The sequence below is a fragment of the Pseudophryne corroboree genome, chromosome 4 (genome assembly GCF_028390025.1).
Source record: "Pseudophryne corroboree isolate aPseCor3 chromosome 4, aPseCor3.hap2, whole genome shotgun sequence".
In the NCBI taxonomy this organism is placed as follows: Eukaryota; Metazoa; Chordata; class Amphibia; order Anura; family Myobatrachidae; genus Pseudophryne; species Pseudophryne corroboree.
In genome coordinates, this window is record NC_086447.1 from 428,965,661 (window position 1) to 429,109,839 (window position 144,179).

At 46.3% G+C, this 144,179-nt stretch overlaps 1 protein-coding gene across 4 annotated transcripts; it reads right to left on the reverse strand.

The window, feature by feature from the left end:
• Positions 1-22,393: 22,393 nt before the first annotated feature.
• Positions 22,394-110,250, reverse strand: LCA5 (lebercilin LCA5). 4 transcript variants are annotated; one of them, XM_063916864.1, is made up of 9 exons: positions 109,886-110,217; positions 67,623-67,812; positions 56,507-56,874; positions 48,988-49,511; positions 47,003-47,140; positions 46,316-46,412; positions 46,074-46,234; positions 38,499-38,652; positions 22,394-23,803 (listed from the first exon to the last, which is right to left on the reverse strand). In XM_063916864.1, the coding sequence occupies exons 3-9, from the start codon at positions 56,859-56,861 to the stop codon at positions 23,028-23,030; spliced, it is 2,205 nt and encodes a 734-aa protein (XP_063772934.1). In that variant the 5' UTR covers positions 56,862-56,874; positions 67,623-67,812; positions 109,886-110,217; the 3' UTR covers positions 22,394-23,027. The 4 variants fall into 4 exon arrangements, with proteins under 4 accessions (XP_063772934.1, XP_063772936.1, XP_063772933.1 ...); XM_063916866.1 differs by lacking the exons at positions 67,623-67,812; positions 109,886-110,217 and adding an exon at positions 110,228-110,250; XM_063916863.1 differs by lacking the exon at positions 67,623-67,812 and having other exon boundaries at positions 109,886-110,216.
• Positions 110,251-144,179: the final 33,929 nt, after the last annotated feature.

Sequence of the window (144,179 nt, forward strand, 5' to 3'; positions counted from 1 at the left end):
AGGTTGACAGGGACTCTAGGTCGACATGTGCTAAAATTTTGCCCAATAGGCTCAATCCTATACTCCCCTCCATGATCCACCCGGATCAAGTGGGTTTTGTCCCGTCCAGACAAGTGCTAGACAACACCAGATGCACTACTGACATTGGGGGTAATTCCAAGTTGATCGCAGCAGGAAAGTTTTTAGCATTTGGGCAAAACCATATGCACTGCAGGGGAGGCAGATATAACATGTGCAGAGAGAGTTAGATTTGGGTGGGGTGTGTTCAAACTGAAATCTAAATTGCAGTGTAAAAACAAGCAGCTAGTATTTACCCTGCACAGAAACAAAATAACCCACCCAAATCTAACTCTCTGCAAATGTTATATCTGCCCCACCTGCAGTGCACATGGTTTTGCCCAATTGCTAACAAACTTGCTGCTGCTATCAACTCAGAATTACCCCCATTATTCACTATATTAACATTAATAGAACTCCTTCTCTGGTGCTTGTTTTGGACGCGGAGAAGGTCTTTGCTAGGGTCTCTTGACCTTTTATGCACCAGACTCTCCAGCACTTTGGTTTTCGAGGCAAGTTCCTTCAAGCCATACAATCCTTATACCACAGTCCCTCAGCTATGGTATTTACTAATGGCCTTTTATTCGAACCATTTCCAATTGTTTATGGAACCAGACAGGGGTGCCCTCTATCTCCCATAATTTTTGCGCTGGTTATTAAACCTCTCGCAAGCCGCATATGAGCCAACCCGGATATTACTGGTATCTCTATTAACCGCTCCCAATATACTTTGTCCCTGTTTGCCGACGATATACTCCTTACACTGACTAATCCACTCATTTCCCTTCCTAACCTTTCTTCACGAACTCTCAACATATGGTGACCTTTTGGGGTACAAAATCGGAAGCCTTACCTCTTCACATACCTGGAGCTACTAGGACTCTACTGCAATAGAATTTTGACTTGTCCTGGCGTAAAAACTTGCTCATATATTTGGGAGGAGTCCACCTGACCAAATCGTATTGCTCTCTTTACCGTACTAATTATCCCCCTCTTTTTAAATCAATTCTCCAAGATCTCCAGCGCTGGGAATCCTATTTTTCTCTAACGTCCTAGTGGATGCTGGGACTCCGTAAGGACCATGGGGAATAGACGGGCTCCGCAGGAGACATGGGCACTTTAAGAAAGAATTTAGATTCTGGTGTGCTCTGGCTCCTCCCTCTATGTCCCTCCTCCAGACCTCAGTTTGAATCTGTGCCCGGACGAGCTGGGTGCTCTTTATTGAGCTCTCCTGAGCTTGCTATAAGAAAGTATTTTGTTAGGTTTTTTTTTTATTTTCAGGGAGCTCTGCTGGAAACAGACTCCATGCATCGTGGGACTGAGGGGAGAGAAGCAGCCCTACTCTCTGCAGATAGGTCCTGCTTCTTAGGCTACTGGACACCATTAGCTCCAGAGGGATCGTACACAGGATCTCACCCTCGTCGTCCGAACCCGTAGCCGCGCCGCCTACCCCCTCGCAGAGCCGGAAGACAGAAGCCGGGTGAAAGAAGCAAGAAGACTTCGAAATCGGCGGCAGAAGACTCCAGTCTTCACTGAGGTAGCGCACAGCACTGCAGCTGTGCGCCATTGCTCCCACACTACACCCACATACTCCGGTCACTGTAAGGGTGCAGGGCGCAGGGGGGGGGGGGCGCCCTGGGCAGCAATTAGAGACCTCTTTGGCAAAAGTTTGCATATATACAGTTGGGCACTGTATATATCTATTAGCCCCCGCCAAAAAATTGTACATGAAAGCGGGACAGAAGCCAGCCGTCGAGGGGGCGGGGCTTCTTCCTCAGCACTCACCAGCGCCATGTTTTTTCTCCACAGCACCGCTGAGAGGAAGCTCCCCAGCCTCTCCCCTGCAGTTACACGGTAGAAGAGGGTAAAAAGAGAGTGGGGGCACATAATTAGGCGCAAAAATCAATATAAACAGCAGCTACTGGGTTAACATTTAGTTACTGTGTTATTCCTGGGTTAATAGCGCTGGGGTGTGTGCTGGCATACTCTCTCTCTGTCTCTCCAAAGGGCCTTATGGGGGAATTGTCTTCAGATGAGCATTCCCTGAGTGTGTGGTGTGTCGGTACGTGTGTGTCGACATGTCTGAGGTAAAAGGCTCCCCTAAGGAGGAGATGGAGCAAATATGTGTGTGAGAGGGTGTCTCCGTCGACAACGCCGACACCTGTTTGGATATGTGTAATAAAGTGCTAAGGTGAATTTATTGCACAAAAGATTAGAGAACAGACAGGGAATCTACCCATGTCTGTCCCTATGTCGCAGAGACCTTCAGGGTCTCTCAATGATCACTATCCAAAATAATAGACACTGATATCGACACGGAGTCTGACTCCAGTGTCGACTACGATAATGCAAAGTTACAGCCAAAATGGCAGAAAAGTATTCAATATATGATTATTGTAATAAAAGATGATTTGCATATTACTGATGACTCATCTGTCCCTGACACAAGGGTACACATGTTTAAGGGGAAGAAAGCTGAGGTAAATTTCCCTCCTCTCATGATGAAAAAGAGCGGGAATCTCAAGACAAGGGACTGCAGTTTCCCACAAAGAATTCTCAGGGAGTATCCTTTCCCTACTAGGGCCAGGATACGATGGGAATCTTCCCCTAGGGTGTCATGTTTGCCCAAAAGGTAGCCCTGACGTAACAGCTATCCTCAGGGATCCTGCAGATAGCGTGCACATTCTGGTACACTACTCAGACCGGCGATTGTGTCGGCATGGGTTTATAGCGCTGTGGCAGCGTGGACAGGTACCTTATCAGCAGAGATTGAGACCCTAGTATGTGTGTATATATATATATATATATATATATAGAGAGAGAGAGAGAGAGAGAGAGAGAGAGAGAGATATTAAAGATGCTGTCTTAAGAGATATATATATATATATTAAAAAAAAAAAAACATGCCCAAAGAGACATGAGTCTACTGGGTCCTAGAGTCAAAGCTATGTCGATTTCTGCTTGCAGTGTCCTGTAGAATATGCAATGGACAGATGATGCCGACTTAAGAGGCATATGGAAGGCTGAGGATTGTGTGGAGAAGGGTTCTCGGACCTGGTCTCCACAGCTATGGCTGGTAATTCTGATATTTTGCCTTATATTCCTGCACAGCCTAGGAAAGCACGACATTATCAAATGCAGCCTTTCGAACAAAGAAACAAGAAAGTCCGAGGTACGTCCTTTCGTGCCAGAGGCAGGGGCAGAGGAAAGAAGCTGCACAACATAGCTAGTTCCCAGGAACAGAAGTCCTCCCCGGCCTCTACAAAATCCACCGCATGTCGCTGGGGCTCCACAGGCGGAGCTAGGCCCGGTGGGGGCACACCTTCGTAAGTTCAGCCACAAGTGGGTTCACTCCCTGTTAGATCCCTGGGCAATAGATATTGTGTCTCAGGGATACAAGCTGGACTTTGAGGAGATGCCCCCTCACCGACGGCCCTGCTGGCTTCCCCCCACGAGAGGGAAACAGGGTTAACTGCAATTCACAAATTGTATCTTTAACAGGTGGTGGTCAAGGTTCCCCTCCTTCAACAAGGTGGGGGTTATTATTCGACCATGTTGTAGTCCCGAAACCGGACGGTCCGGTCAGACCCATAATGAATTTAAAATCCCTGAACATATACCTAAAAAGGTTCAAGTTCAAGATGGAATCGCTAAGAGCGGTCATTGCAAGCCTGAAAGGGGGAGATTTTATGGTTACTCTGGACATAAAGGATGCATACCTTCATGTCCCCATTTATCCACCTCATCAGGCGTACCTCAGAATTGCGGTACGGGATTGTCATTACCAATTTCAGACGTTGCCGTTTGGTCTCTCCACGGCCCCGAGAATATTCACCAAGGTTATGGCGGAAATGATTGTGCTCCTGCGGAAGCAAGGTGTCACTATTATCCCGTACTTGGACGATCTCCTCATAAAAGCGAGATCAAGAGAGCAGTTGCTGAACAGCGTATCACTTTCTCTGGAAGTGTAACGGCAACACGGCTGGATTCTATATATTCCAAAGTCGCAGTTGGTTCCTACAGCTCATCTGCCTCTCCTAGGCATGATCCTAGACACAGACCAGAAAAGGGTTATCTCCCGATAGAGAGAGCTCAGGAGCTCATGACACTGGTCAGGAATCTATTAAAACCAAAAGAGGTGTCAGTGCATCACTGCACTCGAGTCCTGGGAAGGATGGTGGCATCATACAAGGCCATTCCCTTCGGCAGGTTCCATGCGAGGACCTTCCAATGGGACTTACTGGACAAGTGGTCCGGATCACATCTTCAGATGCATCGGTTAATCACCCTATACCTCAGGGCCAGGGTGTCTCTCCTGTGGTGGCTGCAGAGTGCTCACCTTCTCGAAGGTCGCAGATTCGGCATTCAGGACTGCGTCCTGGTGACCACGGATGCAAGCCTCCGAGGGTGGGGGGCAGTCACACAGGAAAGAAATTTCCAAGGGCTGTGGTCAAGTCAGGAGACTTGCCTTCACATCAACATCCTGGAACTAAGGGCCATATACAACGCCCTACGTCAAGCGGAGTCCCTGCTTCGCGACCAACCGGTTCTGATTCAGTCAGACATCACCGCAGTGGCTCATGTAAACCGCCAAGGCGGCACAAGGAGCAGGGTGGCGATGGTAGAAGCCACCAGAATTCTTCGCTGGGCGGAGAATCACGTAAGCGCACTGTCAGCAGTGTTCATTCCGGGAGTGGACAACTGGGAAGCAGACTTCCTCAGCAGGCACGACCTCCACCCGGGAGAGTGGGGACTTCATCAAGAAGTCTTCACGCAGATTGCAAGTCGGTGGGAACTGCCACAGGTGGACATGATGGCATCCCGCCTCAACAAAAAGCTGCAGAGATATTGCGCCAGGTCAAGAGACCCTCAGGCGATAGCTGTGGACGCACTGGTGACACTGTGTGTGTTCCAGTCGGTCTATGTATTTCCTCATCTTCCTCTCATACCCAAGGTGCTGAGAATCATAAGAAAAAGAGGAGTGAGAACAATACTCATTGTTCCAGATTGGCCAAGAAGGACTTGGTATCCAGATCTGCAAGAAATGCTCACAGAGGACCTGTAGCCTCTGCCTCTAAGACAGGACTTGTGCAACAGGGGCCCTGTCTGTTCCAAGACTTACCGCGGCTGCGTTTGACGGCATGGCGGTTGAACGCCGGATCCTAGCAGAAAAAGGCATTCCGGATGAGGTCATTCCTACGCTGATAGAGGCTAGGATGTGACGGCTCAACATTATCACCGTATATGGCGAAAATATGTGGCTTGGTATGAGGCCAGGAATGCCCCTAAGGAGGAATTCTAGCTGGGCTGTTTCCTTCACTTACTACAGTCGGGAGTGACTTTGGGCCTTCAATTGGGTTCCATTAAGGTTCAGATTTCGGCCTTATCCATTTTCTTTCAAAAAGAACTGGCTTCTCTGCCTGAAGTTCAGACGTTTGTAAAGGGAGTGCTGCATATTCAGCCCCCTTTTGTGCCTCCAGTGGCACCTTCGGATCTTAACGTGGTGTTGAGTTTCCTGAAATCACACTGGTTTGAACCACTCAGAACGGTGGAAGTAAAATATCTCACGTGGAAGGTGGTCATGCTATTAGCCTTGGCTTCGGCTAGGCGTGTGTCAGAATTGGCGGCTTTGTCACATAAAAGCCCTTATCTGGTTTGCCATGCTGATAGAGCAGAATTGCGGACCCGCCCACAATTTCTGCCGAAAGTGATTTTATCCTTTCATATAAACCAACCTATTGTGGTGCCTGTGGCTACTACTGACTTGGAGGATTCCGAGTCACTGGATGTGGTCAGGGCTTTGAAGGTTTATGTAGCCAGAACGGCTAAGGTCAGGAAAACAGAATCTTTGTTTATCTTGTATGCTTCCAACAAGCTTGGGGCGCCTGCTTCAAAGCAAACTATTGCTCACTGGATCTGTAACACGATTCAGCAGGCTCATTCTGCGGCTGGGTTGCCGCTGCCTAAATCAGTTAAGGCCCATTCCACAAGGAAGGTGGGCTCTTCTTGGGCGGCTGCCCGAGGGGTCTCGGCATTACAGCTTTGCCGAGCGGCTACTTAGTCAGGTTCAAACACCTTTGCAAAGTTCTACAAGTTTGATACCCTGGTTGAGGAGGACCTTGTGTTTGCTCATTCGGTGCTGCAGAGTCATCCGCACTCTCCCGCCCGTTTGGGAGCTTTGGTATAATCCCCATGGTTTTTACGGAGTCCCCAGCATCCACTAGGACGTTAGAGAAAATAAGATATTACTTACCGGTAATTCTATTTCTCATAGTCCGTAGTGGATGCTGGGCGCCCGTCCCAAGTGCGGACTTTTTCTGCAATGCTTGTATATAGTTATTGCTTAAATAAGGGTTATGTTATAGTTGCATCAGGGTTTATCTGATGCTCTGTGATTGTTCATACTGTTAACTGGGTAAAGTTATCACAAGTTATACGGTGTGATTGGTGTGGCTGGTATGAGTCTTACCCTGGATTCCCAAAATCCTTTCCTTGTACTGTCAGCTCTTCCGGGCACAGTTTCTCTAACTGAGGTCTGGAGGAGGGACATAGAGGGAGGAGCCAGAGCACACCAGAATCTAAATTCTTTCTTAAAGTGCCCATGTCTCCTGCGGAGCCCGTCTATTCCCCATGGTCCTTACGGAGTCCCCAGCATCCACTACGGACTACGAGAAATAGATTTACCGGTAAGTAAAATCTAATTTTTGTTATCGTGGATAGGTCGTATTAACGCCATAAAAATGAACGTACTTCCTAAGCTTTTGTACTTGTTCCAAACCCTCCCAATTCAAATCCCTTCACATGCTCTCCATACTCTCCAATCTACATTGTGTAAATTTATTTAGAACCACAAAAAGCCATGAATTCGGCTAGATATTTTAGCTAAACACTCTCAAAATGGGGGTCTTGGGCACCCCATCCTTCAACACTATTTTCATGCTACTTGGTTAAGTACACCAAGAGATGGGTCGATCTGGGAGTGATTTAATGGGCATCCATTCAGTTTCCTTTCTGCCATGGTTACCCCGTAAACTCTATCCACAACTCAATTCTTTCCCCACAGTCGAGTTAACGCTTCGCAATTAGGATTCTCTCAACACAAAACTAAAGCTGTCTTCAAATCTGTCCCTTCTTACTCCCTTTTGGAACAATCCCACTTTCATCCAGGGGCTCTCCTCTGCAATGGCCCTTCCCTGGATTTCCGCAGACATTACAAGAGTGTATTACGTCACAGGCACTCATGCTATCAAATCATTTGATGACTTGCAGGATAAACATGATATCCCTAACTCCCTACCCTTTCAGTTCCTGCAAAGCCGTCATTTTAATCACTCACTACGTCTCTCATACCCACTGCACATTCCTTCCCCTTTGGAAAGTTTATGCTTGCATAATTCTACTGACAGTGGTGCGATTTCAGTCCTCTATAAATCTATTTTGGCATTGGAATCTTCCCCCCCTAGAGCCACATGAACGGTCTTGGGAAGTAGACATTGGGCAACAGTTTGGTGATGAGATTTGGGACACAATCCATTCTGCAGTATCGAAAAGCTCTATTAGTGTCGCTATACGTGAAAACTCGTACAAAGTTTACACGCGCTGGTATCTGGTACTGGAGCAGCTTCACCAAATTTATCCTAATGCCCCTAACTGGTGTTGGTAAGGTTCTTTTTATCATGTGTGGTGGACTTGCCCTGTGATCGTACGCTATTGGAACATGGTCCATTACCTGCTAGCCCGATTGGTTGATCTCTCTGACCGCCTTTCCCCTGTTAACCTGCTCCTTTGTGGTCCTATAGACCATGTCTCTAAGGAGTCAAACGGATTCTTCATGTCTCTTGCGCCCAGCCGGCAAGAACTAATTAATAGAATTTGGTTTATTAACAGAATGGAATATATTACGAGTCTACAAAACAATACAGTGAAACAATTCCACTCAATCTGGCTCCCTTGGTTTAGACTTCATAATACTCCTCTCCCGGGCCTTAGTTCATTTTAGACTTGGGCCTGTATGCATTTTTATAATTAGTATTTATTCATTTTACTTATTTATTTTCTTCCCCTTTTTTTTTTTTTTTGTGTGTCTCATCCCTGTTTCCTGATTCGTTAGGAGGTTCTTGTCACCCTTCATCCTAACACCCCCAATCTTCTAATCTTTCCTCTCTTTACCACACTATATTTTTTTTTGGTATCGTTGATAATATTTAGTTTCACATTTAACACTCAAATTTATGTGTGCTTTTTCATTGGTTGCTTAAGACATTTCACTAAGTTTCTGCAACCGACATTGATTTTCTATACAGTTTTACCTCTGTGTAATGTTATTTGCTTTCTATATTTGCTCTGATTGTGTCCATGCTTCACGGTTAATTCTGAACATTGTTACCTCCCCTTTTCCACTCTGTATTGATTTGGTACATGTAATTTTTCATACTGTTCTTTGCTGATGTATATGCACATTTCCTCACAATGAAATCCATGTGACTTAAAAAAAGAATATACAGTATATTGTACATGCTATGTGTGGTTGATGGATATCACAGCCTACAACAAAAAATTAGCATAACTGTGTTTCAATGCTGCAACTTTATATATACTACTGCTCTATGTATTAACAGCTGATCAACAATATATAAAGTAACACTACAAATCGAAGCAACACAAATGCTGAACACTTAAGAGATGCAAGACTTTTGGCCATCCCTGTAGTTGGGTTTTGTATATTGTCTACTTCTGTCCCTCTAGCCTATAGAATAAAAGGCTAATGCTGCTCCTCCCCTTTGTAGGGGAAATTCAAGTGTTTTGCGCACTAGCGTCCACTAGAACGTGCCTCACAAAGCAATTTAAGTGTTGCTCTATTTGGGCGCGACCAGCCGCTGGCATTGACTAGAGAGGCCAATCCCGGGATAGGATTTTGACTATGTGGCCGCCTCTCCACGCCCCGCCCCCATAACTCAGCCACCATAAATTAGCTACCAGGCTAATGACCTTTTTACCTTTACTGGAAGTACCTTCATTTGTTTCTTTATTGTCTGATGTATTCCATTGCATCTAGTCAGAATCAGATGCTGCAGAGGTTTTGAGTGGAATTGTGCATATTCCACCATGTTGAATGTTGACACCATCAACCCCATCACTCGCATTGCTGCGTGAATTGATATTGTCTGACTGTGTAATAATTCCTGAGTCATTAACTGCACCTTGGATATCTTTTCCTGAGGTAAAAATATTTTCTGCAGACTTGAATCCAATACAGCCCCCCAAATGAATCATCCGTTGTGACGGAACCAGAGACGACTTTGCCCAATTTATGAGCCGTGTTTCTGTAGACAAGTCATTGTCTGTTGGAGATGGCTCAAGAGCAATTTCTGGGATTGTGCCAGGATTAAAAGATTGTTGCGGTATGAAAAAATCCTTATCCCCTGCTTGTGGAGATAAGCTGCCATAACCACCACAATCTTGGTAAATACTCTGGGGGCTGTGGCTAACCCAAAGGGTAAGGCCTGGAACTGAAAATGGCAAAACCTGAGGTAACACTGATGAGACAGTGCTACAGGAACATGCAGGTAAGCATCCTGTATATCCAGAGATACCGTGCAATCCCCTGGTTCCATGGCCAAAACTATGGAGCGTAACGTCTCCATGTGGAACCTTGGGACCCAAATGTATTTGTTTAACATTTTGAGATTGAGAATTGGCCGGAATAACCCATTTGGCTTCTGAACCAAAAATAGGTTGGAGTAAAAACCCTGCCCCCGTTGTGCCGGGGGTACTGGAATAATTACCCCAGACTGAAGCAATTTCTGAACTGCTTTTTGCAGGGCTCTGGCCCTCGCCTCTATATAAGATGGGCTGGTGCAAAACCTTAGAGGAGGCTGCTTCTTGAAAGGGAAAACATAACCCAGAGATACCACTTCTTGCACCCAAGCATCTGTTGTCGACTGATGCCATGTGTGTGCAAACTGAAGAAGTCGGCCTCCTACCTTGGGGTCCCCCAGGTGGAGGCCCGCACCATCAGGCTGATGGTTTCTGTTCTGGTTTGGAAGCTGGCCCTCTGGTGGCCCATTGCTTCTTTGCTTTACCAGACTTATTGTACTGGGTCTCCTTAGAATCATTTTTGCCTTTTGTTTTACCTTGCCACCGAAATGGCCGAAAACCCCGAACCCCTAGGCCTAGGGTTATAACTGGCAGGAAACTTGACCTTCTTGGATTCTGCTTCTGACTCCAGAATATTTGTCAGTTCCTTACCAAAGAGAATGTTCCCAACAAATGGCAAAGCTTCTTGAACTTTCTGAATCAGCTTTCCATGTACGTAGCCAAATCTGCGAGCAGCTACCGTTAAGGCTGATGCTTTGGAAGCAATCGTACCCATATCCATTGCTGCTTCTTCTAAGAATAGTGCAGCCTGTTTCATATGAAAATATGGGATTCATGCTCCCTAGTAGGTACTGAAAGCCAGTTTTCCAGTTCATCAGCCCATTCAGCTACCGCATTTGCCATCCAGGCTGAGGCCATAGCTGATCTTATGACTGCCCCTAACAGAGAAAATATGTTTGTTTTTTTTAAAAAAACATCCACTCTTCTGTCTGTGACATTTAATGATGTTGATGGTAACGTCACAATAGATTTTTGCACTAACCAAATGACGTGCGTATCTACCTTAGGAGGCACTTCTCTTTTTAAACAGTCCCCAGTTGGAAAAGGGTAATAGGAATCTAATTTTTTTGGAATTCTATATTTCCTATTAGGTGTAGCCCAAGCTTCCTCCATAATTTCTGTCAGTTCCTCTGACTTTGGAAATTCAACCCTAACTGTTTTGGTAAGTTTAAACATAGGTGCCTTAGTTTTTATTATTGGCTCTGCTGAATCCTCTAGAGACAGAATAGCCTTCATTGCTCCAATTAACTTAGCTATATCCTCTGAGCTGAAACCTTCTACCTGTTCTTCATATGGTGAAGTAGAGTATATGGAGCTATCCTCATCTGACGTATCATCCTGTGTAGCCTGTGAATTTTATGATATATTTACCCTTGGTTTATCAGTTTGTTGATTTGTAGAAGCTGTTGGGGCTATACCATAAAATGGGAGCTTCATGTATGGGTTAATAGTGTACCCTATTCCCGAGGTTGAAGCTGTAGGGACCAAACTGTCAGCTATATTGGATAAGGTTTGTGCAAACATAGCCCAAGGTGGATCTATTTGTCGTTGAACAGGGATCTGCCATGCAATCTGCTGAAACGCAAAACAATTTGCACATAACCCATCATGTGCCAGATGCTGAGTTGATAATCCCATCTTGCAGGATAAACATGTTATAAGTGTTGGTGTTACTGTTAATGTAACCTCGTCGCCTTTGCCACTCTTAGACATGATAAATAATCAGCTTTACACAGTATACTTCACAATCTGTTACTGTAATCACTTTACTGTATTAAAGTGATATCAATCTTTCCCCAACCCAAGCACCAGCATTGAGGCTCAGAAGAAACCACTGACAAACATATATAAAGTCAGCAATCACACTAGCAGTCAGTCACATGTTATATATTAGTCATATGAGCATATTATCAACTACGAACACATTTCAAAGTATGTAGGAGTACATTTACGGAATTCTGTTCTATACAGTTATTTAACGTATTCAGACGCATTGCAAAGAAAACCACAGTAATGTACACAGACTTATATGCAATAGGCACTAAAGTTAACTATTCATACTAACAAAAGTAGATTTTTTTTTTCCGTATAACCCGTACTCCGTAGAGTGGGATACAGGGAGACTCACCCCACATCCAGGATCAATTAATACCTTAGCGAATGCTGAGTGGATCCAGATGCTACTAGTGTACACTGCCGCTCCGGGAACTTTTTATTGGACACAGACGCGCAGTGAACGCTACTGCATGCAGACGCACCCGTCTGCGACCTGGTCTCCTAGCGGTAACCTTAGTGTACACAGACGCAGCGGCCTATGCTGCAACCCAGACCCCTCGTGGTAGCATCTGAGACGGAAGTGAGGCAATCAGTTCATGGCGGGAGACGCGCGCAAACTAGTCATGAACTGGGGGGAGGGGCGACCAGGAGAGCATCTGACTCCCCACCGCTGACATCAACCCTAGGGATCGCAGCCTCAAACTAATCCTGGTGTCTTATGATCCCTAAGGCCTAGCGCAGGAGCACCTGTGGTGGCGGCGCGCCAGCTGCTGTTTGGTAGTCTCCTCCCAAAACAGTGCGGCTGTGTCCGTATTCCCCTTCTAAGATGCCTTACCTTCTCCCCGTGCTCCGGCCACAGCCTGGCAACGTCTGCTGGACCTGCTAGTATATCCGACACAGACACCCCTCGAGACAGCACTTGTACCGTGGGTAAGCGTTGTTGCGACCCGGCGGAGAGTTGCTGGAGCGACTCTTTCCGATATGCATGTAAGACGTGGTTAGGAAAGATCACTCAAAAACAATGTAAGACTATAAAAATAAAATAAGAAAGCTGAAGGCTGTCCAACACAGCAGCCCTGTGACCATGGTCAAGCTCCTGCCGCACCAAACAAAAAACTGGTTTGCCTGAGCCAGTGGGCGGGGATATATGGACGAGCCCGTTGCATCCTGGGAGGCCTGAAAGCTTGTGATCGTTTGGTGCCAATCCGCTGTCGCTCCATCATATCCCATTGTTATCCTGTGGACCCTGCCGGAGAAAATAAGCAATATGAGCACATCAACTACAAATAAATTTCAAGTATGTAGTAGAACATATTACTGAATCATGTTAAAACAGACCTACCATATTCAGACGCATAACGAAAGAAACAACAGTAATAATATACAGACTCATATGCAATAGGCACTTATCTAACTATTTGTACTCAAAAGGTAGATAGACTTAGTGCTGTATTACCCATACTCAGAGTGGGATACAGAGAGACTCACCCTGCTTCCATGACCGATCAATACGTTTGCGAAAGCTGAGTGGATCCAGACGCTACTAGTATACACTGCCGCTCCATGAACCTATAGTGAACACAGATGTACCAGTCGCACAGCCACCTATGCTGCGACTGGGTCCCCTTCATATACAGCGTCTCAGATGGAAGCGGGAAAACAGTTCATGGTGGGAGACTCAAAGGAAACTGGTCATGAACTGGGGGTGAGGGGCAACAAGTAGAGCGTCTAACTCCCCACTGCTGACATCAACCCTAGGGATCGCGGCCTCATACTACTCCTGGAGCCTATGATCCATAAGGCCTAGTGCTGGTGCGCACGAGGTGGCAGCCGCGTCAGCGACTGTTTGGTAGTCTCCTCCCAAAACAGTGCGGCTGTGTCCGTAATTCCCCTTCTAAGCGGAATAGATGCCTTACCTACTTCCCGTGCTCCGGCCCCAGCCTGGTGACGTCTGCTGGATCTGTTAGTATATCCGACACAGATGCCCACCGAAACAGCACTGTACTCATGGGAAAGCGTTGTCACAACCCGGCGGAGAGATGTTGGAGCGAATCTTTCTAAGGTACGCTTTTTAGAAAGAGCACTCAAGAAAAAAATAGTAAGACTATAAAAATAAAATAAGAAAGCTTAGGGCTGCTAAAAATAGCAGCCCTCAGGGAGGGTGGGAATGTATAGTTCACGACAGACAAGTACCCTGCATAAAAGGTAAAGTATTTTTCACTGGAAATTATTGGGAACTGAAATTATATCGTAAATATGTGGAGCAAATAGAAAATAAGATTTTACTTACCAGTAAATCTATTTCTCGTAGTCCGTAGTGGATGCTGGGCTCTGTAAGGACCATGGGGAATAGACGGGCTCCGCAGGAGACAGGGCACTTTAAGAAAGAATTAGGAATACTGGTGTGCACTGGCTCCTCCCTCTATGTCCCTCCTCCAGACCTCAGTTAAGGAAACTGTGCCCGGAAGAGCTGACAGTACAAGGAAAGGATTTTGGAATACAGCCACACCGTATAACTCGTGATAAACTTACCCAGTTAACAGTATGAACAAGAACAGAGCACCAGATAAACCTGATGCAACCAGAACATAACCCTTATTTAAGCAATAACTATATACAAGTATTGCAGAAGAAGTCCGCACTTGGGACGGGCGCCCAGCATCCACTACGGACTACGAGAAATAGATTTACCGGTAAGTAAAATCTTATTTTCTCTAACGTCCTAGTGGATGCTGGGGACTCCGTAAGGACCATGGGGATTATACCAAAGCTCCCAAACTGGCGGGAGAGTGCGGATGACTCTGCAGAACCGAATGAGCAAACACAAGGTCCTCCTCAGCCAGGGTATCAAACTTGTAGAACTTTGCAAAAGTGTTTGAACCTGACCAAGTAGCTGTTCGGCAAAGCTGTAATGCCGAGACCCCTCAGGCAGCCGCCCAAGAAGAGCCCACCTTCCTTGTGAATGGGCTTTTACTGATTTTGGAGGCGGCAATCCAGCCGCAGAATGAGCCTGCTGAATCGTCTTACAGATCCAGCGAGCAATAGTTTGCTTTGAAGCAGGAGCACCCAGCTTGTTGGATGCATACAGGATAAACAGCGACTCAGTTTTCCTGACTCCAGCCGTTCTGGCTACATAAACCTTCAAAGCCCTGACTACATCTAGTAACTTGGAATCCTCCAAGTCACGAGTAGCCGCAGGCACCACAATAGGTTGGTTCAAATGAAAAGAGGACACCACTTTTGGCAGAAATTGCGGACGAGTCCGTAATTCTGCCCTGTCCATATGGAAAACCAGATAGGTGCTTTTATGTGACAAAGCCGCCAATTCTGACACAAGCCTAGCCGAAGCTAAGGCCAATAGCATGACCACCTTCCACGTGAGATATTTTAACTCCACGGTTTTAAGTGGCTCAAACCAGTGTGATTTCAGGAAACTCAACACCACGTTAAGATCCCAAGGTGCCACTGGTGGCACAAAAGGGGGCTGAATATGCAGCACTCCCTTTACAAACGTCTGAACTTCAGGAAGAGAAGCCAGTTCCTTTTGAAACAAAATGGATAGGGCTGAAATCTGGACCTTAATGGACCCCAATTTTAAGCCCAAAGTCACTCCCGACTGTAGGAAGTGAAGGAAACGGCCCAGCTGGAATTCCTCTATAGGGGCATTCCTGGCCTCACACCAAGCAACATATTTTCGCCATATACGGTGATAATGTTTAGCCGTCACGTCCTTCCTAGCCTTTATTAGCGTAGGAATAACCTCATCCGGAATGCCTTTTTCTGCTAGGATCCGGCGTTCAACCACCATGCCGTCAAACGCAGCCGCGGTAAGTCTTGGAACAGACAGGGCCCCTGTTGCAACAGATCCTGTCTGAGAGGCAGATGCCATGGGTCCTCTGTGAGCATTTCTTGTAGTTCCGGATACCAAGTCCTTCTTGGCCAATCCAGAACAATGAGTATTGTTCTCACTCCTCTTTTTCTTACGATTCTCAGCACCTTGGGTATGAGAGGAAGAGGAGGAAACACATAAACCGACTGGAACACCCACGGTGTCACTTGTGCGTCCACAGCTATCGCCTGAGGGCCTCTTGACCTGGCGCAATACATTTGTAGCTTTTTGTTGAGGCGGGATGCCATCATGTCCACCTGTGGCAGTTCCCATCGATTTGTAATCTGTGTGAAGACTTCTTGATGAAGTCCCCACTCTCCCGGGTGGAGGTCGTGCATGCTGAGGAAGTCTGCTTCCCAGTTGTCCACTCCCGGAATGAACACTGCTGACAGTGCTTGCACGTGATTCTCCGCCCAGCAAAGAATTCTGGTGACTTCCGCCATCGCCACCCTGCTCCTTGTGCCGCCTTGGCGGTTTACATGAGCCACTGCGGTGATGTTGTCTGACTGAATCAGCACCGGATGGTTGCGAAGCAGAGGTTCCGCTTGACTTAGGGTGTTTTATAGGGCCCTTAGTTCCAGGATATTGATGTGCAGACAAGTCTCCTGACTTGACCACAGACCCTGGAAATTTCTTCCCTGTGTGACTGCCCCCCACCCTCGCAGGCTTGCATCCGTGGTCACCAGGACCCAGTCCTGAATGCCAAACCTGCGACCCTCGAGAAGGTGAGCACTCTGCAGCCACCACAGAAGAGACACCCTGGCCCTGGGGAATAGGGTGATCAGCCGATGCATCTGAAGATGCGATCCGGACCACTTGTCCAACAGATCCCACTGAAAGGTCCTCGCATGGAACCTGCCGAAGGGAATGGCCTCGTATGACGCCACCATCTTTCCCAGGACTCGCGTGCAGTGATGCACCGACACCTGTTTTGGTTTTAAGAGGTCTCTGACCAGAGTCACGAGCTCCTGAGCCTTCTCCGTCGGGAGAAAAACCTTCTTCTGGTCTGTGTCCAGAATCATGCCCAGGAAGGGCAGACGCGTCGTAGGAATCAGCTGCGACTTTGGAATATTCAGAATCCAGCCGTGCTGTTGCAACACTTCCCGAGAGTGTGCTACGCTGATCAGTAACTGCTCTCTGGACCTCGCCTTTATCAGGAGATCGTCCAAGTATGGGATAATTGTGACTCCTTGCTTTCGCAGGAGCACCATCATTTCTGCCATTACCTTGGTAAATATTCTCGGTGCAGTGGACAGACCAAATGGCAACGTCTGGAATTGGTAATGACAGTCCTGTACCACAAATCTGAGGTACTCCTGATGAGGTGGATAAATGGGGACATGCAGGTAAGCATCCTCCCAGGCTTGCAATGACCGCTCTGAGCGATTCCATCTTGAACTTGAACCGTTTCAGGTAACTGTTCAGGGATTTTAAATTCAATATGGGCCTGACCAAACCATCCGGTTTCGGTACCACAAACATTGATGAATAGTAACCCCTTCCCTGTTGAAGGAGGGGAACCTTTACCACCACCTGCTGGAGATATAATTTGTGAGTTGCCGCTAACACTATTTTCCTCTCTATGGGGGAAGCTGGCAGGGCCGATTTGAGGTAACGGTGAGGGGGCATCACTTCGAATTCCAGCTTGTATCCCTGAGATACAATCTGTATAGCCCAGGGATCCACCCGTGAGCGAACCCACTGGTGGCTGAAATTTCGGAGACGCGCCCCCACCGATCCTGGCTCCACCTGTGGAGCCCCAGCGTCATGCGGTGGATTTAGTGGAAGCCGGGGAGGACTTCTGTTCCTGGGAACTAGCTGTATTGTGCAGCTTCTTCCCTCTACCCCTGCCTCTGGCAAGAAAGGACGCACCTCGGACTCTCTTGCCTCTTTGTGATCGAAAGGACTGCATTTGGTAATAAGGTGCTTTCTTAGGTTGTGAGGAAATATATGGCAAAAAATTTGACTTCCCAGCCGTAGCTGTGGAAACTAGGTCCGAGAGACCGTCCCCAAACAATTCCTCACCCTTGTAAGGTAAAACCTCCATGTGCCTTTTTGAGTCGGCATCACCTGTCCATTGCAGAGTCCACAGGACCCTTCTGGCAGAAATCGACATTGCATTTATTCTAGAGCCCAGTAGGCTAATGTCTCTCTGAGCATCTCTCATATATAGGACCGCGTCTTTTATATGCCCCAGGGTCAGTAATATAGTATCCTTGTCCAAGGTATCAAGTTCCTCAGATAAAGTATCTGTCCATGCTGCAACAACAGCACTACACATCCAGGCCGACGCAATTGCCGGCCTTAGTAGGGTACCTGAATGTGTATAAATGGACTTAAGGATACCGTCCTGCTTTCTATCCGCAGGATCTTTTAGGGTGGCCGTATCCTGTGACGGCAGGGCTACCTTCTTAGATAAGCGTGTCAAAGCTTTGTCTACCCTAGGGGAGGATTCCCAGCGTAACCTGTCCGTTGGCGGGAAAGGATACGCCATAAGCAACAGTTTGGAAATCTGCATTTTTCTATCTGGAGATTCCCAAGCTTTTTCACATAACTCATTTAACTCATGTGAAGGGGGAAAGGTCACCTCAAGCCTTTTTTCCCCAAACATATAAACCCTCTTGTCAGGGACTGGGTTTTCCTCTGAGATGTGCAATACATCCTTCATTGCTATAATCATGTAGCGGATGGCTTTAGCCGTTTTAGGCTGCAACTTTGCATCATCGCCATCGACACTGGAGTCAGAATCAGTGTCGATATCTGTGTCAACAATTTGAGATAGTGGGCGCTTCTGAGACCCTGACGGCCTCTGCGCTGTAGGAGCAGGCATGGGTTGAGACCCTGACTGTCCCAAGGCTTCAGCTTTATCCAACCTTTTATGCAAGGAATTAACATTATCATTTAAAACCTTCCACATATCCATCCAATCGGGCGACGGCAGCGATCCCACATTCATTTGTGCCTGCTCTGCTTCCACATAGCCTTCCTCGTCAAACATGCCGACACAAGCGTACCGACACACCACACACACAGGGGATGCTCTATTTGAGGACAGAACCCCCACAAGGCCTTTTGGAGAGACAGAGTATGCCAGCACACACCCCAGCGCTATATGTCCCAGGAATTACACAGTACCTTAGTGTTTACCCAGTAGCTGCTGTATATACTGATTTTGTGCTAAATTTATGTGCCCCCCCTCTCTTTTTACCCTCTTTCTACCGTGAATCTGCAGGGGAGAGCCTGGGGAGCTTCCTCTCAGCGGAGCTGTGGAGAGAAAATGGCGCTGGTGAGTACTGAGGAAGAAGCCCCGCCCCCTCAGCGGCAGGCTTCTGTCCCGCGATTTTGTGTAAAATAATGGCGGGGGCTCATGCATATATACAGTGCCCAACTGTATATATGCCCACTTTGCCAAGAGGTCTCTAATTGCTGCCCAGGGCGCCCCCCCCTGCGCCCTGCACCCTACAGTGACCGGAGTGTGTGGGTTTAATGTGGGAGCAATGGCGCACAGCTGCAGTGCTGTGCGCTACCTCATGTGAAGACTGGAGTCTTCTGCCGCCGCTTTTGAAGTCTTCTTGCTTCTCACGCCGGCTTCTGGCTCTGCGAGGGGGACGGCGGCGCGGCTCTGGGATCGGACGAACTAGGGTGCGTTCCTGTGTTCGATCCCTCTGGAGCTAATGGTGTCCAGTAGCCTAAGAAGCATGACCTATCCACAGTGAGTAGGGCTGCTTCTCTCCCCTCAGTCCCACGTAGCAGAGAGTCTGTTGCCAGCAGAGAGTCTGTTGCCAGCAGACCTCTCTGAAAATAAAAAAATCCTAACAAAATACTTTCTATTCAGCAAGCTCAGGAGAGCTCACTAAAGTGCACCCAGCTCGTCCGGGCACATATTCAAACTGAGGTCTGGAGGAGGGACATAGAGGGAGGAGCCAGTGCACACCAGTATTCCTAATTCTTTCTTAAAGTGCCCTGCCTCCTGCAGAGCCCGTCTATTCCCCATGGTCCTTACGGAGTCCCCAGCGTCCACTAGGACGTTAGAGAAATATGAAGAAGAATAGGGATAAGTGCACTAATGGGGATAAGATATAAGAGAGGGGGGTGGGTACTGAAAATATCACTAAGGAAAAAAGGAAAAGTAGGGGGGAGGGTAATAAGGGTATATAATTGGCACTAGAAAAAGGTGAGTAACAATGCCGAGGCATGCTCGCCTGATGCGGGTTCAAGCAGGAACCAGTATTTGTATATATAAATTGTTGCCATTGTTCAGATGATTTATTGAAAACTTGCCGAACATGATGAATTATAATTTTTATTTTGTATGGAGATTGACCAGACGCTTAATGTTGTATGTGTTGGTAAATGTATATGCATGTTTAAATGGAAAGGACTAATAAAAAAAAAGTACTTAATTAAAAAAAAAAAAAAACACAACAGCAGCCCTCTGACCATGGTCTGGCTCCTGCCGCACCAAACAAGACTGATTTGCCTGAGCCAGGAATTTATGGACGGGGACCCGTTGCATGCTGGGAGGCCGAAAAGCTTTAACCGATTGGTGCAAATCCGCTGTCGCTTCATCATATCCCAATATTATCTTGTGGATAACCTGTGTACCCTGCCGGAGAAAAGAGAGGTATCCCCTCTACAAATTGAGTGACTCTGAAGAAGTTATTTGGTGATCATGACAATTTATCCAGTGCAGTCCTGGCATGGGGAACTATTCTTTCACGTCTGCTTTCCTCGCAGCCCCAGAGCAAGTCTGATTGAAAAAAAACAAAACATTTTTAGGAAAAATTGGCAGGACTTGCTATGGAACCCCTGCGGCACCCCCCTAAATGACTAAGTAAGCAATTGGAAGCTTCCAATTAGCTTAATTACTCTTTAATTGCTCACCTTCTGAAGTCTTCTGCAGCAGTGGTGTGTATGCGTGAATGTGTGGCTCATTACCCCATCAGGTGTGTGCCACCGCCTACTCCCCTCCCCCCCCCTCCGCCTACATGCGTGTGACCCCCTCCGGTGTGTGTACAAAAGCAGCCGCAGAGAGAACTATATCTCCCCTCTTCAGCATCCTCCTCCCCAGTGGAAAGATGGAGGTGAAATGACCGGGAGTCGCTGAGACCAGCAGACTAGCCACTACATACAGATAACTTTTTTTTTTCCCTCGCCCCACATGCTTTTTATAGCAGCCAAAACCTCACGCCCAATTAGATATGCCCCTATATATAGTACAGAAAGCGTTAAGAAGTCCCAACACAAGGTATTTCTAAAGCCGGCATGAACATACATAAGGGCCCTTTATTTTGATGCTTCATGTTATCGGTTTTTCAAAATTGTATGATTATTCCTACACATTAAGTGAAGATTGTATTCATGAAATCTTACATGTAGAATCCAGCTTTTTACTGTTTTGGAAAGATGCATTAATGCCAAAGTAACAGCCACAGTATTTATTGGATTTGGAGATTATATATATATATATATATATATATATATATACACACACACACACACACACACACACACACACACACACACAGGTTGAGTATCCCATATCCAAATATTTTGAAATACGGAATATTCCGAAATACGGACTTTCGAGAGTGAGAAAGAGAAACCTTTGTTTTTTGATGGCTCAATGTACACAAACTTTGTTTAATACACAAAGTTATTAAAAATATTGTATTAAATTACCTCTAGGCTTTGTGTATAAGGTGTATATGAAACATAACTGAATTGTGTGAATGTAGACACACTTTGTTTAATGCACAAAGTTATAAAAAATATGGTCTAAAATGACCTTCAGGCTGTGTGTATAAGGTGTATATGTAACATAAATGCTTTCTGAGCTTAGACTTAGGTCCCATCACCATGGTCTCTCATTATGGTATGCATTTACTCCAAAATGTGGAAAAAGTCCGATATCCAAAATACCCCTGGTCCCAAGCGTTTTGGATAAGGGATACTCAATATGTATGTATGTATGTATGTATGTATGTATGTATGTATGTATGTATGTATGTGTATATATATATATATATATATATATATATATATATAGCGCTCCAATACAGTTTTAAGGCATTTGACTTTACGACAAATCTTCCAGTAACATATATGTACAATGTAGCAAACCAAGAGGTTGATGTATCAAGCAGTGGAAACGTTGCCCATAGCAGCCAATGAGCTTGTACTTATAATTTTATAGAATGTACTTGATAAATGCTACCCTGAAGCTGATTGGCTGCAAGAGGCAAATCTCCACTTCTCTATTTTTCACTGACTGAACATCAACCTCCACAGCTCATGGTAATTGGCAAAAGCAAAATTAAATAAAGGCTTAAAAATTGAAGGAAAAACCTGGCGTGTTGGAGTGTATTTTTTTTATGTTTTCTTTTTAAATAAACATTCATTATTAAACAATTTTGCAATACAACTATTATGTAAGTTTGACAGGTGTAGAATAAATATCCTATAATTAGGCAATATTTTATAATGTCAATAGCCTTTATAAAAGAAGATAAACCGATTCAATCCTTGATAACGAAATGTTTTTGTTTTTTTTAAATTCTAAATCTCTATAATAATATATTCTAGTTAAACCGAGAATACATTTTTTTTTCAATTTATTTATTCATTAGACTTTGGAAATGAGCTACAAGCGAGTAAAATCATGCCTAAAATTGTGGCCACATCTGTTTACATGTTCCATTGGGGTCGGGGGACAAAAACAAAATAAGACAAAATTAAGTACTTCAATATGCAGCATAACTAAAGTGCTAACCTTAAGTAAATTAAGGTTAAATTGACAATGATGCCAGGATGTAACGAAGTCAGAGTTCAACGGCCGTGCAGGATGCCAGAGTTTTTTTGAAGGGACAATTATTTACACGACATGGTTTAGCCTTGTAAAAGATTGCCCCCAAATTAAAAAAGTATGAGTTCGACCGGCATCTCACGCAGCCACCAAACCGTCTTCATAACATTCCGCCCTGTAAGGGACAGTATGAGGAATTTGAAATTAAATTTTTTTACATGAAATTTTTTTTTATTAAAACAAAAAAAAAATTGAACAATGTTTTGTGAAACATCAAATACTGAAAAAAAAAGATAAAGTCTGGTTTTGCCTAAACACGGTTCTTATTTGACCATACTGTACTTTATACAATAACCCTCTATACTTTTTCCTATTATAGATTCTGGCTTTCTTTTGGTAGTATTTTAAAATAAATATCCTATTATTTAAATTATATAAGGTACAAAAATATTTCATGTTAGGTGACAAGATAGAGCATCTGCTGCATATATCACATGAAGAGTTGTATGGTGGATGATCATTAAGAATTTAATAAAATTACATTATTTAAAGAGGATGAAACACACTTAAATGAAGTCTAAGTAAAAGTGACTGTCATATTTCCGAATCTCTCTATGTAATTACAGTGTTCATATTCCAATTAAAGAATCAATAATTACACACAAATACCGTAGTTAGTATGTTTTGATACCTGAAAATCATTTGTTAAACTACACTGTATAAAAGAATATCAATAAATAAAACATCAGTATACAAAATGCAACAACAGATGTTTGGAAGCGGTTTACAAATAAGAAGTTAAATAATATTTCTGTTCAATATTAATACATTTAAGTAATGTTCCTACAACACTACCTCTTCAATTTCATCTTCTACAGAGTCAACCGCTTTTACTACGGCCCTTCCTGGTGCATGCTGCAAGCGGTGTCTGCTGGAGCTTATATTTTTCCCATCACCAGAAAACTGGTAAGGAACTTTTCCTGTTCCACTGATGTTTTGTTCCAAAAGAAGACTATTGCTGGAGTTGTGGTTTGTAACTTTGCTGTTGCTTAAAGCGAAACTACTTTGGTCATTGACTTTAGGAATGGAAGGTAGAGTAGTGTTAGAACTGTTGCCAAAAAGCTCCTCCATTAAACTAGATTTTTTTTCTTTCTGTATGTCCAGCTTGGAATTAGTTATTATTATATGATCCTCTGATACATCTTTCTTTTGATTGGGAGCAGCTGGTTTTCCACTTCCAAAAGAAGGAGTATAAGTTCCAAATTTAAAGTCCCCAAAGGATTCTACACCTTTACGAGTCGTTAAATCTCTTTCGGACTGGACTGGAAGCCCATTAAACAATTTTTCAGTTGGCTCCGAGAACTTGTATGTTTTTTGCTTTGTATTTGTTGTGTCCACTTTAAATGGTGTATCAAGAAGATGTGTTGGAGAAAGGGGTTTAGAGGAATCCGAGTAAAAGGAGTCTTGGTTCGCTCTATCAATTTCAAACATCTTTGCAAGCAAGAGCTTCTTTCTAAGCCTCTCTTCTTCGGTTCTGTTAAGGTTTTCTTCTTTTACAAGATTATTCTGATCTAACGAGGCCTCTTTTCTCCTTTTTTCTAATTCTTCCTTTTCCCACTCTGAAAGGTTCATAAAATGAATGTTAAAATCTGAACAGGTAACAAGAGAAACCCAATGATAGGCTACACATACATTTAATATGAACATAAGATGTGCTCAAGATTTCCAATTTTTATGCTTTAAGGCACAAACCCTTTATGTCAGACATGTCGGGTTTGCTTCGGAGATTTGTTTTAGGCAAGTTAGAGTTGACCATTACTATCAATGGGTTAGCAATAATCAGTGGCTTACTGGCGATGGTCAGTGGTTTTACCATCAATGGGAATGTATCGGATGGTACACATTGGTGGTGAAGGTGTTCACATGAGCATCCACGGTGTGCACATGTACAGCCATGACCCAATGGTTATCTGATGATTGTTAGGCCATCAATTGCAGTACCTTAAATGGAAAACAGTAATGCAGGCTGGACACCAATAACCCTGGGGGAAGTACTGAGAAACAGTCTTACCCTTCCTAGGGCACTCCAACAGCTGAAAATCGGCACCTACTGAACACCTATACCGATACCAGTAGAAGGTCACCAGGTCTAGATGAGGAACCTACACGGCATCATTAACATAAGCAGCCAACAAGGGACTAGAGAGTTGAGTGTGTGTTCCTTATGCCGCCCAGAAACAGGGCATGCTGCCATGACTGGGACTGTCTATTTGTTCTCTGGTTGCGGAACATCATTAAGATGACTGGAGCTACTACAGAATGATGCCTATTCCCAGTGGTGTATTTACTAACGTGTGGGTTTTTAGAGGTGGAGATGTTGCCCATAGCAGTCAAACAAATTCTACTTAGCATTCATGTAGCACCTTCTAGTAGATAATAGCTAGAATCTGATTAGTTGCTATGGGCAACATCTCCACTTTTAAAAACCTGCACTTTTGTGAATATACTCCCCAGAGTGCATGCAGACACTCTAAGTGTGTAAGAGGCGCAGCTCTTCCAGTGTCACTTGCTGCGCACCCCATGACCTCTGCTCCTCCTCCATTCAATGAGCATAATCATCAAATCATACTCATCAAATCTTGTCCTCAGTTCTTGGTAAGTTTTTAGCCAAATGTACTCCCTTTACCCCACCTTCCCCCCCCCCCCCCCCCCAAATCCCCCCCAAAAGTCTGTTTCCCTCTCAGCTATCCCCCAGCTACTACTTACATTTGCCATTACCACCTACTGTTCCTGTTTCCCTGCACCCCAACCATTCCTTTTTTCCCCCCACGTACAACAAAATTATTAGGGTTCTTGATATTTAAACAGTATTATGATATTAGTAGGTGTGTTTGTTTTAGATAAAACCAAATGCTGCCACCCTGTTATATACTGATAAAATCTCATATGTAAAAACAAAAAAATATAGGTAATACAATATCAATTATCAAGTTAATTTGAATAAAATATATTGATACAAATATTAGAGGGTTAATGTGATATATGAACGGACTCAGATTTGATTATAAAAAATTATATACAAGTATTGAAATAATAATAGAAACTCAAACATAATTTTTTTTTTTTTTACTGGCCCTGATCACTCTATCCACATTTGCAGCAGAGCTCCCCCTCTTCCTTTTCTTTTACCTTCACTTCCTCATCCTCAGGGATTCAACATCCCCATGTCACAATCCTGACTGAATTTCTTATGTTCTGTGACTTACCTCAGCATATTCTGCAAACTTGCATCTGCTCCACATACTAACTACAGTCTTGATTACTTGCCGATTAGCATCAGTAGGAATTCCTCTGTGTGAGTAATTGCCAAGATCCAGTGTTCAGCAACCGGGCTCTCTGTTCATCACACCCAGCTGGCAGTAAGGTCTATACATGTTGTTCCTGCATAGCTCTCTCAGCATAATGTCTGCTTCCTAGTGTTTGGGCCTACTAGGCCTCAATCCACATCAGAGCCTAATTCTGGAGTACTGCTGTGACAAGTCCTGATCACCTGACTGCAGCACAGCCAATCATGTGACTGTCTGAGCCTATCCGAAGCATCCTGCTGTCCAGCTGATTGCCCAGCCAATCCCTGCTTCCCAGCAGGTTTAAGTATCCTGAATCAAGGCTTCCTGTGGCCAGTGCTATGATTGTCATACCCGGTATGGTTGTTTGCGTTCAGCTGCTTCCAGGTTACCATGCTCCAGGAGATTCCAACCTGCTTGCAGCTCTGCTCCATCGGTGCTCCGCCATCGATCTCTAGCTCCATCGGTGCTCCGCCATCGATCTCCAGCTCCATCGGTGCTCCGCCATCGATCTCCAGCTCCATCGGTGCTCCGCCATCGATCTCCAGCTCCATCGGTGCTCCGCCATCGATCTCCAGCTCCATCGGTGCTCCGCCATCGATCTCCAGCTCCATCGGTGCTCCGCCATCGATCTCCAGCTCCATCGGTGCTCCGCCATCAATCTCCAGCTCCATCGGTGCTCCGCCATCAATCTCCAGCTCCATCGGTGCTCCGCCATCGATCTCCAGCTCCATCGGTGCTCCGCCATCGATCTCCAGCTCCATCGGTGCTCAGCCATCGATCTCCAGCTCCATCGGTGCTCCGCCATCGATCTCCAGCTCCATCGGTGCTCCGCCATCGATCTCCAGCTCCATCGGTGCTCCGCCATCGATCTCCAGCTCCATCGGTGCTCCGCCATCGATCTCCAGCTCCATCGGTGCTCCGCCATCGATCTCCAGCTCCATCGGTGCTCCGCCATCGATCTCCAGCTCCATCGGTATCCTTCACATCTCCAGTGGTCAGTAACATTATGTACTCATTTATATTGGGACTTCATCAGTGGTTCAAACAGCATCCGATATTACATCTTACCATCGATGTTCCATCTGCTACCACATTACCTATGCCTATGTTACTGCCTTATCTGTGATACTGATTATTAAGTCTATTACCATCTGCCACTATCTGTACCACCTGGCGTGTTGAATAAAAGACTTATTTTTATTTACATTCTCCTCCATTCTGGTCACACCTTCGGGCCTACGCTCAAGTACACCACATCTTGGTTATGTACCAGAACTTTAATAAAGCTCCCAGCTTCACATTCCGTTCAGCCCCTACGCTTGAGATCTGCACTGGTCAGTCAGACCTCAGGCGTGACACCCCATTGTCAACCCATCAAACTCTGCTATCTCCAAACTTCACCCACTCACATCCTCCTTTGGACTGCAGCAATGGTCATCCTTCACCTCGCAAAGCTCTGGACACTCCCTTGACCTCATTTTCTCCTGCAACATTTTTGACTTATCAAACTTTCCTTTTCCACATTCTCTCACCTGCTCCCAAATCCTTGGGCATCAAGCACAATTTCAACAATCTTAACCCGACTTCATTCTCCTCCTGGCTCTAATCGTTCCTCTCTCATAACTCATCTGCCCTGTCCTGACCAGGCTGTTATCCTGTACAACCTCACTCTTGTTTCCATCCACAACTCACCAGCTGCATCCACTTCAGTGAGCTTCCGATGAAACAAACCCCAACTCTGGCACTCCAAACTGACCAGATTCTTCCAAAAATGCTCCAGTACTGCTGAACTCCTGTGGAGGAAGTTCCACTCTTGCAGAGTTTCTTCACTTCATATTTATTTTGTCTTTCTTCATTTTGTTCAGCCCTCGCTCTAGCCATACAGTACTTCCCAATCCTCCAACCCCAGTGACTCTTTGCTACCCTTCACCTCCCCTCTCCCTTCACCATGGATTTCACCTACAAAAAATAATTTATCAGGCAGGAAATCTCTTATCTTTCTAACCGTTCCTCCTGCCCCCCTGTATGTGTCCTAGGCTCTCTACTCTTTTCACCCACATGCTCATTTGCTGAACTGGTCAGCTCTTTCAGTCTTCAGTACCATCTATATACTGATAACCAGCTCTACCTTTCCTACCCAGACCTCTCCCCTTCCCTCCTCTCACTCATTTCAAACTGTATAAATTCTATTTCCTCTTGAATGACTCAACTCTTTGTAAAGCTTAATATTAATTAAGTCTGAGCTCATGGTCTTCCATCCTTCTTGTGTCTTCATCTCGCAATGTCGAAAAAACAAATCTCTACACAGTTCATCAAGTTCACTGCCTGGGCATCATCCTTGATTCACTCCTCACATTCAGTCACTTACACACTTTTGTCAGTTCCATCTCCAAAACATCTCTAGAATGCTCCTCTTCCACCCTCTCTAAAACACTTTTCCATTGCCCCACTGTCACTCGTCTTAAGTAGACCGATTCTTCTTTTATCGTGCTTTGTTTCTGTCAATCCCTCCTATGGCACACTATGCCCTACAGAACCCAGTTTAAGTTTCTCAACCTAACCTTCAATCTCCACTTCTATCTAAATCTCCAACCTGATTTTCCTCACACCCCCTTCCGCCCTCTCCAATCATGGAGCAACAACCTCCTTTTCTCCCCACTGAATACTGCCTCTTAATTCCGCCTCCAATCTTCTGTGCTGCCCCTAACCTTCAGAATGCTCTCCCTCATTTTATTAGACTTTTCACCTACATCAACTGCTTCAAACATTTCCTCAAAACCCACTTCAGGCTTCCCTCCCACATTTTTAGCCTTGTTTCTCCCAACAACCCCACTCCTTCTCTTCCCCTTTAGAATGTAAGCTCTTGTGAGCAGGGCCCTCCCCCTTAGTGGCTCTAGGACAGGGATGGGGAACCTTCGGCCCTCCAGCTGTTGTTGAACTACACATCCCAGCATGCCCTGCAACAGTTTTAGCATGGCCAAATAGCAAAATTGTAGCAAGGCATGCTGGTATGTGTAGTTCAACAACAGCTGGAGGGTCAAAGCTTCCCCACCTCTGCTCTAGGAGAAGGGGACAAAAACGCTCAGCTAATTAGTACATTCCCATATCTGTAATTAGGTTTGTGTTTATTCTGTTTACCCAGTTTTGTATCTTTGCTAGGTACCATGCTGAAAAAATTTGTGATACCTTATAAATAAAGGTTAATAATAATAAGAAGAATTTACTCACCGGTAATTCTATTTCTCGTAGTCCGTAGTGGATGCTGGGAACTCCGTAAGGACCATGGGGAATAGACGGGCTCCGCAGGAGACTGGGCACTCTAAAAGAAAGATTAGGTACCATCTGCTGTGCACTGGCTCCTCCCTCTATGCCCCTCCTCCAGACCTCAGTTAAGGAAACTGTGCCCGGAAGAGCTGACACAACAAGGAAAGGATTTGGAATCCAGGGTAAGACTCATACCAGCCACACTGTACAACTTGTGATAACCATACCCAGTTAACAGTATGAAACAACAACTGAGCCTCAGTAACAGATGGCTCATAACAATAACCCTTGAGTTAAGCAATAACTATATACATGTATTGCAGAGAGTCCGCACTTGGGACGGGCGCCCAGCATCCACTACGGACTACGAGAAATAGAATTACCGGTGAGTAAATGCTTATTTTCTCTGACGTCCTAGTGGATGCTGGGAACTCCGTAAGGACCATGGGGATTATACCAAAGCTCCCAAACGGGCGGGAGAGTGCGGATGACTCTGCAGCACCGAATGAGCAAAGGCAAGGTCCTCCTCAGCCAGGGTATCAAACTTGTAGAACTTAGCAAATGTGTTTGAACCCGACCAAGTAGCTGCTCGGCAAAGCTGTAAAGCCGAGACCCCTGGGCAGCCGCCCAAGAAGAGCCCACCTTCCTTGTGGAATGGGCTTTTACTGATTTAGGATGCGGTAACCCTGCCGCAGAATGAGCTTGCTGAATCGTGTTACAGATCCAGCGCGCAATTGTTTGCTTTGAAGCCGGAGCACCCAGTTTGTTGGGTGCATGCAGGATAAACAGCGAGTCAGTTTTCCTGACTTCAGCCGTCCTGGCTACATAGATTTTCAAAGCCCTGACTACGTCCAGTAACTTGGAAGCCTCCAAGTCCCGAGAAGCCGCAGGCACCACAATAGGTTGGTTCAAATGAAACGCTGATACCACCTTTGGGAGAAATTGGGGACGAGTCCTCAATTCTGCCCTGTCCATATGGAAGATCAGATACGGGCTTTTACATGACAAAGCCGCCAATTCTGACACACGCCTAGCTGAAGCCAAGGCCAACAGCATGACCACCTTCCACGTGAGATACTTTAGCTCCACGGTCTTAAGTGGCTCAAACCAGTGTGATTTCAGGAAATCCAACACAACGTTAAGATCCCAAGGTGCCACTGGAGGCACAAAAGGGGGCTGAATATGCAGCACTCCCTTAACAAACGTCTGAACTTCAGGCAGTGAAGCCAGTTCTTTTTGAAAGAAAATAGATAGGGCCGAAATCTGGACCTTTATGGATCCTAATTTTAGGCCCATAGTCACTCCTGACTGTAGGAAGTGCAGGAATCGACCCAGCTGGAATTCCTCTGTAGGGGCCTTCCTGGCCTCACACCAAGTAACATATTTTCGCCATATACGGTGATAATGTTTTGCTGTCACGTCTTTCCTAGCCTTTATCAGCGTAGGAATAACTTCATCCGGAATGCCCTTTTCCGCTAGGATGCGGCGATCAACCGCCATGCCGTCAAACGCAGCCGCGGTAAGTCTTGGAACAGACAGGGCCCCTGCTGTAACAGGACCTGTCTGAGAGGCAGAGGCCATGGGTCCTCTGAGATAATTTCTTGTAGTTCTGGGTACCAAGTTCTTCTTGGCCAATCCGGAACGATGGTAATGACAGTTCTGTACCACAAACCTGAGGTACTCCTGGTGAGGTGGGAAAATGGGGACATGCAAGTAAGCATCCTTGATGTCCAGCGACACCATAAGATCCCCCTCTTCCAGGCTTGCAATAACCGCCCTGAGCGATTCCATTTTGAACTTGAACTTCTTTATATAAGTGTTCAAGGATTTTAAATTCAGGATGGGTCTCACCGAACCGTCCGGTTTCGGTACCACAAACATTGTGGAATAGTAACCCCTGCCCTGTTGAAGGAGGGGGACCTTGATTATCACCTGCTGGAGGTACAGCTTGTGAATTGCCGCCAGTACTACCTCCCTTTCCCTGGGAGCAGCTGGCAAGGCTGATTTGAGGTAACGGCGAGGGGGAGTCGCCTCGAACTCCAGCTTGTATCCCTGAGATACAATTTGTACAACCCATAGATCCACTTGTGAGCGAACCCACTGGTTGCTGAAGTTTCGGAGACGCGCCCCCACCGCACCTGGCCCCAACGTCATGCGGTGGACTTAGTGGAAGCAGGGGAGGATTTTTGTTCCTGGGAACTGGCTGCCTGGTGCAGCTTCCTTCCTCTACCCTTGCCTCTGGCCAGAAAGGATGCTCCTCTGACCCGCTTGCCTTTCTGAGGCCAAAAGGACTGCATTTGATAATACGGTGCTTTCTTAGGCTGTGAGGGAACCTGAGGCAAAAAAGTCGACTTCCCAGCAGTTGCTGTGGATACGAGGTCCGAGAGACCGTCCCCAAATAGTTCCTCACCCTTATAAGGCAAAACCTCCATGTGTTTTTTAGAATCTGCATCACCTGTCCACTGCAGAGAGTCCATAATACTCTCCTGGCAGAAAATAAGAATTTACTTACCGATAATTCTATTTCTCGTAGTCCGTAGTGGATGCTGGGGACTCCGTCAGGACCATGGGGAATAGCGGCTCCGCAGGAGACAGGGCACAAAAGTAAAAGCTTTAGGATCAGGTGGTGTGCACTGGCTCCTCCCCCTATGACCCCCCTCCAAGCCTCAGTCAGGATACTGTGCCCGGACGAGCGTACACAATAAGGAAGGATTTTGAATCCCGGGTAAGACTCATACCAGCCACACCAATCACACTGTACAACCTGTGATCTGAACCCAGTTAACAGCATGATAACAGCGGAGCCTCTGAAAAGATGGCTCACAACAATAATAACCCGATTTTTGTAACAATAACTATGTACAAGTATTGCAGACAATCCGCACTTGGGATGGGCGCCCAGCATCCACTACGGACTACGAGAAATAGAATTATCGGTAAGTAAATTCTTATTTTCTCTGACGTCCTAAGTGGATGCTGGGGACTCCGTCAGGACCATGGGGATTATACCAAAGCTCCCAAACGGGCGGGAGAGTGCGGATGACTCTGCAGCACCGAGTGAGAGAACTCCAGGTCCTCCTCAGCCAGGGTGTGCCCCTGACCAAGTAGCAGCTCGGCAAAGTTGAAAAGCCGAGACCCCTCGGGCAGCCGCCCAAGATGAGCCCACCTTCCTTGTGGAATGGGCATTTACATATTTTGGCTGTGGCAGGCCTGCCACAGAATGTGCAAGCTGAATTGTACTACACATCCAACTAGCAATCGTCTGCTTAGAAGCAAGAGCACCCAGTTTGTTGGGTGCATACAGGATAACAGCAAGTCAGTTTTCCTGACTCCAGCCGTCCTGGAAACCTATATTTTCAGGGCCCTGACAACATCTAGCAACTTGGAGTCCTCCAAGTCCCTAGTAGCCGCAGGTACCACAATAAGCTGGTTCAGGTGAAACGCTGACACCACCTTAGGGAGAAACTGGGGACGAGTCCGCAGCTCTGCCCTGTCCGAATGGACAATCAGATATGGGCTTTTGTGAGACAAAGCCGCCAATTTTGACACTCGCCTGGCCGAGGCCAGGGCCAACATCATGGTCACTTTCCATGTGAGATATTTCAAATCCACAGATTTGAGCGGTTTAAACCAATGTGATTTGAGGAATCCCAGAACTACGTTGAGATCCCACAGTGCCACTGGAGGCACAAAAGGGGGTTGTTTATGCAGTACTCCCTTGACAAACTTCTGGACTTCAGGAACTGAAGCCAATTCTTTCTGGAAGAAAATCGACAGGGCCGAAATTTGAACCTTAATGGACCCCAATTTGAGGCCCATAGACACTCCTGTTTGCAGGAAATGCAGGAATCGACCGAGTTGAAATTTCTTCGTGGGGCCTTCCTGGCCTCACACCACGCAACATATTTTCGCCACATGTGGTGATAATGTTGTGCGGTCACCTCCTTCCTGGCTTTGACCAGGGTAGGAATGACCTCTTCCGGAATGCCTTTTTCCCTTAGGATCCGGCGTTCAACCGCCATGCCGTCAAACGCAGCCGCGCTAAGTCTTGGAACAGACATGGTACTTGCTGAAGCAAGTTCCTTCTTAGCGGCAGAGGCCATGAGTCCTCTGTGAGCATCTCTTGAAGTTCCGGGTACCAAGTCCTTCTTGGCCAATCCGGAGCCACGAGTATAGTTCTTACTCCTCTACGTCTTATAATTCTCAGTACCTTAGGTATGAGAAGCAGAGGAGGGAACACATACACCGACTGGTACACCCACGGTGTTACCAGAACGTCCACAGCTATTGCCTGAGGGTCTCTTGACCTGGCGCAATACCTGTCCAGTTTTTTGTTCAGGCGGGACGCCATCATGTCCACCTTTGGTCTTTCCCAACGGTTCACAATCATGTGGAAGACTTCCCGATGAAGTCCCCACTCTCCCGGGTGGAGGTCGTGCTGAGGAAGTCTGCTTCCCAGTTGTCCACTCCCGGAATGAACACTGCTGACAGTGCTATCACATGATTTTCCGCCCAGCGAAGAATCCTTGCAGTTTCTGCCATTGTCCTCCTGCTTCTTGTGCCGCCCTGTCTGTTTACGTGGGCGACTGCCGTGATGTTGTCCCACTGGATCAATACCGGCTGACCTTGAAGCAGAGGTCTTGCTAAGCTTAGAGCATTGTAAATTGCTCTTAGCTCCAGTATATTTATGTGGAGAGAAGTCTCCAGACTTGATCACACTCCCTGGAAATTTTTTCCTTGTGTGACTGCTCCCCAGCCTTTCAGGCTGGCATCCGTGGTCACCAGGACCCAGTCCTGAATGCCGAATCTGTGGCCCTTTAGTAGATGAGCACTCTGCAGCCACCACAGAAGAGACACCCTTGTCCTTGGAGACAGGGTTATTTCCAGCAGATCCCACTGAAAAGTTCTTGCGTGAAATCTGCCGAATGGAATCGCTTCGTAAGAAGCCACCATTTTTCCCAGGACCCTTGTGCAATGATGCACTGACACTTTTCCTGGTTTTAGGAGGTTCCTGACTAGCTCGGATAACTCCCTGGCTTTCTCCTCCGGGAGAAACACCTTATTCTGGACTGTGTCCAGAATCATCCCTAGGAACAGCAGACGTGTCGTCGGAGACAGCTGCGATTTTGGAATATTTAGAATCCACCCGTGCTGTCGTAGAACTACTTGAGATAGTGCTACTCCGACCTCCAACTGTTCTCTGGACCTTGCCCTTATCAGGAGATCGTCCAAGTAAGGGATAATTAAGACGCCTTTTCTTTGAAGAAGAATCATCATTTCGGCCATTACCTTGGTAAAGACCCGGGGTGCCGTGGACAATCCAAACGGCAGCGTCTGAAACTGATAGTGACAGTTTTGTACCACGAACCTGAGGTACCCTTGGTGAGAAGGGCAAATTGGGACATGGAGGTAAGCATCCTTGATGTCCAGGGACACCATATAGTCCCCTTCTTCCTGGTTCGCTATCACTGCTCTGAGTGACTCCATCTTGATTTGAACCTTTGTATGTAAGTGTTCAAATATTTCAGATTTAGAATAGGTCTCACCGAGCCGTCTGGCTTCAGTACCACAATATAGTGTGGAATAATACCCCTTTCCTTGTTGTAGGAGGGGTACTTTGATTTTCACCTGCTGGGAATACAGCTTGTGAATTGTTTCCAATACTGCCTCCCTGTCGGAGGGAGACGTTGGTAAAGCAAACTTCAGGAACCTGCGAGGGGGAGACGTCTCGAATTTCCAATCTGTACCCCTGGGATACTACTTGTAGGATCCAGGGGTCCACTTGCGAGTGAACCCACTGCGTGCTGAAACTCTTGAGACGACCCCCCACCGCACCTGTTTGTACGGCCCCAGCGTCATGCTGAGGACTTGGCAGAAGCGGTGGAAGGCTTCTGTTCCTGGGAATGGGCTGCCTGCTGCAGTCTTCTTCCCTTACCTCTATCCCTGGGCAGATATGACTGGCCTTTTGCCCGCCTGCCCTTATGGGGACGAAAGGACTGAGGCTGAAAAGACGATGTCTTTTTCTGCTGAGATGTGACTTGGGGTAAAAAAGGTGGATTTTCCAGCTGTTGCCGTGGCCACCAGGTCCGATGGACCGACCCCAAATAACTCCTCCCCTTTATACGGCAATACTTCCATGTGCCGTATGGAATCTGCATCACCTGACCACTGTCGTGTCCATAAACATCTTCTGGCAGATATGGACATCGCACTTACTCTTGATGCCAGAGTGCAAATATCCCTCTGTGCATCTCGCATATATAGAAATGCATCCTTTAAATGCTCTATAGTCAATAAAATACTGTCCCTGTCAAGGGTATCAATATTTCCAGTCAGGGAATCCGACCAAGCCACCCCAGCGCTGCCCATCCAGGCTGAGGCGATCGCTGGTCGCAGTATAACACCAGTATGTGTGTATATACTTTTTAGGATATTTTCCAGCCTCCTATCAGTTGGCTCCTTGAGGGCGGCCGTATCTGGAGACGGTAACGCCACTTGTTTTGATAAGCGTGTGAGCGCCTTATCCACACTAAGGGGTGTTTCCCAACGCGCCATAACTTCTGGCGGGAAAGGGTATACCGCCAATAATTTTCTATCGGGGGAAACCCACGTATCATCACACACTTCATTTAATTTATCTGATTCAGGAAAAACCACATGTAGTTTTTTCACACTCCACATAATACTCTTTTTTGTGGTACTTGTAGTATCAGAAATATGTAACATCTCCTTCATTGCCCTTAACAAGTAACGTGTGGCCCTAAAGGAAAATACGTTTGTTTCTTCACCGTCGACACTGGAGTCAGTGTCCGTGTCTGTGTCGACCGACTGAGGTAAAAGGACGTTTTAACGCCCCTGACGGTGTTTGAGACGCCTGGACAGGTACTAATTGGTTTGCCGGCCGTCTCATGTCGTCAACCGACCTTGCAGCGTGTTGACATTATCACGTAATTCCTTAAATAAGCCATCCATTCCGGTGTCGACTCCCTAGAGAGTGACATCACCATTGCAGGCAATTGCTCCGCCTCCTCACCAACATCGTCCTCATACATGTCGACACACACGTACCGACACACAGCACACACACAGGGAATGCTCTGATAGAGGACAGGACCCCACTAGCCCTTTGGGGAGACAGAGGGAGAGTTTGCCAGCACACACCAAAAACGCTATAATTATACAGGGACAACCTTTATATAAGTGTTTTTCCCTTATAGCATTTTAATATATATAGTCATATCGCCAAATAAGTGCCCCCCCTCTCTGTTTTAACCCTGTTTCTGTAGTGCAGTGCAGGGGAGAGCCTGGGAGCCTTCCCACCAGCATTTCTGTGAGGGAAAATGGCGCTGTGTGCTGAGGAGAATAGGCCCCGCCCCCTTTTTGGCGGGCTTCTTCTCCCGTTTTTCTGAGACCTGGCAGGGGTTAAATACATCCATATAGCCCCCAGGGGCTATATGTGATGTATTTTTAGCCAGAATAAGGTACTATCATTGCTGCCCAGGGCGCCCCCCCCAGCGCCCTGCACCCTCAGTGACCGCTGCTATGAAGTGTGCTGACAACAATGGCGCACAGCTGCAGTGCTGTGCGCTACCTTATGAAGACTGAAAAGTCTTCTGCCGCCGGTTTCTGGACCTCTTCACTTTTCGGCATCTGCAAGGGGGTCGGCGGCGCGGCTCCGGGACGAACCCCAGGGTGAGACCTGTGTTCCGACTCCCTCTGGAGCTAATGGTGTCCAGTAGCCTAAGAAGCCAATCCATCCTGCACGCAGGTGAGTTCACTTCTCTCCCCTAAGTCCCTCGATGCAGTGAGCCTGTTGCCAGCAGGACTCACTGAAAATAAAAAAACCTAACAAAACTTTTACTCTAAGCAGCTCTTTAGGAGAGCCACCTAGATTGCACCCTTCTCGGCCGGGCACAAAAATCTAACTGAGGCTTGGAGGGGGGTCATAGGGGGAGGAGCCAGTGCACACCACCTGATCCTAAAGCTTTTACTTTTGTGCCCTGTCTCCTGCGGAGCCGCTATTCCCCATGGTCCTGACGGAGTCCCCAGCATCCACTTAGGACGTCAGAGAAATGTACATTGCATTAATTCTAGATGCCAGCAGGCAAATGTCCCTCTGTGCATCCCGCATATATAAGACGACGTCTTTTATATGTTCGATGGTTAGCAAGATAGTATCCCTGTCAAGGGAATCAATGTTGTCTGACAGGGTATCAGTCCATGCTGCTGCAGCACTCCACATCCAGGCTGAAGCAATAGCAGGTCTCAGTAGAGTACCAGAGTGTGTATACACAGACTTCAGGATAGCTTCCTGCTTTCTATCCGCAGGATCCTTTAGGGCGGCCGTATCCTGAGACGGCAGTGCCACCCTTTTAGATAAGCGTGTTAGCGCCTTGTCCACCCTAGGGGATGTTTCCCAACGTAACCTATCCGTTGGCGGGAAAGGGTACGCCATCAGTAACCTCTTAGAAATCAGTAGTTTCTTATCAGGGGAACTCCACGCTTCTTCACACAAATCATTTAATTCATCAGATGGGGGAAAAGTCACTGGCTGCTTTTTCTCCCCAAACATAATACCCCTTTTGGTGGTAACCGGGTTAATATCAGAAATGTGCAATACATCTTTCATTGCAGTAATCATGCATCGGATGGCTTTTGTAGACTGTACATTTGTCTCATCCTCATCCACACTGGAGTCAGACTCCGTGTCGACATCTGTGTCTACCATCAGAGCTAGCGGGAGTTTACAAGCCCCTGACGGCTTCTGAGTCGCCTGGGCAGGCGCGGGCTGAGACCCCGGCTGTCCTAAGGCTGCTGCGTCATCAAACCTTTTATGTAAGGAGTTGACACTGTCGGTTAAGACCTTCCACATATCCATCCAATCAGGTGTCGGCCCCGTCGGGGGCGACACCACATGTATCTGCCCCTGCTCCGCCTCCACGTAACCCTCCTCATCAAACATGTCGACACAGCCGTACCGACACACCGCACACACACAGGGAATGCTCTGACTGAGGACAGGACCCCACAAAGTCCTTTGGGGAGACAGAGAGAGAGTATGCCAGCACACACCACAGCGCTATATAACACAGGGATTTACACTGCTAATAAGTGATTTTCCCAATAGCTGCTTGTTTTTATCGATTTGCGCCTAAATTTATGTGCCCCCCCTCTCTTTTTAACCCGTCTTGTACCTGGATACTGCAGGGGAGAGCGTGCTTCCAGCGGAGCTGTGAAGGGAAAATGGCGCTGGTGTGCTGAGGAAGAAGGCCCCGCCCCCTCAGCGGCGGCTTCTGTCCCGCGTTTTCTTTAACTTAATGGCGGGGGTTTTTACACATATACAGTTAGCTGACTGTATTATGTGTATATTTAGCCAAAAGGTAATATAATTGCTGCCCAGAGAAAAGAGTAATACTGAGTTGCATGCATCTATACAGCCAGACCACCCCATGCATATGCTTGCTTGCAAAGTGGTCATCATCTGTCCTCACTAAACATAGCTTTTTACCTACTATTCAGCTGGAAGTGTAAATGTAGCAGAGTGGTATGCAACTCAGCATCACTGTAGTACTTTACAAACTGCTTCACAGCATGCACAATGCAAAAGCATTTAAGGTACATGCACAACACTGGCTTGCGCTTAAGTTATGATATACGTATCTGCATATCATAACTTAAAATAGCAAGCTTGATCTTTTCATACCATCACGCAGTTTTTCTGCTTTGTCCTCCAAAATCTTCTGCTCTTTATCTCTAATTTGCTTTTCTTCTTGATCTCGTTTTCTTTCCGCCTGATCTTTTTCTTTTCTAAGCTTCTCAGCTTCCTGTTTGAGCTGCCTCTCAATATTGTCTTCCTCCTTCCAAAAACATGAAACAAGTGTGATAGTTATTTCTTAATTAAAATGTATATAATTAATCAAAAATGAACTATAAATACAGTAGAATATCAGTAGGTGTTATAACTAGTGAAAAGGCATGCATATAATGTAGCAATTTTTGTCTTATAAACATGTCCAATTTAATTTAGTACATCAATTATGGGTGCTCATTAGAGATCAAAACAAACTAGGCACAGAATGGGTACACTGAATGTGCACTGATCCCCAACTGGATCAATACAAATAAAATATAGGTACTGCTTAATCTGGTTTGAATCGATCAGGGGCCAAATTGTTGAATACTGGGTAGATTTAATAAAGCTTATATTCAAGTTTTGGTGCTGCACATATAACAACCACTCAGATTTTATCATTTTCTGAACTGAAAATATCGGATTTTAATACCTACCGGTAAATCTTTTTCTCTTAGTCCGTAGAGGATGCTGGGGTTGCTTCAAGAACCAATGGGTATAGACGGGATCCGCAGGAGACATGGGCACACTATAAGACTTTGAATGGGTGTGAACTGGCTCCTCCCTATATGCCCCTCCCCCAGACTCCAGTTATAGGAACTGTGCCCAGGGAGACGGACATTTCGAGGAAAAGGATTTATTTAAGTATTCTAAATTAAGGTGAGATACATACCAGCTCACACCACTAACACGCCGTACAACATGGCATTCAACACAACGCATGCAACGGCATGACCAACAACAGTCACAGATTGACTGAACTCAACACAACATGAGCGTAACTATAACCAAACTGCAGACACAGCCCACACTGGGACGGGCGCCCAGCATCCTCTACGGCAGTGTTTCCCAACCGCGGTCCTCAAGGCACACTAACAGTCCTGGTTTTAGTGATATCCAGGCTTGGACACAGGTGACTTAATTAGCACCTCAGTTATTTTGATTTAACCATCTGTGCTGAAGCCTGGATATCACTAAAACCTGCACTGTTGGTGTGCCTTGAGGACCGCGGTTGGGAATGCCTGCTCTACGGACTAAGAGAAAAGGATTTACCGGTAGGTATTAAAATCCTATTTTCTCCTACGTCCTAGATGATGCTGGGGATGCTTCAAGAACCATGGGGTTTATACCAAAGCTCCAAAATGGGCGGGAGAGTGCGGATGACTCTGCAGCACCGATTGACCAAACTAGAGGTCCTCCTCAGCCAGGGTATCAAACTTGTAAAACTTCGCAAAGGTGTTTGAACCCGACCAAGTAGCAGCTCGGCAAAGTCGTAACGGCGAGACTCCCCGGGCAGCCGCCCAGGATGAACCCACCTTTCTTGTAGAATGGGCTTTTACCGATTTCGGCAACGGCAATCCTGCCGTAGAATGAGCCTGCTGGATCGTATTACAAATCCAGCGCGCAATAGTCTGCTTAGAAGCAGGAGCCCCAATCTTGCTGGGAGCCCACAGGACAAACAGAGCCTCTGTTTTCCTAATCTGTGCCGTTCTGGCGACATATATCTTCAAAGCTCTGACCACATCGAGACACCTGGCACTGGCACCACAATTGGCTGGTTAACATGAAATGATGAAACCACTTTTGGCAGAAATTGTTGACGAGTTCTCAACTCCGCTCTATCAGCATGGAAATCCAAATAGGGGCTTTTGTGAGACAAAGCCGCCAACTCAGACACTCGCCTAGCAGACACTAAGGCCAACAACATGACCACTTTCCAAGTAAGGAATTTTAACTCAACCTTGCGCAAAGGTTCAAACCAATGTGATTGCAAGAATTGTAACACCACATTAAGGTGCCACTGGGGGCACAAAGGGAGGTTGGATGTGCAGCACTCCTTTTACGAAGGTCTAAACTTCTGGAAGGGAGGCCAATTCTTTTTGAAAAAAGATCGACAAGGCCGAAATCTGTACTTTAATCGAGCCCAACTTTAGGCCCGCATCCACACCTGCTTGTAGGAAATGGAGCAAACGCCCCAGGTGAAATTCTTCCGTAGGAGCCTTCTTGGATTCACACCAAGACATATTTTCTCCAGATACGGTGGTAATGCTTTGCCGTTACTTCTTTTCTAGCCTGAAGAAGTGTGGGAATGACTTCACTGGGAATACCCTTTCGGGCTAGGATTTGGCGTTCAACTGCCATGCCGTCAAACGCAGCCGCGGTAAGTCTTGATACACGCACGGTCCTTGTTGTAACAGGTCCTCCCGTAGAGGAAGAGGCCAGGGATCTTCTATGAGCAACTCCTGAAGATCTGGATACCAGGCCCTTTTTGGCCAATCCGGAACAATGAGTATCGCCTGAACCCTTGTTCTTCTTATAATCTTCATCACCTTTGGAATGAGTGGAAGTGGAGGGAACACATAGACCGATGGAAACACCCACGGTGTCACTAGGGTGACCACCGCTATTGAGTGAGGGTCCCTTGACCTGGAACAATATCTCTGAAGTTTCTTGTTGAGGCGGGACGCCATCATGTCTATTTGAGGAATTCCCCAACGACTTGTCACTTCTGCAAAGACCTCTTGATGAAGACCCCACTCTCCTGGGTGGAGATAGTGTCTGCTGAGGAAGTCTGCTTCCCGGTTGTCCACTCCTGGAATGAAGACTGCTGACAGAGAGCTTGCATGTCTCTCCGCCCAGCGAAGAACTTTCGTGGCCTCAGCCATCGCCGCTCTGCTCTTTGTTCCGCCCTGGCGGTTTATGTACGCCACTGCTGTTACGTTGTCTGACTGAATCAAGACTGGCAGACCGCGAAGATGTTCCGCTTGCAGAATGCCGTTGTAAATGGCCCTTAATTCCAGAATGTTTATGTGCAGACAAGCTTCCTGGCTTGACCATTTTCCCTGAATGTTTCTCCCCTGTGTGACTGCTCCCCAGCCTCGGAGGCTTGCATCGGTGATCACCAGGATCCAATCCTGAATCCCGAACCTGCGTCCCTCCAGAAGGTGAGAACTCTGCAGCCACCATAGAAGGGAAATCCTGGTCCTGGGAGATAGAATTATTTTCCGGTGCATGTCCAGGTGAGACCCGGACCACTGGTCCAACAGGTTCCATTGAAACACCCTGGCATGGAACCTGCCATACGGAATGGCCTCGTAGGCCGCCACCATCTTCCCCACCAACCGAGTGCAGTGAAGAACTGACACCTTTGCCGGTTTCAGAATCTGTTTTACCATGTTCTGCATTTCCAGAGCTTTTTCCACTGGAAGAAAAACTCTCTGCAATTCTGTATCCAGAATCATACCCAGGAACGACAGCCGTGTCGTTGGATCCAACTGTGATTTTGGCAAATTTAGGAGCCAACCGTGTTGTTGCAGAATAGTCAGTGAAAGGGCAACATTCTTCAACAACTGTTCCTTGGACCTCGCCTTTATGAGGACATTGTCCAAGTATGGGATAATTGTGATTCCTTGCTTGCGCAGGAGAACCATCATTTCCGCCATTACTTTGGTGAAAATCCTCGGAGCCATGGACAGTCCAAACGGCAACGTCTGAAACTGGTAATGACAATCCTGCACAGCAAATCTCCGGTAAGCCTGATGTGGAGGATATATGGGGACATGTAAGTAGGCATCTTTTATGTCGACCGACACCATAAAATCTCCCTCCTCCAGACTGGAAATCACTGCTCGTAGAGATTCCATCTTGAACTTGAATTTTTTGAGAAAGAAATTGAGGGATTTTAGGTTTAGAATCGGTCTGACTGAGCCATCCAGGTTCGGGACAACAAACAGGCTCGAATAAAAGCCTTCCCCCTGTTGAGACGGGGGTACCATGACAATCACTTGATTTTGACACAACTTTAGTATCGCAGCGCTTACTATCTCCCTTTCTGGATGAGAAGTTGGCAAGGCCGATTTGAAAAATCGGTGAGTGGGCACGTCTTGAAACTCTAACTTGTACCCTTGGGTTACTATTTCCAATATCAAAGGATCCATGTCCGAGTGCACCCAGACCTCACTGAAGAGTTGGAGACGTGCCCTCACCGGTGCGGACTCCAGCAGAGGAGCCCCAGCATCATGCGGTGGATTTGGTAGAAGCCGGAGAGGACTTCTGCTCTTGGGGACTTGCCACAGCCTGTGACCTTTTTCCCCTTCCTCTCGCAGCTCTCCTTTTTTGAATTTATTGGGCCGAAAGGACTGCATCTCATAGTGAGGCGTTTTCTTGATGAATCCACAACGCTCTCCTAGCCAAGACCGCCATGGCATTGGCCCTTGATCCAAAAAGGCCAATATCCCTTACAGCTTCTTTTAAAATATGCTGCAGCGTCCCTGATGTGACCTAGAGTTAAAAGCACACTCTCTGTCTAGTGAATCTACCTCAGAAGTTAAGTTATCTGCCCATCGTTCAATAGCGCTACTCACGCATGCTGCAGCAACGGCAGGCCTGAGTAGCGACCCCGTAGTGACAAATAGATTTCAGTGTATTTTTCTGCTTACGATCCGCAGGATCCTTTAGGGCTGCCGTGTCAGGGGACGGGAGCGCCACTTTTTTGGATAGACGCGACAAAGCTTTGTCTACCGTGGGGATTGACTCCCACCTTTCCCTGTCCCCAGAAGGGAACGGCTATGTCACTGGAATTCTTTTTGGAACATGCATCCTTTTGTCAGGATTTTCCCAAGCTTTTTCAAAAAGTGCGTTCAGCTCATGTGAGGGAGGAAACGTTACCTCAGGTTTCTTTCCTTTATACATACAGACCCTAGTATCAGGAACAGCGGGGTCCTCAGTGATATGTAAAACATCTTTTATTGCCACAATCATGTACTGAATACTCTTAGCCAGTTTTGGATGTAATCTGGCATCATTTTAGTCGACACTGGAATCAGAGTCCGTGTCGGTATATGTATCATCTATCTGGGTAAATGCACGTTTCTGTGACCCCGAAGGGGTCTGGGCCTGTGACAAAGCATCTTCCATGGATTTCCTCCATGTCTGGTTCTTAGACTCAGATTTATCAAATCTTTTAGCTAACTTAGTCACATTTGCGTTTAAAAACACTTAACATATTCACCCAATCATCAGTCGGCAGTGCAGACACTGCCACTCTCACAGAATTGTCTGTCCCCACTCCAGCCTCCTCCTGGGAAGAGCATTCAGCCTCAGACATGTCGACACACACACACACACACACACACACACACACACACACACACGTACCGACAGCCACAACCACACTGGGGCTATAAGAGACAGACCCACAGTAAAGCCTGCCAGAGAGACACAGAGAGAGATCTGCCAGCTCACACCCAGCGCTTATCCCGGTACTGAGGCCAGTAATAAGACTGCCCAGACCTGCTAGCGCTTTTTACATATAAAATCAATGACCAAATTGCCAGTGCCCCCCCCCCCCCCCCCATTTTGCACCCTGTAACTTGCACAGTGTGGAGGTTAGGGCCAGCGTCTCTGCAGCCTTCTGTGAAGAGAAAAAATGGCGCAGGTCAGAGCTGTGCGGACTAAGCCCCGCCTACTACATGGCGCGTCCGTCCCGCTCAAAATCTTTATACTGGCGGGGGTCCCTTAACTAGTGCCTGGGCACTGTTAACTTCTATGCCAATGCTGTCTGAGGTCCCCCCATGCTGCCCAGGGTGCCCCCCCTCCGCCCTGCAGTGCCATGATCTGTGTGGGAGCATGGCGCGCAGTTCGGCCGCTGCGCGGTACCTCAGACGCGTCTTTTGCCATCTGAAGTCTTCTGTTCTTCTCATACTCACCCGGCTTCGATCTTCTGGCTCTGTGAGGGGGGTGACGGCGCAGCCCCCCGGGAACAAGCAGCTAGGCGCACCAAGTGATCGAACCCTCTGGAGCTAATGGTGTCCAGTTGCCTAAGAAGCAGAGCCCTTGAACTCAGAAGAAGTAGGTCTGCTTCTCTTTCCTCAGTCCCACGATGCAGGGAGCCTGTTGCCAGCAGGTTTCCCTGAAAATAACAAACCTAATAAAGTCTTTTCCTGAGAAACTCTGGAGAGCTTCTCAGTGTGCATCCAGTCTCACTGGGCACAGAATCTAACTGGAGTCTGGAGGAGGGGCATAGAGAGAGGAGCCAGTTCACACCCATTCAAAGTCTTATAGTGTGCCCATGTCTCCTGCGGATCCCGTCTATACCCCTTGGTTCTTGAAGCATCCCCAGAATCCTCTAGGATGTATGAGAAATCTGATTGGTTGCTATGGGAAACACATCACAAACTTGGTTGATGGTTCAGAGTTGAAAGCAAAGCAAAAAAAACCATGTTGCAATGCAAGGCGTGCAAATACATTTACATTTGCAGCGAAAATCCACAAAAAAATATAGTCCACAAATGTTGGATAGCTTTATCTTTACACTGCACTTTATATTTGAGTTTGGACATGCCCATCAAATGTAAATCTCTGCACATTTTAAAACAGGCCCCAGCTAAAGTGCAACGTGAATTTGACAAGGTGTAATGTTACTTAATTTAGTTTGTAGCTTTGCTCACAACTCTGAATCAGTCCCTCAATGTACCTGTACTGCTATACCTAGTTTGATCCGATTCAAAAAATGGACTGTAATTGTTTTACTGTGTGCAACCACAGGGCATATGCTTTGTTCTCCAGTTGGGAGATTTTAAGGATATGTTATATAATTTATGAATGCACTTTAACACATATCCTATAAATAGCGGTAATTCACCTCTGCTAATAGATTCGCTGGGGCTATCCAATTAGACCCGATGCAGCATGGTGATCCCCCAATGCCAGCACTTATCAGGGATTATGCTTCGCGTGCAACATAATGCCCAATAAGCCGTCCCAGGAAACTCATCTCTGCAGCAATAACATGGGTCCGGGAATTTATCCTGGATCCAGTGTGTTATCTGCCGATAGCGGGTAGTTTACCGCATGGAAAAATGGGCTACAATAAGATACCCAGATAATAAGATCAGGCTAATATTGCGATATTAGCCCATTATGGGCGTGCGGTAAACTACCGTCAATAGGATACCCCCCATAGTATTAGTTAACATGGTGTGATAACTGTTTAACACCTAATTATCCTTTACATAGCCAATAGATGCTAAACACTTAGGGGGGGAATTCAATTCCGGATGAAGGATGCAAATTGCAGATATATTTAGACACTGGCAACGTCACTGCATCTCGCACCCTTCGCCTGCACGGCTGAATACGGACAAAATTGCTCGTTACCCTATGGGGTAGCGAACAGTTTTTTGCGAGACTGGGCTGCCATAACGTTTAGCTGCTACCGCACTGATTCGGCCGAACGGATGACTTTGCCCGTAATTGAATTCCCCCGTTAGCTCTCCATCATGTTAAACAATGGTGTCTGTTAAAGTGCATTTATGGGTGTCTGAAATTCCGTACAGTATCTTTAAAGGTCAAATCAATCAAAATATGCAAGCAAAATGAGTCATCGATATAAATATATGGTGTATAATGAAGGTTTCATTTTATTACAATTCTCAGAACTTTCTGCTGACTCTCCATTTCGTCATCTGTTAGACCTGGAGGTGGGGGTGGTGGTGGTGGTGGTGAAGAAAATTCCAGCCACGCATAATCGTTAGTCTGAACACCAATGCTGATGCCAAGGTTTGTCCCTGTAACAAACAAATTTCTGTCTACAAAAGATATTTGCAAATGATAATCCAAGCTATAAGAAGGTACTTGTATGGTCAATACATTAAATAAATATCGTTTACCTTTTTTCCTAGGAGTAAGTTCAGTGTCTTTCTTAGAGGACGGTTTGGAGAAACGGTAAGCAAATATATTTTTGATATCCAATTCCCTTTCTTTTTCCTATTTGAAAAATAATACAGATAATTAGGATAGCAGATGCTACCAGCCATCCAGGATTTGTTGGAATGACAGCAGAACTGGGAAGACTTGCAAGTTGGCGCACTGGACATTAAGGATAATTAAAAAGGCCTCTCATATACGTTTTTCTACTGCATTGAAATCTCATACTTCGACCTTTCATTTCACTGTCATTAGTTCAAACTCAGGCTACCCTAACTACACTCAGCTCTATTATTAAACCAGTAATAATATGTTATACAAGTGCCGCATAGTAAAAAGTGACGGGTCATTGAGAAAGCCAAATTATATATAAAAATAATTTCTCAAGAAAAAATACGCAACTTCTAGACAGTGAGAATTTGGGGGGAAAAAAAGCGGGGATATCTACACTTATACATATCATGTTTGAACGGAAGTCTGACTCATACAGATTTTTGATGATCATGTCCCTTTCAGGAGTTTAGAAGCTCATGTGGCCTGGATACATGCATGTATCTGTGAATCCATAGAAATACCTACATGTATTTGCTGAATTAAATGAAGAAAGTTAAGACAATTGTTTGAAAAAAATATTATAAAATGAAACCTACTTTTAATTTTTGAATCAAGCGCTGGATCTCTTCTTTTAGCAATTTGTTCTCCTCCTGTGTATCGTGGGCTTTCTTTCTCTCAGACATAAGCTGTCTCATGAAACTGTTTTCTGACAGTTCACGGTTCTTCTCCAGCTCCTGTGAGAAATAAACTCTTACAAAAAAACCCAGATAATTGCAAGACAGACATGAACTTCAAAAGGAATTCCAGTGGGTTATGTGTGACTTATTATGATCATCTATTCCCCAGTAGGCTATAGCTTGTGTTACAGGGAACTCTCCCATTCACTATTTCAAGTGGTTCTCACAAAACGACCTTTAACAATTTTGCGTTGTTCCAAATAAATACATGGAAGCATGTCAGCCAACTTAGCTTTGTGTTCCAAATACATGAATAACTTGTTTAAGTCACACTTCCATTTACATATCAATATCCCATACTGGACTCTTCTATACACAGAAATTAGGATTCCGCCACTCTGAAGTGAATTCTTATACTCATTCTATATATCCTCTCATCTAGACATAGGGAATTAAAATGCATCTAACACATGGTGCCTCTCACAGACATTTATCAACAAAAGAGGCTAGCATACACTGTTTCTGACTAAGGGGGACAGTTACTAAGCAGTGATAAGAGCAGAGAAGTGAGCCAGTGGAGAAGTTTCCTCATCAACCAATCAGCAGCTCTGTATCATTTTATAGTATGCAAATTATAGATGTTACTTCAGGGCTGATTGGTTGCCATGGGCAACTTCTCCACTGGCTCACTTATCCACTCTTATCACTGCTTAGTAAATGACCCCCTCAGAAGAAAAAAAGCCATCTCTCCTTCCTTCCCAAACTGGATGGCTTTTCAACAATGGATTCGAGAAGGTTAAACATTCTTTGAAAATATTAAATTGTTCCTTATATTTCTCATCCTGCCGTATGGACTTATATTATCTCTATTTTCACCCTCCTCTAGGCACATCCACACATGGCCTGGTGTAGTACATGAGTTGGCTTATGTTGCATTCATAGAAACAGACTGCCTTTAGGAGTTTATTTACCAGGAGGACAAGAAGGCAACTGTTTAGCAGATACTAATACACTTTCTTGTTATCAAAATGTTACTCAAATCACACAATGTGGTGTTTAGTACACAAATATTTAGTCAGCAGCAATACTGTACCAAGATAAAAATCCGCAAAAAATTCCTAGTGTACGCGAGTACACCTGGCCAATAAAGCCGATTCTGATATCACTGTGATGTACAATATTTGTATTAATGTTGGTAAATATTGGAAATATAATGGAACCTGAGATTAATTCACACTGGCCCCACCACAACTGTGCATCATTCACTCTAACTCACATCTCACTCCAACATGATTACGATGCTTCTACACATTAAACAGTCACCAAGTGAAAGAAATGTGACAACGTATTGCAGACCTGGCCAAACTGTGGCTTTCTGGCTGCTGTGAAACTATACATCTCAGCATGTTCTACCACAGTTTTAACATTCCCTAATAGCAAAACTGTGGCAGGGCATGCTGGGATTTGTAGTTTCACAACAGCTGGAGAACCACAGGTTGGCCAGAGCTGATGTATTTTGTGTCATCTGCTTTACTGTGTTACAACATGTTACATTGTTGTTGAAGATAGTCATGAAAACAAAATGGAGCTACATCATGCGTACAATCTTTCTGTATGTAAATAGAATTGTCCTTGCAGCATTCTAAGCAGATACGGTAAACAGGAAACTACCATGACATGCGATTAACAAAATAGTTTATTAAATGGATATTTGTATATTTGCTTTAGCATTGTATGATGCCTTTTTATTATCCTGGAAACATTTTCAAATGAAAACAAGCATATTAAACTACTGTAAACAAGCTGCTCTAAAAGGAGAATGGACATTTGACTATAGAGGTCATTGAAGCCAATGCCTCACTCACTGGAAACCAAACAATGTCTCATTAGGAAAAAATAAATACCTTGACTCTTCTTTCTCGTTCATCAAGTCTACTTTCTGTAAGGTCCAGTTTCTTAGTTAGCTCCTCCCGTTCAGCAAGGTGCCGATTTTCAGAAAGCTGCTTTAACTTCTTTAAAGCACCATTTGCCTTGTACAGTTCATCATCTGTTTCCTTTAATCTCTTCTCTGCATTTCTTTCTTTCTCCTGGGACTTTCGTAAGAGTTCCTTCAGTGTACGGATCTCATAATTATACCGAGTTATAAACTGCGACATCTCATTTCCTGTATCTTCAAACTTGTACAAGGCCTTTTCTTGCCTGAACTGCAACATCTTTAGAGTCTTGTTTTCTTTCTGAAACTTTTCTAGTTTCAGTTGAAGCTCAGCTACCTTGTTCCCTAGTTCATTTATTTTTAAGTGTTGCGCAGACAGGACTCTCTTGGTAACACCATCAACGTCCTTTACAGAGGACTCTTTGTTTACACTCTGGGAACTAAATCGTGGTCCCCTCTTGTTTGATAGATTCTTGGACCTCACCTTCTTGATAGCTGATAAAACATAATCCTTAAGGTAATCTCACAATTTTTATGGCAAGAGTCAAAAAGGAGAACTATTGATAATATTAATCCAACCATATATCAAGCAAAATGATAATATTCCAATTTTGGTTACTATTGGAAGAGATGCAACTATTCATCACTTAGGTCTAAAAGCCATATCACAGTGTAAGCTATTAATGCAATAGGCACATGACAACAGAAACAGCTATAGCAGGCCTGTGGCTCTCCAGCAGTTGTGAAACTACAAGTCCCAGCATACCCTCCCACCAATCAGCTGGTAAAGTATGCTGGGAATTGTAGTTTTACAAAAACTGGACAGCCAAAGTTTGGCCAGGCCTAAGCTATAAATACAGTCAAAGTTGATTGATCTACTCCGGATAACTCCATTAAGCGGTTCTTTTATTTATATGGAATTCATGCACAGCCACAAGGGTTCTGCAGCGCTTTCCAAAGTACATAAATAGAAAATATTTGCAGTCATAACAAGAAAATAGTGCAAAAGACTTAAAGTACAAAACACTGCAGAATATAGGATACGAATTATAGAAACATTGTAGCATATGCATTCAAAAAGGAGATTTGTGGTAGACTTACCATGGTTAAATCTCTTTATGCGAGGTACACTGGATTCCACAGGGAATAACATCAGGGGAGTGTAGAGTTGGATCTTGATCCGAGGAACCAACAGGCTAAAGCTTTGACTGTTCCCAGGGTGCATTGCACCGCCTCCTCTATAGCCCCGCCTCCAGGCACTGGAGCTCAGCTTCGTTAACCAGTCCAATGCAGTAGTAAGTAAAAGAGACGGCAGTTGATAGTCACATAGAACCACATTCTCACGACAGGAGAAGGGACTAGCAGCTAATGCCATACAAACCCAAAGAAGCTAAGTGCGTCACAGGAGGGCACCCTGTGGAATCCAGTGTACCTCGCAGAAAGATTTAACCATGGTAAGTCTACCATAAATCTCCTTTTCTGCAGCGGAGTACACTGGTATTCCACAGGGAATAACATCGGGGATGTCCTAAAGCAGTTCCTCATGGGAGGGGACGCACTGTAGCAGGAACAAGAACCCAGCGTCCAAAGGAAGCATCCTGGGAGGCGGAAGTATCAAAAGCATAGAACCTGATGAACGTGTTCACTGAGGACCACGTAGCCGCCTTGCGCAATTGTTCTAGGGACGCGCCACGGCAGGCCGTCCAAGAAGGTCCAACAGACCAAGTAGAATGGGCCTTGATAGCAGCAGGAGCTGGAAGACCAGCCTGTGCATATGCTTGTGCAATCACCATTCTAATCCATCTGGCCAAGGTTTGCTTATTCGCAGGCCAGCCACTTTTGTGAAAACCAAAAAGTACATAAAGGGAATCGGACCTCCTGACAGAGGCAGTCCTCGCCACGTAAATACAGAGAGCCCGTACCACATCCAAAGACAGCTCTTTGGAGGACAAACCAGAAGAGATAAAAGCCAGAACCACAATCTCTTGGTTAAGATGGAAAGATGATACCACCTTAGGGAGATAACCTAGACGAGTTCTAAGAACTGCCCGGTCACGATGACAAATCAGAAAGGGCGGACGACAGGACAAAGCACCTAAGTCCGACACCCTCCTAGCAGAGGCAATAACAAACAGAAAAACGACCTTAAAGCGTAAGGCATTTAAGGTCCACAGGCTCAAGAGGTTCAAAAGAAGACTCTTGTAGGGCATTCAAAACAACAGACAGATCCCATGGAGCCACAGGAGGGACATAGGGAGGCTGAATCCGTAAAACACCCTGAGTGAAAGTATGAACGTCAGGGAGAGACGCAATTTTCCTCTGAAACCACACCGACAAGGCAGAAATATGAACCTTGAGGGAGGCCAGACGAAGGCCTAAGTCCAGGCCCTGTTACAGAAAAGCCAAAAGTCTGGAAGTTTCGAAAGTATATGCATCATAATTCTTACCAGCACACCAGGTAAAGTAAGAATTCCAGACCCTATGATAAATTCGTGCAGAAACCAGTTTATGGGCTTTCAACATAGTTTGAGGGCTTTCAACATAGTTTAAATAACTGCCTCAGAGAATCCCTTGGCCCTCAGGAGTGAAGCTTCAAGAGCCACGCCGTCAAAGCCAGTCTGGCCAGGTCCGGGTAGACAGAAGGGCCCTGAACGAGGAGATCTGTGCGTTGAGGAAGTAGAAGAGGACACTCTTTCGAGAGACCCTGCAGGTCTGAGAACCAATGCCGTCTGTGCTATGCTGGAGCAACTAGAAGTAGTATTCCTCTTTCTTGCTTGAACTTCCGTAGTACCCTAGGCAGGATTGACACTGGAGGGAACACGTATGGCAGCCGAAAAGTTCCATGGAATTGCCAGTGCGTTCACGAACGCTGCTTGAGGATCCCTTGGTCCGAAGACCAGAACCTTGTGATTGTGTCGAGACGCCATCAGGTCTACAGGTCTGGTAGGCCCTACTTGTCCACTAGGAGTTGAGAGACTTCCGGATGAAGACTCCACTCTCCGGCGTGAACGTCCTGACGACTGAAGAAGTCCGCTTCTCAGTTGAGGACTCCGGGAATGAACACTGCCGATATTGCTGGCAGATGGCGTTCCGCCCAACGGAGGATCTTGGATACTTCCAGCATTGCCATGCTGCTTCGAGTGTCGCCTTGATGATTTATGTACACCACAGTGGTGGCGTTGTCTGATTGTAATTGAACAGGCCTGTTCTGTACTAGAGGTAGTGCCAGTGTCAAAGCATTGAACACTGCCCGCAATTCCAGAATGTTTAATCGGGAGGAGAGATTCCTTCCTGGTCCACCGACCCTGAAGAGAGTGTTGCTCCAACACCGCGCCCCAACCCCGCAGACTGGCATCCGTTGTCAGGAGGACCCAGTTGGAGATCCAGAAGGGACGGCCCCTGCTCAACTGTTGGTTCTGTAGCCACAAGCTCAGCGACAGACAAACCTCCGGAGTCAAGGAGATCATTTGAGACCTGATCTTATGAGGCAATCCGTCCCACTTGGAAAGGATTAACCTCTGCAGAGGGCGGGAATGAAATTGAGCATACTCTACCATGTCAAAAAGCCGACACCATGAGGCCTAGTACTTGCATTGCTGTACTCTTGAGCGAGAGAGGAAATATCTGATCTTGTCCTGAAGTTTCAGGACTTTCTCTAGAGACAAAAACAATCAGCGGCGGAGTTTGCCACTTGTTACTCAACTCTGTAGGGTCAGGATAATGAGCTAGCATCTTTTTAGACAAGGAAAATTTCTTTCCTGGAGACGACCAGGATTCCTGACATATGTCAATTAAATGGTCAGAATGTGGTAAGACTACTTTAGCAATCTTCTGATGTTTGAACTTAACAGGTTTCTTAGACGCAGTAGTAGGCTCAATGTCATCATCTATTTGAAGAATTAGCTTAATAGCCCCCACTAGGTCAGGAACAGCAACCTGGGTTGTAGATTTCTCATCAGTAGCAACTGTATCAGTGTCTGACGGATCAGTATATTCCCCATCCTCACTGGGAGATTTATCCGAAATATCAGTGGATTGTGAGGAAGAAATTACCCGTTTAGATGACCCCTTGGTCCCAGAGGAGCGTGGGGTAGACTTTTGTCTAACTACAGATTGATTTAATCGTTGTAATTGGGTAGACAAAGTATCCGCCCAGGGCGGATTAACTGCACGGACAATATGTGCCTGCAATGGCACAGGAGGTCCCACAGGGAACATAAGACGTGTCACAAGTGTAGTCAGCAGACTTGAGAACGCTGCCCAAGGTGGGTCCTGATTGGCCACCGGTGCTGCAGGTTGACTGGGTATATGGCACTCAGCGCCTGAACCAGCAGTTAAAACTTCCCCCCACAGGTAAATCCGTAGTGCCAGTACCGCAGGATACAGAAGCGTCCGCGGATTTCCCGCCCTGTGTGGCAGACATTATAAGGAATATAGCCTTAGGGCGTAACAGTACAATATAGCCAGACAAGCACAATACCTGCAAGTAACCCCCTAAGCAAGTTACTACATATAAACAATAAAACTGCACTGGACTAGTAAAACTACATATAAATATGTACGAGTATAGATATAACAATGCACAGTATATTCTGGATGTATATCACAGAATACTTGTACTAAATATTCGGATAGCAGTACACTTGTTCTTAACTAATACGGTCCAAAATGACATGTAGAATACTTATGTGCCTGTAAATGCACAGCGCTGATGAGACAGGCGGCTTTACAGAGGAGACCGAGCCCTGCAGTCCCGGAGATCAGCCCAGCTAGTTGTGAAGATGGCACCAAAATCTCTGTCAGGGAGTGAGGGAGAGAGAAATGCAGCTTGAGGGCGGGAACAGCAGCAGTAGATGGCGCTCGGAGCTGGGGTAGGGGCTACAGGTCAGCGTCTTATCCCCTATGCTGGTCCTCACCACCGGGTACTGTGGAGCAGAGCCGGATTAAGGGGGGTGCCATGGGGGTCAGTACCCCGGGCCCCCCTGGCATAAGGGGCCCCCCAGCCGAAGCTGGTCTGCACCGCTCTGGTGCTGCTGTTCCCTCTGCCCTGTATCAGTCGCTGACCCGTGAAGAGTGGGGAGGGAGCCACACGCACAGCCGCGAGTGGGACATCACACACCCGCTGGCAGCGCGGAATCCTCCCTCCCCAGCAGCCGGGAGTCTTCTCCTCCCTGCTGCAGCGTGGAGCCTTGACCCCGACAGCTCCTGTAGCCGGTGGCTGGCTTTGTGCTGGGGGAGGGGGAGGTGGGGTATGGGGGTATAGGAGGGTGGCCCAAATGTTTTTTGTTTTCAATGCCCGCTGTCCGGTCCTACGGCTGGCGTTCAGAGCCCCGCCCCCTCGTGGTTGTACACCACGATTCGGGGGTCAGAGCAGAGGGGGTGGAGCTAATAAGAGATAATTGATATAGAATCACGTCATATTGGTAAATAAAACCCGAAACGTTGCTGAACTAGCTGGCGTTTGTGATATGTGATTAAGAAGTCCGCTGAGTGCCATACTTTTGGAGGATATATATATATATATCTATATATATATATATATATATATATATCTATATATATATATATCTATATATATATATATATATATATATAGATATATAGATATATAGATATATAGATATATAGATATATATATATATATATATACATACATACAGGTTGAGTATCCCTTATCCAAAATGCTTGGGACCAGAGGTATTTTGGATATGGGATTTTTCCGTATTTTGGAATAATTGCATACCATAATGAGAGATCATGGTGATGGGACCTAAATCTAAGCACAGAATGCATTTATGTTACATATACATCTTATACAAACAGCCTGAAGATAATTTTAGCCAATATTTTTTATAACTTTGTGCATTAAACAAAGTGTATCTACAGTCACACAATTCATTTATGTTTCATATACACCTTATATACACAGTCTGAAGGTCATTTAATACGATATTATTAATAACTTTGTGTATTAAACAAAGTTTGTGTACATTGAGCCATCAGAAAACAAAGGTTTCACTATCTCAGTCTCACTCAAAAAAGGCTGTATTTCGGAATATTCCGTATTTCGGAATATATGGATATGGGATACTCAACCTGTATATATATATATATATATATATATATATATATATATATATATATATATATATATATACGCGCACACACACACACACACACACACACACACACACATGCGTGCATCAAAGGAAACCCCCCTTCCGAATCCTGCTTTTGCCCCTTGCGGGGGGTGGTTGCTGGTGGGGGGGCCCCCTGTCTTGGGTGCCCTGGGGCCCCCAAGGGCTTAATCCGGCCCTGCTGTGGAGCCTATATTAAACGGATTTAAGTAAATCCGACCTGTGCTCCCTGCCCTGGTGGATATAGTGGGGTCCCTGTGCAGTACAGTGTCCACGCCAGCGGCGCGTTCAGTCTCCTGGGACCGCGATTTACCGGCGGGTCCCACCTGAGGGACCCTCTTACCTTCTCCCTGATGCGCAACCACGCAATCCAGAAGAGCGTCAGCGGTGTGTGCCTGAAGTCCGGTGCGCCTCCGCTACAAGTACCCGGGAACCAGGCCGCGGGAGTATGCAGCACTGCTGGGGGAGGTGATAGAGCCGCAGCACAGCATGCCCGAATGACATAGAAGGTGCTGCGGCCCTTGAAGTCTTCTTAAAAAGCTCTTCCCCTGTTCGTGACCTGCTCTGCAGGCACCAACTTACAAACTGAGCTGAGCTCCAGTGCCTGGAGGAGGGGCTATAGAGGAGGCGGTGCAATGCATCCTGGGAACAGTAAAAGATTTAGCCTGTTGGTGCCTCGGATCAAGATCCAACTCTACACCCCCCTGATGTTATTCCCTATGGAATACCAGTGTACCCCGCTGAAGCACCGGCTGAGCCCTGAGGTGTGGTGCAACTGTTGGTAAAGAGGATGATGGTTTAGGTCAGAGAATGAAAAACACAAATGGTTAGAGGGCCTTGCTCGTAAGAGCTTACAATCTATAGTGGAGAAACAGACAAGGGTGACACAGAAGAGATGGACTGTGAGTGAGGAGCATTGAGTAGTGGTTTCGGATGAGAGCAGGAAGGCTTTAGTAAAAACGTGATTTCCAAGAGCCCGTTTGAAGCAAGCAAGAGAGGAAGATAGTCTGATAGGGAGAGGGAAAGAGTTCCAATGGTGGGGAGCAGCCAGGCGAAGACTTGAAGGAGGTAATCAGTTGGAAGTAGAGGTGTCAGTCGTGGGTGGACAAGAGTCTGGAGGGAGATGCACTTCATAATGTAGGGGGGAGGGGAATGCTTGAGGGATTTGTAGGTGAATGTGAGCAGTAAAAGGATAACACCAAGAAATAATTCTTTAGCAGACTTTGTTTTTATCTGAATGTTAAAAGTTTATATAAAACAACTGAAAACTTCTATCAAAGGATATTCATTACAGTAAATAATAGTATGTACCGTACATTTATAAATGAAGAAAAACATTTATAGAACACTTACACTGTTTATGAACTGGCGTAACAGAACTGGCTTTGTACTCTGCTCTTTTTTCACGAGGCCACATGGATTTGGAGCTGGGCGTTGGGGATCGGTCAGATCCATATGTTGTGTTGTCCTCGTCATCAGAATAATAGGAGTCACTCATCTTATCATTATCAGGACTATTATTTGGAGCGTTCCTTGTTCTTCCCCTGTCAGCTATAGCCATATCCCCATCACTTTTCATATTGCCGCTTATATTTTTCTTAGTGTTATAAGTCTGTTTGCTGGCAGAGTCCCGGACAGAAGCAACCATTCCTGTAGGTCCATCAGTCTCGTCATATTGAGAGTTTGGGCTCCTGCTACTCATGTCCATGAGCTATACATTTCTGTAAATAAAATAAATGTACTTGTTATAAAAATCACCAGAGTATAAATATATATTGTGAGTATACTGCAGAGGGAAACTATGGCAATAGGATCTGAAACTTATGCTGGGCATACACTGTCCAATTATATTGCCATGACCAATCAGCAATTATTGGTCTGTCTGACATGCAAGATCGTCCAGCATGTCCGATAGATGCCTTGGCTGTCTGTCTGACATTTCCCCTGTTCCTTCATGGGGAGGAACAGGGCAACATTTCTTCTCCACGGACGGAAAGCAGATACACTGAAATATCTCACATTAATGCTGGGAACACACTTGTAGATATATCTACTGACAGACCGGAACGTGTGTTGTGCATACACACTGCCCGATCTGTCGGGACTGACGTCACGAACTGGGCGGGCATTTATATGCGCCAGCCCAGTTGTGCTGTCAATCACTGCCGGCGTCTGCAGCAAGCGTACGGGCAGTCGGCTGACCGCCCGTACACACAGCACGATGCACCATTATATCGTTAGATATTTTGGCCGTCGATTGTGCTGCAGGGCCAACGCGATACGTCTGAACAACGGCGTTCACAGACATATCGCTAGTACACCCTGGCCGACGGACCTGCGATATATCGGCCATTCAATAGAACGTCCGATATATCGGCCAGTGTGTTATGGATACGATATCTAATGGGCTTCAGTTTGTCAGGTAAAATGAATGGCACATAACATGGAAAGTTCGTTGATGCATTAGTGCTGTCACAAAAAGTTTGTGTTGCAAGGTATGCAGAAAAACAAAACTACGCTAAAGAGCTTCAAGATAACGGATCTATAGTAAGCTTTTAAAAAAGTTTTAGTTTTCAATTTTTAATGCACTCATGTTCCAACATGACAGAAAAATAAATAAAAACAACATATTTAATTATGAATTAAATATAGGGAGAGATGTTTATAGAGCAAAAAAGCAATGCTTAAGGCAAGCCTATGCCCTTTTTTCATTATTATATTGGTTAGTTTGCTAAAAGGCATAGAATGCCCAAAACATTGCTATTTGTTTAATAAACACTTTGGTGCTAAAACAATAAAAATTAAAATGCAGAAATGTAAATAAATTGATATGTATATCAGATAGATTACTGGTGCAGCTCCTAGATCCAGGTTAAATTTATATAACCTAAAAATCTGCACTAATATAATAGAGGCGGTAATAAATAATATTTCCACCAAATATGGATTAAAGTATATATTTTCCACCAAAAGCAGCACAATAATTCACTCCCAGAGATCAGTATCTCAATAATAAAAAACAACTATTTATGACACACAATAAAATATACACAAGTGATATAACCCAAATAACACAACAGCTTCCTGAAGCTATCTGGTGGGTTATGCAGAATGGCTGTAATATGTTCCATGTTATATACTGTCTATATGTTATTAATGAGGGTAGGTATAAGGAAGGGTCTGTTCATTTCTAAGCTAGGGCAATCACCACATCTTTTCAGTAACCGCTACCCTGTGAGCTACTGACTGCATTCATCAACCAACCAAAGAACTAATTATTTACTGCTCATCCTTGCTATTCTTCTATTTCTATGACTTAGTACACGGAACCTCAATGAAGAAGTCAATTTCTGAAAAGCATTGTAACGATTGTGAGAATTTCCCTTAGTTGCAAATAAGCGGACCTTGGTTCTCTGCAGTCTTCATAATTATATGTTCACTGAAGAAAGGTAACATCTGGATTATATAAAGGGGGGGGGGGGGGGGGTGAGGGGCGTGGTCTGGGGTCTGAAGGAGGCAGACGTGATTGAAGTGAGCTCCTTAGACCCAAAGCCTAAATTGCCTTTTCCCCTTGTGTCTGCGCCTCCAAGGCCACCCCATTTCAACTGCTGCCCTCCTGGTGCCCCCCGGCTGAGACCCCTGAGGTACCGCGGAATCGGGGAGCAGTTTTAACTGCTCCAGCGGATTGCGGCCTGCAGGGTTGGACGAAGCCGGGGCCTCAATTTGAGCAATAGGCCGGGGACGGCTCCGGGACCCGCTGCTCGGACCGTGAGCACCTACCGGAGCTATAAAAACTCTCCTGCCGCTTGCCGCGGCTAGTGGTTTCCTACCTGCTCTCGGCTCCCAGCGCGGCGAGGACCCGGCGGCTCGTCAGACGGGACGACGGAGGAAGACGCCCGGCGGCCATCTTTAGTTCAGTGAAAGGTACTGTAACGTGCCTTCACTGCAGCTGTAGCACTGTACATAAAAGAAAGAGGGGGGACCCACAAAGCTGGGCCATATAGGCTTGCTCTCATTACACAATACGAAATATTATAAAAACAATCAATACTCCCCCCACCCATCCATCCATTTAATAATTCTATATATTTGCTGGCTATCTCCTTACCCAGTGGCCTGGGGCACTGTAAATACACCCCGATCGGGCTATATCAGAAGCACCACCACTACAAGTGAAAGAATGGGCCCTTAGGGTAGCATCAGGCAGGCATGCTCGAGGCTAAGACCACGAGGGGGGTTCTTGCACAACGACGGCCCTCATGCTACATAATACAGAGGAAATGTGAAAGTGTAATTCTACACTGCTTTATCTATAGACCGATCTCATGGTGAAAGGGATAAAGAAAAAAAAGAAGGCCAAGACTAAGCCGGACGAGATCCCACCCCCCGCGAACCGACGTTCATCAGATCTCCGTAAGTTCCTAACTTCTCCAACCTCCACCCCCTCTGCTCCTTCTAACGTCCCGACCTTCTCGAGTGTACACGACCCGGTGGACGACATGGCCTCCCCTGGGACTCCAGAGCCCTCACAGGCCCTCTTCCTATCTGCGGAGATAAGTGAAATATTGTCTCATGTACGATCACTTCCTACGAAACAAGACCTCTCAGCCTTGGAGACCCGTCTACTATCCACCATCATTCAGGAAGTGACAGCGCTCCGACAAGATATGTCTCAAATCGCGACTCGAGTTGATGTCCTGGAACGCCATGAATCGTCTACTGTGGACTCTTTGACTAAATTTCGGGAAGTGCTATCTCACCAACGGGACGATATCTCCTTCTTAAAGTCGCGCATTGAGGACATGGATAATCGCGGCCGGCGAAATAATATTAGAGTCAGGGGCCTGCCGGAGAACGTCCAGCAAACAGACCTGGTAGACGCATTATCTAAGATATTTGGGGAACTTATTGACCTGGACCCGAACAAAGACATTATATTCGATAGAGCACACAGAGCCCTTCGTCATCGAGGCTTGCCCTCCGACAGACCACGGGACGTGATTTGTAGGCTCCACTATTACGCCCAAAAAGAGGATATAATGAGGTTGGCCCGTCAATTAGACAGCATTGAATTTCAAGGCGACAAGATTCAACTATTCCCTGACCTTGCCTGGTCAACCTTACAACAACGTCGCGCCTTGAAACCTCTTACAGACTCCCTCAGGAAGCTCGAGCTGAAATACAGATGGGGCTTTCCATTCTCCCTCCAGGTCTCTCACGGCGGAAAAAATAAGATTTTACTTACCGATAAATCTATTTCTCGTAGTCCGTAGTGGATGCTGGGGACTCCGTCAGGACCATGGGGATTAGCGGCTCCGCAGGAGACAGGGCACAAAAATAAAGCTTTAGGATCAGGTGGTGTGCACTGGCTCCTCCCCCTATGACCCTCCTCCAAGCCTCAGTTAGGATACTGTGCCCGGACGAGCGTACACAATAAGGAAGGATTTTGAATCCCGGGTAAGACTCATACCAGCCACACCAATCACACCGTACAACTTGTGATCTGAACCCAGTTAACAGTATGACAACGTAGGAGCCTCTGAACAGACGGCTCACAACAAGAACAACCCGATTTTTTTGTAACAATAACTATGTACAAGTATTGCAGACAATCCGCACTTGGGATGGGCGCCCAGCATCCACTACGGACTACGAGAAATAGATTTATCGGTAAGTAAAATCTTATTTTCTCTAACGTCCTAGTGGATGCTGGGGACTCCGTCAGGACCATGGGGATTATACCAAAGCTCCCAAACGGGCGGGAGAGTGCGGATGACTCTGCAGCACCGAATGAGAGAACTCCAGGTCCTCTTTAGCCAGGGTATCAAATTTGTAGAATTTTACAAACGTGTTCTCCCCCGACCACGTAGCTGCTCGGCAGAGTTGTAATGCCGAGACCCCTCGGGCAGCCGCCCAGGATGAGCCCACCTTCCTTGTGGAATGGGCCTTAACAGATTTAGGCTGTGGCAGGCCTGCCACAGAATGTGCAAGTTGAATTGTGCTACAAATCCAACGAGCAATCGTCTGCTTAGAAGCAGGAGCACCCAGCTTGTTGGGTGCATACAGTATAAACAGCGAGTCAGATTTTCTGACTCCAGCCGTCCTTGAAATATATATTTTCAATGCCCTGACAACGTCCAGCAACTTGGAATCCTCCAAATCGCTAGTAGCCGCAGGCACCACAATAGGCTGGTTCAGGTGAAACGCTGACACCACCTTAGGCAGAAAATGAGGACGCGTCCGCAGTTCTGCCCTGTCCGAATGGAAAATCAGATATGGGCTTTTATACGATAAAGCCGCCAATTCTGACACTCTCCTGGCTGAAGCCAGAGCCAGTAGCATGGTTACTTTCCATGTAAGATATTTCAAATCAACAGATTTGAGTGGCTCAAACCAATGGGATTTGAGAAAATCCAAAACTACATTAAGGTCCCACGGAGCCACTGGGGGCACAACCGGGGGCTGTATATGTAGTACTCCTTTTACAAAAGTCTGGACTTCAGGAACTGAAGCCAATTCTTTCTGGAAGAAAATCGACAGGGCCGAAATTTGAACCTTAATGGACCCCAACTTGAGGCCCATAGACAATCCTGTTTGCAGGAAATGTAGGAATCGACCCAATTGAAATTCCTCCGTGGGGGCCTTCCTGGCCTCACACCACGCAACATATTTTCTCCAAATGCGGTGATAATGTTGTGCAGTCACCTCCTTCCTGGCTTTAACCAGTGTAGGAATGACCTCTTCTGGAATGCCTTTTTCCCTTAGAATTCGGCGTTCAACCGCCACGCCGTCAAACGCAGCCGCGGTAAGTCTTGGAATAGACACGGTCCCTGCTGAATCAGGACCCGTCTTAGAGGTAGAGGCCACGGATTTTCCGTGAGCATCTCCTGAAGTTCCGGGTACCAAGTTCTTCTTGGCCAATCCGGAGCCACGAGTATCGTTCTTACTCCCCTTTGCCGTATAATTCTCAGTACTTTGGGTATGAGAGGCAGGAGGAGGAAACACATACACTGACTGGAACACCCACGGTGTTACCAGAGCGTCCACAGCTATTGCCTGAGGGTCTCTTGACCTGGCGCAATACCTGTCCAGTTTTTTGTTGAGGCGAGACGCCATCATATCCACCTTTGGTTTTTCCCAACGGTTCACAATCATGTGGAAGACTTCTGGATGAAGTCCCCACTCTCCCGGGTGTAGATCGTGTCTGCTGAGGAAGTCTGCTTCCCAGTTGTCCACTCCCGGAATGAACACTGCTGACAGTGCTATCACATGATCTTCCGCCCAGCGAAGAATCCTTGCAGCTTCTGCCATTGCTCTCCTGCTTCTTGTGCCGCCCTGTCTGTTTACGTGGGCGACTGCCGTGATGTTGTCTGACTGGATCAACACCGGCTGACCCCGAAGCAGGGGTTTTGCCAGGCTTAGAGCATTGTAAATCGCTCTTAGCTCCAGTATATTTATGTGAAGAGACATCTCCAGGCTTGACCATACTCCCTGGAAGTTTCTTCCCTGTGTGACCGCTCCCCAGCCTCTCAGACTGGCATCCGTGGTCACCAGGACCCAGTCCTGTATGCCGAATCTGCGGCCTTCTAACAGATGAGCACTCTGCAACCACCACAGAAGAGACACCCTTGTCCGTGGCGATAAGGTTATCCGCTGATGCATCTGCAGATGCGATCCGGACCATTTGTCCAGTAGATCCCACTGAAAAGTTCGTGCGTGGAATCTGCCGAATGGGATTGCTTCGTAAGAAGCCACCATCTTTCCCAGGACTCTTGTGCATTGATGCACAGACACTTTTCCTGGTTTTAGGAGGTTCCTGACAAGTTCGGATAACTCCTTGGCTTTCTCCTCCGGAAGAAACACCTTTTTCTGAACCGTGTCCAGAATCATTCCCAGGAACAGCAGACGTGTTGTCGGGGTCAACTGAGATTTTGGGAAATTCAGAATCCACCCGTGTTGTTGCAGCACTACTTGGGTTAGTGCTACTCCGTCCTCCAGCTGTTCTCTGGACCTTGCCCTTATCAGGAGATCGTCCAAGTAAGGGATAATTAATACGCCTCTTCTTCACAGAAGAATCATCATTTCGGCCATTACCTTGGTAAAGACCCGAGGTGCCGTGGACAATCCAAACGTCAGCGTCTGAAACTGATAATGACAGTTTTGCACCACGAACCTGAGGTACCCTTGATGTGAAGGGCAAATTGGGACATGCAGGTAAGCATCTTTTATGTCCAGGGACACCATAAAGTCCCCTTCTTCCAGATTCGCTATCACTGCTCTGAGTGATTCCATCTTGAACTTGAATTTTTGTATGTACAGGTTCAAAGATTTCAGATTTAGAATAGGTCTTACCGAGCCGTCCGGCTTCGGTACCACAAATAGCGTGGAGTAATACCCCTTTCCCTGTTGTAGGAGGGGTACCTTGACTATCACCTGCTGAGAAAACAGCTTGTGAATGGCTTCCAATACCGTCGCCCTGTCTGAGGGAGACGTTGGCAAAGCAGACTTTAGGAACCGGCGAGGGGGAGACTTCTCGAATTCCAACCTGTAACCCTGAGATACTACCTGCAGGATCCAGGGGTCCACCTGTGAGCAAGCCCACTGCGCGCTGAAATTCTTGAGTCGACCCCCCACCGCTCCTGAGTCCGCTTGTAAAGCCCCAGCGTCATGCTGAGGGCTTTGCAGAACCCGCGGAGGGCTTCTGTTCCTGGGAAGGGGCTGCTTGCTGCCCTCTCTTACCCTTTCCTCTGCCTCGGGGCAGATATGACTGTCCTTTTGCCCGCTTGTTCTTATAGGACCGAAAGGACTGCAGCTGAAAAGACGGTGTCTTTTTCTGTTGGGAGGGGGTCTGAGGTAAAAAGGTGGATTTCCCGGCAGTTGCCGTGGCCACCAAATCCGATAGACCGACGCCAAATAATTCCTCCCCTTTATACGGCAATACTTCCATATGCCGTTTGGAATCCGCATCACCTGACCACTGTCGTGTCCATAAACTTCTTCTGGCAGATATGGACATCGCACTTACTCTCGATGCCAGAGTGCAAATATCCCTCTGAGCATCTCGCATATAAAGAAAAGCATCCTTTAATTGCTCTAAAGTCTGTAAAATACTGTCCCTATCCAGGGTATCAATATTTTCAGTCAGGGAATCCGACCAGACCACTCCAGCACTGCACATCCAGGCTGAGGCGATGGCTGGTCGCAGTATAACACCAGTATGTGTGTATATACTTTTTAGAGTAGTTTCCAGCCTCCTATCAGCTGGATCCTTGAGGGCGGCCGTATCAGGAGACGGTAACGCCACTTGTTTTGATAAGCGTGTGAGCGCCTTATCCACCTTAGGGGGTGTTTCCCAGCGCGCCCTAACCTCCGGCGGGAAAGGGTATAATGCCAATAACTTTTTAGAAATTAGCCCTTTTCTATCTGGGTTAACCCACGCTTCATCACATACATCATTCAATTCCTCTGATTCAGGAAAAACTACAGGTAGTTTTTTCACCCCCCACATAATACCCCTTTTTGTGGTACTTGTAGTATCAGAGATATGCAAAGTCTCCTTCATTGCCGTGATCATATAACGTGTGGCCCTACTGGAAAATACGTTTGTTTCTTCACCGTCGACACTAGATTCAGTGTCCGTGTCTGGGTCTGTATCGACCGACTGGAGGTAAAGGGCGTTTTACAGCCCCTGACGGTGTCTGAGACGCCTGGGCAGGTACCAACTGGTTTGACGGCCGTCTCATGTCGTCAACTGATTTTTGTAATGTACTGACATTATCACGTAATTCCATAAACAAAGCCATCCATTCCGGTGTCGACTCCCTAGGGGGTGACATCACCATTACCGGCAATTGCTCTGCCTCCACACCAACATCGTCCTCATACATGTCGACACACACGTACTGACACACAGCAGACACACAGGGAATGCTCTATTGAAGACAGGACCCCACTAGCCCTTTGGGGAGACAGAGGGAGAGTTTGCCAGCACACACCCAAGCGCTATAATATATATGGGAACAACCCTATATAAGTGTTGTATCCTTATAGCAGCTTAAATATATTAATATCGCCAAAAAAAGTGCCCCCCCTCTCTGTTTTACCCTGTTTCTGTAGTGCAGTGCAGGGGAGAGTCCTGGGAGCCTTCCTCACAGCGGAGCTGAGCAGGAAAATGGCGCTGTGTGCTGAGGAGAATAAGCCCCGCCCCCTATTTCGGCGGGCTCTTCTCCGGAATCTGTGAGATCTGGCAGGGGTTAAATACATCCATATAGCCTCAAAGGGCTATATGTGATGTATTTTTAGCCATAAAAAGGTATTATATATTGCTGCCCAGGGCGCCCCCCCAACGCCCTGCACCCTCCGTGACCGCTGTGTGAAGTGTGCTGACAACAATGGCGCACAGCTGCAGTGCTGTGCGCTACCTCAGGAAGACTGAAAAGTCTTCTGCCGCCTGCTTCTGGACCTCTTCCATCTTCGGCATCTGCAAGGGGGGTCGGCGGCGCGGCTCCGGGACGAACCCCAGGGTGAGACCTGTGTTCCGACTCCCTCTGGAGCTAATGGTGTCCAGTAGCCTAAGAAGCCAATCCATCCTGCACGCAGGTGAGTTCACTTCTCTCCCCTAAGTCCCTCGATGCAGTGAGCCTGTTGCCAGCAGGACTCACTGAAAATAAAAAACCTAAAAACTTTTTCTAAGCAGCTCTTTAGGAGAGCCACCTAGATTGCACCCTGCTCGGACGGGCACAAAAACCTAACTGAGGCTTGGAGGAGGGTCATAGGGGGAGGAGCCAGTGCACACCACCTGATCCTAAAGCTTTATTTTTGTGCCCTGTCTCCTGCGGAGCCGCTAATCCCCATGGTCCTGACGGAGTCCCCAGCATCCACTAGGACGTTAGAGAAATTGCGAGTCTTTCTAGACCTTCGGACTTACAGGCTTTCTTCACGATCCTGGGTATCCCCCCGGTCCCGACTCCTGACTGGGACTCCTTTCACCACCTTCCGGAATTGCCTGTTGTTCTCCCTCCAGATGACGCGTGGCAGCAAGTTCGCACCCCGCGGCTGCGGGGATCCACTCCTGGCCCACGACTTTCGAAGCCTCCTTGAATGAGATGCCTCATCCCGAATGGATACAAATTTGCTTGCTGAATATGTTATACATTGAGTTTTTCTCTTTCTTTATAGTGCAATGTGTTGTTCACCAATGTGATCGGTTTTTGTTTTTGTTTGTATTCTCTTTTTTCCCTTTTATCTCTTGTTGTTTTTGTTTATGCAGATGGATAACAGTGTACAGACACTAAAGCCTATTTGAAACCCGACTTGATAATTAGAGGTTTGTCTGTACGCTCTTATGCCAATATATATACTCACATATATGTATGCTTTATTTTTCATGTTTCACATATGCCTAGTGCACACCTCGGTAATACCGTATATTTAACGAGTTTCTATTTTGGGAGAGGTCGTTGTCCTGAGCCCCCCGCAGGACCCCAATATGCTGCATCCCCTGTTTCTTTGGACTGGGAGCCGGCAGGATTCCGCTCCTGTCCTTCTTGCAGCAGTTTTGGTAGTAATACCACTTATGTTTACAGTTAAAGTACTTTTTGGCGGGGATTCCCCCGCCGCAGCTTTTTCTTTCTATTTCTTTGCTCTTCCTTTTTTCCTATCTCCCCCCCCCTGTTATCTTTCCCTTACCTTTCCCAGGGTCTGCCGAAGAAAAGACTATCGTGAAACGATTGGACCTGACTGATAATGGGGGTGAGTGATTTACACGTAACTACCCTTAATGTCAAAGGGCTGAATGTCCCTGAAAAAAGGTCTAAACTTCTTAAATGACTTAGAGACGAGAAAATAGACGTTGCTTTTATTCAGGAAACACACTTCAAGATGGGACACGCGCCGTCCCTAAAATGCCACTATTACCCGCATGTTTTCCTGTCCAATAATTCGGCTGGTAAGACACTAGGTGTAGCCATCCTACTTGCCCGCCATCTGCCTGTCCTCAATGTAGCCTCCCACAGAATAGCTGAAGGTAGGGGGTTGTTGGTGAAATGCGACATACATGGCCAACGTTTCTCTTCCTTAAACATATATGCCCCTAACGCTAAACAACCCTCCTTTTTATCCTCAGTTCTAGAAGACGCGGAATCTCTATTGGAGGGGGTGGTGGTGATGGGAGGTGATCTGAATTGGACCCTGGATCCTCGCCAGGACAATTCTAAAAAGATCTCCTGCAAGCCAGAAAGGGAGCATAGGGGAGTGAGACGTACTCTGCTCGACCACCAGCTGATCGACACTTGGAGATTGACACACCCTACTGATATAGATTACACCCATTTCTCACACCCACACCAGACATATTCCAGGATTGATTACTTATTTTTGAGTCACCGACACTTACACCTTCTGTCTGATGCCTCTATAGGACAGATTGTATGGTCCGATCATGCCCCAGTCAACCTTACCATACGCTTACCTCCCAACGCACATCACCAATGGTCCTGGCGTTTCAACGACACTTTCTTACAAGATGCAGACTGTAAGTCCCGAATTGATAACGCTCTGGACTCTTATATTTGTACCAATGACTTAGACGACATCTCCAAAGTCTCAGTATGGGAAGCACACAAATGTGTCATCAGGGGGGTTTGTGTTCAAATAGGATCCTTTCGCAAAAAGCAGAGAGAGAAACTCAGAGAGGATTTACTGTCTAAAATACAATCTCTAGAGCTTCTACATAAAAAATCCCAATCCCCACAACACTACGCCGATCTCGAAACTGCTAGGGCAGCTCTGAATAAGTTACTCTCCGATAGAGTCAAGTTTTCCTATCGGAAGTGCCGTAGCAGATACTATCAATGGGGCAACAAGCCTGGAAAATTACTGGCTAAAGCACTTAGAGAACAACGTGCTCTTACCTTCATTCATACAATCAAAGACAATCATGGTCAACCCCACCACCAGACATCTCACATAGCCAGGGCCTTCAAGACATATTACTCTACTCTGTATAACCTCTCCGGCCCAACCGGCAGAATTGACAGGTCGTCCCATCAAAAAGCCATAGCTGACTATTTAAGGACCTTACATTTCCCTACACTGACCGCTACAGAAGTGGAAGATCTAGACGCCCCTTTTTCCACTGAGGAGGTTCAGAGAGTTATTGAATCCTCTCCTAATGGCAAGAGTCCCGGCCCCGACGGATATACTATTGCCTATTACAAAGCTTTTAAAGACAAATTAATCCCCATACTCACGAGAGCCTTTAACACTATATCTGACCAATCGCCCTTCTCCCCACAATCTCTCGAAGCCCATATTGCAGTTCTACCCAAAGAGGGTAAAGACCCCAGTCTATGCTCCAGCTACCGCCCAATCTCTCTATTAAATATTGATATAAAGCTTTTCGCTAAATTGATCGCAAACCGCCTTAAACTACTGTTGCCTGGCCTGATACATGGAGATCAAGCTGGGTTTGTCTTAGGGCGAGAAGCCAGGGACAATACCACCAAAGTGCTCAGCATGATCCACTATGCAGGTCAGCTCTCATCCCCATCTATCCTACTGTCAACAGATGCAGAAAAAGCTTTTGACAGAGTGGACTGGGATTTTATGGCCGGAATATTGAGACATCTGGGACTTGGTGGCATCTGTCTCCACAGAGTCCTATCCCTCTATACCTCCCCATCCGCCAAAATTAGGATTAATGGCACCCTTTCTGACTCCTTTCCAATTTTCAACGGTACGCGACAGGGATGCCCGCTATCCCCATTGCCCTTTGTCCTCTGCATGGAAGCACTGGCCCGAAGCATTAGGGCTAACCCAAATATTTCGGGCTTGTTAGTAAGGGTGACCGAATACAAATTGGCATTATATGCCGATGATCTACTCGCAATAATCACGAATCCGGTCACCTCTCTGCCAAATTTAATGGTGGAGTTTGAGAAGTTTGGAGTCCTCTCTAACTTCAAAATAAATTATTCCAAATCTATTGCTATGAACTTAACTACACCTCCTGCTATAGTAGAAAGCCTGAAACAAGCCTTCCCCTTCACCTGGCATGATCATAAATTAAAATATTAGGGGGTGTTACTGACCAATGACTTATCCAAAGTGTTCTCCCTAAATTTTAAACCCTTATTGTCTAGGCTTCGTTTAGACTTCCTGTTATGGAAAAAGCTGAGACTGTCCTGGTTCGGAAGGATCAACGTAGTAAAAATGAATGCCCTCCCCAGGATTTTATTCTTTCTCCAGACCCTTCCGATACACATCCCCCTGCTATGGCTTCGAGACGTCCAGAGGCTTATCCGTACATTTGTATGGGGTGGAAATACACCTAGATTTAAACATGATACTTTGTTCAGGAGAAAACATCAAGGGGGGCAACAACTCCCACATATCCCTAACTATTACCACGCAGTACACCTGAACAGGATAATGGAATTGACACGTGCCAAGGATCGCAAACAATGGGTCCTCCTAGAGGAGGGCTGTCTCCCATATTATATAGAAATTGCACCTTGGCTCCCTACCCTCCCGAAGGTGTCACACCCCACGGTTTCTCCCACGCTCAGATTATGGGCCAAGCTGAGATCCCAGAGTTATATATCCTCCAAATGGTCCCCCTTAACCTCTTTTCTTTATAACTCCGAATTTGCCCCGGGCCTTCAAGGGACTGCTTTCACCCCATGGACGGAAGCTGGGATCTTTAGAGTCGGTCAGCTGGTGAGCTCCTTTTCAGATGTTCAGTCCTCTTGGAACCTACACAGTGCTGAGTTTTGGAGGTTCCTGCAGGTCCACCATTTCATATCATCTCCCAAGAACTTCTCTGATGTAACTAGAGACCTCACTGGATTTGAGAGACTATGTATCTCCCCCAGTACACCCACACATACAATTTCACAAATTGGAATATGGGTGTGGGTATAAATAATGATACAGATATGAATATGGGCCCGTTCACTGTATTTCTGTCATCAGTAAAGTTTATAAGTGAAGAGCATAATATCAAAACAGCATCAATGAATGGGAAAGAGATAGAAGAAAAAAGGAGAAGAGAGAAGAGGAAAAGAGGATGAGCAAGGAAAGGTTAGGGTGGGCAGGGTCAGGTGTGACGGTCTGCATGGTGCGGGCAGACTGTTTGGGGAGCGTATGGGTGATCTCCACCAATCCTGAGTCTGGGCCATAGTACAGAAACAGCGTTGTTTACACGTTGATTATGGAAAATTTCTTCCCACAACCTCCTACCTTCTTGGCTTCCTGGGAAAGGGAATTGTCGGGGCTACCTACTCAAATTAACTGGGAATCCGTGTTTAGGAACGCTCAGGCGAGTTCTTTATGCATTTCGACACTAGAGACCCTATATAAACTTATATATAGGTGGTATAGGACCCCTCGTGTTCTCAATAGAATGTTTCCCTCTCTTTCGAATATGTGTTGGAGATGCAAAAATGCCCCGGGGAGTTTTATACATATTTGGTGGGATTGCCCTCTTATAACTCCATTTTGGACAGAAGTATTTAAATGCACCGAACAGATAGTAGGTGACGAAATCCCGAGAGACCCAGATTTCTGGATCCTTAATCACACCCCCGCAGGATCACACCCCTACAAACATTCCCTGTTAAGACACCTTTGCAACGCTGCTAAAGCGGTGATCCCAATTCTTTGGAGATCTACCTCTCCACCCTCAATTAAAATGTGGTTCACAAAGATTGATCACTTTTTGGACATGGAAGACCTGGTTTCCTTCTCATCCGGGAAAACAGTTAACTTCATAGCTATTTGGTTTCCCTGGTACGACTTTAAAGACACATCGCAATATCGGTCCTATATTGCGACATAACCCCCCTCATGTGGGTGAACGGGCCCATATTCATATCTGTATCATTATTTATACCCACACCCATATTCCAACAACGCTGTTTCTGTACTATGGCCCAGACTCAGGATTGGTGGAGATCACCCATACACTCCCCAAACAGTCTGCCCGCACCATGCAGACCGTCACACCTGACCCTGCCCACCCTAACCTTTCCTTGCTCATCCTCTTTTCCTCTTCTCTCTTCTCCTTTTTTCTTCTATCTCTTTCGCATTCATTGATGCTGTTTTGATATTATGCTCTTCACTTATAAACTTTAATGATGACAGAAATACAGACAGATATTCATCGACTAAGGGCGCTCTATGTGTGATGTACTGATGGATATATGCTACGGGATATTTTGTATGCCCTCCTTTTGTTTTTGAAAATGTTTCTGTAACGTTCTTGAATACTGCTTTGACTAATAAAAACAGTTTACACAAAAAAAAAAAGGTGGGTGTGTGTGTGTGTGTGTGTGTGTGTGTGTGCGCGCGCGCGCGTGCGTGTGTATCTATCTATCTATCTGTATATATATCTATATCTAAAAAACAAAAGATGAGAATAGGCGCCTCCTAGTGCATTAACTCACATAAACATGTGACCTCCACCTTAAATAACACCCTGGTGAATTCAAGGTGTACCTTGTATGGTGGAATTCCAACCACCTAAATGAATCGCAAAATACCATGTATTTCAGTGTGTAATGGGGATATTTTTCATCACGATAATCCTGGTGGTGCTTTTCCCAAGTTTGTATCTCACATAAAACAGGATAAAAGCAAAAAGGGACCAATGGTGCAATATGTTTCATAAAACACATTTATTTCAAAAAATTGGTCATAAATAAAAGTGGTTGCCCGTACAATATGAAAGATAAAAGACAGCTTATCTGTTATTAGTCGTCCATACGATAAAACACTCAACGCGTTTCGTCCTTTGCCCACGGCCTGGACTTCCTCAGGAGTATAGTGATACATGCTACACTGATCCTATATTTATACCCATATCAATCTTTCAATCAAACAGGAAATTGATGGCTATCAGTTTCCCGGAAGTGATGTCACTTCCGCCCGGAGGACTTAAGATCCTATTGTTACCATAGTGTGATCGACATTATAAATTTAAAACAAATTTAAAACAAAATCCTAACAGACTTGCTAACCCTGCGCTACTGCACAGAGTTATATTATGTGTGGTAGGGACACTGATCCGCTCCAGGCCGCCGCGATCGCCGGAAATCACGGACGGATAGGGCATCACAGCCGCCCTTACTTTATTCAGCCTCGCGACGCACAGAGCGCATGCGCTGGCCCAGCCGGTCACAATGCCGCCTGCCGTCGCCGCACCCCTACGTCACGGGCATCTAAAGCTAGTGTCCACACATACAGCGCCATGTTAGAGGAGACCAAATGATACAAGATATGAACGGAAGTATTATACTGATGTAGAACGAAGAGATAAATCATAAAAACATAATTAAAATAGCTAATATCAAGAGATAATTAAGAAATAAGGATAATGTACCTTATATACTGACCATTTAAATGTGATTACTGTGTCATCATTAAAAGTGCTCAATTATTATTTGTATATCTACCAGCCCCAAAGATTATGTTATATAAGAATGGACTACCTTATCACCTGTATAATTACGTGCATAACGTGTTTGTGCATTTTCATCAATTTACTGATTAATATTTAGATTTAAAGTGACAGTGCCTTTTAGTAAAGTGCTATTAGTGTTAACAGTATCTAAAAAAAGGTGCACATATATAGACTCTCTTAAAACTAGAAGAACATCTTGACTATTAGGGATACATAAGAAAAAAAGGGGGAGGAAAGGAAAAAAGGAAAAAAAGGGAATAAAGGGGGTTATTAATTTTAAATACATATAAGAATACTTCAAAGGAACGGTGCTATTTCATAGTAATCATTTAAGCCATTTGGAGCCAAAGTTTTTAGTTCATAAATCCAATACATCTCTCTTTGTGAGAGTCTCTTTTCCCTATCACCTCCTCTTTGTCCCACTTTAATGATCTCAAGAATCCTGACTGTCAGACCCTTAGGGTCAGATTTGTGGAAAAGATTAAAGTGTTTGGGTACTGAATGGTGTTCTTGTTTATTTTTAATGCTCCTGAGATGTTCTTGGATACGTAGTTTCAATTGTCGTTTCGTCTTTCCTATGTATCTCAGTCCACAGGGGCATTCGAGCATATAGACCACCCAATTGGTATTACATGTTGCTCTTTCTTTCATCAAGTAGGTTTTTGAACCTTCAGAGCTTTTGAAAGATTTAGTATTAGGATTTATATACTGGCAGATGTTGCAATGCTGGCATTTAAAAAGTCCATTCATGTCCCAGAGACTCTTTTTTTCTTCTCGTTTGATGGGAAACAGCATACTAGGAGCAAGGCGGTCCTTCAAGTTTTTTGCTTTTTTAAAAATTACTCGTGGTCTGTCCGGTAAGATGGTATTCAAAATGGGGTCCATTTTTAAAACCCCCCAATGCTTATTTAAAATCCCTCTAATTCTTTTGTCTTGACAATTAAAAGTAGTAATAAAATTCAGCCCGGTGTTTTCTTTATCTTTGTTTTTATACCTCAAAAGGTCTTGACGATTAGTAGCCATTGTTTTCTCGCGTGCCTCATCTACTAGATCCTTAGGATAACCTCTTTCACGGAAACATTTTCCATATAGACTCAATTGCTTTTCTGTGTCCTCTAGATTAGTGCAGTTCCTTTTTATCCTGCAAAATTGCGAATAAGGAATATTGGTTTTCCATTTCATCGCATGTCCACTCTTGTAGTGTACGTACGAGTTAGTATCCACTTCCTTAATAAAATTTCTGGTGATTACTTCAGTGCCATCATTAGTTAAAATCAGATCCAAATATTCAATCTCTGTAGTGCCCATCTTGTAAGTAAAAGACAGGTTATAATCATTTTTACCTAAATGAATCATAAAATCTTTAAAACATTCAACAGTTCCATCCCAAATTAAAAGTATGTCATCAATATAACGTTTATATACGATAATGTGTTCAAGGTAGGGATTATTATGATACACATTCCTATGTTCCCAGCTTCCCATGTGCAAGTTGGCGAAGCTGGGCGCGAAAACAGTGCCTATGGCTGTTCCGCAAATTTGTAAATAAAAGTTTTCTAAAAATTTAAAATAATTGTGTTTAAGAATAAACTTAATGAATGTGCATATCAATTCTCTATGTTTTTCATCCAAAGAGTCATCATTGTTTAAAAATTCCCTACATGAATCTATCCCTTTCTCATGTAATATAGAAGTATACAGGGATTGTACGTCAATCGTTACCCAAAAATACTCTTGTTTCCATTCAAAATTTTCCAAAAATTGTAATAATGAGGTAGTGTCCTTGACGTATGATCTTAACTCTGGGACATATTTTTTCAAAAAAATTTCGACATATTGTGACAAATTACTGGTTAGTGATTCAATGCCTGCCACTATGGGCCTACCAGGAGGATCTTTCAACTGTTTATGTATTTTGGGTAAAAAATAAAAAATGGGTATGGTGGGATGGTTTAGAATTAAAAATTGGTATTCATCTTTGGTTAAAATTCCCTCATGTAAAGCTACAATTAATATGGATCTGAGTTCCTCAACAAAGTCCTCAGTAGGATCTTTTGACAATCTTTGATATGAATTGGTGTCCCCTAACAGACGATACGCTTCTTTTTCGTAGTCTGTGCGGTTGAGTATCACCAGACCCCCACCTTTGTCAGCTTGACGTATGACAAGATCTTTGTTACCCTTTAAGTCCTTTAGAGCTTTCTTCTCAAAGTTTGATAAATTAGTTTCAGTGCCAGGTTTAAGGGATTCAAAATCCCTTTTTACTAGTTCGTAAAATACCTCAATTTGATTACTTCTAGATTCAAGTGGGTAATACTTTGATTGTGGTTTGAGACCTGATTTGGATACTAATTCAGGATTTTCCTTATGGCCTTTCTCTGAAAATGTCTTTTCAGGGTAAGTTTCCTTATATATTTATTCAAATCTGTGAAGGCTTCAAAATTATCCATCTGAGAAGTGGGGGCAAAAGAAAGTCCTTTAGATAATAGGGCAATTTCCGCAGAGGTTAAATTATGATTTGATAAATTGAAAATCCCCTCATCGCCCATTTTTAGGAGCTCCTCCCCGGCTGGGGTAGACAGCAGTGCCATTAAGACCTTATCCCACGAATGTTAATATTGATGTAAGAGTCATTCTTTTTAAAAAGAAGAAAATATTTTATTAATAATACATTTCACGGAAGTTTTAATTAACGAGTGATGCTGTTATCTGGGTGAATCTGGTGAGAGGGTATTTTGCAGAATTATCCATCTTCTCGTGATCAAATCCCAAATTGAAGGACTATCCTAAAGAGAAAAAAGTTAGAGACACTACTACCTGTTGTGAGCGCTCTCCATACAACCACCTACATTGTTAACCGCCTGGTTCTCGACTGGCAGGAGGACCTATTTGGAGAATAGCAGCTGACCTTCCCCAAGGACATTTTGGGTCTAAGGCGAATTATTATAGCGCAATTTGGTTATATATATATATAATTCTTTGTTGATATCTTTGTCAGAAACCATATTTGCTGGTTATATCATGCCGATGTTTCGGGATAGGTCCAAGAGGACCCAAAATTGTAGAATGATTTTTGTTGATGATGAAACCGATATATGTATAGATGGAGGCGATGATAATCAATATATGTTACTTAATAGTTTAGAAAATTGTCGGTTAAAGATTTAAAATGTTGGTATGACATAGTAACCCTTGAGAAATATGTGGAAGTGGGTAGGATCCCAAGAGGACTTAGACTTCAGAAAACTCCTACTATAGGAACTAATCGTGATGAATTTATGGCCAACTGGAATCAGATATTGGAGGATAGCTCTATTAAACTTATAAGGTTATTGATCAATGAAAGAAAAAAAGAACATAAAAAGATAGAAGACGACCTAATAAGATTGGAAGCAAGTTTAGCCAAGTTTGAAAAAGAAAAAGATGAGGATTTTGTGAATGACGTTGAGGCTGCCCGCAAAAGAAATCGACCATCTTGAGAATGATATTATTACAAGGAAACAGAAAAAATTCCTCAGAGATAAACTTGATTATCAAAATAATAAAGTACATACATGGCAGAATACTTACAGTGGACAGGATCGACAGTATGGAAGACAAAGAGTAAGAAGTGAAAGAGAAAGTTCGTGGGACAGATCAAGATCAAGAAACTGGAGGAAACCAGATTTATCACAGCCTAGAAATACTTACCAAAGACAAACAAGGAACCCAAATAAATGGAACCTTAAATATAGATCACCAACTCATCAGGGAGGTAACAATCAAAATAATCATTCTAGAACCGAAACAAGATATATGCCATGTGACTCACCCCCCCAATCTACATCTAATCCACCAAGGCAGCGTTTTTTAGGAGAAAAGAGGGGTCTTCCTTATACACAACGGAGAGAAGAATTATTCAGAAAATTGGATTCCCCACAAGGGATAAAAAAGGAGAATACGCGAAGAAGACGAGGAAAGAGGGGCAGTGGGAGGAATATCACCAAAAAAAATGAAAGGCCAACAGAGCAACATGGAGTCCAACAGAGTGGAATATTTAACCTCACAAAGAAACAATTATCCAGCTCGCAGAGTGAACTATTAGAACACGGTCTAAAATTTGCACCTGATGCACACGTAAACAAATTCAATTTATTGATTTAAATAAATTCATTAGAACCTTACAACGACATTTTATAAAAAATCCTTCTAATTTGGGAATCCAACAAGAATCCACACTGGTATCTCTTCCGTCTAAATATTACCCCATAGAGTCGAGAGGGAGTTACATAGAGATATTTTACGTATCAGTTAAAGACGATTTCAGAGCACTAAAGATCAAATCCAACAAATTCAGTTCCAATTTAAAACCAGCAGAAAAACGAGCTATCAAACAACTAAAAACTGATAGTAGTATGGTTATTAGACAAGCAGATAAAAGGAGGAGGGGTGGTTATTCAGTAAAGAGAGAATTATCTGGAAGAAGCTTACAAGATGCTTAATGATGTGCATACATATGAAAGATTAAAAGAAGATCCATCTGGAATTTAATCAGGAAAAATTATATGTATTACTAAATGATGCCAAAAATAGGAAGATATTGGCAGAAAAAGAGTTTGAATATTTGATTTCAAAACATCCAAGGATGGCACTATTTTATCACATCCCCAAAATTCATAAAAATAGAAGCTCCCCCCCTGGTAGACGTATCATCTCAGGGATTGATTCCCTGACAGCCAATTTGTCACATTATGTGGATTTGAAACTACAAGGGTACGTAAAAAAACTAAAATCATACCTAAAGGATTCAACATCCCTTTTGAGAGAACTACAAGATTTGAATTGGGACCCAAATGTTGTTTGGTTAACAATAGACGTTCAAGACTTGTATTCCTCGATCCCTCATACTAAAGGTTTACAAGCAGTTCAAACAGTGCTTAATGAAGACAACCTGATTTCGGAGGATATGAGAGTATTTTTGATAGAAAGAATCAAATTCATTTTGACCCATAATTTTTTTAAATTTGAAAATAAATTTTTTGAACAAAAACAGGGAACTGCAATGGGCACGAAATTTGCCCCGGCCTATGCAAATATCCTAATGGGAAGTTGGAAAGAGAAATTTATATACGGGTCTGAGTTCGAAAGCCGGCACATCAAATATTACCGACGTTACATTGATGATATGATTATAATCTGGGAAGGAGATAATGAAAGTATTCAAGGATTTATGGATTCCATCAATGAAAATGATTATAATCTGAAATTTACCTACAAGAGTCATAACAACAGTATAGACTATTTGGACTTAAAGTTAGAAGGCTATATGAATGAAAATATTGTATCAACAACATATTTCAAAGAGACAGACGCAAATAGCTGTATCCCGGCTGATAGCTGTCACCTAAAGAGCTGGAAAACCAATGTCCCTTATGCACAATTTCTACGGATTCGTAAAAACTGCAGTAATGCGGAGCATTACTGGGAACAATCAAGAAAAATATGAAAGATTTTAGGAAAGAGGTTATGATCAAAGTGAGCTGAAAGAGGCCCGAGAAAGAGCATTTAATGCAAATAGATCAGAGTTGCTATCAATTAAACCTAAAAAGGAGTTTGACAATAAAAAAGGCCGTCCTTTCATAACCCAATATAATAAAGAGAACATCAAGATTAAGACGACCCTGGAAAAACATTGGGGAATCCTCCTCAAAGACCCTATTCTGGGTCCAGAACTTCCGAAAAAGCCTGCAGTTATATATAAGAAAGCTAGAAATCTAAAGAACATATTAGCCCCAAGTGGGCTTCGAACCGATGATAGGAACAACCAATGATCAAGAAACCAGGGTGATTTATATGCAATAAGTGTATTTGTTGTAAGCACTTTAACACGTGTCCAAAACTAAACAGAAACGGAAGTTTGGATAAAATAAAATATAAAGATATTTTGAATTGTAACTCTAATTATGTTGTTTACCTTCTAACATGTGGTTGCAATCTATGTTATGTAGGGAAAACCAAAAGGAGTTTGAAACTTCGTATACAGGAACACCTTCGAAATATAAAAAATAATATCCAAACCCATAGTGTACCCAGACACTTTATGTAATTTTATAATTCTGATATAAGCAGTTTAAAATTTTCTATCTTGGAAAAAATTTTAGAAAATCCCAGGAGGTAGCAAGGACTTACAATTATCAAAACGTGAGTCCTCCTGGATATATGAGCTAGATACACTTAACCCTAAAGGGTTAAATGAAGGTATTGACATAGTTTCATTTATTTAGACCTTTGATGAGTATCCTTCAAATGAATATGCTGTTTTTTTCAGATGTAAAACAATGGCTAATTATACCTTTATCCATATCACTATACAAGTTGCTATTTATAACAAATTTGTACTGTTTATTTAATCAGGCTCAAATGAATAAGATCACTAATTATATGGATTGCTTTAAGATCTAATTTTAATAACCAACTAATATTATCCTATATCCGATAAATATAATATAAAAGGGAAATATTGATTAGCTTCTTTTAAGAAAAACATTTCTTCTGACTTCAGTATGAATGAAACGCAAGCTGCGTTCCATTCTAGTCCGATCACGTGAGCAGCGTGTCACGTGACCAGCATAGACGTTCGCGTTCCCATGGAGACTGGAGCGCCACTCGAGCGAGCCGTGGCCGTGTAACCGGCTTACTAGAAAATGTCAAAGTCGAAAAATATTGTAATGCATGCCCCACTTACTAACCCCATGCATATGCCCGCTGCGCGTGCACTCAGTCTGCCGTGCGTGCACATATCCGCAATTTGCGTAAAGGAGCTTTCCACGGCCATGCGCCTTAACGCGTTGTATGCGCATTTACGGTAGAGTTTGTGAGCGCATAGAGGGTTATTAGAACATTACATATTTAACCCAAATAGTGCATTTTGTACCCATAGTTCCCTTGCACCACGTCAGCGAGTATTAATAGTTTAAACAGTTCCTAGACTAAGAGATTCGCCTTTGCATGATAGGAAGGGTCAGATAGAGGTTGGAAGGTGATGTCTAGTATCCAGCTGTAGGGTATTTTGAGGGTAACATTCCGGTGTTAGTTAGAGAAAGATCGCATGTTCCTGCGTATAGTTATGTGCAAAAGTAGAATATGAACATTAACTGTATTTACTGTATATTATGTATGCGGCGGGAATCCAGAGGATACCACCCACAAGAGCAGTTGGGGAAAGACATCGCCCATCTATTCAAATCCACCTATGACCTCTTCTGTAATGTAAAGACACATCCCATGAGATTACAGTGACCATTGTATTGTGTATGCATGTTGTGTATAAAAAGCCCATTGTTGCCTGGCCGATCAGAAGACTCTGAACGCTATCTGTATGACCAGCGGAGGACCGGCCGGGTTGCGCTTGCGAACATTCTCACGTATGTACATTCTCTGTAGCCATTATTCTGTTTAGATTTACTTGTTAGCCTGTAGTGTATGATTTGTACTGTTTTACCTTTTGAAATTAATCCACTGTGGCCTTAGAACCCTGTGGTTGCAACTACAAATCAGTGTTGTGTCTTCACTTTCCTGCAAGGGTTTTAGAGTGTATTTATCTGTATAAGGTGTATAAGTATTGATAAGGTGTACGCACTGCGGGTACTTTATACAGTCAGCGCTACTTAAGGTTTAAGGTATTACATCGTTGCAGTACTTTGCTGCTAAGGGTTAAAGTGTAATCAAATCATTACATTGCATCATTAACAAGGTTTAAAGGTTATCAATTGTGTGTGCGCACGCTGTGTGTACTCTGTACACTCAGCGCGGCGTGTGTACGCCAAGTACGTACCACGTGCGGGACTCTGTACGCAAATAGCGTACAAAGTGCGTAGCACGTGTATTCAGTCTAGCGGCCATAGCGGCTCCACGGTAATAGTGTATCTAGAGGTATAGCTTTTCGGTCTAAGATAATATCGACATTATCAAAAAACATCCCCATGGAAACCTCAGTCAGCAGGGACGCGCGCTGGATTCAGCACGCGAGTGAGGCGACTCTTGAAATCTACAAGTGGACGCACCATAGAGCCACATTATTAACAAGGAGAAAAAGAGGGGGGGGAAAATAAGATTTTACTCACCGGTAAATCTATTTCTCGTAGTCCGTAGTGGATGCTGGGAACTCCGAAAGGACCATGGAAAATAGCGGCTCCGCAGGAGACTGGGCACAACTAAAGAAAGCTTTTAGGTCACCTGGTGTGCACTGGCTCCTCCCACTATGACCCTCCTCCAAGCCTCAGTTAGGACACTGTGCCCGGACGAGCTGACATAATAAGGAAGGATTTTGAATCCCGGGTAAGACTCATACCAGCCACACCAATCACACCGTATAACTCGTGATACTATACCCAGTTTAACAGTATGAAAACAACGGAGCCTCTCAACAGATGGCTCAACAATAACCCTTTAGTGTTATGATTCCCGTACTCCAGACCAGAGGAGATCTTTATGACAGAGGTCTGAGTACTGGAAGGATATGCTGGTACGGGAGCAGGAAAGCCTAGTAACCCCTGGCGCCCTAACTCCGTTGTCTCGCCCGTGTTATCAGAAATCCCCTGCGAGACTATGGTTGCTTGAGCCCATGGCAGCCGCGTTCGAAGGGCGGATTATGTCTGCCCAACCCCGATGCCCCCTCAGGTCTTAATGGGAGACAAAGGGAAATCCAAGACAGGGTGATAACAAGGGGCCCTCTGACTAAGCAACCAGGCCAGGGGTTACAAGCTATCTAACTTAAACCAAAAGTATGTGCGGACAAACCGCCAGGGAAAAGGACAACCAAAGATCCACTGATCCGTTACTCCTATCCAGCACCGCTGGATACCAGAGTGGATTAGTGGGAGCGGAACCCTCCGCAAAAGCTCCAGAACACAATAAACTAAATAATAAATAGTAAGCGGTCAAGCCGCAACACACGGCTACGCCGCGACTCACGAACACCACAGGATGTTAAAGGTGCTCGGTCGGACTCCAGGAATAGATGACCAATTCCGAGTACTGGATCACTGAGGACCGGAACAACCGGGTTGAGCAGGACTGGAAACTCTCTGTAACTGACACAGCAAACAGGAAGCTATCACCGGCGTCTGTGAGAAGTCCTGAGAGTGCTTAAATTTGGGAGCCCTCCAATCATGATCCAGACAGGGTAATCACATAATGATGCCGTGCAGCTGCATGCTGCACGGCCAGAATACACAAGCACTGATTAATTAAGACCCAGCAACGGGGAACGCGGTCTGACCGTGGCGTCCCCGTTGCTAGGGTCTGAGCGGCTCCGTGCGCCCGGCGTCTAGCGTTGCTAGGGAGCCGGCGGCTGTCTGCCTGCGGCGTCCCTAGTTGCTAGGCGCCGGGCCGCACTGACGGGCGGACCCTCGGCGCCTAACATTTAGTTAACAATAACTATGTACAAGTATTGCAGACAATCCGCACTTGGGATGGGCGTCCAGCATCCACTACGGACTACGAGAAATAGATTTACCGGTGAGTAAAATCTTATTTTCTCTGACGTCCTAGTGGATGCTGGGAACTCCGAAAGGACCATGGGGATTATACCAAAGCTCCCAAACGGGCGGGAGAGTGCGGATGACTCTGCAGCACCGAATGAGAGAACTCAAGGTCCTCCTCAGCCAGGGTATCAAATTTGTAGAATTTTGCAAACGTGTTTGCCCCTGACCAAGTAGCAGCTCGGCAAAGTTGTAAAGCCGAGACCCCTCGGGCAGCCGCCCAAGATGAGCCCACCTTCCTTGTGGAATGGGCTTTTACTGATTTAGGATGCGGCAGTCCAGCCGCAGAATGCGCCAGCTGAATTGTGCTACAAATCCAGCGAGCAATAGTCTGCTTAGAAGCAGGAGCACCCAGTTTGTTGGGTGCATACAGGATAAAGAGCGAGTCAGTTTTCCTGACTCTAGCCGTCCTGGAAACATAAATTTTCAAGGCCCTGACTACGTCCAGTAACTTGGAATCCTCCAAGTCCCTAGTAGCCGCAGGCACCACAATAGGTTGGTTCAAGTGAAAAGCTGATACCACCTTAGGGAGAAACTGGGGACGAGTCCTCAATTCCGCCCTACCATATGGAAAATCAGATAAGGGCTTTTACATGACAAAGCTGCCAATTCTGACACACGCCTGGCTGAAGCCAAGGCCAATAACATGACCACTTTCCACGTGAGATATTTTAGATCCACGGTTTTAAGTGGCTCAAACCAATGTGATTTTAAAAAACTCAACACCACGTTGAGATCCCAAGGTGCCACTGGAGGCACAAACGGGGGCTGAATATGCAGCACTCCTTTCATAGTGAAGCTAGTTCTTTCTGGAAGAAAAATCGACAGAGCCGAGATCTGTACCTTAATGGAGCCTAATTTCAGGCCCATAGTCACTCCTGCTTGTAGGAAATGCAGAAATCGACCTAGTTGAAATTCCTCTGTTTGGGCCTTTTTGGCCTCACACCAAGCAACATATTTCCGCCATATGCGGTGATAATGCTTTGCAGTTACATCTTTCCTGGCTTTAATCAGTGTAGGAATGACTTCCTCCGGAATGCCCTTTTCCTTCAGGATCCGGCGTTCAACCGCCATGCCGTCAAACGCAGCCGCGGTAAGTCTCGGAACAGACAGGGCATCTGCTGCAGCAGGTCCTGTCTGAGCGGCAGAGGCCATGGGTCCTCTGAGATCATCTCTTGAAGTTCCGGGTACCACGCTCGTCTTGGCCAATCCGGAACCACGAGTATTGTTCTTACTCCTCGTTTTCTTATTATTCTCAGTACCCTTGGTATGAGAGGCAGAGGAGGGAACACATAAACTGACTGGTACACCCACGGTGTCACTAGAGCGTCCACAGCTATCGCCTGAGGGTCCCTTGACCTGGCGCAATATCTCTCTAGTTTTTTGTTTAGGCGGGACGCCATCATGTCCACCTGTGGCCGTTCCCATCGATTTACAATCAGCGTGAAGACTTCTGGATGAAGTCCCCACTCTCCCGGGTGGAGGTCGTGCCTGCTGAGAAAGTCTGCTTCCCAGTTGTCCACTCCCGGAATGAACACTGCTGACAGTGCTAGTACGTGATTTTCCGCCCATCGGAGAATCCTTGTGGCTTCTGCCATTGCCATCCTGCTTCTTGTGCCGCCCTGTCGATTTACATGGGCGACTGCCGTGATGTTGTCTGACTGGATCAGTACCGGCTGGTGTAGAAGCAGGGATTTTGCCTGACTTAGGGCATTGTAAATGGCCCTTAGTTCCAGAATATTTATGTGTAGGGAAGTCTCCTGACTCGACCATAGTCCTTGGAAGTTTCTTCCCTGTGTGACTGCCCCCCAGCCTCGAAGGCTGGCATCCGTGGTCACCAGGACCCAGTCCTGTATGCCGAATCTGCGGCCCTCTAGAAGATGAGCACTCTGCAGCCACCACAGCAGAGACACCCTGGTTCTTGGAGACAGGGTTATTAGGCGATGCATCTGAAGATGCGATCCGGACCATTGGTCCAACAGGTCCCACTGAAAGATTCTGGCATGGAACCTGCCGAAAGGAATTGCTTCGTAAGAAGCCACCATCTTTCCCTACCCGCGTGCAGTGATGCACCGATACCTGTTTTGGTTTCAGGAGGTCTCTGACTAGAGATGACAGCTCCTTGGCTTTCGCCTCCGGGAGAAACACTTTTTTCTGGACTGTATCCAGAATCATACCCAGGAACAGTAGACGTGTCGTCGGAACCAGCTGTGATTTTGGAATATTCAGAATCCAACCGTGCTGGTGTAGCACCTCCTGAGATAGTGCTACTCCCACCAACAACTGCTCCTTGGACCTCGCCTTTATTAGGAGATCGTCCAAGTACGGGATAATTAAAACTCCCTTTCTTCGAAGGAGTATCATCATTTCCGCCATTACCTTGGTAAACACCCTCGGTGCCGTGGAGAGTCCAAATGGCAGCGTCTGGAATTGGTAATGGCAATCCTGTACCACAAATCTGAGGTACTCCTGGTGAGGATAGTAAATGGGGACATGCAGGTAAGCAATACCATGTAATCCCCCTCGTCCAGGCTTGCAATAACCGCCCTGAGCGATTCCATCTTGAACTTGAATTTTTTTATGTATGTGTTCAAGGATTTCAAATTTAAAATGGGTCTCACCGAACCGTCCGGTTTCGGTACCACAAACAGTGTGGAATAGTAACCCCGTCCTTGTTGAAGTAGGGGCACCTTGATTATCACCTGCTGGGAACACAGCTTGTGAATTGCCGCTAGCACAGCCTCCCTGTCTGTAGGAGTAATCGGCAAGGCAGATTTTAGGAACCGGTGGGGTGGAGACGCCTCGAATTCCAGTTTGTACCCTTGAGATACTATTTGCAGGATCCAGGGATCCACCTGTGAGCGAGCCCACTGATCGCTGAAATTTTTTAGGCGGCCCCCCACCGTACCTGGCTAGGTCCCTGTCTAGGGTGTCAATATTTTCTGACAGGGAATCTGACCACGCAGCGGCAGCACTGCACATCCATGCTGACGCAATAGCTGGTCTAAGTATAATGCCTGAGTGTGTATATATAGACTTCAGGATCGCCTCCTGCTTTCTATCAGCAGGTTCCTTGAGGGCGGCCGTATCCGGAGACGGTAGTGCCACCTTTTTAGATAAACGTGTGAGCGCTTTATCCACCCTAGGGGGTGTCTCCCAACGTGACCTATCCTCTGGCGGGAAAGGGAACGCCATTAGTAACTTCTTAGAGATTACCAATCTTTTATCAGGGAAAGCCCACGCTTCTTCACACACTTCATTTAATTCTTCTGATGGGGGAAAAACTACGGGTAGTTTTTTCTCCCCAAACATAATACCCTTTTTACTTTAGTGGTACCTGGGTTTATATCAGAAATTTGTAACACCTCTTTCATTGCTTCAATCATGCAACGAATGGCCTTAGTGGACATTAGACTAGACTCATCGTCGTCGACACTGGTGTCAGTATCCGTGTCGACATCCGCATCTGCCATCTGAGGTAGCGGGCGTTTTAGAGCCCCCGATGGCCTTTGAGACGCCTGGACAGGCACGAGCTGAGAAGCCGGCTGTCCCGCATTTGGCATGTCGTCAAATTTTTTGTGTAAGGAGTCGACACGTGCACGCAATTCCTTCCATAAGTCCATCCACTCAGGTGTCTGCCCCGCAGGGGGTGACATCCCTTCTATAGGCATCTGCTCCGCCTCCACATCATTATCCTCATCAAACATGTCGACACAGCCGTACCGACACACCGCACACACACAGGGAATGCTCTAACAGAGGACAGGACCCACAAAAGCCCTTTGGGGAGACAGAGTGAGAGTATGCCAGCACACACCAGAGCGCTATATAATGCAGGGACTAACTGAATTATGTCCCCTATAGCTGCTGTTATATATACTGCGCCTAAATTTAGTGCCCCCCCTCTCTTTTTTACCCTTTTCTGTAGTGTAGACTGCAGGGGAGAGCCAGGGAGCTTCCTTCCAGCGGAGCTGTGAGGGAGAATGGCGCCAGTGTGCTGAGGGAGATAGCTCCGCCCCTTTTTCGCTGACTTTTCTCCCGCTTTTTTATGGATTCTGGCAGGGGTAATTATCACATATATAGCCTCTGGGGCTATATATTGTGGTATTTTTGCCAGCCAAGGTGTTTTTATTGCTGCTCAGGGCGCCTCCCCCCTAGCGCCCTGCACCCTCAGTGACCGAAGTGTGTATGAGGAGCAATGGCGCACAGCTGCAGTGCTGTGCGCTACCTTGGTGAAGACTGATGTCTTCTGCCGCCGATTTTCCGGACCTCTTCTTGCTTCTGGCTCTGTAAGGGGGACGGCGGCGCGGCTTCGGGACCGAACACCAAGGCCAGTTCCATGCGGTCGATCCCTCTGGAGCTAATGGTGTCCAGTAGCCTAAGAAGCCCAAGCTAGCTGCAAGCAGGTAGGTTCGCTTCTTCTCCCCTTAGTCCCTCGCTGCAGTGAGCCTGTTGCCAGCAGGTCTCACTGTAAAATAAAAAACCTAATTATATACTTTCTTTTTAGAAGCTCAGGAGAGCCCCTAGTGTGCATCCAACCTCGGCCGGGCACAAAATCTAACTGAGGCTTGGAGGAGGGTCATAGTGGGAGGAGCCAGTGCACACCAGGTGACCTAAAAGCTTTCTTTAGTTGTGCCCAGTCTCCTGCGGAGCCGCTATTCCCCATGGTCCTTTCGGAGTTCCCAGCATCCACTAGGACGTCAGAGAAATGAAAGAGAGGCTTGAGACGCATACAGGAAGCACAGGACGCTCCTGTATGTAATTAATTATACTATCAATTAAAGTAATTACCCTTTATATTCACTATAAAATCATATAAGAATAGGAAATATAAGATCAATATAGGAAAAGAAAGTAATTGAGCACTTGATATGTATATATTTATACATGTAGTGTGTATAAATACCCAATAAAAAGAGGGTTTTTAGAAGTAATCAATTAAACAGTTTATAGGAAGTGATGTAACTTCAGGGGGGAATAAAAGCCCAAACAAAGCTCTAAGGGCTCATTCAGAGCGAGGACTGTGCAGAGGACACAAGCTCCAGTATTGCAGCTAATAGTAAGTAACCACAGCACTTATGCATCTATAGGAACTGTTATTAGATGGTGTTTTTATCATATAAAATAGATTACAAATAGGTAATAGTCACTAGCACTTATGCACTTAATAAAATAAAATACTAATATTTTGTTTATAGAATTGACTAAATATTTAAAGTAATAAGGTTTATTCATTGGAAGATAATGTTTAGTATCGTTCAAGTTTGTCTCACTAATAGGTATATATTAAGATTATGTTTATACCAAGTTAGAATTATTCTGTACATTAGTTACAAGTTTGTATCACTAATAGGTATATATTATTTTTAGAAAAATAAAGGCTGTTCACACCAAGTCCGAGCGGTTCTGTACGTTAGCTACAAGAGATCTGGAATTATTCTACACTGGTTCATACTAATTATAGGATTTTAATACTGGGATAGTAAGTATTTGATTAAGACTAATTGAAAACCAATTTAATAATTTATAATTGGGGCTAATAAATACTAATCCTGTGTCCACAGAGCTATATGGGGTTGTGCCATTTATTTTCACAATTAAGACATCGCTCTTACATATAAAAAGTAAGTTACGATTTTGATTCGATATGGATGTTATAATTAATCATTGTTAACAAATTAAGACTGTTAGACCTCTGGCTAGGAATTAACTCTGCTCCATATGCATAATGTTTTATGTGAATAAGGATGATTGACTACCTACGTGCTAATTATGAGCTAATTATTTTTGATCTATGATGTTATTCTGAAGTTCTATATCTGTCCATATTATAAATTGTTCAAAATTGCTTAGCCTTCACCAGTATCTGTAACTAGGTCACATTGAAATTAATTTTTGTAATATTTTATGTACTGATTTGAATGTTTTGATTCTTTTATGTATCTAATTGGTGATATATGTTAACTAGTTGGTTATTTATTATGTACTTTTATTGTATTTTGTTAAAGACACCCCTGAGGAAGTCTGTTAGACAAAACGCGTTGGGTGATTTAACATTTGTGGGTTGGACGGGCTGTCATAGGAGCTCCTCCCCGGCTGGGGTAGACAGCAGTGCCATTAAGACCTTATCCCACGAATGTTAATATTGATGTAAGAGTCATTCATTTTAAAAAGAAGAAAATATTTTATTAATAATAAATTTCATGGAAGTTTTAATTAACGAGTGATGCTGTTATCTAGGTAAATCTGGTGAGAGGGTATTTTGCAGAATTATCCATCTTCTCGTGATCAAATCCCAAATTGAAAATTGAAGGACTATCCTACAGAGAAAAAAGTTAAAGAGACACTACTACCTGTTGCGAGCGCTCTCCATACAACCACATATTATAATTAGTGATGAGCGGATTCGGTTTTACTCGGTTTTACTCGGTTCTCAAAACGGCATCTTATTGGCTCACGGATGTCACGTGTTTTGGATAGCCAATAAGATGCCGTTTTGAGAACCGAGTAAAAACGAGTAAAACCGAACCTCGCTCATCACTAATTATAATATATATTTTATGTGGTTGTATGGAGAGCGCTCGCAACAGGTCTCTTACGTCCTAGAGGATGCTGGGGACTCCGTAAGGACCATGGGGGTATAGACGGGCTCCGCAGGAGATAGGGCACCTAAAAAGAACTTTGACTATGGGTGTGCACTGGCTCCTCCCTCTATGCCCCTCCTCCAGACCTCAGTTAGATCGTGTGCCCAGAGGAGAATGGGTGCACTGCAGAGAGCTCTCCAGAGTTTTCTGTGGAAAAAGAATTTTGTTAGGTTTTTTATTTTCAGGGAGTACTGTTGGCAACAGTCTCCCTGCATCGTGGGACCGAGGAGAGAGAAGCAGAGCTGGCTTGTTAAGTTGGGCACTGCTTCTAAGGCTACTGGACACCATTAGCTCCAGAGGGAGTCGGAACACAGGTTTCGCCTGGGGTTCGTCCCGGAGCCGCACCGCCGTCCTCCTCACAGATGCCGAAGATAGAAGCCGGGTGAGTATGAGAAGGCAAAGAAAACTTCAGGCGGCAGAAGACATCAGATCTTCATGAGGTAAGCGCGCAGCGGTAAGCTGCGCGCCATTGCTCCCAGTCACACACACACAAGCAGGCACTGAAGGGTGCAGGGGGGGGGGCGCCCTGGGCAGCAATATTCCTCATATTTGGCATGGATAAACATGGATTAGGTTGTGGCACAGTAAATCCGGTAACCCCCGCCATTTTTCTATACAAAGTTGATGGGATCGAAGCCCGCCGTCGGGGGGGCGGGGCTTGATCCTCAGCACTAACCAGCGCCATTTTCTCCACAGAGACTGCATGAGGAAACGCTGGCTCCCTGTTCTCTCCCCTGCTGAGCTTCACAGGCTGGAAAAAAGAGGAGGGGGGCACTTTGGCGACGCAGTGAGTGGAGATTACAATTATATACATATAACAGCGCTATCTGGTCATATATTCCAGTGTTTTTAAGCGCTGGGTGTGTGCTGGCATACTCTATCTCTCTGTCTCTCCTAAGGGCCTGGTTGGGGTTTTGTCCCCTTATAGGTAACTCCCTGTGTGTGGGGGGTGTCGGTACGTGTGTTTCGACATGTCTGAGGCGGAAGGCTTCTCCAAGGAGGAGGTGGAGCAAATGAGTGGTGTGTCCCAGTCGGTTGTGCCGACTCCAGATTGGATGGATATGTGGCATACGTTGCATGCAAGTGTGACATCTTTGTCGACTATGACGAAGTAAAATTGCACCCTAGGGTGACTAAAACCATTCAGTGCATGATTGTGGCAATAAGGGATGTGTTGCATATTGTGGATGAACCCTCGGTCCCCGACACAACGGTACACGTATAAAGGAAAAGAAACAGATTATTAATTTTCCCACATCTCATGAATTAAATGAGTTCTTTGGAAAAGCTTGGGAGACTCCGGATAAGAGACCGCAGATCCCCAAAATAATTTTTATGGCATACCCTTTCCCTAAGCAGGACAGGGAGATTTGGGAATCAGCCCCCACTGTGGACAAGGCCCTGACGCGCTTGTCCAAGAAAGTGGCGCTACCGTCTCCTGACACAGCGGCCCTTAAGGACCCTGCAGATCGCAGGCAAGAAACTACATTAAAGGGTATTTATTCTCATACGGGTGCTGTGTTAAGACCGACGATTGCGTCGGCATGGGTGTGTAGCGCAATTGCAGCTTGGACAGATGAGCTGACATATCAATTTGATACTATGGATAAGGATGCTATATTCCTAACTCTAGCACATATAAAAGACGCAGTCTTATTTATGAGGGATGCTCAAAGGGACATTAGATTGCTAGCTTCCAGGGCCAATGCCATGTCTATCTCAGCGAGAAGATCCTTATGGACTCGCCAATGGACGGGTGATGCGGATTCCAAAAAACATATGGAAGTACTACCCTATAAGGGTGATGTATTGTTTGGGGATGGGCTGACGGACCTGGTTTCCACAGCTACAGCAGGTAAATCAAATTTTTTACCATATATTCCCCAACAGCAAAAGAAAGCAACACCCTATCAGATACAGTCCTTTCGGTCGCACAAGTCCAAAAGAGGTCGGGGATCCTCTTTCCTCGCCAGAGGTAAGGGCAGAGGCAAGAGAGCACCTGATTCGGCAGGTGCCCAGGAACAAAAGTCCTCCCCGGCTGCTCCAAAAGCCACAGCATGACGCTGGGACTCCCCTGAGGGAGTCCGCACCGGTGGGGGCACGTCTTCGACTTTTCAGTCAGGCCTGGGTCAGTTCGGACCTGAATCCCTGGGTGTTGGAAATAGTTTCCCAGGGTTACAAATTGGAATTCGAGGATGTGCCCCCGCGCCGATTTTTCAAATCGCCCCTACCAGCTTCCACATCGGAAAGGGATGTAGTGTTAGCTGCAATTAAAAACGCTGTGTATACAGCAAGTGATAATCAAGGTTCCCCTGCAAAAGCAGGGAAGAGGTTACTACTCAACCCTATTTGTGGTCCCGAAACCGGACGGTTCGGTCAGACCTATTTTGAATCTGAAATCCCTAAACCTGTACATAAAAAGATTCAAATTCAAAATGGAATCTCTCAGAGCGATAATAGCCAACATGGAGGAGGGGGAGTTTATGGTGTCTCTGGACATAAAGGATGCGTACCTTCATGTCCCCATATATGCCCCCCATCAGGAATACCTGAGATTCGCTGTACAGGATTGTCATTACCAATTTCAGACGTTGCCGTTTGGACTTTCCACGGTCCCGAGGATTTTTACCAAAATAATGGCGGAAATGATGGTGGTCCTGCGCAAGCATGGAGTCACAATTATCCCATACTTGGACGATCTCCTGATAAAAGCGAGATCAAGGGAGAAATTGCTGAGCAGTGTGGCGCTCTCTCTGAGAGTGCTCCAGCAATACGGTTGGATTCTGAATCTACCAAAGTCACAGTTGATTCCGACAACTCGACTACCGTTCCTAGGTATGATACTGGATACGGAACAAATGAAGGTCTTTCTCCCAATAGAGAAGGCCCAAGACATCCAGAACATGGTCAGAGACCTGCTAAAACCGAAAAGGGTGTCAGTTCACCAATGCACTCGAGTTCTGGGGAAAATGGTGGCGGCCTACGAGGCCATTCCCTTCGGAAGGTTCCATGCAAGGACTTTTCAATGGACCTTCTGGACAAGTGGTCAGGGTCCCATCTGCACTTACATCGGAAAATAACTCTGTCCCCAGGAACCAGAGTGTCACTCCTGTGGTGGTTGCAAAGTGCTCACCTGCTGGAGGGTCGCCGGTTCGGGATTCAGGACTGGATCCTGGTTACCACAGACGCGAGCCTCCGAGGATGGGGAGCGGTCACACAGGGAAAGACTTTTCAGGGTCTTTGGTCAGACCAGGAGTCCTGTCTACACATCAATGTGTTGGAACTCAGGGCCATTTACAACGGCCTTCGACAAGCGGAGAGTTTTCTTCTAAACCTACCGGTTCTGATTCAATCAGACAATGTCACAGCAGTGGCTCATGTGAACCGTCAAGGCGGGACAAGAAGCAGAGTCGCGGTGACGGAAGCCACAAGGATTCTTCGCTGGGCGGAAAATCATGTAAGCGCTCTGTCGGCTGTCTTCATTCCGGGAGTGGACAACTGGGAAGCAGACTTCCTCAGCAGACACGATCTCCATCCAGGAGAGTGGGGACTTCATCAAGAAGTCTTTGCAGACGTAACACGTCTTTGGGGAACCCCTCAAATAGACATGATGGCGCCACGCCTCAACAAAAAACTTCGGAGGTATTGCGCAAGGTCTCGGAACCCTCAGGCAGTAGCAGTAGACGCACTGGTAACACCGTGGGTGTTCGAATCGGTCTACGTGTTTCCTCCTCTTCCTCTCATCACGAAAGTGTTGAGGATCATAAGACGAAGAAGAGTACAGACGATACTTGTTGTCCCAGACTGGCCTCGAAGGGCCTGGTACTCGGATCTACAAGAGATGCTCACAGGAGACCCCTGGCCTCTTCCTCTGAGGGAAGACCTGTTGCAGCAGGGGCCCTGTGTATTTCAAGACTTACCGCGGTTACGTTTGACGGCATGGCGGTTGAACGCCGAATCCTAGCAAAAAAGGGGATTCCGGAAGAGGTCATCCCTACTTTAATAAAGGCTAGGAAGGTGGTGACGATAAAACATTATCACCGTATCTGGCGAAAGTATGTGTCTTGGTGTGAGACCAAGAATGCACCTACGGAAGATTTTCATCTGGGTCGTTTTCTCCACTTCCTACAGACAGGAGTGGATATGGGCCTGAAATTAGGCTCGGTTAAGGTACAGATTTCGGCCCTCTCGATTTTCTTTCAGAAGGAATTGGCTTCTTTTCCAGAAGTCCAGACGTTTGTGAAGGGAGTGCTGCACATCCAGCCCCCTTTTTGTGCCTCCAGTGGCACCATGGGACCTGAACATGGTGTTGCAGTTCCTAAAATCACACTGGTTTGAACCACTTAACAAGGTTGAGTTGAAATTTCTTACTTGGAAGGTGGTCATGTTGTTGGCCTTAGCATCAGCAAGGCGAGTGTCAGAATTGGCGGCTCTCTCACACAAGAGCCCCTACTTGATTTTTCATGTGGATAGAGCTGAATTGAGGACACGTCCGTAATTTTTGCCTAAAGTGGTTTCTTCGTTCCATATGAATCAACCTATTGTGGTGCCTGTGGCTACCGGTGACCTGGAGGATTCCAGATCCCTAGACGTAGTCAGGGCCTTAAAGATTTATGTAGCCAGGACGGCTAGAATTAGGAAAACAGAGGCTCTGTTTGTCCTGTATGCGGCCAATAAGATTGGCGCTCCTGCTTCAAAGCAGACTATTGCTCGCTGGATCTGTAATACGATTCAGCAGGCTCACTCTACGGCTGGATTGCCGGTACCAAATTCGGTTAAGGCCCATTCCACTAGGAAGGTGGGCTCTTCTTGGGCGGCTGCCCGAGGCGTCTCGGCTTTACAACTTTGCCGAGCGGCGACTTGGTCGGGGTCAAACACTTTTGCTAAATTCTACAAGTTTGATACCCTGGCTGATGAGGACCTAGCGTTTGCTCAGTCGGTGCTGCAGAGTCATACGCACTCTCCCGCCCGATTGGATGCTTTTGTATAAACCCCATGGTCCTTACGGAGTCCCCAGCATCCTCTAGGACGTAAGAGAAAATAAGATTTTAAACCTACCGGTAAATCTATTTCTCCTAGTCCGTAGAGGATGCTGGGCGCCCGTCCCAGTGCGGAAACTCTGCAAGACTTGTATATAGTTGTTGCTTACATAAGGGTTATGTTACAGTTGACATCGGTCTAGGACCGTTACTGTTGTTTTTGTTCATACGGTTAACTGGTTATGTATGTTCCAGGTTACATGGTATGATTGGTGTGGGCTGGTATGAATCTTGCCCTTGGATTGCTAAATAATGCCTTGTATTGTCCTTCTCCTCTGGGCACAGTTCTCTAACTGAGGTCTGGGGGAGGGGCATAGAGGGAGGAGCCAGTGCACACCCATAGTCAAAGTTCTTTTTAGGTGCCCTATCTCCTGCGGAGCCCGTCTGTACCCCCATGGTCCTTACGGAGTCCCCAGCATCCTCTACAGACTAGGAGAAATAGATTTACCGGTAGGTTTAAAATCTTATTATTTATTTATTTTTATTTTTATTCTATTGCCCTTTGGCAAATTTTGAAATGATGAGAATTAGGTACAGACGGTAACTCCAAAAATTCTACACCAAACTCGACCAATTTCTATTAATACTTAAGGATCACTGCCTCATTACACTACTATTTTACACAGACAAAATAGTTTTATATTGCTGGAGGCTGTTACCACTGAAGTTGAAATATACTTTTAGAGACAGAAAGAGCAAAAAATAAAGTTTCATCAGTTGGGTGCTTATCTTCACTGTCTGAGCGGTATTCAATTGTTTTTATAGCAGCTTTAACTAATGGCCACCTAACGGAGCAATGCAATTGTTGCTCCAACTGGGCACAAATGCCTTGGGCACCCATATTACTGCACGTACCCTCTTGAGGTGGCAGACAGAAATTGGTGAAAAGTCTGTAGTTTGGGCACTCAAACCAGGATTTTACACAGTTTAAGCTGCTATACTCAATGCTTTTCGGAGTATAAGTGTGATAACTAATGAGCTTGCAAAAACAAATGAATTGCTCTGTTGGTCACCCATTAGATAAAGCCACTGTAAAAACAACTGCATTCCCCCATATGTTATTAGGAGGCATATAACACATTTTTCTGGAAATCCCCCGAAAACGTATATTTTAGGAGGATACCCTCTATACGTAATTATCTCTTGAGTGTACACTGCGGTTTCCCTGTTTCCTATCGCGATACCAGCCCCCATAGGTTTATATGGGGGCTGATATATAAGATAACATTAGCCGCTGTAGCCTATGGGCAACATAGCACAGATTTTCTCTAACGTCCTAGAGGATGCTGGGACTCCGTAAGGACCATGGGGATAGACGGGCTCCGCAGGAGACATGGGCACTTTAAGAAAGACTTTGGATCTGGGTGTGTACTGGCTCCTCCCTCTATGCCCCTCCTCCAGACCTCAGTTTGATACTGTGCCCAGTGGAGACTGGATGCATTTCAGGGAGCTCTCCTGAGTTTCCTGTAAAGAAAGTATTTTAGTTAGTTTTTTTATTTTCAGGGAGCCTGCTGGCAGCAGACTTCCTGCATCGAGGGACTGAGGAGAGAGAAACAGACCCACTTCTCTGAGTTTCAGGGCTCTGTTTCTTAGGCTACTGGACACCATTAGCTCCAGAGGGATCGGTACGCAGGTCTCACCCTCGCCGTCCGCCCCAGAGCCGCGCCGCCGTCCTCCTCGCAGAGCCGGAAGATAGAAGCCGGGTGAGTATGAGAGGAAAAGACTTCAGAGGCGGCAGAAGACAGCTTGATCTTCATAGAGGTAACGCACAGCAGTGAAGCTGTGCGCCATTGCTCCCATTCACCTCACACACATCGGTCACTTTAAGGGTGCAGGGTGCAGGGGGGGGGGCGCCCTGGGCAGCAATATAAACCTCTCCTGTGGCAAATGTACATATATACATGTACAGCTGGGCACTGTACATGTATATAAAGAGCCCCCGCCAAGTTTTTAAGAATTTTGAGCGGGACAGAAGCCCGCCGCCAAGGGGGCGGGGCTTCTCCCTCAGCACTCACCAGCGCCATTTTTCTCCACAGCACCGCTGAAAGGAAGCTCCCCGAACTCTCCCCTGCTTGATACCACGGTGAAAGAGGGTTTTAAAGTAGAGGGGGGGGGGGGGGCACATAATTGGTGCATATACATACTTGAAAAGTGCTACTGGGTAAACATTCTGTGTTTTTTCCTGGGTCATACAGCGCTGGGGTGTGTGCTGGCATACTCTCTCTCTGTCTCTCCAAAGGGCCTGGTGGGGAACCTGTCTTCAGAAAAGAGCTTCCGTGTGTGTGTGTGTGTGTGTGTGTCGGTACGCGTGTGTCGACATGCCTGAGGTAGAAGGCTCACCTAAGGAGGAGGGGGGAGTGTATGAATGTAAGGTCTCCGTCGGCAGCGCCGACACCTGACTGGATGGATATGTGGAATGTTTTAAGTGCTAATGTTAATTTATTGCACAAAAGATTAGACAAAGCTGAAGCTAGGGTACAGTCAGGGAGTCAACCCATGTCTGTCCCAATGTCGCCGGGGTCTTTGGGGTCTCAGAAGCACCCACTATCCCAAATAGTAGACACAGATACCGACACAGATTCAGACTCCAGTGTCGACTACGATGATGCAAAATTACAGCCAAAAGTGGGTAAATGTATTCGATATATGATTATTGAAATAAAAGATGTTTTGCATATCACAGAAGAACCCCCTGTCCCTGACACGAGGGTACACATGTATAAAGGAAAGAAACCTGAGGTCCCCTTTCCCTCCTCATATGAGCTGAACGAATTATGCGAAAAAGCGTGGGAAACTCCAGACAAAAAACTGCAGATTCCCAAAAGGATTCTTATAGCGTATCCTTTCCCGCCAAAGGACAGAATACGGTGGGAATCCTCCCCTAGGGTAGACAAGGCTTTGACACGCTTATCAAAAAAGATAGCGCTCCCATCCCAAGATACGGCTACCCTCAAGGATCCTGCTGACCGCAAGCAGGAGGTTACCTTGAAGTCCATTTACACACATTCTGGTACGTTACTCAGACCGGCAATTGCGTCGGCCTGGGTTTGTAGTGTTGTAGCAGCATGGACAGATTCCTTATCAGCGGATATTGAGACCCTTGATAAGGATACCATTTTAATGACTCTAGGGCATATTAAAGATGCTGTCTTATATATGAAGGATGCTCAAAGAGACATTAGTTTACTGGGTTCCAGAATAAACGCTATGTCTATTTCTGCTAGGCGAGTCTTATGGACCAGACAGTGGTCAGGTGATGCCGACTCAAAGAGGCATATGGAGTTTTTGCCTTACACGGGTGAGGAATTGTTTGGAGAGGGCCTCTCGGACCTCGTCTCCACAGCTACGGCAGGTAAATCGAATTTTTTGCCTTATATTCCCTCACAATCTAAGAAAGCGCCTCATTATCAAATGCAGTCCTTTCGTTCCAATAAAAACAAGAGAGCACGTGGTTCGTCCTTTCTTGCCAGAGGTAAGGGCAGAGGGAAAAAGCTGCACAACACAGCTATTTCCCAGGAACAGAAGTCCTCCCCGGCCTCTGCAAAATCCACCGCATGACGCTGGGGCTCCCCTGAGGGAGTCCGCTCCAGTGGGGGCACGTCTTCGACTGTTCAGCCACATCTGGGTTCACTCACAGGTGGATCCCTGGGCAATAGAAATTGTTTCCCAGGGATACAAGCTGGAATTAGAAGAGGTGCCTCCTCGCCGGTTTTTCAAATTGGCGCTACCGACTTCTCCCCTGGAAAGGGAGATAGTGTTACATGCGATTCACAAATTGTGTCTTCAACAAGTGGTGGTCGAGGTTCCCCTGCTTCAAAGAGGGAAGGGGTACTACTCAACTCTGTTTGTGGTCCCGAAACCGGACGGTTCGGTCAGACCCATTTTGAATTTAAAATCCCTGAACCTTTACTTAAAACGGTTCAAATTCAAAATGGAATCGCTCAGAGCGGTCATCGCTAGCCTGGAAGGGGGGGATTTTATGGTATCTCTGGACATAAAGGATGCATACCTGCATGTTCCCATATATCCTCCTCATCAGGCATACCTGAGATTTGCGTTACAGGATTATCATTACTAATTTCAGACGTTGCCGTTTGGGCTTTCCACGGCCCAGAGAATTTTCACCAAGGTAATGGCAGAAATGATGGTGCTCCTGCGCAAGCAGGGTGTCACAATTATCCCGTACTTGGACGATCTCCTCATAAAAGCGAGATCACGGGAGAAGTTGCCGAGCAGCGTATCACTTTCACTGAAGGTGTTACAGCGACACGGCTGGATTCTCAAAATTCCAAAGTCGCAGCTGAATCCTACGACTCGTCTGCCCTTCTTGGGCATGATTCTGGACACAGACCAGAAAAGGGTTTTTCTTCCGATAGAAAAAGCGCAGGAACTCATGACTCTAGTCAAGAACCTGTTGAAGCCAAAACAAGTGTCAGTACACCATTGCACTCAAGTCCTGGGACAACTGGTGGCGACGTACGAAGCCATTCCCTTCGGCAGGTTCCATGCAAGGACTTTCCAATGGGACCTATTGGACAAATGGTCCGGGTCACATCTGCAAATGCATCAGCGGATCACCCTGTCCCCCAGGGCCAGGGTATCTCTCCTGTGGTGGCTGCAGAGTGCTCACCTTCTAGAGGGCCGCAGGTTCGGCATTCAGGATTGGATCCTGGTGACCACGGACGCGAGCCTCCGAGGTTGGGGAGCAGTCACACAGGGAAGAAATTTCCAAGGCCTTTGGTCAAGTCAAGAGACTTGTCTTCACATCAACATCCTGGAACTAAGGGCCATATACAACGCCCTACGTTAAGCGGAGACCTTACTTCGCGACCGACCAGTTCTGATCCAGTCAGACAACGTCACCGCAGTAGCTCATGTAAACCGCCAGGGCGGCACAAGTAGCAGAGTGGCGATGGCAGAAGCCACCAGAATTCTTCGCTGGGCGGAGAATCATGTAAGCGCACTGTCAGCAGTGTTCATTCCGGGAGTGGACAACTGGGAGGCAGACTTCCTCAGCAGACACGACCTGCATCCGGGAGAGTGGGGACTTCATCAGGAAGTCTTCGCACAGATTGCAAGTCGGTGTGAACTGCCCCAAATAGACATGATGGCGTCCCGTCTCAACAAAAAGCTACAAAAGGTATTGCGCCAGGTCAAGAGATCCTCAGGCGGTAGCTGTGGACGCTCTAGTGACACCGCGGGTGTTCCAGTCGGTCTATGTATTTCCTCCTCTTCCTCTCATACCCAAGGTGTTGCGAATAATAAGAAAAAGAGGAGCGAGAACAATACTCATTGTTCCGGATTGGCCACGAAGGACCTGGTATCCGGATCTGCAGGAAATGCTCACAGAAGATCCGTGGCCTCTTCCTCTAAGACAGGACCTATTGCAACAGGGTCCCTGTCTGTTCCAAGACTTACCGCGGCTGCGTTTGACTGCATGGCGGTTGAACGCCGGATCCTAGCGGAAAAGGGTATTCCGGATGAGGTCATTCCTACGCTAATAAAGGCTAGGAAGGACGTGACATCTAAGCATTATTACCGAATATGGCGAAAATATGTTTCTTGGTGTGAGGCCAGGAATGCTCCTACGGAAGAATTCCATCTAGGCCGTTTTCTTCACTTCCTACAAACTGGAGTGAATTTGGGCCTAAAATTAGGCTCCATTAAAGTTCAGATTTCGGCCTTATCCATTTTCTTTCAAAAGGAATTGGCCTCTCTACCTGAAGTACAGACTTTTGTGAAGGGAGTACTGCATATTCAGCCTCCTTTTGTACCTCCGGTGGCGCCTTGGGACCTTAACTTGGTGTTAAGTTTCCTTAAGTCACATTGGTTTGAACCACTTAGAACAGTGGAGTTGAAATATCTCACTTGGAAGGTGGTCATGTTGTTAGCCTTGGCTTCGGCTAGGCGAGTTTCGGAATTAGCGGCTTTATCACATAAAAGCCCCTATCTGGTTTTCCATATGGATAGAGCGGAATTGCGGACCCGTCCTCAATTCCTACCTAAGGTGGTCTCATCCTTTCATATGAACCAACCTATTGTCATGCCTGTGGCTACACGTGACTTGGAGGATTCAGAGTCCCTTGATGTGGTCAGGGCTTTGAAAATTTACGTGGCCAGAACGGCTAGGATCAGGAAAACAGAAGCACTGTTTGTCATGTATGCAGCCAACAAGGTCGGCGGCCCTGCTTCATAGCAGACTATTGCTCGCTGGATCTGTAACACGATTCAGCAGGCGCATTCTACGGCAGGAGTGCCGTTACCAAAATCGGTTAAGGCCCATTCCACTAGGAAGGTGGGCTCGTCTTGGGCGGCTGCCCGAGGGGTCTCGGCACTACAGCTGTGCCGAGCTGCTACTTGGTCGGGGTCAAACACCTTTGCAAAGTTCTATAATTTGATACCCTGGCTGAGGAGGACCTCCTGTTTGCTTAATCGGTGCTGCAGAGTCATCCGCACTCTCCCGCCCGTTTGAGTGCTTTGGTATAATCCCCATGGTCCTTACGGAGTCCCAGCATCCTCTAGGACGTTAGAGAAAAAAAGATTTTAATCCTACCGGTAAATCTTTTTCTCGTAGTCCGTAGAGGATGCTGGGCGCCCGTCTCAAGTGCGGACTTCTTCTGCAAGACTTGTATATAGTTTTGCTTACATAAGGGTTATGTTATAGTTTTCATCGGACTTGGACTGATGCTATGTTGTTTTCATACTGTTAACTGGTTAGTATATCACAAGTTATACGGTGTGATTGGTGTGGCTGGTATGAATCTTGCCCTTGGATTAACAAAAATCCTTTCCTCGTACTGTCCGTCTCCTCTGGGCACAGTTTCTCTAACTGAGGTCTGGAGGAGGGGCATAGAGGGAGGAGCCAGTGCACACCCAGATCCAAAGTCTTTCTTAAAGTGCCCATGTCTCCTGCGGAGCCCGTCTATCCCCATGGTCCTTACGGAGTCCCAGCATCCTCTACGGACTACAAGAAAAAGATTTACCGGTAGGTTTAAAATCTTATTTTTACCAGGAGAGGGATTCCCCGTAATAGCCACTTGTGCATGAGCTGTCTGATGACCGCACATACGCAGTAGGCCGTCTGAGGTCCCACAGCACAAAGTAAAGTAATCATGGATGCAATCACTTTACACATCTCAGGGATAGCCTCTTACCAGAGCTCCTGTATCTGGATGTAAATTTAAATACACCTGGGCGGTACAAAGTTAGTTATTGTTGCAGATAGCAACGATAAGAAATTCTAATTATCAGGTATGATATCCAATAATTAATAAATGGGCCCCTAGGACTTCATATGTATTGATTAAATACTTTATATACATGGTGTTTGGAAAGTCACTGTGCACTTTTCAATAAAACAGTGAAGTTGCCCATGGCAACCAATCAGCATTGAGGTAACATTTCTAATTTGCATATTATAAAATTATACAGAGCAGCTGATTGGTTGCCATTGGCAACTTCTCCACTGCTTTATGAAAATACCTCATATTTTGTTCGCAAAGTCACTGTGCACTATATATATATATATATATATATATATATTATATATATATAGGTGTTTAGAAACAAAATAAAAAGTATCCAAGCCTGTCTTGATGCTAACGGTGGTCATTTTCAACACTGTTTATAATTACCATTCGTGTTTACATCATGTATTATTTATTGAAACGTGTATTAAGAAATATACATAAGTCCACAGTGACTTTCCTATCAGCCTGTACTTTAAGGGAACAGCAGTGTAAATGAAAAAATTAATTTGATTCCCCAGCAGTATGAGATAATATGTATATGGAAGTCCCTTTGCTATGTACAATATGACATATCCATTTTTTGCAATAGAGGAAACCAATAAGAAGAGTCTTTTTGCTACAAACTGTAGATGTATCTATGTAGCAGAAACCAGCCTGCTGAGCTAATATTCCTTCCTCTGGTATTGGCACTCCTCCTATTTACCCTCAGGTGTTTTAACTAGCTGGGTTCCTGCATTTCAGATCACATATTGATAAGGCCCTATTCAGAGGTAAGTCCTGAATAAATGTATAGAATGTGATAGTATTAGGAATGTTAGGGACCCATGTTGATGATGTCACCTGGCCGCGGTACTTGGGCCCGCATATTTGCTAAGAACTTCAATTATACTCCATGTTAATTGTGAGGGTTTATTTAAATTATTTTTAAGTGCCCTACACACTTTGCGATCCGCCGCTGAGCTGCCCGACGGTGGATACCGCGGCGGGGAAGGGGGGGGCAGTGACGGGGTGAGTGAAGTTACTGACCTCCCCCCGTCACCCGGCTCCATAGCAGTGCAGGCAAATATGGTCGAGATTGTCTATATTGGCCTGCATGCACAAGCGACGGGGCACCAGCGATGAACGAGCGCGGGGCCACGCATCGTTCATCGCTGGAGCCTCCACACTCAAAGATATGAACGGTATCTCGTTCTTTAATGAACGAGATCGTTCATATCTTTCAGTAATCTCGCCCAGTGTGTAGGGCCCATTACTATCAGTGTTCTTAGTGCTAAGAGTGTGCATCTGCATCTCTCTTCCTCGAGCTAATATTCAATAAGGTTATTTAGATCATCTTGTTACACCTGTTCTCCATTGCCACTAGAGGGAGAACTTTCTATAGGTATTTATAAGCATCACAGTGGACGGTTATATATGAATTGCGTAACTAAATAACGTGCTAACTAATCCAATTATTTTGGAGATCTTTACAACAGTAATATAGATTGTTTATTATTAGCCAATTTAGGCTTCATGTCATTATAATAACGAATAGGTGCAAACTGTCCAGTGTGTACGTGCTACCAATGAAGAACGATAGGTTAAAATAAGAATTTACTTACCGATAATTCTATTTCTCGTAGTCCGTAGTGGATGCTGGGAACTCCGTAAGGACCATGGGGAATAGCGGCTCCGCAGGAGACAGGGCATATCTAAAGAAAGCTTTAGGATCACCTGGTGTGCACTGGCTCCTCCCCCTATGACCCTCCTCCAAGCCTCAGTTAGGATACTGTGCCCGGACGAGCGTACACAATAAGGAAGGATTTTGAATCCCGGGTAAGACTCATACCAGCCACACCAATCACACTGTACAACTTGTGATCTGAACCCAGTTAACAGCATGATAATAGAGAAGCCTCTCGAAAAGATGGCTCACTACAACAATAACCCGAATTTTTTGGTAACAATAATTATGTACCAGTATTGCAGACAATCCGCACTTGGGATGGGCGCCCAGCATCCACTACGGACTACGAGAAATAGAATTATCGGTAAGTAAATTCTTATTTTCTCTGACGTCCTAGTGGATGCTGGGAACTCCGTAAGGACCATGGGGATTATACCAAAGCTCCCAAACGGGCGGGAGAGTGCGGATGACTCTGCAGCCCCAATGAGAGAACTCCCGGTCCTCCTCAGCCAGGGTATCAAATTTGTAGAATTTTACAAACGTATTTGCTCCTGACCAAGTAACTGCTCGGCAAAGTTGTAAAGCCGAGACCCCTCGGGCAGCTGCCCAAGATGAGCCCACCTTCCTTGTGGAGTGGGCATTTACAGATTTTTGGCTGTGGCAGGCCTGCCACAGAATGTGCAAGCTGAATTGTACTACAAATCCAACGAGCAATAGTCTGCTTAGAAGCAGGAGCACCCAGCTAGTTGGGTGCATAGAGGATAAACAGCGAGTCAGATTTCCTGACTCCAGCCGTCCTGGAAACATATATTTTCCGGGTCCTGACAACGTCTAGCAACTTGGAGTCCTCCAAGTCCCTAGTAGCCGCAGGCACAATAGGTTTGGTTCAGGTGAGACGCTGAAACCACCTTAGGGAGAAACTGAGGACGAGTCCTCAATTCCGCCCTGTCCGAATGGAAAATCAGATAAGGGCTTTTACAGGATAAAGCCACCAGTTCTGACACGCGCCTGGCCCAGGCCAGAGCCAACAGCATGACCACTTTTTCTGTGAGATATTTTAACTCCACAGATTTAAGTGTGTCAAACCAATGTGACTTTTTGAACCCAAAAACCACCTGGAGATCCCAAAAGTGCCACTAAAGGCACAAAAGGAGGCTGTATATGCAGTACCCCTTTAACAAATGTCTGAACTTCAGGGACTGAAGCTAGTTCTTTTTTGGAAGAAAATAGACAGAGCCGAAATTTGAACCTTAATGGACCCCAATTTCAGGCCCATAGATACTCCTGTTTGCAGGAAATGTAGGAATCGACCCAGTTGAATTTCCTCCGTCGAGTCTTACTGGCCTCGCACCACGCAACATATTTTTGCCAAATGCGGTGATAATGTTTTGCAGTTACATCCTTCCTGGCTTTGATCAGGATAGGGATGACTTCATCCGGAATGCCTTTTTTCTTCAGGATCCGGCGTTCAACCGCCATGCCGTCAACGCAGCCACGGTAAGTCTTGGAACAGACAAGGTCCTTGCTGGAGCAGGTCCCTTCTTAGAGGTAGAGGCTACGGATCCTCCGTGAGCATCTCTTGAAGTTCCGGTTACCAATTCCTTCTTGGCCAATCCGGAGCCACTAATATAGTGCTTACTCCTCTCCATCTTATCAATCTCAGTACCTTGGGTATGAGAGGCAGAGGAGGGAACCCATACACTGATTGGTACACCCACGGTGTTACCAGAGCATCTACAGCTATTGCCTGAGGGTCCCTTGACGTGGCGCAATACCTGTCGAGTTTTTCCCAACGGTTTATAATCATGTGGAAGACTTCTGGGTGAAGTCCTTACTCTCCCGGGTGGAGGTCGTGCTGAGGAAAACTGCTTCCCAGTTGTCCACTCCCGGAATGAAAACTGCTGACAGTGCTATCACATGGTTTTTCGCCCCGCGAAGAATCCTTGCAGCTTCTGCCATTGCCCTCCTGCTTCTTGTGGCACCCTGTCTGTTTACGTGGGTGACTGCTGTAATGTTGTCCGACTGGATCAACACCGGCTGACCTTGAAGCAGAGGTCTTGCTAAGCTTAGAGCATTGTAAATGGCCCTTAGCTTCAGGACATTTATGTGAAGTGATGTCTCCAGGCTTGACCATAAGCCCTGGATATTCCTTCCCTGTGTGACTGCTCCCCAGCCTCGCAGGCTGGCATCCGTGGCCACCAGGACCCAGTCCCGCATGCCGAATCTGCGACCCTCTAGAAGATGAGCACTCTGCAACCACCACAGGAGGGATACCCTTGTCCCTGGTGACAGGGTTATCCGCTGAAGCATCTGAAGATGCGACCCGGACCATTTGTCCAGTAGGTTCCACTGGAAAGTCTTGCGTGGAATCTGCCGAATGGGATTGCTTCGTAGGAAGCCACCATTTTTACCCAGAACCCTTGTGCATTGATGCACTGAGACTTGGTTCGGTTTTAGGAGGTTCCTGACTAGCTCGGATAACTCCCTGGCTTTCTCCTCCGGGAGAAATACCTTCTTTCTGGACTGTGTCCAGGATCATCCCTAGGAACAGAAGACAAGTCGTCGGAACCAGCTGCGATTTTGGAATATTGAGAATCCAATCGTGCTGCCGCAACACTACCTGAGGTAGTGCTACACCGATCTCCAACTGTTCCCTGGATCTCACCCTTATCAGGGAATCGTCCAAGTAAAGGATAACTAAAATTCCCTTCCTTCGAAGGAATATCATCATTACGGTCATTACTTCAGTAAAGACCCGGGGTGCCGTGGACCATCCCTACGGCAGCGTCTGAACCGATAGTGACAGTTCTGTACCATAACCTGAGATACCCTTGGTGAGAAGGGTAAATTTTGACATGAAGGTAAGCATCCTTGATGTCCCGAGACATCATGTAGTCCCCTTCTTCCAGGTTTGTAATCACTGCTCTGAGTGACTCAATTTTGAATTTGAACCTCTGTATGTAAGTGTTCAAAGATTTTAGATTTTAGATTTTAAAATCGGTCTCACCGAGCCGTCTGGCTTCGGTACCACAATAGTGTGGAATAATACCCCGTTCCCTGTTGCAGGAGGGGTACCTTAATTATCACCTGCTGGGAATACAGCTTGTGAATGGCTTCCAAAACTGCCTCCCTGTCAGCGGGAGACGTCGGTAAAACAGACTTTTGGAAACGGCGAGGGGAATACGTCTCGAATTCCAATTTGTACCCCTGAAATATTACCTGAAGGATCCAGGGGTCTACTTGCGAGTGAGCCCATTGCGCACTGAAATTCATTGAGAACGGGCCCCCACCGTGCCTGAACTTGTAAAGCCCTAGCGTCATACTGAGAGCTTGGCAGAGGCGGAAAAGGGTTTCTGTTCCTGGGAACTGGCTGATCTCTGCAGCCATTTTCCTCTCCCTCTGTCACGAGCAGAAAAGAGGAACCCTTTTGTCCGCTTGCCAACCAGGACTGCGCCTGATAATACGGTGTCTTATTTTGAGAGGCTACCTTTTTTTAAGGCAATACTTCCAAATGCCGTTTGGAATCCGCATCACCTGACCACTTTACTGGTATAATTGGACAACGCACTTATACTTGATGCCAGTCGGCAAATATTCCGCTGTGCATCATGCATATATAGTAATGCATCTTTTAATTGCTCTATAGGCAATAATATATTGTCCTTATCTAGGATATCAAATTTCCAGTCAGGGAATCAGACCACGCCAACCCAGCACTGCACATCCAGGCTGAGGCGATTGCTGGTCGCAGTATAACACCAGTATGTGTGTAAATACATTTTAGGATACCCTCCTGCTTTCTATCAGCAGGATCCCTAAGGGCGGCCATCTCCAGAGAGGGTAGAGCCCTTGTTCTTACAAGCGTGTGAGCGCCTTATCCCCCCTAGGGGGTGTTTCCCAACGCACCCTAACCTCTGGCGGGAAAAGGTATACTGCCAATAACTTTTTAGAAATTATCAATTGTTATCGGGGGGAAACCCACGCATCATCACACACCTCATTTTATTTCTCAGATTCAGGAAAACTACAGGAAGTTTTTCCTCACCAAACATAATACCCCTTTTTTTTGGTGGTATTTATATTATCAGAAGAGTGTAAACTTTTTCCATTGCCTCAATCATGCAATGTGTGGCCCTATTGGAAATCACGGTTGTCTCTTCACCGTTGACACAGGAGTCAGTATCCGTGTCGGCGTCTGTATCTGAGGTAACGGGCGCTTTAGAGCCCCTGTATGAGACGTCTGGACATGCACAAGCTGAGTAGCCGGCTGTCTCATGTCAACCACTGTCTTTTATACAAAGCTGACACTGTCACGCAATTTCAACAGTACATCCACTCAGGTGTCGACCCCCCAGGGGATGACAACACTATTACAGACACTCTACTCCGTCTCCTCATAATTTTTCTCCTCATACATGTCGACACAAACGTACCGACACACAGCACACACACAGGGAATGCTCTGATAGAGGACAGGACCCCACTAGCCCTTTGGGGAGACAGAGGGAGAGTTTGCCAGCACACACCAGAGCGCTATATATATACAGGGATAACCTTATATAAGTGTTTTTCCCTTTATAGCTGCTGTATTGTTTATACTGCGCCTAATTTGTGCCCCCCTCTCTTTTTTAACCCCTTTCTGTAGTGTAGTGACTGCAGGGGAGAGCCAGGGAGCTTCCCTCCAACTGAGCTGTGAGGGAAAATGGCGCCAGTGTGCTGAGGAGATAGGCTCCGCCCCTTTCTCGGCGTCCTTATCATCCGTTTACTTGTATGTTTTGGCAGGGGTTAAATGCATCCATATAGCCCAGGAGTTATATGTGATGCATTTATTTTAGCCATAAAAGGTTTTCTATCGATTTATTGCGTCTCAGGGCGCTGCCCCCCCAGCGCCCTGCACCCTCAGTGACCGGAGTGTGAAGTGTGCTGAGAGCAATGGCGCACAGCTGCGGTGCTGTGCGCCTACCTTTATCTGAAGACAGGAAAGTCTTCTGCCGCCGATTTTTCCGGACCTCTTCGCTCTTCTGGCTCTGTAAGGGGGCCGGCGGCGCGGCTCCGGTGACCCATCCAGGCTGAACCTGTGATCGTCCCTCTGGAGCTAATGTCCAGTAGCCTAAGAAGCCCAATCCACTCTGCACGCAGGTGAGTTCGCTTCTTCTCCCCTTAGTCCCTCGATGCAGTGAGCCTGTTGCCAGCAGGTCTCACTGAAAATAATAAACCTAAACTAAAACTTTCACAAAGAGCTCAGGAGAGCCCCTAGTGTGCACCCTTCTCGTCGGGCACAGAAAATCTAACTGAGGCTTGGAGGAGGGTCATAGGGGGAGGAGCCAGTGCACACCAGGTGATCCTAAAGCTTTCTTTAGATGTGCCCTGTCTCCTGCGGAGCCGCTATTCCCCATGGTCCTTACGGAGTTCCCAGCATCCACTAGGACGTCAGAGAAATTAGGCTGAAATCCAACAATTTCGTAGTGTTGGAAGACTCATGTATATCATTTGGTCATTTATAAAATCACTCTGTTTGTATGAATAATATTGTGCATCCGAGAGTTCAAGGGAAATCTTGATCAACATTGTATTGTTTCCATGTTGTCTAGTGTGTACCCAGCTTTAGCCTTAGAGAGAAAGTACAGGTTGAGTATCCCTTATCCAAAATGTTTGGGACCAGAGGTATTTTGGATATCGGATTTTTCCGTATTTTGGAGTAATTGCATACCATAATGAGATATTATGGTGATGGGACCTAAATCTAAGCACAGAATGCATTTATGTTACATATACACCTTATACACACAGCCTGAAGGTCATTTTAGCCAATACTTTTTATAACTTTGTGCATTAAAAAAAGTGTGTGTACATTCACACAATTCATTTATGTTTCATATACACCTTATACACACAGCCTTAAGGTATATTTAATACAATATTTTTAATAAATTTGAGTATTAAACAAAGTTTGTGTACATTGAGCCATCAAAAAACAAAGGTTTCACTATCTCACTCTCACTCAAAAAAGTCCGGATTTCGGAATATTCCTTATTTTGGAATATTTGGATATGGGATACTCAACCTGTACCAGCTAATCAGCTCCTAACTGCCATGTTACAGGCTCTATTTGAAAAATGACATGAGCTGGTTGGCTGGCACTTTGTCTCTGTCCACGTTCTCTCTCTCCAAGGCTTAGTACATAGACCCCATATATTTTAAGACATACTAATAAAAGTTATTGGGCCCAATACACTACCAATACTTATTGTCAGTATATTTTGTTGATATTCATAATTATGCCAAAGGCATTTAACAAGGCAATGTCCTGCGGTGTACCCATCAGAGTCCTCCTCTGCACTGCTAGCAGCCTATTGCTCTTGTCAGGCTAACGAGCAATGCACGTGCACTTCCACCCAGCAGAGACACCTAGAAGGGGTGGTCTTCAGGTTGCCGGCTGTCGGGATCCCGGCGCCGGAATCCCGACAGCCGGCACACCGACACTTTTTCTCCCTCGTGGGGGTCCACGACCACCCTGGAATAGATAGCGTGGCGCGCAGAGCGCCACCGTGCCCACAAGGGGCTCATTTGCGCTCGCCACGCTATTGGTATGCCGGCGGTCGGGCTTCCGGTGCCGGTATGCTGGTCGCCGGGAGCCCGGCCGCCGGCATACCATACTACACCCACTTAGAAGACATTGATAAAGCCAGAAAGGCTTTTTTCAAATGTTTGAAAAAAAAGTCAGTTGGGTGTCTGTTTTTTTTCTGTCTATGACATTAGGGGGGGGGAGACACCCAACTGACTTTTCAAACAATTGAATACCCCCCTATATATAGAAGGGTACGTGGTACAATTACAAACAGCAATAAGCTGTATATTAAATACAGAAGACCTAACCCCTCCTTAGGAAGTGCTAAAGTAGTTATGGGTCGTTCTTAAATGGAACCTATAATGTTTTATATTAAATGATATGTTAATATCAGGTCCAGTATGCACTGCTAATAGCACTTCTTTCTTGTTGCTCTTTCTGCGTCTAAAGGTAAGCGTACACAGCCTGTTTTTACCTCCCTGGGTCCCATTGAGGAATGGGTTTGTAGGACCATTACAGAGGCCCCACCGGGTGATATAATATCGCTCACACCATAGACATGCGGGCCGCAGACCAACCTTACCCCGCTACTCAGCGTGTCAGCAGGCGAGTGATGGGCATCTCCGGCTGCTCCCTGTACAGAGCTGGACTGCTCGGGCTGTGCGTCGCTAAGCGATAATGTCTGTGTCCCAGCCCGCTGCCAGCTATCTATTTACATACAGCTCCACGGTAACGGAGAGGAGGTTTCTATATTCATCTAACCCACATCGCGGCGCTCCATCCAGCCCACACCGCACAGGCACATGACCTGCTCCAGGCAACCATCCAAGCAAGGGCCGGTCTGATTGGAGGAAAGCAAGGCCCTGTGTGATTAGCTAATGTCTGTACTGTGGATTGCTCTGTGCTGTGCGGGTTGCTTGGTTACCTGTATGCTGTCATTAGTTAATTAGCAATCTCAGAGGCAGTCTCCCGAAGTCTCCAAACATAATAAGTTTTTATTTACTCTACATTTTGCAAAGTCAGTAATAGGCTGAACATTTTGACCCTTCCATTCGAATCATCTCCGTATCCGCGCTGTATGTAGTGTGTCTTAACACAGACAAGTTTGGACATTTGTGAACTTTAGATACACATTAAGGGCCAGCATACCTCCCAACATGACCCTCTCCAGGAGGGACACAATGACCTGCTTCTGCACATTCCTCTTAATTTATGATTGCCAGCACCTGTATTGAAAAGGTTAATGCAGAAGAAAGGCGTTTCACCGCACGTGATGGCTGTCATACATTAAGAGGGAAGTCCAGGAGCAGAGCCTTCCGTCCCTCCTGGAGAGGGTCATGTTTGGAGGTATGGCGCCAGTAACGTGTGGTGGGGTGAGGCATAGCCTTTCCTGTCACACTAACGTTTGGAACAGAGTTTTCACTTTATAAAGTACAAGAAAAATACAAAGAATATGGGCGGGATGTATTAAGATACATCGCTGCCCCTCGCCGCTTAACGCAGCGATGTTAATCGCATATGTACTAACATATGCGATCAATATCGCAATGCGGTGACGGAGGCCCCCCGTGATACCTGTGAGGTGGTGTGCGGGGGGTCTCCGTCACCTCCCCGGGATCTTCACACTGCCTAGACGCCGGGAAGCAGCAGCAGGCTGTCCCCGGCGCCTCCTCCTCCCCCCTGCAGCCGGAAGGACCTCCGGCTGCGTTGCTAGGGGGAGGAGGAGATTACCTTCCTGGTCCAGGGCACCCTGGAGGAAGGTATGCCCGGGGGGGAGGGGGGTCTGCGGCGGTCGGTGATAAGAAGCCCATAAGCTTCTATAGGGTATCGCCACCCTGGACGGTGAAAACGCGGCGGTAGGGTCTTAGTAAATTTGAAAATGCGGTAAAACCCCCGTTTTCGTGGGTTTTACCACATTTTTCCTTTAGTACATCCCACCCTATATTAGAAATATTTTCTTCGGATTATTCTAATCATTTTTATAGTCAATGTGTGTGTTTTCTCCTGTGGTGTTTAATGTGTTTTATTGTTTTCTGTGTGGGGGGGGGGGCAATGTGTTTTATTTTTTTCTTGTGCTATGTTTTTCGTCTGCATTTGCATCTGAGTTGCACTGCATATGCACGCACTGCAATGGTAACCGTTACAAACGCAACAAGGAAGGCCGCAACTGTATCCAACTGAGAAGCAGACCCTATGACATACTTGCCTACCTGACCCTCTCCATGAGGGAGAAAATTATCTGTTCCTGGACTTTCCTGGTAATGTATGATTACCATCACCTGTGGTGAGCTAGTTAATTGATAAGAAAGGTGTTTCACCACAGGTGATGGCAATCATACATTACCAGGAAAGTCCAGGAACAGAGCATTTTCTCCCTCATGGGGAGGGTCAGGTAGGCAAGTATGCCCTATGAGGATGAATTCTGCCCCCTCAACAGAATCCACCCCCATAACAGACTATGCCCCCATTAATGCTGCTTACATAGATTTCCCTGGCTGGTTTTCCATCACAATCCACTAAATGGTGGTCATGTGATAGTGACTTCAAGACCAGACCTACGATCATCTGGCATTCAGGTATATATCCCCAGTCCCTAATCCTCCCTCTAGTGCCTAACCTCTGCCTTGTGCCTAAACTTCCTCTCCACAGCCTAACCCTAATGCCAACACGTACCTCCCAACATGACCCTCTCCAGGAGGGACACAATGCTCTGCTTCTGGACTTTTCTCTTAATTTATGATTGCCGGCACCTGTATTGAACAGGTTAATGCAGTGGTTCTCAAACTCGGTCCCCGGGACCCCACACAGTGCATGTTTTGCAGGTAACCCAGCAAGTGCACAGGTGTATTCAGTTCACTATTCACTGACACATTTTAAAAGGTCCACAGGTGGAGCAAATTATTTCACTTGCGATTCTGTGAGGAGACCTGCAAAACATGCACTGTGTGGGGTCCTGAGGACCGAGTTTGAGAACCTGTGGGTTAATGGATAAAAGAGAGAGAATGGGGTTGTACTGATTAGGTGCACAGTATGATGTAATAAAATATAACTTTTATTTATTTATTGATAAAAAGACCCATAATGGGTCAACATGCGAAATATAGAGGTAAAAGGAATAAGGATTCAAGAATGTGCTCTAAGATAGAAAAGTGATACAGATTAAAAATTCATCCGCTCCGATGATTGCATAGACTTATTGTATATGTATAATACTATATTAATGTGTGTACAACCTGAAAGTGTCCTAGTAAATCAATGAACACTATTATGTTTGTTAAATATGTTTCCTACAACTGTGGCTATCTGATATTCTTCTGTCGGTTAATGGATATTATGTACTGCCAGTTAGTGCACTCTCCACCAACTACAAGGAAATAAAATATCCAGTTATTGGATCATGGTTGGAATAAATTCCAATTATACTGCCTGTCCAGCTATCAAATATCCCTTGCATGGGTGGACTGCAGTTCTAAAGGCAAACTTGATATAATATATTAATACTGCTGTACTTGAACGGCATGGAAGCGGCCGTGCTGTAGTAATATCACTCTTCCCTCTTCTATACTAGGTAAGTATCAAATATTTCTGTCTTGGCCCAGTGATCATCTATACTGCCATGATGCAATGAAATTTTGTTGTGGAATGGAATAAGTTTGGCACGGCTCTAATTCTGGTGTAAGTAAAGGTGTGCTATAGTGGCTCTATCGGCATTATTCTATTGGTCGGGATTCCCGTCTCGGTAGTCCTATGCTTCTCAGTCCCTACTGAATTCAAAATACAAATTACTGTTCAAGGGAGTGTTAAGGTTTACAGATAACCTGATTGTTGGCACTGCCTCGGCATGTAATTACTCCGCATTTATGCGTTCAATAAATATTCACGTGTAAGCCGTGCCATGCTCGTTATCATTGATTAGAATATGGAAACCACTTGCTACTGCGGATTGAAAATATTATAGGCTAACATATCATAATGAGTTAACCTCAAAGGCACCCAATATATGAAATGCAGTGGGTGATAACGCTGTTTGTTGAAATAAGTAGGAAAATACCTATTCCGTGACCGCTGAAATTAATAGAAGCTCTAATTGTCTGATATCCCTCTGTGGACTATATAATGGTCTTCTATTTTGAGACAATACAGGATAACTTTATTACAAAGTCGAATTAATTTAGACACACTTTATCATAAATAGAACTGTGTTGCCATATTTACACCTGCCTTTGTCCTATCAACAATAATTCCAATTACACGTTATTACTGAGGGGAATACTATAGTATGTAAATATATGGAGTGATATTGCTGCAGCAGCATGTACTTTATTCAAACTTGTTTGGTCTGATCGGCAAGTATTCCCAGTTAAGCCGTGTAGTGCTGATTGTCGCCAATTAGAACATATAATTTGACTACTTCTGCTGCTGAGGGTATTGCTGGTCGGGGTGACAATAGATATAATGCAATCTTCCTTTGACAGAGAGTGCTACAGTTTGGGAATAAATGAAATATCACTACTACATCAATATGTAGTTCCTCGACATTAATTTAATCAGCGGGCATTCCCGTATTGACCGTGCAGTACTTATTGCCAGCAGTTCCAGACATACAGTTCACCTGCTGCTGCTGAGATTTTACTGATTAAGGTATCCATTAACATGGAAGTCAAACTTGTAACGGTTTTTAATTGATCCACATTCATCCGATCCACGGAATATTTCCGCGATCACCATGCAGCAGTCTGCCAACCACTAGTACACACTGTGATTGATAAATGAACTGGATGTTAATACTGCATCAGCCTATAATAACTCAACGTTATTCTAACCAACGGGACATTCCTGTATAGGCGGTGCAGTATTAATTGCTGATAGTTTGAAACATAATTCACATGCTGTTACTAGAAATAATTATACTGGTTGAAGTAACAATTAACGTGGAGGTCAGAGCTTGCAGCGGTTTCTAATTGATCAGCATTTGTCCGATCCACGGGATATCCCCATGATCACCGTGCAGCAATCTGACAACCACGAGTACACACAAAATAATATTCGTCAATGTAAGAGCATCGGAGCAGAAGTGGGTGCCGATGCGCGCATTTCGCATACAGCTTTTTCTAGGCTAGAAGCCTAGAAAAAGCTGTATGCGAAATGCGCGCATCGGCAAATGCTGATCAATTAGAAACCGCTGCAAGTGGTGACCTCCACGTTAATTGTTACTTCAACCAGTATAATTATTTCTAGTAACAGCATGTGAATTATGTTTCAAACTATCAGCAATTAATACTACACTGCCTATACAGGAATGTCCCGTTGGTTAGAATAACGTTGAGTTATTATAGGCTGATGCAGTATTAACATCCAGTTCATTTATCAATCACAGTGTGTACTAGTGGTTGGCAGACTGCTGCATGGTGATCGCGGAAATATTCCGTGGATCGGATGAATGCGGATCAATTAAAAACCGTTACAAGTTTTGACTTCCATGTTAATGGATACCTTAATCAGTAAAATCTCAGCAGCAGCAGGTGAACTGTATATCTGGAACTGCTGGCAATAAGTACTGCACGGTCAATACGGGAATGCCCGCTGATTAAATTAATGTCGAGGAACTACATATTGATGTAGTAGTAATATTTCATTTATTCCCAAACTGTAGCACTCTCTGTCAAAGGAAGATTGCATTATATCTATTGTCACCCCGACCAGCAATACCCTCAGCAGCAGAAGTAGTCAAATTATATGTTCTAATTGGCGACAATCAGCACTACACGGCTTAACTGGGAATACTTGCCGATCAGACCAAACAAGTTTGAATAAAGTACATGCTGCTGCAGCAATATCACTCCACATATTTACATACTATAGTATTCCCCTCAGTAATAACGTGTAATTGGAATTATTGTTGATAGGACAAAGGCAGGTGTAAATATGGCAACACAGTTCTATTTATGATAAAGTGTGTCTAAATTCATTCGACTTTGTAATAAAGTTATCCTGTATTGTCTCAAAATAGAAGACCATTATATAGTCCACAGAGGGATATCAGACAATTAGAGCTTCTATTAATTTCAGCGGTCACGGAATAGGTATTTTCCTACTTATTTCAACAAACAGCGTTATCACCCACTGCATTTCATATATTGGGTGCCTTTGAGGTTAACTCATTATGATATGTTAGCCTATAATATTTTCAATCCGCAGTAGCAAGTGGTTTCCATATTCTAATCAATGATAACGAGCATGGCGCGGCTTACACGTGAATATTTATTGAACGCATAAATGCGGAGTAATTACATGCCGAGGCAGTGCCAACAATCAGGTTATCTGTAAACCTTAACACTCCCTTGAACAGTAATTTGTATTTTGAATTCAGTAGGGACTGAGAAGCATAGGACTACCGAGACGGGAATCCCGACCAATAGAATAATGCCGATAGAGCCACTATAGCACACCTTTACTTACACCAGAATTAGAGCCGTGCCAAACTTATTCCATTCCACAACAAAATTTCATTGCATCATGGCAGTATAGATGATCACTGGGCCAAGACAGAAATATTTGATACTTACCTAGTATAGAAGAGGGAAGAGTGATATTACTACAGCACGGCCGCTTCCATGCCGTTCAAGTACAGCAGTATTAATATATTATATCAAGTTTGCCTTTAGAACTGCAGTCCACCCATGCAAGGGATATTTGATAGCTGGACAGGCAGTACAATTGGAATTTATTCCAACCATGATCCAATAACTGGATATTTTATTTCCTTGTAGTTAGTGGAGAGTGCACTAACTGGCAGTACATAATATCCATTAACCGACAGAAGAATATCAGATAGCCACAGTTGTAGGAAACATATTTAACAAACATAATAGTGTTCATTGATTTACTAGGACACTTTCAGGTTGTACACACATTAATATAGTATTATACATATACAATAAGTCTATGCAATCATCGGAGCGGATGAATTTTTAATCTGTATCACTTTTCTATCTTAGAGCACATTCTTGAATCCTTATTCCTTTTACCTCTATATTTCGCATGTTGACCCATTATGGGTCTTTTTATCAATAAATAAATAAAAGTTATATTTTATTACATCATACTGTGCACCTAATCAGTACAACCCCATTCTCTCTCTTTTGTACTATATGTTATTTTGGTTGTCCTAGGTAGCACCCCCAGGAGATATACATAGGAATTCCTTAAGATACATATTGGGGTATCAAAAGTGAGGTTCCTTTCCTCACTGTAGTCAAATTTCTTGATATTTGAGAGTGCAGATTTTCTTTTCAGTTCTTGTTGTCGGGTTAATGGATAAAAAAGGTTTTTCAGCACAGGTGAGGGCAATCATACAGTAAGAGGGAAGTCCAGGAGCAGAGCATTCTGTCCCTCCTGGAAAGGGTCATGTTGGGAGGTATGTCAACATTTCACCTGTCGTCATTCTGAGAATGTTGAGACATTGTCTTTTGACATTTTAACAATGTCAATATCATAACTGTTGACACTGTGGTGTAGGCATTATGAATTTACCTTGTAAATGTTGACCTTTTGACTACATCCCACAAAGAAACAACAGTGCTGTATGACACAAATAATAAAACTTAACATACAATCCTACCTTTTATGCACAATAGCAAAAGCAGGATTTCATGGAGTTTCCAAGTGCTTGCACGGGGAAGTATATTGAATATCACAGGGGTCACCACAGAGTCATGATAATATCTGGGAACATATGTAATTGCCTGCGGTATGGGGAAAGTGAAGAGATTTTGCAATTTAGCCACAAGATTTAGGGCTCTAGTCAACAATGACATTTCTACTTAAATCAGTGACATTCGGTCAGGGGAAACAGTGCCTCACCTACTATACTCCAGTATACTCCAGAGTTTTTACTATCAAAATTATTACAATAATACAAAGAAGATATTTTTAACTGATAAATATCTTTGTATTATTCTAATAATTTTTATAGTCAAAATTCTCCAGCAAATCACATACTTGTGTGTGTAAATCTGGCTATGATACTAGCCAGTGTCTCCCCAGCCATTGTCCTCTGCATTTTTTATTAGTGCCCCCGCTATTTAGTGTGGTACCCCACTAAAGCTATATATGTAATTATGGGTGCACATCTGGGGAATTTATTTTACTAATTAATGTGTTTACAGAAGAAATATGGATAGAGCAGTGACTGCTGTACAAGCTATGTTAAGATATGCTGGTACTAGGTGGAGATTCTGGTAGAGTGTTGTGATTGGATACATTGAAAGTGGGAGGAGACAGGTGGCTATCGATAAACCCCAGATAGCAGTGGGCAGGGGGAGGAGGACTGTGAAACTGAGGACAGGTCATGTCTGATGGAACGTTACCTCTGGGACTAGCGGCGAGTCTGGGCTGCACAAATGAAGAGGCAGATCTCCCCTGACACAGTCCTGTCAGGTGATAGACTGGAGAGACAGAGCTGTTTCTAGACAATTTGGCTCACTGTCCGAACAGTAAAAATAGTGTGTGTGTGTGTGTGTGTGTGTGTGTGTCCCATAGACATTCTGAAATAACAGCCCCCCCCCCCCCTCCCCCGACATACAATAAAAAAATGTGCACTCCTGGTGAAGGGGCGTGGCCTCACTAAAATGGATGTGGCCCACTAAAAAGAGTGTGGCCTCACAGGAAAAGACTACCTTAAACCAGGGATGTGCAGTCAGGGGATGTGCCTCCCCTGTCATTACTGATTAAAATAATACAAAGAAGATACTTTGACACATATTCCGTGTAATAAGTTTCTGCTTTAGCCTTGATATTATTTCTATAATTTTTTTCCTGTTTTAAACCTGTGTTAAAATGTGTTTTGGAGGCACCGCTCTCGGTGACTCCCGCTGTCAGTGTAAAGGACCGGAAGCAGGGGACGGGGCCAAGTACTGGGCAGTAAAAGCCCGTTAAAAAAAGCAGCTGAAGCGGCACCTAAAAACTTTGGAAGGGGCGTGCTTTCAGCTCATATGAAAGCACGCCCCTCTCACATGCAGATACGATTGGACAGTGGCACTGGCAGTGGCTGGGCTGATACTGAGGGAGCAAAGGCACCATCGTCTAAGAATCTGTTTCAATTATTTTCTCTTACGTCCTAGAGGATGCTGGGGTTCCATTTAGTACCATGGGGTATAAACGGGTCCCTTGGGAGCCATGGGCACTTTAAGAGTTTAATAGTGTGGCCTGGCTCCTCCCTCTACGCCCCTTACCAGACTCAATTTAAAAAATGTACCCTACACTGGTCACAGTAGGCTACCAGGGACTTATCCAACTGTTAGCTGCAAATTACCTCAGGCAGTGGCGTAACTACTGCCCCCGCAGTCCTCGCGGTGGCTTGGGGGCGAGGGGCTGCGGGGGCGCCACTGATTTACAGCAGACTGACATGCGGACGAGCGTCCGCATGTCAGTCTGCAGTCTCCTTCCCTCCGCCGCTTTTTGGAGGGACACGGAGGGCACACAGCGCGCCTCCCTGTGTCCCTCCTGCTGCATCATCTCCGGCGGCCGCGGGTCTAATAGGGGGAAGTGCCGTCCGTGAGCTCTAACTGGCTCACGAACCGGCACTTCCCCCTATTAGACCCGCGGCCGCCGGAGATGATGCAGCAGGAGGGACACAGGAGAGACGAGCTGTGCCCTCCGTGTCCCTCCAAAAAGCGACGGCGGGGGGGGTAAATATCTGGCACTGGGGGCATATATGGCACGGGGGGGGGGGAGGAATATCTGGCACTGGGGCATTTCTGGCACTGGGGGGAATATCTGGCACTGGGGGGGGGGGATATCTGGCACTGGGGGGGGGATATCTGGCACTGGGGGGGAATATCTGGCACTGGGGGCATATATGGCACTGGGGGGGGGATATCTGGCACTGGGGGCATATATGGCACGGGGGGCATATATGGCACGGGGGGCATATATGGCACTGGGGGCATATATGGCACTGGGGGGGGATATCTGGCACTGGGGCATATCTGGCACTGGGGGGGAATATCTGGCACTGGGGGGGGATATCTGGCACTGGGGCATATATGGCACTGGGGGGAATATCTGGCACTGGGGGGGGGATATCTGGCACTGGGGCATATATGGCACTGGGGGGGAATATCTGGCACTGGGGGCATATCTGGCACTGGGGGGGAATATCTGGCACTGGGGGCATATATGGCACTGGGGGGGATATCTGGCACTGGGGGCATATATGGCACGGGGGGAATATCTGGCACAGGGGGGGAATATCTGGCACTGGGGGCATATATGGCACGGGGGGAATATCTGGCACTGGGGGCATATATGGCACTGGGGGCATATTTGGCACTGGGGGGGGAATATATGGCACTGGGGGCATATCTGGCACTGGGGGCATATGTGGCACTGGGGGGGAATATCTGGCACTGGGGGCATATGTGGCACTGGGGGGGAATATCTGGCACTGGGGGCATATCTGGCACTGGGGGGGAATATCTGGCACTGGGGGCATATATGGCACTGGGGGGGATATCTGGCACTGGGGGCATATATGGCACGGGGGGAATATCTGGCACAGGGGGGGAATATCTGGCACTGGGGGCATATATGGCACGGGGGGAATATCTGGCACTGGGGGCATATTTGGCACTGGGGGGGAATATATGGCACTGGGGGGGAATATATGGCACTGGGGGCATATCTGGCACTGGGGGCATATGTGGCACTGGGGGGGAATATCTGGCACTGGGGGCATATGTGGCACTGGGGGGGTATATGTGTACCTGGCACATGGGTGGGGCCGACTATATTTGGCACTGGGGCATGTAAGTACCTGGCACCGTGGGGGAATATCTGGCACTGGGGACATATGTGGCACTGGGAGCACAGCCCTAGCAACAAGGACTACCTCCTAGCAACGAGCATGACACCCAGTGCATGAAACACCTGGCAACGAGCATGACACCCAGTGCATGAAACACCTGGCAACGAGCATGACACCCAGTGCATGAAACCCCTGGCAACGAGCATGACACCCAGTGCATGAAACCCCTGGCAACGAGCATGACACCCTGAGCATGAAAACCCCTGGCACCGTGCATGGAACCAAGAGCATGAAACCCCTGGCAACGAGCATGACACCCAGTGCATGAAACCCCTGACAACGAGCAGGTAATTGAAAAGTAATTAGAAGCCTTACTGTAGGACTTAATGTGTAATGGGCATTACGGTGTGTGGCATAATGTATCACGGACATTGCGGTGTGTGTCATAATGTGTCACAGGCATTACGGTGTATGGTATACTATATCGCGGGCATTGTGATATGTGGTATAATGTCTCAGGGTCATTGCAGTGTGTGGCATAATGTATCACGGACATTGCGGTGTGTGTCATAATGTGTCAGGCATTACGGTGTGTGGTTTACTATATCACGGGCATTGTGGTATGTGGTATAATGTCTCAGGGTCATTGCAGTGTGGCATAATACATAACGGGCATTGCGGTGTGTGGCATAGGGTATAACGGGCAGGGCATTGCGGTATGTGTCACAGGCATTACGGTGTATGGTATACTATATCACGGGCATTGTGGTATAATGTCTCAAGGTCATTGCAGTGTGTGGCATAATGTGTCACAGGCATTGTATGTGCTATAATGTATCGGGCATTGCAGTGTGTGGCATAATGTATCACGGACATTGCGGTGTGTGTCATAATGTGTCACAGACATTGTATGTGCTATAATGTATCAGGGGCATTGCAGTGTGTAGCATAATGTATAACGGGCATTGCGATTCCTGTCATAATGTGTCACAGGCATTACGGTGTGTGGCATAATGTGTCACAGACATTACGGTGTGTGGCATAATGTGTCGGGGGCATTACAGTGTGTGCATATTGTGTCGTGCATTATTGTGTGCGGCATAATGTCTAAGGGCCATTGCATTATGTGGCATAATGTATACTGGGCATTACTATAAGGAGGAAAAATGACAAATAATGTAAGGGGCATGAATCAGGATTATTTTTCTTTCCTGTGGTGGCCAACGTATGGGCGTGCAGGTTGCAAAACTGGGGTATAAGGTAGTCTTTTCCTGCAATGCCACGACCCTTTATGCGAAACCACGCCCACTCCAACAAAACCACGCCCCTTTTTTTGGCACGCGCGCATATTTATCCCTTTCTTGCTCCCAATTATGGAGCATGAAGGGGGGGGGGGGGGGGGGCGGCAAAGAATTTTTTGGCTTGGGGGAGAAAAATTTCTAGTTACGCCACTGACCTGAGGCCAGTATAATAAAATAACTGCGGGAAGACCCGCCATTATAAGGGGTGGGGCTTCTCCTCAGAGCGGATCCAGCACTCATCAGCGCCATTTTCTCCCTGCAGATCACAGCATAAGAACGCTGGCAGGGAGCGTTGCCCTCCACATAACTCCAGCTATCCTCTGCAGTACCAGGGCGATCTAGACAGGGGGGGGAGTGTATTATTGGAACTGTTTAACCTATTAAGGTTACTCAGTCAGCGCCGGCAGTTTAGTATATTAACTGCCTACTGGGGCGCTGTGTGGCTGGCTCCTTATACTCTGTGACTCTCTGAAGCTACTCTGGGGAAAACTGTGTCTGACATTTTCCTGTGTGTGTGTGTGTGGCTGTATATCTCACATTAACACGTCTAGGGACTCTGTATCTTGTGCTGCAGAGTGTGTATCTTCTCCTGATGAGTTTATTCCATGTAGTCAGGACTGATGTGTACTTTCTGAGTCCGAACCCCCATGGGTGGATTCTATAAGGGAAATGATATCCCAGATTTCATCTAGGATATCACATAATGAGAATGTAACGCAGGCTTTACAACAATCTGTAGCGGTTTTGCAGTACTCAGTTCCCACTATCTCATCCAAGGCCCCTATTACACACACTAAAAAGCGTGCTCTTGCCCAGATAATGCAAGCCGACACAGATACCGACTCTAATACAGGGGACGGTGATGGGAATATGCAGGGGGGAGATGCATCCCTTGCTACGGGGGTGCAACTCATGATTGATTAGGGACATTTTACACATTACTGAAAAAGTACCTGAGCAGGTAGAGGAGGCTTACTTTACAGACAATAAGAAATCATTCCTTAACCTCCCTGCTTCTAAGGAGTTGAATGCCTTGTTTGAAAAATCCTTTGAAAAAACCCAAAGAAAAAATTCTAGATTCCAAAAAGGGTTCTCATTGCTTTTTCCTTCCCTGAAGAGGACAGGAAAAAGTGGGAAAATCCGCCTATAGTAGACGCTTCTGTATTTAGGTTGTCTAAAAAGGTGGTTTTACATGTCCCTGGTTCAACCGCTTTGAAAGAGCCAGCTGACCTTAATATTGAGACTATGCTCAAATCACTATACACAGCTACAGGCGTGGCTTTAAGGCCCACGATTGCTTGTGCGTGGATTTCTAAAGCCATAGTAAAGTGGTCAGGCACATTACTAGAGGATTTAGATACTATGGATAGGAGTGACATCGACTTGTTTTTACGTCACATACAGCATTCTGCAGGTTTCATGGTGGAGGCCATGAAGGACCTTGGCCGCCTTAATGCAAGGGCTTCTTCCATGGCTATCTCAGCACGCAGAGGACTCTGGCTGCGCCAATGGTCTGCGGATGCAGAATCCAAGAGGAGTGTGGAGAACCTACCCTTCACAGGCCAGGCTCTGTTTGGAGACGCATTGGACGCGTGGATCTCCACGGTAACTGTGGGTAAGTCAACTTTCCTTCCCTCAGCAGCGCCATCGGCTAGGAAATCTTATCCTACGTCTACGATGCAGTCCTTTCGGACCGCAAAAGTTAAAGTCCAAACCCCTGTCGAAGTCGAAAAATATTGCAGTACACACGCCACGTACAAACTACACACATATGGCCTCCGCACGCGTACTTGTTCTGCTGTGCGTGCACATATTCACAATTTGCATATGGTCGCTCCCGCGGTCTTGCGTATTAGCGCGTGGTATGACTAATTACGGTAGTGCTTGTAATCGTATGTAAAAGCCATAACAACACATTACATATTTAATCCAAATAGTGCACAATGTACACATAGTCTCCCCACACCACACCAGCGAGTTACACTTGTTTAAATGGTATAAGACCAAAGGGATTCATCTTTACAGGATAGGAGGGGACAGAACTAGGTTATAAGGTGGTGTTTGGTATCCAGCTGTAGGGTATTTTAAGAGCAATATTCCGGTGTTAGTTTGCAGAAGATCGCACGCCCCTGAGAATAGTTATGCGAAGGAGCAGAATGTAAATATTAACTGTATTTACTGTACACTTGATATGCGGTGGGAACCCAGAGGAGAAAATCTGCAACTGCACCTGTAACAGACATCGCCCACCTATTCAAACTGACCTATGACCTCTCCTGTACTGTAAATGACCATCCCTGTGACCAATGGACAAAGAGATTACAGTTTCTATTGTGTTAGGTTTTGGACAAATGTATAAAAAGCCAGCTGCAGGCCAGGTCACTCTCACAATCACTTAAGATCATCTACCTTGATAATTGAGGACCGGACCGGGAAGCGCAGGCGAAACCAAACGTATGTACCATTGACTGTAGCCATTTCCTTATTGTATTGTATTGTTATTATTGTAACCCCCTGCTAGTAAAGAACCGTTGGTGGGTCAGATCCCAACATAGTCTTTTGAAATACAAATTAGTGTTGTGTCTCTCTTTCCCTGCTAGTGTTATATAAGTGTAATCTAGTCACACGTGTAGCTGCAAAGTGCTCACGGCGTGTCATTGTGTGTATACGCCCCGCGTGTACTTTGTACGACCATCGCAGCGTTTGTACGCAAAGTGCATACACGGTACGGGGCTTTGTACGCAAACTGTGTAAAAAGTACGTAGGCTAAGGATTGATTACAGCGGCCGCAGCGGCTCCGTTTTAAAGTGTATTGAATGTATTTTTAAAGTGTTGCTTTTAGTCCTGTAAGTAAATCAACATTTACACCCCCTTCCACTTTCTTTAGAAATGGTCGGGGGAAATCTAGAAAACCTGCACCAACAGGTTCCCAGGAGCAGAAGCCAGGTTCTGCTTCCTCCAAATCTTCAGCATGACGGTGGACCTCCCAGCCTGGGGATCGGGCAGGTGGGGGAAGACTAAGGGATTTCAGTCACATCTGGGCATCATCATGCCTAGACCCCTGAGAAGAACTCCCACCTCACAGATTCTTCAAATCAAACTTACCAGCTTCGCTGACAGAAAGTGCTATCCTACAGGAAGCCATTAAAAAATTGGTACAGACAAATGTAATTGTTCCAGTTCCACCTCACCTAACAAACAAGTGTTATTACTCAAACCTGTTTGTGGTACCGAAGCCGGACGGTTCGGTAAGGCCGATATTAAACCTAAAGTCATTGAACCCCTACTTGAGGAAATTCAGATTCAAGATGGAGTCTCTGAGAGCGGTGATCTCGGGTCTGGAGGAGGGGGAATTGATGGTATCCCTGGATATCAAGGATGCGTACCTTCACGTTCCGATCTGGCCGCCTCACCAGGCTTATCTGAGATTTGCGCTCCTAGACTGTCACTATTAGTTCCAGGCGCTGCCATTTGGCCTCTCCACACCACTGAGGGTGTTCACTAAGGTCATGGCAGAGATGATGCTACTCCTCCGCAAGCAGGGTGTGAACATTATTCCATATCTGGACGATCTGCTGATAAAGGCATCTTCCAGGGAGAAGCTGTAACAGAGCATTGCTCTCTCAACTTGACTACTCCAGGATCACGGGTGGATCCTGAACCTTCCAAAGTCATATTTAGAACCGACAAGGAGACTGTCCTTCCTGGTGATGATCCTCAACACGGAAGTACAGAGGGTGTTTCTCCCGGTGGAGAAAGCGTTGGTGATCCAGTCAATGGTCCGGGATGTCCTGAAGCCTGCCCGGGTATCGGTTCATCAGTGCATTCACCTTCTGGGGAAGATGGTTGCCTCCTACGAGGCTCTACAGTACGGAAGATTTCATGCACGGTCCTTCCAACTAGATCTCCTGGACAAATGGTCGAGATCTCATCTTCACATGCACCAGCGGATACGCCTGTCGCCGAAAGCCAGAATTTCACTCCTCTGGTGGCTGCAAACTTCTCACCTTCTCGAGGGCCGAAGGTTAGGGATTCAGAATTGGATCCTTCTAACCACGGATGCAAGTCTCAGAGGTTGGGGAGCAGTCACCCAAGAAAAAAACTTCCAAGGAAAGTGGTCAAGTCTGGAATCCATCCTTCCGATAAACATTCTGGAACTAAGGGCCGTGTACAATGGGATTCTACAAGCGGCACATCTTCTACAAGATCAGGCCATTCAGGTGCAGTCGGACAATGTAACGACGGTGTCCTACATAAACCGACAGGGCGGAACGAAGAGCAGAGCGGCAATGTCAGAGGTAACAAGATCCTCCTCTGGGCAGAAAAGCACGCAGTGGCGCTGTCAGCGATCTTCATTTCGGGAGTGGACAACTGGGAAGCGGACTTCCTTAGCAGACACGATCTCCATCCAGGAGAATTGGGCCTCCATCCGAGGAGGTAACAAGACGTTGGGATGTACCTCAAATAGACATGATGGCCTCCCGCCTCAACAAGAGGTTTCGGAGGTACTGTTCCAGGTCAAGAGACCCACAGGCAGTGGCGGTTGACGCCCTGATAACTCCCTGGGTGTTCCAGTCAGTGTATGTGTTCCCTCCACTTCCGCTGATCCCAAGGATTCTCAAACTAATAAAAAGAACAAGAGTTCAGGCGAAACGCATTGCTCCAGACTGGCCAAGAAGGGCTTGGTACGCGGATCTTCTGGAATTACTGCTGGAGGATCCGAGGCCTCTTCCTCTTCGCTAGGACCTTCTGCAACAGGGGCCATTCGCTTATCAAGACTTACCGCAGCTACATTTGACGGCATGGAGGTTGAACGCCTGATCTTAGCTCGGACAGGCATTCCTAACAAGGTTATACCTACCCTGATCCAGGCTAGGAAAGGAGTAACGTCTAAACCGTACCATCGCATTTGGAAAAAGTATGTGTCTTGGTGTGAATCCAAGAAGTTTCCTACGGTGGAGTTTCAACTAGGTTGGTTTCTCTTTCTGCAAGCAGGTCTGGATGTGGGACTACGCTTGGGCTGCATAAAAGTCCAGATTTGGGCCCTGTCCATTTTCTTCCAGAAACAATTGGCTGCTCTCCCTGAGGTTCAGACTTTCTTGAAAGGGGTTCTGCACATCCAGCCACCTTTTGTGCCTCCTACGGCACCGCAAGATCTTAATGTGGTGCTGCAGTTCCTGCAATCAGATTGGTTCGAAACTCTACAGGAGGTTGAGGTCAAGTTTCTTACTTAGAAGGCTGTCACACTGTTGGCATTGGCATCTGCTAGGCATGTGTCAGAATTGAGGGCATTGTCCTACAAGAGCCCCTACTTGATTTTCCATGAAGAGAGGGCTGAGCTCAGAACGCGTCAGCAATTTCTTCCAAAGGTTGTGTCGGCTTTTCATATCAATCAACCTATTGTGGTGCCAGTGGCTACTGACTCCTCAATCACATCAAAGTCCTTGGATGTTGTGAGGGCTTTGAAGATTTATGTGAAGAGGACTTCTCATCACAGGAAGTCGGACGCTCTGTTTGTCCTTTATGCTCCCAACAAGGTTGGGCATCCTGCTTCTAAGCAGACGATTTCTCGCTGGATTAGGTTCACTATCCAGTATGCTTATTCTACGGCAGGCTTGCAATGTCCGAATTCTGTTAAGGCCCACTCTACCCGTAAAGTGGGTTCATCCTGGGTGGCTGCCCGGGGTGTCTCGGCTTTGCAGCTTTTCCGGGCAGCTACTTGGTCAGGGTCGAACACATTTGCTAAGTTCTACAAGTTCGATACCTTGGCCTCTGAGGACCTTCAGTTTGGTCAATCTATTCTGCAGGAGCCTCCACGCTCTCCCTTCAGTACTGGGAACTTTGGTACATCCCCATGGTACTAAATGGAACCCCAGCATCCTCTACGGACTACGAGAAAAGGATCTACCAGTAGGTAATTAAAATCCCATTATTATTTACATATGCGCCTCCCCCTCTCTCCGTGGCACTGGAAGCTGTGGCTGCTGCCTCCCCCCCACCACCACCACCACCACCCCTTTCAGCTGCTGTCTGGCTGAGAATGCAGACATGTCACAGTCTGACATGTTTTCTGCAGCACAGCCAGTAACAGCAGTGCCCGATGCCTGCCCCTTCCCTATCTGCATGGCTGCTCCCTCCCCCGGGACCAGCCACCAATCTCCTGCATCTATATGTCCCTTCTCCATCCCCTCCTGAGGCTCTGTCCCCTCACGCCAGAGGCCACGCCCCTTTCCTGCTCTTGTTGGGAATATTCCTTCCCAGCCAGCTTCATGGGGTGAACCAGGCAATACAGTATATAGAGAGTGACTGCAACCTCCCACAATCAAAAGTAAGTATCTGTGGGTGTGTGTGTGTGTGTGTGTGTGTGTGTGTGTGTGTGTGTGTGTGTGTGTGTGTGTGTGTGTGTGTGTGTGTTTTAATACATATGAGTTGGGGTATATACAGGTTGAGTATCCCTTATCCAAAATGCTTGGGACCAGAGGTATTTTGGATATGGGATTTTTCCGTATTTTGGAATAATTGCATACCATAATGAGATATTATGGTGATGGGACCTAAGTCTAAGTACAGAATACATTTATGTTCCATATACACATTATACACACAGCCTGAAGGTCATTTTAGCCAATATTTTTTATAACTTTGTGCATTAAACAAAGTGTGTCTACATTCACACAATTCATTTATGTTTCATATACACCTTATACACACAGCCTGAAGGTCATTTAATACAATATTTTTAATAACATTATGTATTAAACAAAGTTTGTGTACATTGAGCCATCAGAAAACAAAGGTTTCACTATCTCACTCTCCCTTAAAAAAGTCCGTATTTCGGAATATTCCGTATTTCGGAATATTTGGATATGGGATACTCAACCTGTATTAATATTATCAAGGGGTGTTGTGTAAGTATTATCTTTAAGGGAGTGGGTTGGTAAATAATATTGTGGCGGGTGCAGTGGTCGAAGTGGGAATTTTGAAGTTGGGGTATGGAAAAGTGAAGGTTGTAATTATGCGTGCACCGAAGGTGCGCACGCTACTGAAAAGGGGCATGGCCACTCAAAAGGGGGCGTGTCATTTAGTGTAGTTTACCACACTATATACCCCTTATACACATTATGCGCCACAATAGTAGGACCCCTTATACTATCTAGTATTGGTGCCCCTTTGACATTATACCACACAGTATGAGCCGAAATTCACATTATAGCACATAGTATGAGCTGAAATTCACATTATAGCACAAAGAATGAGCCGAAATTCACATTATACCACACGGTGTGAGCCAAAATTCACATTATAGCACACAGAATGAGCCAAAATTCACATGATACCATACGGTGTGAGCCAAAATTCACATTATAGCAAACAGAATGATCCGAAATTCACATTATACCACACGGTGTGAGCCGAAATTCACATTATAGCACACAGAATGAGCCGAAATTCACATTATACCACACGGTATGAGCCAAAATTCACATTATAGCACCCAGAATGAGCCGAAATTCACATTATAGCACACAGAATGAGCCGAAATTCACATTATAGCACACAGAATGAGCCGAAATTCACATTATACCACGCAGTATGAGCCGAAATTCACATTATAGCACACAGAATGAGCCGTAATTCACATTATAGCACACAGCAGGGACATAGGGACAGGGAGAGTGACAGAGGGACAGGGAAAATTACAGCAGGGACAGGGAGAGGGACATAGGGACAGGGAAAGTGACAGCAGAGACATAGGGACAGGGAAAGTGACAGCAGGGACAGGGAAAGTGACAGCAGGGACATAGGGACAGGGAGAGTGACAGCAGGGACAGGGAGAGTGACAGAGGGACAGGAAAAGTGACAGCAGGGACATAGGGACAGGGAGAGTTACTGGGAAAGTGACAGCAGGGACATAGGGACAGGGAGAGTAACAGAGAGAGGGACAGCAAGGGCATACAGTAGGGACTAGGGAGAGAGAAAGGCAGCAGGGTAAGATTACCTATTTAGCAGTGTGGTACTGAGGATGCTGTGGTCTGCGGTGCATGAGGAGGCTGTGGTCGGTGTGGGGTGGAGGAGGCTGGGGGCCTCAGAGATGGTGCAGAGAAGGACTGAGGGCAGCAGAGGAGGCTGAGGGCGGCGGCGGTGCAGCGAAGGAGGAGGCAGAGGGTGCCGGTGCTACGGAGGAGTACGGAGGAAGCTGTGGTCGGCGGCCTTTGGTGGTGCGGCACTGCACTGGCTCCTATGATGTGGCGCTACTATTTCAAATCTGACGCGGAACAGCAGCCAATCAGGAGCGGCCGCCAATGTGTAGCTGAGTGACACACTCAGTGGTTATTACAATCCATCTGGCCCCTGCTGAGTGGATGGAACTGGGAACATTTGTGGGGCGTATATACAGCGGAGTGACAACATTAGGAAGCCTGAGCATTAATTAGGACGAACCACAAAGCCACCTAGGACCTGCACACCCAATAATGGCCAGTGTTAGGACTGCTATGTACTTACCCACCACAGCACATACACTGAACATATAAAGGCATTTATATCATGAATAACAGTAACATATATATATATATATATATATATATATATATATATATATATATATAGCAGATCCTGTGCACACACATCCCGAGGACCACACCTATGCAGTACACTGGGGGGTAGAGCATGATATGCTGAGTAACATATGTAGACCGCTACACGTGTGTGCAGGCCCCTGTGCACAGTACTTACCTCCCCACAGCACAGCCTGCAGCGCCAGGGACAGCTGCACAGACGTGCCCTTATCCATCATGGGAGATGCCCGCAAGCCCAGCCAGCGCACGGAGGCCGCTCAGCCGCGGCCACAGGGTGGAGAGCAGATACCGGGGACTCTGAGAGCGGCAACGTGATTCTGGTAGCAGCACAGGCTGCGGGGAGGGGGGAGCTCAGCTGTCAGGCCCCGCCCAAGCCTGGCTATATAACTGCTGCCGGGTGACTGGGGATAGCCTGCTGCACAGCAATGCCTCCGACCCGGCGGGGGACAGTGCTCAAAGAAGTGCCGGTAAGCCATACCGTTGTATACCAGCCCACTTCGAGCACTGGAGGGGTGGGGGTTGTATCACTATCATGTGGTTGTATACTATCTTGTATTGTTATATATTGAAGTTATTTGGGGATGGTGTAATGTAATGTGTGTGTGTGTGTGGGTCGAGGGTAGTGAAGTGTATGTATTGCTGTTTTCCGTGTACATACAGAGCACATGGGCTTTTTTTTTTTTTTACACACACACACACACACACGCGGTATGCGGTTAAAAAAACGCAAGTCGGGATCCCGGCTGTCTCAGTACCGACGCCGGGATCCCAACAGGGATAATTTACCACCACCGGAATACCGGCTAACCAAGTGATTCCCCCACTGTGGGTGTCCACAACACCCACAGAGGGAGAATAGAACCTGTGGCGAGCAAGACTCAACACTGAGCCCGCAAGGGGATTTGTTGCGCTCGCCCCCCTGCCGGCATTCTGGCGCACAGGAATGCCGATGTTGATATACTGACATTCGGCATCCCGTGCAACAGGATCACAAACCGATCCCACACAAAGGTGTATTCAGCAAGGAGGGGGTCCGTGTGCCATCTCCATCCAGGACCCCATCTCTCTAGCTGGCGATGCAAGTGAGTGGTTTTTGAGGGAGGATGGGTGGTAGGCTAAAATTTAGCCTAGGGTGCAGTGCCACCATGCACCGGCCCTGTTCCCAGCCACACCTGGAGCTCTGATAACAGAGTAGTAACCCCAGCAGCCTGCGGGCCTGTACAGGTGGAGCTAGGAAGTGCTGAACGACGAGCAGCCCTGCCATAGGGAGCAGGTTTGTTGTTTCCTCTCTCTGTTACCGGTTGCGGCGGCTGCTGGCTGGGATTTGTGGTGGAGAGTGGCAGGTACTTTACTTTGACATGGGGTAAGCTCACCGGGGACCGGGCTGTACTGCTTATGTTCTATGCTATACTTCCAACAGAGTGTGACAGTAATGTGCTCTCCTTAGTATCACCCTCTCCTTGTCATCCTCTACTGTCACCCACTGCCAGTGTCAACCTCTCCCTGGCATCACCCTCTTCCTGTCACCATCTCCCTGGCATCACCCTCTTCCTGTTACCCTCTCCCTGGCGTCACCCTCTTTCTGTCACCCTCTCCCTGGTGTCACCCTCTTCCTGTCACCCTCTATCTGGCGTCACCCTCTCCCTGTCACCCAGAGTTGGCACTGACTGCTGTCACACTCTCCCTGTCACCCGCTTCCTGTCACCAGCTTTCTGGCATCCCCCTCCCCCTGTCACCTACTGCTGTATCCCTTTCACTGACATCACCCTCTTCCTGTCACCCTCTCCCTGGTGTCACCCTCTTCCTGTCACCAGCTCCCTGGTATCACCCTCTCCCTGTCACCCACTGCTGTCAAACTCTCCCTGGTGTTACCCTCTTCCTGTCATCCTCTCCCTGGTGTCACCCTCTCCCTGTCACCCACTACCTCTCTCTGTCACCCTTCACCTGTCACCCACTCTCCGTCATCCTCTCCCTGTCACCCACTGCATCTCCCCTGCTTCACTGTCTCTCCATCACCATCTCTCACTTTTCACCCTCTGCCTTTCCAATGCATCACCCTCTCCTGGTCATACGATACAGCATTCTCATTGAGGCTGTGCCCCTTATTGTGAGGCCACACCCTCATTGCAAGACCACGCCCACTTTTCCAGGAGCACACGTGCCTTTGGCGCACGCAATGACAGTGGCGGTAACAGGCATTGGCTCAGCGACGGTAGGGGTCATCAACTAGACTCGGCGGACATTATGGCTGCAGTGCCTTACCAGCCACTGACCTCACCGCATGCCATTGCCTTACACCCCAGTTTTTGACCCTGCACCAACAAACCTTGGCCACCACAGGAAAGAAAAAAATTCCACCATATTAAGCCCCACGCAGTAATGTCCCTTGCACCATATTATGCCCCCTGCACCACATTATACTACACACCACAATGCCCGTAATACATTATGCCCTACAGTAAGTCTTCTAATTACTTTTAAATTACCTGCTCATTGCCAGGGGTTTCATGCTTTGGGTTCGATGCTCTTTGCCAGGAGTTTCATGCTCTGAGTGTCATGCTCGTTGCCAGGGGTATAATGCTCATTGCCAGAGGTTTCATGCACTGTGTTCCTTGCCTGTTGCCAGGTGTTTCATGCTCTGGGTGTCATGCTCGTTGCCAGGGGTGTAGTTATGGTTACCACTAGAGATGAGCGGGTTCGGTTCTCTGAGAACCGAACCCCTCCCGAACTCCACGTGGTTTACACAGGTCCGAGGCAGCCTCGGTTCTTCCCGCCTGACTCGGAAAACCCGAACGAGGCAAAATGTCATCATCACGCTGTCGGACTCTCACGAAATTTGGATTCCATATAAAGAGCCGCGCGTCGCCGCCATTTTCACTTGTGCATTGTCGAGAGAGCGAGAGGATGTGGCTACGTTCTCTCAGTGGAAAGCTCAATATCAGCTCAATATCAGTGCTCAGTATCTGTGCTGCATTGTGGTGACCAGTATACTACAGTACAATAGTCCAGTGCTGCATCTTGCTGCTCAGTGTCACTTCTAGTATCCTTATCAGTGCTCAGTATCACTACTCATTGTCTTGTGCTGCATTGTGGTGACCAGTATTGTACAGTACAATAGTCCAGTGCTGCGTCTCGCTGCCCAGTGTCAGTTCTAGTATCCTCATCAGTGCTCAATTTCACTACTCATTGTCTTGTGCTGCATTGTGGTGACCAGTATACTACAGTACAATAGTCCAGTGCTGCATCTCGCTGCCCAGTGTCAGTTCTAGTATCCTCATCAGTGCTCAGTATCACTACTCATTGTCTTGTGCTGCATTGTGGTGACTAGTATACTACAGTACAATAGTCCAGTGCTGCATCTCGCTGCCCAGTGTCAGCTCCAGTATCCCTCTCAGTGCTCAGTATCACTACTCATTGTCTTGTGCTGCATTGTGGTGACCAGTATACTACAGTACAATAGTCCAGTGCTGCATCTTGCTGCCCAGTGTCAGTTCTAGTATCCTCATCAGTGCTCAGTATCACTACTCATTGTCTTGTGCTGCATTGTGGTGACCAGTATACTACAGTACATTACTAAAAGTCCAGTGTCTTGTGCTGCATCTTGCTGCTGTAGGGTGCTGTGGTAGTGTCCTGTCACTGTGCATAGGTCATCATCATTCCAGTCACAGTGGTATCTGGTATCTATCTAGTGGTATCTAATTCCAGACATTACTGACGTCTAATTCCAGATATATTACTGGCATATAATTCCACACATTAAAAAATGGAGAACAAAACTTTGGAGGGTAAAATAGAGAAAGATCAAGATCCACTTCCACCTAGTGCTGAAGCTGCTGCCACTAGTCATGGCAGAGACGATGAAATGCCATCAACGTCGTCTGCCAAGGCCGATGCCCAATGTCATAGTGGAGAGCATGTAAAATCTAAAAAACAAAAGTTCAGTAAAATGACCCAAAAATCTAAATTAAAATCGTCTGAGAAGCGTAAAGTTGCCAATATGCCATTTACGACATGCAGTGGCAAGGAACGGCTGAGGCCCTGGCCTATGTTCATGGCTAGTGGTTCAGCTTCACATGAGGATGGAAGCACTCATCCTCCCGCTAGAAAAATGAAGAGTTAAGCTGGCAAAAGCACAGCAAAGAATTGTACGTTCTTCTAAATCACAAATCCCCAAGGAGAGTCCAATTGTGTCGATTGCGATGCCTGTCCTTCCCAACACTGGACGGGAAGAGGTGTCTCCTTCCACCATTTGCACGCCTCCTGCAAGTGCTGGAAGGAGCACCCACAGTCTAGTTCCTGATATTCAAATTGAAGATGTCACGGTTGAAGTACACCAGGATGAGGATATGGGTATTGTGTCATGACTGAGGTTTTGTGAACCCGGTGTTAGTGAAGTCTGTGCGGGTGACTGGAGGATTATATGAATACTACCACTGACCTGGTTTGGGAGTGTTGTGGACTCGAGGTTTCTTCTGGTGACTGGGAAGAGGAACCGCAGCAGAGATGACCGAATCTAGGTTCTCCTCATGCAGGATTAGGTCGGCAGACAGGAGGCACGCTGAAGGTCTCCTGAAAGACAGAACTGGAAAGGCGCTGATGAATCAGTGAAGATACCAGGTACAACTGCGCTAAAGTGCACTGGGTGCTTGGAGACACTGAGATGCTAGGAGGCGCGGAGGCGCTTGGAGACACTGAGGTACGGAAGTGCTTGGACGCACTGAGGTGCTTGGAGGTACTGGGGTGCGTAGAGACACTGGGGTGCGTAGAGACACTGGGGTGCTGGAAGCACGGAGGTGCTGGAGGCACGGAGGTGCTGGAGGCACGGAGATGCTGGAGGCACGGAGATGCTGGAAGCACGGAGGTGCTGAGGCACGGAGATGCTGAGACACGGAGGCACCGGAGGCACGAGGATCCGAGACACGGAGATGCTGGAAGCACGGAGATGCTGGAAGGCACGGAGGTACTGAGGCACGGAGGTGCTGAGGCACGGAGATGCTGAGGCACGGAGGCGCTGAGGTGCTGAGGCACTGAGGTGATGAGGCACGGAGGTTCTGAGGCGCTGAGGTACTGAGGCACGGAGATGCTGTGGCACTGAGGTGATGAGGCACTGAGGCGCTGAGGTACTGGGGCACGGAGATGCTGAGGCACGGAGATGCTGCAGGGATACGGGAGCTCTGGAGATCACAACTACAACAGCAGTAAAGATGAACCACGGCAGCTGTGGTTTTCAGTTGAGACTATGGAATATAATACTGTGCCTTTAAGATGAACCACTGCAGCTGTGCCTTTACTTTGAGACTCGTGGAAATAGTGATCATCAGTGGCAACACAAAAGTAAACCAAACAGGGTATCACGGAACAGAGTTTTCACAGGAACTAGAGTATAAAGGTTACATTTAGGGAGCTCAGCTTGAAGAGTCACACATAGCTGTGAGTGTGACACAAGGAACTGGCCCAGTTTCTAACTCAGCCTCCCGATTTATACTTCCTGGTTCTTGGTGATTGGTGAGCAGGATTAGGTGATGCAGAGAGTCCCAGGCTGGCAGAGGATTGGACAACTTTGGGTCAGGTGAACAGTCACTGTCATGTGACTACTCCAGACTAGGCTGTGATGTAGAATGAGGCCTAGCAGGCCGAGAGAACACTGAAGCCTGAACTTCAGATTACTGAATTCAGCCTCACACAGGAGATCACCACAGGTGGAGCTAATTAACTATTACCTTTCAGGCAGAGAACTCAGGAAAACTCATAGTGCTGACAAGCTGTTTAACTCAGTGAGTAAAAAGACACAGGATCCGGGACAGATGGCAGGGGTAAGTCACCAAATATGAAACCTACAGTCAGGATTGTGACATATTGCTGGCGCTGAGGAGGAAATTGACAAGGAGGATTCTGATGGTGAGGTGGTTTGTTTAAGTCAGGCACCCGGGGAGACACCTGTTGTCCGTGGGATGAATAAGGTCATTGACATGCCTGGTCAAAATACCAAAGAAATCACCTCTTCGGGGGGAATTATTTTAACAGAAATGCGGACAACAGGTGTCAAGCCATGTGTTGCCTTTGTCAAGCTGTAATAAGTAGGGGTAAGGACGTTAACCACCTAGGAACATCCTCCCTTATACGTCACCTGGAGCGCATTCATCAGAAGTCATTGACAAGTTCAAAAACTTTGGGTGACAGCAGAAGCAGTCCACTGACAACTAAATCCCTACTTCCTCTTGTACCCAAGCTCCTGCAAACCACCCCACCAACTCCCTCAATGTCAATTTCCTCCTTAGACAGGAACGCCAATAGTCCTGCAGGCCATGTCACTGGCAAGTCTGACGAGTCCTCTCCTAACTGGGATTCCTTCGATGGATCCTTGAGTGTAACGCCTACTGCTGCTGTTGCTGCTGGCACTGCTGTTGTTGCTGCTGGGAGTCGATCGTCATCCCAGAGGGGAAGTCGGAAGACTACTTGTACTACTTCCAGTAAGCAATTGACTGTCCAACAGTCCTTTGCGAGGAACATGAAATATCACAGCAGTCATCCTGTTGCAAAGCGGATAACTCAGGCCTTGACAACTATGTTAGTGTTAGACGTGCATCCGGTATCCGCCGTTAGTTCACAGGGACTTAGAGAATTGATTGAGGTAGTGTGTCCCCGGTGCCAAATACCATCTAGGTTCCACTTCTCTAGGCAGGCGATACCGAGTATGTACACAGACGTCAGAAAAAGAGTCACCAGTGTCCTAAAAAAATGCAGTTGTACCCACTGTCCACTTAACCACGGACATGTGGACAAGTGGAGCAGGGCAGACTCAGGACTATATGACTGTGACAGCCCACTGGGTAGATGTATTGCCTCCCGCAGCAACAACAGCAGCAGCGGCACCAGTAGCAGCATCTCGCAAACGCCAACTCATTCTTGGGCAGGCTACTCTTTGTATCACCGCTTTCCATAAGAGGCACACAGCTGACAACCTCTTTCGGAAACTAAGGAACATCATCGCAGATTGGCTTACCCCAATTGGACTCTCCTGGTGATTTGTGACATCGGACAACGCCACCAATATTGTGCACGCGTTACATGTGGGCAAATTCCAGCACGTCCCATGTTTTGCACATACAATTAGTTTGGTGGTGCAGAATTTTTTTTTAAATGACAGGGGCGTGCAAGAGATGCTGTCGGTGGCCCGAAGAATTGTGGGCCACTTTCAGCATTCAGCCACCGCGTGCTGAAGACTGGAGCACCAGCAAACACTCCTGAACCTGCCCCTCCATCAGCTGAAGCAAGAGGTGGTAACAAGGTGGAATTCAACCCTCTATATGCTTCAGAGGATGGAGGAGTAGCAAAAGGCCATTCAAGCCTATACATCTGCCTATGATATAGGCAAAGGAGAGGGAATGCACCTGACTCAAGCGCAGTGGAGAATGATTTCAACGTTGTGCAAGGTTCTCCAACCCTTTGAACTTGCCACACGTGAAGTCAGTTCAGACACTGCCAGCCTAAGTCAGGTCATTCCCCTCATCAGGCTTTTGCAGAAGCAGCTGGAGAGATTGAAGGAGGAGCTAAAATGGAGCGATTCCACTATGCATGTGGGACTTGTGGATGGAGCCCTTCATTTGCTTAACCAGGATTCACGGGTGGTCATTCTGTTGAAATCAGAGCACTACATTTTGGCCACCGTGCACGATCCTAGGTTTAAAGCCTACGTTGTATCTCTCTTTCCGGCAGACACAAGTGTGCAGATGTTCAAAGACCTGCTGGTGAGACACTTGTCAAGTCAAGCGGAACGTGACCCACCAACAGCTCCTCCTTCATTTTGTACGGCCACTGGAGCAAGTGCCGTTTCTAGCGGCGGGCGAGCCGTGCAACCGCACGGGGCACCCGCCGCGGCACTTTGTGTGTCCTTATCTCCTCTCCTCCATCTTCCCGAACGCTCCTGCTCGGGGGGCGGAGTTTCGTGGAATGACGCGTTTGCGTCGTGACGTCACGACGCAAGCGCATCATTCCGCGAAGCTCCGCCCCTCGAGCAGGAGCGCTCGGGGAGAGGGAGGAGAGGAGATAAGCCTGGAAGGAGGAGGCGGCCGGCGCAAGGGACGTGAGGCGGCGGGACCCGAAGAGCGGGAAGATGTAAGTATTATCTCTATCTCTCTCACTCTCTCTCCCCCTTCCTTCCCCCCCCCACTTGACACCTGCCTGCCGCACTGTGTAAAATGGGGATACCTGCCTGCCGCACTGTGTAAAATGGGGATACCTGCCTTCCGCACTGTGTAAAATGGGGATACCTGCCTTCCGCACTGTGTAAAATGGGTATACCTGCTTGCCGCACTGTGTAAAATGGGGATACCTGCCTGCCGCACTGTGTAAAATGGGGACACCTGCCTGCGTACTGTGGAAAATGGGGATTTCTCTATCGTCCTAAGTGGATGCTGGGGTTCCTGAAAGGACCATGGGGAATAGCGGCTCCGCAGGAGACAGTGCACAAAAGTAAAGCTTTTACAGGTCAGGTGGTGTGTACTGGCTCCTCCCCCCATGACCCTCCTCCAGACTCCAGTTAGATTTTTGTGCCCGGCCGAGAAGGGTGCAATTCTAGGTGGCTCTCATAAAGAGCTGCTTAGAGAGTTTAGCTTAGGTTTTTTATTTTACAGTGATTCCTGCTGGCAACAGGATCACTGCAACGAGGGACAGAGGGGAGAAGAAGTGAACTCACCTGCGTGCAGGATGGATTGGCTTCTTGGCTACTGGACATGAAGCTCCAGAGGGACGATCACAGGTACAGCCTGGATGGTCACCGGAGCCACGCCGCCGGCCCCCTCACAGATGCTGAAGCAAGAAGAGGTCCAGAATCGGCGGCTGAAGACTCCTGCAGTCTTCTTAAGGTAGCGCACAGCACTGCAGCTGTGCGCCATTTTCCTCTCAGCACACTTCACACGGCAGTCACTGAGGGTGCAGGGCACTGGGGGGGGGGCGCCCTGGGAGGCAAATGAAAACCTTTAAAAAGGCTAAAAATACCTCACATATAGCCCCAGAGGCTATATGGAGATATTTACCCCTGCCTAAATGTACTAAATAGCGGGAGACGAGCCCGGAAAAGGGGCGGGGCCTATCTCCTCAGCACACGGCGCCATTTTCTGTCACAGCTCCGCTGGTCAGGAAGGCTCCCAGGTCTCTCCCCTGCACTGCACTACAGAAACAGGGTATAACAGAGAGGGGGGGCAAAATAAATGGCAATATATTAATATAAAAGCAGCTATAAGGGAGCACTTAATCATAAGGCTATCCCTGTCATATATAGCGCTTTTTGGTGTGTGCTGGCAGACTCTCCCTCTGTCTCCCCAAAGGGCTAGTGGGTCCTGTCTTCGTATAGAGCATTCCCTGTGTGTCTGCTGTGTGTCGGTACGTGTGTGTCGACATGTATGAGGACGTTATTGGTGTGGAGGCGGAGCAATTGCCAAATATGAGGATGTCACCTTCTAGGGGGTCGACACCAGAATGGATGCCTTTATTTGTGGAATTACGGGATAGCGTCAACTCGCTTAAGCAGTCGTTTGCCGACATGAGGCGGCCGGACACTCAATTAGTGCCTGTCCAGGCGCCTCAAACACCGTCAGGGGCTGTAAAACGCCCCTTGCCTCAGTCGGTCGACACAGACCCAGACACAGGCACTGATTCCGGTGGTGAAGGTGACGAATCAACCGTATTTTCCAGTAGGGCCACACGTTATATGATTTTGGCAATAAAGGAGATGTTACATTTAGCTGATACTACAGATACCACTAAACAGGGTATTATGTGGGGTGTGAAAAAACTACCAGTAGTTTTTACCGAATCAGAAGAATTAAATGACGTGTGTGATGAAGCGTGGGGTGCCCCGATAAAAAACTGCTAATTTCAAAGAAGTTATTGGCTTTATACCCTTTCCCGCCAGAGGTTAGGGAGCGCTGGGAAACACCTCCTAGGGTGGACAAAGCGCTAACACGCTTATCAAAACAAGTGGCGTTACCCTCTCCTGAGACGGCCGCACTTAAAGATCCATCAGATAGGAGGATGGAAAATATCCAAAAAGGTATATACACACATGCAGGTGTTATACTACGACCAGCTATTGCGACTGCCTGGATGTGCAGTGCTGGGGTAGTTTGGTCAGAGTCCCTGATCGAAAATATTGATACCCTGGACAGGGACAATATTTTACTGTCGTTAGAACAAATAAAGGATGCATTTCTTTATATGCGTGATGCACAGAGAGATATCTGCACACTGGCATCACGGGTAAGTGCTATGTCCATTTCGGCCAGAAGAGCTTTATGGACACGACAGTGGACAGGCGATGCGTAGAGGAGTTATTTGGGGTCGGTCTATCGGATTTGGTGGCCACGGCTACGGCCGGGAAATCCACCTTTCTACCTCAAGTCACTCCCCAACAGAAAAAGGCACCGACCTTTCAACCGCAGCCCTTTCGTTCCTTTAAAAATAAGAGAGCAAAGGGCTATTCATATCTGCCACGAGGCAGAGGACGAGGGAAGAGACAGCAACAGGCAGCTCCTTCCCAGGAACAGAAGCCCTCCCCGGCTTCTACAAAAGCCTCAGCATGACGCTGGGGCTTCGCAAGCGGACTCGGGGGCGGTAGGCGGTCGTCTCAAGAATTACAGCGCGCAGTGGGCTCACTCGCAGGTAAATCCCTGGATCCTGCAGATAATATCTCAGGGGTACAGGTTGAAATTAGAGACAGAGCCACCTCGCCGTTTCCTGAAGTCTGCTTTACCAACGTCCCCCTCAGAAAGGGAGACGGTTTTGGAAGCCATTCACAAGCTGTATTCTCAGCAGGTGATAGTCAAGGTACCTCTTCTACAACAAGGGAAGGGGTATTATTCCACTCTTTTTTGTGGTACCGAAGCCGGATGGCTCGGTAAGGCCTATTCTAAATCTGAAGTCCTTGAACCTGTACATAAAGAAGTTCAAGTTCAAGATGGAGTCACTCAGAGCAGTGATAGCGAACCTGGAAGAAGGGGACTTTATGGTATCCTTGGACATCAAGGATGCGTATCTCCACGTTCCAATTACCCCTCACACCAGGGGTACCTCAGGTTCGTTGTACAAAACTGTCACTATCAGTTTCAGACGCTGCCGTTTGGTTTGTCCACGGCACCTCGGGTCTTTACAAAGGTAATGGCCGAGATAATATTTCTTCTTCGAAGAAAAGGCGTATTAATTATCTCATACTTGGACGATCTCCTAATAAGGGCAAGGTCCAGAGAACAGCTAGAGATGGGTTTAGCACTATCTCAAGAGGTGCTAAAGCAGCACGGATGGATTCTGAATATTCCAAAATCCCAATTAATGCCGACAACTCGTCTGCTGTTCCTGGGGATGATTCTGGACACAGTTCAGAAAAAGGTTTTTCTTCCCGAAGAAAAAGCCAAGGAGTTATCTGACCTGGTCAGGAACCTCCTAAAACCAGGAAAGGTGTCTGTACATCAATGCACAAGAGTCCTGGGAAAAAATGGTAGCTTCTTACGAAGCAATCCCTTTCGGCAGATTCCATGCAAAGGGATCTGTTGGACAAATGGTCAGGGTCGCATCTTCAGATGCACCTGCGGATAACCCTGTCGCCGAGGACAAGGGTATCCCTTCTGTGGTGGTTGCAGGAGGCTCATCTATTGGAGGGCCGCAGATTCGGCATGCAGGATTGGATCCTGGTGACCACGGATGCCAGCCTGAGAGGCTGGGGAGCAGTCACACAGGGAAGAAATTTCCAGGGAGTGTGGTCGAGCCTGAAAAAGTCTCTTCACATAAGCATTCTGGAACTAAGAGCAATCTACAATGCTCTAAGCCAGGCGGAACCTCTGCTTCAAGGAAGACCGGTGTTGATCCAGTCGGACAACATCACGGCAGTCGCCCATGTAAACAGACAGGGCGGCACAAGAAGCAGGAGGGCAATGGCAGAAGCTGCCAGGATCCTTCGCTGGGCGGAGAATCACGTGATAGCACTGTCAGCAGTATTCATCCCGGGCGTGGACAACTGGGAAGCAGACTTCCTCAGCAGACACGACCTTCACCCGGGAGAGTGGGGACTTCATCCAGAAGTTTTCCACATGCTATTAAACCGTTGGGTAAAACCAATGGTGGACATGATGGCGTCTCGCCTCAACAAAACACTGGACAGGTATTGCGCCAGGTCAAGAGATCCGCAGGCAATAGCTGTGGACGCGCTGGTAACACCTTGGGTGTACCAGTCGGTATATGTGTTTCCTCCTCTGCCTCTCATACCAAAGGTATTGAGGATTATACGGCAAAGAGGAGTAAGACTAGTGGCTCCGGATTGGCCAAGAAGGACTTGGTGCCCGGAACTTCAAGAGATGGTCACGGACGATCCGTGGCCTCTACTTCTGAGAAGGGACCTGCTTCAGCAGGGTACTTGTCTTTTTCAAGACTTACCGCGGCTGCGTTTGACGGCATGGCGTTTGAATGCCAGATCCTAAAAGGAAAAGGCATTCCAGAAGAAGTCATTCCTACCTTGATAAAGGCAAGGAAGGAAGTCACCGCGAAGCATTATCGCAGTATTTGGCGAAAATATGTTGCGTGGTGCGAGCAGCGGAGTGCTCCGATGGAGGAATTTCAACTGGGTCGTTTTCCTGCATTTCCTGCAGTCAGGATTGTCTATGGGTCTCAAATTGGGATCTATTAAGGTTCAAATTTCGGCCCTATCAATATTCTTCCAAAAAGAATTGGCCTCAGTCCCTGAGGTCCAGATTTTTATCAAAGGAGTACTGCATATACAGCCTCCTGTGGTGCCTAAGGTGGCACCGTGGGATCTAAATGTAGTTTAGATTTCCTCAAATCCAATTGGTTTGAGCCACTGAAGAGTGTGGATTTGAAATGTCTCACATGGAAAGTGACTATGTTACTGGCCCTGGCTTCGGCCGGGAGAGTGTCTGAACTGGCGGCTTTGTTTTATAAAAGCCCTTATTTAATTTTCCATTCGACATAGGGCAGAGCTGCGGACGCGTCCGCATTTTCTCCCTAAGGTGGTATCAGCGTTTCACCTGAACCAGCCTATTGTAGTGCCTGCGGCTACAGACGACTTGAAGGACTCCAAGTTGTTGGACGTTGTCAGAGCCTTAAAAATATACATTTAAAGGACGGCTGGAGTCAGAAAATCTGGCTCGCTGTTTATACTGTATGCACCCAACAAGTTGGGTGCACCTGCTTCTAAGCAGTCGATTGCTCGTTGGATTTGTAACAAAATTCAACTTGTACATTCTGTGGCAGGCCTGCCACAGCCTAAATCTGTTAAGGCCCATTCCGCAAGGAAGGTGGGCTCATCTTGGGCGGCTGCCCGAGGGGTCTCGGCATTACAACTCTGCCGAGCAGCTACGTGGTCAGGGGAGAACACGTTTGTAAATTTTTACAAATTTGATACCCTGGCAAAGGAGGACCTGGAGTTCTCTCATTCGGTGCTGCAGAGTCATCCGCACTCTCCCGCCCGTTTGGGAGCTTTGGTATGATCCCCATGGTCCTTTCAGGAACCCCAGCATCCACTTAGGACGATAGAGAAAATAAGAATTTACTTACCGATAATTCTATTTCTCGGAGTCCGTAGTGGATGCTGGGCGCCCATCCCAAGTGCGGATTATCTGCAATACTTGTACATAGTTATTGTTAACTAATTCGGGTTATTGTTTAGGAAGCCATCTTTCAGAGGCTCCTCTGTTATCATACTGTTAACTGGGTTTAGATCACAAGTTGTACGGTGTGATTGGTGTGGCTGGTATGAGTCTTACCCGGGATTCAAAATCCTCCCTTATTGTGTACGCTCGTCCGGGCACAGTACCTAACTGGAGTCTGGAGGAGGGTCATGGGGGGAGGAGCCAGTACACACCACCTGACCTGTAAAAGCTTTACTTTTGTGCACTGTCTCCTGCGGAGCCGCTATTCCCCATGGTCCTTTCAGGAACCCCAGCATCCACTACGGACTCCGAGAAATAGAATTATCGGTAAGTAAATTCTTATTATCTGCCTACCGTACTGTGTAAAATGGGGATACCTGCCTGCCGCACTGTGTAAAATGGGGATACCTGCCTGCCGCACTTTGTAAAATGGGGACACCTGCCTGCCGCGCTGTGTAAAATGGGGACACCTGCCTGCCGCGCTGTGTAAAATGGGGACACTTGCCTGCTGTAATGTGTAAAATGGGGACTTTTT

Coding starts and splice junctions, on each gene's coding strand:
- LCA5 (XM_063916866.1), bottom strand. CDS start 56,861: ATGGACATGAGTAGCAGGAGCCCAAACTCTCAATATGACGAGACTGAT. Junction 49,512..56,506: donor TACGCCAGTTCATAAACAGT/GTAAGTGTTCTA, acceptor ATGTTTTATCAG/CTATCAAGAAGGTGAGGTCC. Junction 23,804..38,498: donor AGCAGAAAAACTGCGTGATG/GTATGAAAAGAT, acceptor TGAACCTTTCAG/AGTGGGAAAAGGAAGAATTA.